This window comes from Mesoplodon bidens (assembly GCF_964165515.1).
Source record: "Mesoplodon bidens genome assembly, chromosome: 1".
NCBI lineage: Eukaryota > Metazoa > Chordata > Mammalia > Artiodactyla > Ziphiidae > Mesoplodon > Mesoplodon bidens.
This window is the reverse complement of record NC_138176.1, coordinates 9,715,248-9,858,642: the sequence shown is the minus strand read 5'-3', so window position 1 is coordinate 9,858,642 and position 143,395 is coordinate 9,715,248. Positions and strand designations below refer to the sequence as shown.

Here is a 143,395-nt window from a genome sequence, read left to right as displayed (position 1 = left end):
CATCCCTCCTTCATCCAGCCCTCCTTCCAGAGTATTCAGATAACGTTTTGTCTCTGTATGAATAAATATCTCTAAATGATGAGGATTCATTTTCTTAGTAACGTAACCACAATACCATCACCACACTGAAAAAAATATTTATCTGTTTCCTTAATATCATGAGGCAGTGTTCAAATTTCCAATTTCCTTAGATAACTCAGTGTTTTTGTTGTTAACAAGATTTAAATAAGGCCCACATGTTGTGATTATGTCTTTTCAGGTGTTTTAACTGATAAGTTCTTCCTCCAGTTCCTTTCCCCCTGCTCCCTTGGAATTTATTTCTGAAGAAGCCATGTTGTTTGTCCTGAGAAACTAATTATAGTTTGAATTTTGCTATTTGAATCTCTGTGATATAGGTTAACGTGTTCTTTCTCTGTCTTCTCTATTTCCTATAAATTGGTAGTTAGATCTAGATTCAGGTATTTGTACTTTTTTTTTCATAAATGTTTTATAGATGGTATAAATTCCACAAGGAGGCACATGAAGTCTGGTTGCCTTTTTTTGTTTGTGGTGTCGGTAGCAGTGCCCACTGTATCGTATGTCATTTTGGGATTTTCTTATCATGAGTGAAGTTGAGCATCTCTTAATATGTTTGAGGGTCATTTTTATGTCTTTTTCTGCAGAATGTCTGTTCATGTCTTTTGCCCACTTTTCTATTGAAGTTTTGATATATTTCCCTTGACATTTTTTACAGACTCTTTAAATATTAGGGAGATTAGCCCTTTGTAATATAAGCTGCAAGTATTTTCTACTGGTTTTGACTTGCTGATCAGGATTTGCCATGCAAAATATTTTTTAAAAAGTTATTTGTAGTCAAACTTATTAATGAATCTTTTATTATGCTGGATTTTTAAAACTTTTTGGAGTTTAAATTATATACAATAAACTGTATCCATTTAAAGTTTACAATTTGATGAGTTTTGACCATATTGTTGCATGCAATAGGAGTTCCTTTATATTGTAGACTGCTGGGCTTCCCTGGTGGCGCAGTGGTTGAGAGTCTGCCTGCCGATGCAGGGGACACGGGTTTGTGCCCCGGTCCGGGAAGATCCCACATGCCGCGGAGAGGCTAGGCCCGTGAGCCATGGCCGCTGAGCCTGCGCGTCTGGAGCCTGTGCTCTGCAACGGGAGAGGCCACAACAGTGAGAGGCCCGCGTACCGCAAAAAGAAATAAATAAATAAATAAATAAATAAATAAAATAAAAAAATAAAAATATATTGTAGACTGCTATTCCATTGTATAAACATACTACATTTTTTTAATCTTTTCACCTTTTGATGGACATTTGGGTTGTTTCTAGTTTGTAGCTATTATGAATAAAGCTGCTACTAATAGTTGTGAATTAGTCTTTGCATGAATATATGTTTTCATTTCTCTTGAGTAAATACTTAGGAATAGAATGGCTGGGTCATTGGGTAGGTGTATGTTTGGTTTTATTGCCAGAACTTTTCCCATAGTGATTGTACCATCTTACGTCTCCTACATTCCCATCAACAGTACATAAATTCTGGATGCACCACACCTTTCATAACATTTGGTGTTGTCGATCTGTTTTAATTTTAGCCAGTCTGGTGAGTATATATGGCATCTTTTTTAAAAGAAATTTGGCATTATTGAGGTATAATTTTACATACAGTACATTTTACCTCTTTTAGTGTATAGTTCTATGAGTTTTGACAGATGCATGTAATTATATAAGCTCTACCACAGTCAGGATATGCAACAGCTATGTTGCCAAAAAAAATTTCTCTCTTGTTCTTTCTCTTTCGTTCTTGTTCTCTCTTGTTCTTCTATCGCAAGCCCTAGCAACTCTGATATGTTTTTTATCACTGTAGTTTTTTTTTAAAATTTGTATGCAATACAGCTCACTCTATGTGGTATTTGAGCCTATTTTTGATAAATGCATAGTTGTGTATCCTATTACAATCAAGATACAGAACAGTTCCATCACTCCGTAAATTACCCTTTGAAGTCAGTCCCTCTCACTCATCTGTTCTCTGTCCCTATAGCCTTTTGGTCTGGCTTTTTTCACTTAACAAAATACCCATATTGTGTGTATCAGTACTTTGTTCCTTTATCTTGCTAAGTAGTATTCCATTGTATTAGATGTACCACAGTTTCTTCATTTACCAGTTAAAGGACATTTGGTTTGTTTCTGCTTTTTGCCAATTATGAATAATGTTGTTTTAAACGTTTGCATATAGGTTTTGTATGAACATAAGTTTTCAGTTCACTTGGATAAATACCTAGGAGTGGCATTGCTGGGTCATATTGTTAAGGGTACGTTTAACTTTCTAAGAAACTGCCAAACTGTCTTCCCAAGCTACTGTGCCGTTTTGCATTCCCATCAGCAATATGAGAGACTAGCCATTTGTTTCACATCCTTGCCAGCATTTGGTATTGTCAGGGTTTTACTTGTTTGTTTTTGTTTTAGCCATTCTAGTAGGTATGTAGTGGTATCTCAGTTTTTATTTGTATCATCTTCCTGACTAATGATGAGCATCTTTATGTGCTTATTTATTATTTGTATGTCTTCCTTTTTCTTTCTTTTTTATTATTTTTTAAAAAACTATGTATATCTTCTTTGTTGACTTGTCTGTTCAAATTTTTTTGCCTATTTTCCTATTTGGTTGTTTGTCTTACTGAGTTGTAATAATTCCTTGCCTATTTTTGGATATCAGTTATTTGATAGATATATGTGTACTGAATATTTTCTCCTGTTCTGTGGCTCATCTTTTGATTTCTTATTGGTGTCTTTCAGGGAGCAGTTTTTAATTTTGATTAAGTCCATTATATCAACCATTATATGGTTTAGGCTCTTTGTGTCTTATCTAAGAAATCTTTGTCTAGCCCTAAGATCATGAAGACTTTATTTATATGTATATATAAATGTCTTTAAAAATATATTAGTATATATATGTGTGTGTGTGTATATATATATTTTTTTTCCAGAAGCTTAATTGTACGTTAGGTTTCTGATCCATTTCAAGTTAATTTTTTTCCACATGCATAGTTAATTGTTCCAGCACCATTTGTTGAAAGACTGTATTTGGAATTGCTTTGACATCTTTGTTGAAAATCAATTAACAGTATATGTATGGGTCTGTTTCTGGATGCTGTTCTGTTCCATTGATTTATTATATCTTTTCACCAATCCTACACTATCTTTATTGCTGTAGCTCTGTTGTAAGTCTTGAAATAAGTAATGTCAGTCTGTTCTTTGGGAAATAGATTTAGCTTTTCTAGGTTATTTGCATTTCAATATATATAATAGAACCACCTTGTCAGTTTTTATAAAATATCTTGGAATTTTGATTGGATGCATTGTATCAGTAGTTCATTCCTTTCTGTATCTGGGTAATATTCCATTGTATGTATGTGCATTTACCTGTTGATGGACATATGGGTTGTTTATAGTTTTTGGCTATTGTGAATAGTGCTGCTATGAACGTTCACGTATAAGTGTTTGAGTACGTGTTTTCAATTCTTTTGGATATATACCTAGGAGTGGAAATGCTGAGTCATATGGTAATTCTATGTTTAACTTTTGAAGAACTACCAAACTGTTTTACACAGGTGTTGTACCATTTTACATTCCCACCAGCAATGTAGGTGGGTTCCAATTTCTATACATCCTTGCCTATACTTATTATTTTCCTCTCTTAGTTATATCCATCCAGGTGGGTGTGAAGTGGTATCTCACTGTGGTTTTGGTTTACATTTCCCTAATGACAAATAATGTTGGGCAACTTTTTGAGTTCTGGTTGGCCATTTGTTTTATCTTCTTTGAGAGGAATGTCTTTTCAAGTCCTTTGTCCATTTTTTAATTGGGTTTGTTTTTTCATTGTTGAGTTGTAGGAGTTATTTGTATATTCTGGATATTAGACCCTTATTTGCAAATATTTCCTCCCATTCTGTAGGTTGTTGTTTCATTTTCTTGATGTCCTTTGATGCAAAAAAATTTTTAATTTTTATGAAGTCCTATTTGTCTTATTTTTTCTTTTGTTGTTTGTGCTTTCAGTGTCACATCTAAAAATTCATTGCCAACTCTAAGGCCATGAAGATTTTCCTCTATGTTTTCTTGAAGTTTTATAGTTCTAGCTCTTATATTTAGATTAATTCATTTTGAGTTATTTTTTGTATATGGTGTAAGATAGTGGTCCAGTTTAATTCTTCAGCACGTGGCTCTCCAGGTGTCCCAGCACCGTTTGTTAAAGAGGCTGTTCTTTCCCTATTGCATGATGTTGGCACCGTCGTTGAAAATCAGTTAGCCATAGATGTATGGGTTTGTCTCTGTGCTCTCAATTCTGTTCCTTTGGCCTGTGTCTTTCCTCATGGCGTACCACACAAGTTGACAGTTTTTACCTGCAGTATGTGTTAGTATAGTGTATTAATTTTCCAAGCTTTGTTTACATTTAGAAATTTTTTAGAACTTTGGGTAAGTTCATTAAAAAATTATCTCCAAGTGCCAGATCTGTAATAACACACACATACAAACTTAATTTATAGTTTTGTTTAAAACTTTTTGGGGGACTTTCTTGGTGGCACAGTGGTTAAGAATCCACCTGCGAATGCAGGGGACATGGGTTCGATCCCTGGTGCGGGAAGATCCCACATTCCGCGGAGCAGCTAAGCCCGTGCACTACAACTACTGAGCCTGTGCTCTAGAGCCCGCAAGCCACAACTGCTGAGCCTGCATTCCACAACTACTGAAGCCCACGCACGTAGAGCCGTGCTCCGCAACGAGAAGCCTGCACACCGCAACGAAGAGCGTCCCCTGCATGCTGCAACTAGAGAAATCCCATGTGCAGCAATGAAGAACCAATGCAGCCAAAAATAAATAAACTAATTAATTAAAGAAAACTTTTTGGCATGTTTCACCATTTCTCTGGCTGTATACAGAATAGTGATTTAGATAAGCAGTATATCAGGGCGTATTCTAATTGAATTTTCACTGTGAGTTAAACAAAAAAATAGTTACATAAATAATTCAACCTGCCGAAAGATGTTGGCGCTGGCTGTAGAAGTACCTTTGGAGTAGGAATAGTCAGCAGATTTGCATCACATCAGGAGGGAATCACATATCTACAGTTTTTAGAGGAAAATGGATGGAAACACTGCTTTTTATCCAAGCCATGGTTTTTAACTTTAATGAACATAACAAAAATTTCAGTACTTCAGAATCAGAATATGATATGCCTCTGAAGTCTCTTTTAATCGGTGACTTCTCTTTCTCTCTCTCTCCTTTTTTTTTTCCCCCTGTAGTAGTTTATTTGCTGAAGAAACTGGGCTTTTGGTCCTGATGTTTCCCACGGTCCACTTTTGCTGATTGAATACCTGTGGTGAAGTTTAATATGTTCTTCTGTGTTCTTTGTTTCCTGTGAACTGGAAGCTGGACTTAGGGAAATCTAGAAACTTGATCAGATTGAGATAAACCTTTTTTTTTTGTTTTTTGTTTTTGTTATATGCTCTTTATTGGTGATGTTTGTGTCTTCCATTCGGGGGCACATAATAACCTGCTTATCTCTCTTTTCATGATGTTAGCTTACTTTATTTTGATTCATTTTGGTTTTAATAATACCAAGGGTTTTAGAGTGACAGGATGATGTAAACCTTAAGATATAAACTCTGGAGTCCAAGAATCTGGGTTCATGTTTTGATTCATTACCTGCTAGTTCACTAATCTTGGAAAGGCACTTCCCCTTCTCAGTGTTATATTTCTTACCTATGAAATGGGGATGACGATGCCTACTCATAGTGAAAAGTTAAGTAAATTATTCAGCTGACATGAATAGCTGTCCCTTGTCCACATCAGTTCTGTATAGTTGCATTTAGTAACCACTCACAATAAGCTTAATTTCAAGTGATTTTTGCCCATGCTTTTATGTATTCACATTAACCAGCCCCCACCTAATGTTGGAAAGTAGGCTCTTTGTTGAATAAACCATACCATAGCACATTTTATGCTTGAAGTCCACTGAGAAGTACTTACTGTTAATGTTTTTATTTTACAGTGTAATGTTCAAGCACAGAAATGCCTTATGTGGATCGTCAGAATCGCATTTGTGGTTTTCTAGACATTGAAGAAAATGAAAACAGTGGGAAATTTCTTCGGAGGTACTTCATACTGGATACCAGAGAAGACAGTTTTGTATGGTACATGGATAATCCACAGGTTTGTAAAATCCAAAGGGTTACCTCTTCAGAAGCATAAAAGGGGGCTTCCCTGGTGACGCAGTGGTTGGGAGTCCGCCTGCCGATGCAGGGGACGCGGGTTCGTGACCCTGTCCAGGAAGATCCCACGTGCCGCAGAGCAGCTGGGCCCGTGAGCCATGGCTGCTGAGCCTGCGCGTCCGGAGCCTGTGCTCCGCAATGGGAGAGGCCACAACAGTGAAAGGCCCGCATAACGCAAAAAAAAAAAAAAAAAGCATACAAGAGTTTTAATTATGAAAGTATTTGATATACAATGCAGGTGTTAGGATTTGTCTTCCTAAACAAAATAGGTTTAGATTTATTTCTACTGACTGTATTCTCCTTGCCCTGTACCCCCAACTCCTACTGTGGTAAATAAATTTCAGAAGATGAAACTCAGTTTATTTGATAAAAATTTATGCATGTATTTATGTTTTCCCTTCTTTGGGAGGGGCAGCTCTTAACTCTGGTAGAAAAGTTTTGAATCGTTTAAATTTAAGATACTGTCTCTAAGATAGAGACTACTATCTTTTGGTAAATAAACTACTTAAACGAGCTGATACTCTTGCACATGTATAGTCCTTTCATCTTGTGGTGTCAGACTTGAGTGTTGGCCACTCGTGAATTTGATTTTATTGTTGCTTTGCAAATTATTGGAGGTAAATATCATATATTAAAAATTAGAATCCCAATTTTAAGATCTGTGAGTGGCCTTGGATTAGAGATCATCTGTTGAGTAGTTTTAAATTTTCTCTGCCTGTGAAACTCTTTATTCAAATTGAGAAGTATGTTGCAAGGAAGCATGTGCAAAGCAAGAGATGAGTCCCTAGCAAACTTCTAAGCTGATCTGGTCTAGTGGACGACTTGTGCAGGTGAGGAATGAAAAGTTGAGGAAGAGCAGGGACTGGTAGGAGGTTCCATTCTGTTTCACAGAGCATGAACCAGATCCCCTAACAACTGGTCTGGTATTCTTTTCTGCCCAATACTGATTTTAGGTTAGACAAAATAAATATGTGCTAATGCATTTATATTTGTTCATATAGAATTTGAGTTGTAAGGAACTATATTCAATCTCCTGAGATAAACCATAATGGAAAAGAATATAAAAAAGAGTGTGTATGTATATGTGTGTATATGGCATATATATATATATGCAGCAGAAATTAACACAAAATTGTAAATCAACTATATTTCAGTAAAAAAATTAAATAAAAAAGGAAAAAAATGAGAACTAGGATAAATACTAGACAGTTGAAAAAGTAATCAATTGACAATACCCTTGAAGGCCACAGGGTACTGAGTAACCCCCAGCAGGACTTTGTGAAAAGCAAGTCCAGTCAGGAAACAAACATCCCCTCATCCTCTCCTGTAATGGGGACAGACCAAGGAGAGATGATAAATTGGAGCTTGACTTGTGACAGGTTTTTTCTTTCTTTTTTTTTTTTTTTCTTCCATTTTTTGGCTGCGCCATGCAGCATGGGGAATCCCAGTTCCTGGAACAGGGATCAAACCCACGCCCCCTGCATTAGAAGCACGGAGTCTTAACCACTGGACTGCCAGGGAAGTCCTGTGACAGGTTTTTTTTTTCCTTCTGTTATACAAAAGGTAATAAGGTGGTGATCAGGGCAGCCTCCAGAGATCTGGTTTAAAATATACCCAAGGTCACACAATACAAGAAGTTGATTATCAACCATTATTTTAGAAAATACAGTGTCATATATCTTGGATTTGGAGTTTATACATTTATCATTTCCTACACCAGATATACTGACAACTCGCACTTCTGGTAATTAAAAGAAATTACAAACGTCAAAAAAAAAAAAAAAAAAGGATTTGAGTTGTTGGGAACCTTAGTCCTTAGTATTAATTCAACCTCCTCCTTAATGCAAGAAACCCATCCATCCCTGATCTTCACTTTAACTGCTGTTTGAACTATATATTACTAAAAAAAAAAAAAAAAGTGTTTATTATATTCGAGACAGTTTTTAATTATTATTATTTTTGTGCACCAAAAGCTGGTTCCTTGGATCTTCTACTTATTGATCTACTTTTGCCGTCTGATTCTCTATAAATTTAGTCCTTTATCCACATGCAGCCTTTCAAATTTTGGAAGAGAATTTGTATTTTAATTCAGTTTATATTATTTGAGTGCTGACTTTGTATGAGACTTTCTTTGCTAGGAACTGTCTTTTCTCCTTATCCTTATTGAGCTTATTGACACCCTGTTTTACTCCCTTATCTCTGGGTGTGACCAACTTTCTTGGATGATAGTAACCTGTCTATGCAACTGCATGATTAATACCTTTATTTACTTGACCAGAGTCACTGGGAGAAGGGACAAGTCAGCAGAAATCAAAAGTTCATGTTTACCTTCTTTTTCCTTTTTTTAAAACATAAATCCAGTTCCTCCCTTTTACTACCCATCCCTTTATCTGTGGCACAATCCCTTCCCAAACTCCTTTTCCCAAGGTGGAAAGTAACTTAGCCCCCTTGACTCCCTCTGATTACAGTTTATTAGATTCCAGTTTCGGTTTTCCTCCCCCACGCAAACCATTGCTCAGTCCTGCCTGTGAGCTCTCCCTCATTTGTCTTCATAAGATCTGGCTGACTCGTATATAGTTTCTCCTGAATTTTATTTACAACTCCTTGATTGCTTTTCTGTCTTTATATATAATAGAGTCTTCTTAGAATTTCTCCTTTTGTCTGTACTTCCCACTTAAACAGAGCTAAAAGAAGAAAAGTACAAAATAGGATATGTTTATTACACTGAAGGAACCATAAACTTGGATTTCAGAGGAAAGGTGTGATTATAGCTAGCAGAGGGAGTGAAAGTCTTGATGGAGGTGGTAACATTTGAAATTGATCTAGAAGAATGGGTATGATTTTGGCCAAGAGGTGGAGAAGTGGGTATTCTGGTGCTCAAAGAATAGCATGGGCAAGAAATCAAAGTGAGAAACCCTGTAGTTTATTTGGAAAATAGTTCACTTTGACTATAGCAGGGAGGGTATATGTTAAAGTTTGGACTCAGCTAGATCTTTTTCACATGAACTCTTTTAAAGCCAGATTTCTGTGGTATAATTAGCCCATTAGTGTTTTTGAATGTAGTATAGAATTTTAAATGTCTTTTTATTCCGTTCTTAATAATTTTATCTCTTCATTCCAACTGATAAGAATCTTTTACAATCTGCATTCTACCATCCAGTGTATTAGCCATCAATACCAGCTTTGTGTCACTTTAAAATGTATTAAGGCACATCTCTTCATGAAAACTTTAGTAGAATGTCTTGATAAGATTATTGTGGTTGAACCACACGAAATTGCCAATATACCACCATTTTGATCTACTAAAAAATGGCAATTTCATATGATTCAATCTGGTTGCTATGTTAAGTGCTGTAACACTGCTTTACTGATCATAGTAACCCTGATAATGAAAGAAGGTAGTTTGGCTCACCTGTCCTTAGGGAACCATCCTTCCTCTGATCACTGCTTTCTTTACCACCAACCATTGGTTTAAAAATCCATTGCAGTGTATTACTGGGGATCAATTTGGGGCTTTCTGTGTTGTTTTAAAAATAAATTTATTTATTTATTTATTTATTTATTTTTGGCTGTGTTGGGTCTTCGTTGCTGCATGCAGGCTTTCTCTAGTTGCGGTGAGCAGGGGCTACTCTTTGTTGTGGTGAGTGGGCTTCTCATTGCGGTGGCTTCTCTTGTTGCAGAGCATGGGCTCTAGGCGCTTGGGCTTCAGTGGTTGTGGCACGTGGGCTCAGTAGTTGTGGCTTGCAGGCTCTAGAGCACAGGCTCAGTAGTTGTGGCGCACAGGCTTAGTTGCTCCGCGGCATGTGGGATCTTCCCGGACCAGGGCTCAAACCCGTGTCCCCTGCATTGGCAGATGGATTCTTAACCACTGCGCCACTAGGGAAGTCCTGGGGCTTTCTGTGTTTTGTTGAGGGAATGAGAAGTGGTGGAGAATTAAATAACTAAGGAGCTTTATTAGGAAGTGAATTTGAGAAAACTTGAAAGAGTATTTTAGCAAAATGAGTACAGGAACTCATAACAAATGGTTGCTTTCCCTTTTTATCTTACATGTCATATTGGTTTATTATTTCTTGTTCATTGTCAAGTAACAAATTTTGAAACCCACATTTTTTCTGGTTGAACTTGGCAGTAATCGTACCAGTTCTTAGAAACTAGGTATTTTGAATATTGTTTTATCTCCCAGCTACTTATATTTCCTTCTACTGTGCCACTATTTAATCTGTGACCCTTTATGTCATGCAGTGATGACGTAGTTGCTCATTTCTCTTCCTCACACACGGGATTAGAGCTGTATTCAGCTAGTTCAAATAATAGACTTATGGAGGACTTAAAAGAAAAATAATGATTTTGAATGGAAGGATAGCAGTGTTTGAAAAAAATCACATTGGTAGTGGTTAGGAGATCTTGAAGGTATTTTAACATTTCATTTTCTTATCCAAAATTTTAAAAAACACCTTTAAACATAAAACATTTTTTATAAAAACACAACCATTTAAAGGTATACATTAAAAATTATAATTTTATTTTATATACATATTTATGGAGATTTAAATTTGGAAGCTTGTACATAGTCTGTAGTTTAAAACAGAACATAATAGAGTTGTAGTTTACATAGAAACTACAGGTTTTGAAAAGACCTGTCCCTGTAAACAATAATCAGTTCATGTTTGTGAATCTTAAGTCTTTTAAATGTCTAGGCTTCCATAGAATTAAGTGTTCCTGCTAAGCTTATAGAGGTTTGAGAAAGGTGCCTCCTAATCATTCCTGAGAACAAGCCCATAGATTTTTTCTTTAATATTTATTTATTTATGTGGCTGCATCGGGGTCTTAGATGCTGCATGTGGGATCTTTTGTTGCCGCATCCGGGCTTCTCTCTAGCTGTGGTGCATGGGCTCCAGAGGAGGGTTCCCTTTTCTCCACACCCTCTCCAGCACTTATTGTTTGTAGATTTTTTGATAATGGCCATTCTGCCATGTGAGGTGATACCTCATTGTAGTTTTGATTTGCATTTCTCTAATGATTAGTGATGTTGAACATCCTTTCATGTGTTTGTTGGCAGTCTGCATATCTTCTTTGTAGAAATGTCTATGTAGGTCTTCTGCCCATTTTTAGATTGGGTTTTTTTTTTTTTGATATTGAGCTGCATGTGCTGCTTGTGTATTTTGGAGATTAATCCTTTGTCATTTGCTTCGTTTGCAAATATTTTCTCCCATTCTGAGGGTTGTCTTTTCATCTTGTTTATGGTTTCCTTTGCTGTGCAAAAGCTTTTAAGTTTTATTAGGTCCCCTTTGTTTATTTTTGTTTTTATTTCTATTTCTCTAGGAGGTGGGTCAAAAGGATTTTGCTGTGATATATGTCATAGAGTGTTCTGCCTATGTTACCCTCTAAGAGTTTTATAGTGTCTGGCCTTATATTTAGGTCTTTAATCCATTTTGATTTTTTTTTGTGTATGGTGTTAGGGAGTGTTCTAATTTCATTCTTTTACATGTATCTGTCTAGTTTTCCCAGCACCACTTATTGAAGAGGCTGTCTTTTCTCCATTGTAAACTCTTGCCTCCTTTATCAAAGATAAGGTGACCATATGTGTGTGGGTTTATCTCTGGGCTTTCTATCCTGTTCCATTGATTTATATTTCTGTTTTTGTGCCAGTACCATACTGTCTTGATTACTGTAGCTTTGTAGTGTAGTTTGAAGTCAGGGAGCCTGATTCCTCCAGCTCCATTTTTCTTTCTCAAGATTGCTTTGGCTATTCGGGGTCTTTTGTGTTTCCATTACAAATTGTGCGATTTTTTTTTTTTTTTTTTTTTTTTTTTTTTGCGGTACACGGGCCTCTCACTGCTGGGGCCTCTCACTGCTGCGGCCTCTCCCACCGCGGAGCACAGGCTCCGGACGCGCAGGCCCAGAGGCCATGGCTCACGGGCCCAGCCGCTCCGCGGCATGTGGGATCTTCCCGGACTGGGGCACGAACCTGTGTCCCCTGCATCGGCAGGCGGACTCTCAACCACTGCGCCACCAGGGAAGCCCAAAATTGTGCGATTTTTTTGTTCTAGTTCTGTGAAAAATGCCATTGGTAGTTTGATAGGGATTGCATTGAATCTGTAGATTGCTTTGGGTAGTAGAGTCACTTTCACAATGTTGATTCTTCCAATCCAAGAACTTGGTATATCTCTCCATCTGTTTGTATCATCTTTAATTTGTTTCATCAGTTTCTTATAGTTTTCTGCATACAGGTCTTTTGTCCCCTTAGGTAGGTTTATTCCTAGGTATTTTATTCTTTTTGTTGCAGTGGTAAATGGGAGTGTTTCCTTAATTTCTCTTTCAGATTTTTCATCATTAGTATATAGGAATGCAAGAGATTTCTCTGCATTAATTTTGTATCCTGCTACTTTACCAAGTTCACTGATTAGCTCTAGTAGTTTTCTGGTAGCATCTTTAGGATGCTGTATGTATGGTATAGTATGTATAGTACTATGTATTCTATATGTATAGTATCATGTCATCTGCAAACAGTGACAGCTTTACTTCTTCTTTTCCAATTTGGGTTCCTTTTATTTATTTTTCTTTTCTGATTGCTGTGGCTAAAACTTCCAAAACGGTGTTGAATAATAGTAGTGAGGGTGGACATCCTTGTCTTGTTCCTGATTTTAGAGGAAATGGTTTCAGTTTTTCACCATTGAGAATGATGTTGGCTGTGGGTTTGTCATATTCGGCCTTTATTATGTTGAGGTAAGTTCCCTCTGTGCCTACTTTCTGGAGAGTTTTTATTATAAATGGGTGTTGAATTTTGTTGAAAGCTTTTTCTGCATCTATTGAGATGATCATATGGTTTTTATCCTTCAGTTTGTTAATATGGTGTATCGCATTGATTGATTTGCGTATATTGAAGAATCCTTGCATTCCTGGTATAAACCCCACTTGATCATGGTGTATGATCCTTTTAATGTGCTGTTGGATTCTGTTTGCTAGTATTTTGTTGAGGATTTTTGCATCTATGTTCATCAGTGATATTGGTTTGTAGTTTTCTTTTTTGTGACATCTTTGTCTGGTTTTAGTATCAGGGTGATGGTGGCCTCATAGAGTGAGTTTAGGAATGTTCCTGTCTCTGCTATATTTTGGAAGAGTTTGAGAAGGATAGGTGTTAGCTCTTCTCTAAATGTTTGCTAGAATTCGCCTGTGAAGCCATCTGGTCCTGGGCTTTTTGTTTCATTGGAAGATTTTTAATCACAGTTTCAATTTCAGTGCTTGTGACTGGTCTGTTTATATTTTCTATTTCTTCCTGGTTCAGTCTCGGAAGGTTGTGCTTTTCTAAGAATTTGTCCATTTCTTCCAGGTTGTCTGTTTTATGGGCATATAGTTGTTTGTAGTAATCTCTCATGATTCTTTGTATTCCTGCAGCGTCAGTTGTTACTTCTCCTTTATCATTTCTAATTCTGTTGATATGAGTCTTCTCCCTTTTTTTCTTGATGAGTCTGGCTACTGATTTCAATTCTGTTTATCTTCTCAAAGAACCAGCTTTTAGTTTTATTGATCCTTGCTATTGTTTCCTTCATATTTTTCATTTATTTCTGATCTGATCTTTATGATTTCTTTCCTTCTGCTAACTTTAGGGTTTTTTTGTTCTTCTTTCTCTAACTGCTTTAGGTGTAAGGTTAGGTTGTTTATTTGAGTTGTTTCTTTTTTCTTGAGGTAGGATTGTATTGCTGTAAACTTCCCTCTTTGAACCGCTTTTGCTGCATCCCATAGGTTTTGGGTCGTCGTGTTTTCATTGTCATTTGTTTCTAGGTATTTTTTGATTTCCTCTTTGATTTCTTCCATGATCTCTTGGTTATTTAGTAGTGTATTGTTTAGCCTCCATGTGTTTGTATGTTTTACAGTTTTTTCCCTGTGAATGATATCTAGTCTCATAGCGTTGTGGTCGGAAAAGATACTTGATACGATTTCAATTTTCTTAAATTTACCAAGGCTTGATTTGTGACCCAAGATATGATCTATCCTGGAGAATGTTCCATGAGCACTTGAGAAGAAAGTGTGTTCTGTTGTTTTTGGATGGAATGTCCTGTAAATATCAATTAAGTCCATCTTGTCTAATAATGTCATTTAAAGCTTGTGTTTCCTTATTTATTTTCATTTTGGATGATCTGTCCATTGGTGAAAGTGCGGTATTAAAGTCCCCTACTCTTGTGTTACTGTCGATATCCCCTTTTATGGCTGTTAGCATTTGCCTTATGTATGGAGGTGCTCCTATGTTGGGTGCATAAATATTTACAGTTGTTTTATCTTCTTCTTGGATTGATCCCTTGATCATTATGTAGTGGCCTTCTTTGTCTCTTGTAACAGTCTTTATTTTAAAGTCTATTTTGTCTGATATGAGAATTGCTACTCCAGCTTTCTTTTGATTTCCATTTGCATGGAATACCTTTTTCCATCCCTTCACTTTGTCTGTATGTGTCCCTAGGTCTGAAGTGGGTTTCTTGTAGACAGCATATATACAGGTCTTGTTTTTGTATCCATTCAGCCAGTCTCTGTGTTTTGGTTGGAGCATTTAATCCATTTACATTTAAGGTAATTATCGATATGTATGTTCCTATTACCATTTTCTCAATTGTTTTGGGTTTGTTTTTGTAGGTGTTTCCCTTCTCTTGTGTTTCCTGCCTAGAGAAGTTCCTTTAGCATTTGTTGTAAAGCTGGTTTGGTGGTGCTGAATTCTCTTAACTTTTGCTTGTCTGTAAACGTTTTAATTTCTCCATCGAATCCGAATGAGGTCCTTGCTGGGTAGAGTAATCTTGGTTGTAGGTTTTTCGCTTTCATCACTTTAAATATGTCCTGCCACTCCCTTCTGGCTTGGAGAGTTTCTGCTGAAAGATCAGCTGTTAACCTTATGGGGATTCCCTTGTATGTTATTTGTTGCTTTTCCCTTGCTGCTTTTAATATTTTTTCTTTGTATTTAATTTTTGATGGTTTGATTAATATGTGTCTTGGTGTGTTTCTCCTTGGATTTATCCTGTATGGGACTCTCTGTGCTTCCTGGACTTGATTGACTGTTTCCTTTCCAATGTTAAGGAAGTTTTCAACTATAATGTCTTCAGATATTTTCTCAGACCTTTTCTTTTTCTCTTCTTCTTCTGGGACCCCTATAATTCAAATGTTGGTGTGTTTAGTGTTGTCCCAGAGGTCTCTGAGACTGTCCCCAATTCTTTTCATTCTTTTTTCTTTATTCTGCTCTGTGGTAGTTATTTCCACTATTTTATCTTCCAGGTCACTTATCTGTTCTTCTGCCTCAGTTATTCTGCTATTGATTCCTTCTAGAGAATTTTTAATTTCATTTATTGTGTCATTCATCATTGTTTGTTTGCTCTTTAGTTCTTCTATGTCCTTGTTTAACGTTTCTTGTATTTTCCATGTTCTATTTCCAAGATTTTGGATCATCTTTACTATCATTACTCTGAATTCTTTTTCAGGTAGACTGCCTATTTCCTCTCCATTTGTTTGGTCTGGTGGGTTTTTACCTTGCTCCTTCATCTGCTGTGTGTTTTTCTGTCTTCTCATTTTGCTTAACTTGCTGTGTTTGGGGTCTCCTTTTCGCAGGTTGCAGGTTCATAGTTCCTGTTGTTTTTAGTGTCTGCCCCCAGTGGGTAAGGTTGGTTTAGGGTTGTGTAGGCTTCCTGGTGGAGGAGACTGGTGCCTATGTTCTGGTGGGTGGGGCTGGATCTTGACTTTCTGGTGGGCAGGACTGTGTCCAGTGGTGTGTTTTGGGGTGTCTGTGAACTTAGTATGATTTTAGGCAGCCTTTCTGCTAATAGGTGGGGTTGTGTTCCTGTCTTGCTGGTTGTTTGGCATAGGGTGTCCAGCACTGGAGCTTGCTGTCCGTTGGGTGGAGCTGGGTCTTAGCGTTGAGACGGAGATCTCTGGGAGAGCTCTCGCTGATTGATATTACATGGGGCCAGGAGGTCTCTGGTGGTCCAGTGTCCTGAACTTGGCTCTCCCGCCTCAGAGGCTCAGGCCTGATACCAGGCCGGAGCACCAAGACTCTGTCAGCCACACGGCTCAGAAGAAAAGGGAGAAAAAAAAAGTAAGTAAATAAATGAATAAAATAATTAAAATTTTAAAAAATTATTAAAATAAAAAAGTAATAAAAAAAGAGAACAAGCACCAATAAACAAATCCACCAATGATAACAAGCACTAAAAACTATACTAAGATAAATGTAAAAATCAGAAACAAGTTAGTCATAGACAGCAAACCCCAAGTCTACAGTTGCTTCCAAAGTCCACCGCCTCAATTTTGGCTTGATTTGTTGTCTATTCAGGTATTCCACAGATGCAGGGTACCTCAGGTTGATTGTGGGGATTTAATCTGCTGCTCCTGAGGCTGCTGGGAGAGATTTCCCTTTCTCTTCGTCGTTCGCACAGCTCCTGGGGTTCAGCTTTGGTTTTGTCCCCACCTCTGCGTGTAGGTTGCCCTCAGCCTTCTGTTCCTACCCAGACAGGACGGGGTTAAAGCAGCAGCTGATTAGGGGGCTCTGGCTCATTCAAGCCAGGGGGTGGTAGGGGTACAGTAGTTAGAGTTGGAACGTGGGGTGAACCTGCGGCGGCAGAGGCTGGCGTGACATTGCAACAGCCTGAGGCGCGCTGTGTGTTCTCCCAGGGAAGTTGTCCCTGGATCGTGGGACCCTGGCAGTGGCGGGCTGCAAAGGCTCCTGAGCGTGGGTGTGGTTAGTGACCTGTGCTTGCACACAGGGTTCCTGGGGCTGCAGCAGCAGCATTAGCGTTTCACGCCCATCTCTGGGATTTGAGCTGATAGCCGTGGCTCGCGCCCGTCTCTGGAGCTCATTAAGGCGGCGCTCTGCCTTCTGTGGGCAGACAGGGAAGGATTCCCCTCTCCTCACACACCCTGAAACAATGGTCTCTTGCCTCTTAGGCAGGTCCAGACTTTTTCCCGGACTCCCTCCCGGCTAGCCATGGCACACTAGCCCCCTTCGGGCTGTGTTCACGCAGCCAGCCCCAGTCCTGTCCCTGGGATCTGACCTCCGAAGCCCGAGCCTCAGCTCCCAGCCCCCGCCCGCCCGCCCCGGCGGGTGAGCAGACAAGCCTCTCCGGCTGGTGAGTGCTGGTCGGCACCGATCCTCTGTGCGGGAATCTCTCTGCTTTGCGCTCCGCACCCCTGTGGCTGTGGTCTCCTCTGCGGCTCCAAAGCTTCCCCGCTCCGCCACCCGCAGTCTCCGCCCACGAAGGGGCTTCTAGTGTGTGGAAACCTTTCCTCCTTCACGGCTCCCTCCCACTGGTGCAGGTCCTGTCCCTATCCTTTTGTCTCTGTTTATTCTTTTTTCTTTTACCCTACCCAGGTATGTGGGGAGTTTCTTGCCTTTTGGGAAGTCTGAGGTCTTCTGCCAGCGCTCAGTGGGTGTTCTGTAGGAGTTGTTCCACGTGTAGATGAATTTCTGATGTATTTGTGGGGAGGAAGGTGATCTTCATGTCTTACTCCTCTGCCATCTTGAAGGTCCCAAAAGGTTGATTCTTAATCTACAGTGGAGGAAACATTCAAAATCAAGATTGTTTTACTTTTACTTTTGAAATCTGTCAGTCTTTACGTTTATATTTATTACTTTTTTCTAGATTCTTTTATCTGATTTTCCCACCTCCATCTTCCCCCTTTATATAATCCATCCAGTTTGTTATAAGATATATTAATTAAAACACAGTTTGATTACAGAACTGCTCACAAAGCCTTCTTTAATGTTTTCAAATTCTTAACAGTATAAATTCCTTGCTAGTTTGTTTCTTATTTAAGTCCTCTATAATTAGGTTCTTAGTTCAAGTTCCTAAACTGCTGTTTCCTTCTTCAGCCCTATATGACTCTATATTATGGCCCAACACAGCCCTTTTCCCATTTCAGTAGAGAGCTTCTGGGCATCCTCATCTGCTTGCTGTAGCTCATCTGTTTTCTCTGCCTGGAATATTCTCTCTCCTGCTTTTTGTGTTTCAGAATTTTTCTTTAATAAAGTCCAGCTTAAAAGCCTTTCATTCTTTCACAGAGTCTTTCCTGATAGCTTCAGCATGAAATGATTCTCCTTCTTCTTAATTTTACCCTTAGCTCTTTTAAGACACAAACTACATCTTAAACTTGTTAAGGGAAGAATAAAAATATTTTTTTATGAAAGTGCCAATATATACATTCCTTGAATATGGTTTTAAAAGTATCAGTAATTTTTTTGGAAAAATGGTATAAAGGTAGATAAGTTATGGTGTAATAAATACTAATATAATTTAAATGAGGGAAAATTTTTCAAAAGATATATTTGATTTAAAAATTTTAATAAAAGTAGCATGTATACTCTTTTGAAATTTCTTACATTTGTGTTTGTTTTATGTCTAAATATTTTTCCCCATTGCTTTCTGGAACAAAATCTGATCTTGTTTATGAAAAAGAAAAGTTTAGATACAGTGCTAACAAAATAGCCTTTTAGTTACAAAATGCGTTGTGGTGGAACAGACTAGAGTTCAGTTTTGTTACCCATGTTGTCCACTTGATTTCAGACTTAGTAAATACTTGAACTGAAAAGTTAATTTGTAAAGTGTGACATTTAAAAAAATCTGATTCCTTAACCGTTTTTAGTGTGTGTAGAACATTTTATATGAAATAAATTTGTGATGTTGGATAATAATTATTTATTGATAATCTGTTTATAGAACCTGCCTTCTGGATCATCACGTGTTGGAGCCATTAAACTTACCTACATTTCAAAGGTAGTCTCTCTGTATTGTCTTACATTCATGCATGAATTAAAATCCCTTAGAATGAGAGTGTGAATAAAAGGAGCCATCTCCTCTCTTTGTCATTAAAGATGATGTTCTGGTTCATATTACATTGAAAACAGTACCTGATTACTATGTTTAGGAAGTTCTTTGATAAAATTAGGAAGAATATGGAGTTAAATTACAGGATGTGGCAAATTGAAAAGTTAACATTAACTTTTATGATCAGGTATATGAACGTCAGAAGGGGAGATTCATCTGTTAACAATTAGGTTCTGTCTTTGGGAAACCTGGAGAAGATTTTTCTAAGTCTGTATTTATTTATTTAAACTGTAATTTTTAATCTCATTACCTTTGTTTGTTCCTTTATGTTTTACTTTGAGGAAAATATGAACCATCTTCATGATAAAAGATGGGTTTTTTCCCCTCATTTGACTTTGTCTCTACTAACTTGTTTTCTTGTTTGTTGATTTTTCTAGAATTTTTGCAATACTGTTTCTCTTTTCAGAAATTTAGATTTGGTATTAGGTAGTTTTTTCCCTCTTATAGTCTTTTCTTAGTGTTTTGGGAACTGAGATAGATGCTGAGGAACTAGTTTTGTTTTACACAAAGTAATAAGCTTGATGATGACTTAAGATGAGATATGAGAAGTAGCAACTCAATATGATTAATATGCATATACATACTATTATGCATACACTGAGATTTGTTAGCAAAGTTCAACAGAAGAACAATTTACAAGTGTGCCTCTATTTAAAAGAGATTTTGATAAATAAAAAGCTATATTATCAGCATCATAATAGAGCTATTCATTCTCATTGACCAAAAAAATTACATATTTAAAGGGAACCATTTTACGTTAAAGCCATATTATGTAAATTTGCAAAAGACAAATATTGTTGAAGTATATCTCAAGTGTTCCTGTAAATTTAAGACATTTAGTAGTACTTCAGGGTATCTTACAGCTTAAATTCTATAGAGACTATCATTAGGAAGCAAGTGTAGAATTCCATTGTAGAATAAATTGTAGATAATTCCGGCCCCCACCTCCCCCTTTACTTGATTGCCTACAGTAAAGGTATACTACAATGTAAATATGCTGCCAGACACCTTTGACTCTTAATGAAGTGATGTGGAAAGGCCTGTTTTATTGGAATAGGCAGTTGAGGTAGAAATTGCCCATGTGCCTGTATCTTTTCAATCGCTTGTCGCCTGGTCTTTTTAAAAATTAAGGTATTAACTCAGCAAAGCAGGCAGACTGACTGGCCAGCTGCATTCCTCTCCTCCATTGCTTCCTTTTTAAAATATAACCTTCCCTGTGTAGTTCTGTTAGGTTTCATCTCTGTCCCACAGCTTACTGAAGTTTGAATTGTACAGCTTGTACTCTACTTTAGACATGCCACTTTTTCCCCAGAATTTATTCCTGGAACAAATTTCATTGTGACTCAGTGCTCAGTTTGTAGTTGAGATCAGTCAGGAACCCCAGGCTTAGAATTCCTTCTGAAGGTGCAGAACAGATGCTACAGTTGTAAGTTCTAACACTGGGCAACAGCATGGCAACAATCATGAATGGGCTTCCATGTGAGCTACTTTATTTAAAGGGCTAGCAGCAACCAGGTGCAACTAGTTGCTTCACCTTCTAAACGGAACCATGTGCTGCTTTTAGTAAAGGGGGGCCCCATTATCCTAGGGTATTTTAATGTACAAGTGGGAATCCAGTGCCATTTTGATTTCCTCATTGCAGGTTAATGCCTTCTGGATTCTTGGACTTTATTAAATATACAATCTCCCCCTTACCCACCACCATTTCCTCATGCAGTTCACAGCTAATTTAGAAATATGCAATTTGGGAAGAATTCATAGTTTCTGTGGAGTATTCATTGAGGGTATTTTGAAAATTACATTAAACCAAAAATCTGTGTATGTGTGACATAAAACTTAATGGTTCATTTTCAATTTCATTGCACTCCCTTTGAAGAAAAAACAATTTTGTTCAAAGAGAGCATGGAAGTATCATTTGTTTTAAACACCTTAAAGTTGGGACCCATATTCTAAGTTTAATTAACAATTCTTTTTCAGTTGCCTTAAAGTTTAATTTTAGATCTGTGTGCTAAATGTGTATGATTACTGGGGAATCATACATGTGGAATTCACATAGTGTTTAAGGTTGTTTATAGTAGCACATGAAGAAGTGAGTGATTCATCTCTCTTTCTTGTTAGGTTAGCGATGCAACTAAGCTAAGGCCAAAGGCTGAGTTCTGTTTTGGTGAGTAGCCGTATTTTATACGTTAGTTATTTTAAGTTAGACTAATATAATTTCATCATATTGTAAGAAAAAACAGTCACAGAAAACCACACAACACAATCCTATAGGGTAATGAATTATTCTAAGGCAAATTCCCTTGAAACTATCATCTGGTGAAGAAATAAAACTGCTCCCCAACCCCTGAAGCCTCTTTCCTGTGTCCCATCCCAGTCACAGCCTCCTCCCACTCAGCCCATGTGTAATCATTATCTAGACATTTATAGTGATCACGTCCAGCAAGATTAATTTTAAACGCTCTACCCGATATTATTTGATATTCAATACTTAAATAATAGAAAGGATTTAGTTTGCAGCTTATGGGTAATGAGAAGTTTACAGTTTTGGAGCAGGGGTAGTTGAGGGTATTTGATGAGGTGCTCAGTGAACATTTAATGAATGTCTGGTATATGCACTGTGCTTGCCATGGGGCTATGAGAGTAATAAGAAGCAATTGCTGCCCTTAAGAATCTCACAGGCTGGCTGTCTCACAGACAGATACAGTACCAGGGAGTTATCATTGCATTTATCACAGGCGGTAGATAAAGCGATGTACAGTCTATTCAAGGAAGAGCTTCAGATCCTTTTTGGGGATCTTGGGAGTGAAGGGAGCCACACTGGATGAGACTAACCTGATCATCCTTTCTCACTGGGGAGAAAAGATGGGAGGACCACTGGACAGAGGCATGCAGGGGAGAAGAACAAGGTGTGTGCAGAGAACTAAACACTCAGTAAAGCTGGAGAGAATGGTGAGAGACTGAAAAGTAAAAAGAGAGGAGTCAGGGTGTAATGTGTTGACAAGCGATTTTTTTTGTTTGTTTTATTTTCTGGAAAACGAGAGAGGAGAAATTAGCATCTAGAAAGTAGATATAAGGTGAAGGAACTTTTTTTTTTGTATGGATAGGAGAGCTTGATGCAAGTACATTAGTTAAGTGGCTTTTGAACTGCTGTTCCTAACATAGAGCCTGAATTAGGGGGAAAGAGGAGGGATGAAGAACACCAAAAGGAAAAGCACAAGGACTCGGTGACTGGATATGTGGGAGTTGAAGGGAAGAGAGGTGTCCAGTAGGTTTGCTTCAAGGAAAGAAATGAGGGATCCAGGAGAGCAGATTAGATAGGGTGAAATGTTCGGTAAGGAGTTTGAATGGTGGGGAAACGTCCAAATGGAAATATTCTGGTGACAGTAATTGAGGACTGGATGGAGCTTGAAGATCAAGAATGGAAAACTTTAGAATCTGTTAAAATAGTGGATGTACTTGAAGCTGGGAGGATCGATATGCTGTTAGAGAGTATGTTAGTGGACATCAGTGATGAAACGGATGAAAATTAGGAGTTTCCAGCTGACATCAATAGGGACTATCTTACATTAAAGTAAAAAAGATACTTCTTGGGGTAGAATTGATGTTAAATTTCTTTGTTTTCTTTTGCTTGAAAAGAGCAGGTTTCTTCTGTAGGCAGTATGTTAGGGATAGCATCTGATGGCAATCATATATATCCAGTAAGAAGATGTGATATGAGCCAGATGTAGTATAGCTGTTCAGAGAATCCTCTATAATGCTTTTATTGCCACTGAGAAACTAATAAAAAGTCATTTATTTATTACAAATTTATAATTTTTGGTTGCTAAATAGGAAAATGCCTCAGAACCTTGTTGAATGGAAGGCTACTGGGGACAAGTCAAGTGAGAGAGAACTCTATATTTTAGAGTGTATCATGTGCATACTCTTGACAGGTCTTTAATCTAAAATCTCAAGCATACAGTTTGAAGGGCTAGCAATATACAGTAAAAGATTTGCTATTCAGTTATTGGGGTATTTAGAATGAGTGATTTTAGTTGAAATCAGAGATTAACAGTTATATATTGGTCTGCCAACAGTTTATTGGTCCTTTACTGTTAGAGGGAGAAAAGATTCATAAAATGTTTGTCTTCAGAGAGAGGCACTGGCTTCTAAAGTGGAACTACAGCTTCCATTCAAAATGGCAACATAAAGACTTTCCTTCCCTGTTTCCTCTCACATTGCCCGCAAACAGTGAGAACAAGAAACATCCAAACCATCTTTGCGGAAACTAGCAGATTTCTGTAATCCACAGTGTATAAAGATGGAAAGTGGATGGAGGAAGAATAAATGACTTGACAGAGAAGAGGCCAGTGGAAGGTAGCTATTTCCATGTGCTGCCCCCACGCCAGCTCTGGATAGACTAGGTGTTGGCTCTGGTCTGGGGAGGCAACAGGGAGGAGGGACCCAACACAGGGACTTTGTTTGAATGTCTACGTAGAAACAACCTCTAGTCCCTACCTCCATCTGGCTCTGGCAGGCAGCCACCCTTCCCCCATCCCAGCAAGGAATGGCATGTGTAGTATCTCCAGAAATAGAATCGATGAGGCTGTGTGCGTGGGGACAGTAGTCTCAGAGAAGGGGGGGGATGAGGCATGAAACAGAAAATGGGAGGATTAAATGAAAAAGTCTGCACACTGAATGCAACTCTTTCCCGTGTCCAGGCCCAGAGCACCAGGCAGCCAGGTGGAGGTGGGGCAAGAATCTGAACACCCCAGAGAAGAGAGCCATAGGTACTGACAGCTGGGCGTTTCTACCAGAGGAGCTTGCTGTACAGCAAAGCCCACCAGTCAGAAACCCTACATATATTCAAGAGAGCTTCCAGTCTGTTTCTTGTTACCTTGTTTTTAAATATGGTACCAAAATACAATCCTGGTCTTGGCCAGTCCAGGATTGCATGACATTTGAGAAGAAAGAACTGTCACATAGGAAAAAGAACATGAGACAATGCAAAACTCCGAAGAAGTCAAAGAAAGCTAAAAATAAAACAAAGATAGATAGTAGGAGAGAAATAAGAAAATTAAATTAGAGTTTCCGTTAAGAAAGCCAACATCTGACTAATAGAGAAGGAAAGAATAGAGAAAGAGTAGAGACAGAGAAAACGGGAGAAAATTGGCAAAGAAATATAATGAAATGTCTCATAACTGTTTGATCCATAACCATATTTGAACCGTAACCAGTTGATCCTAGGTTGTGAAATGATTTTTGTTTGGAGTCAAGTTAATGTTTATGCTTCAGGTTTTATCCATTTGGTACATTCACTTTGATGGTAAAGACTTGAAATGAAGTAAGGGAGTACTTAAGTGAAAAGATAGTAAGCACACAAGCCTCTGCTATGCATTCATTACACACAATGAAACCCTTGCTTTAAAAGCATGGAAACTTACAGGTTTCATACAGTTTATTATTATTATTATTATTATTAAAAGTTTTTTCCTTCCTTTCCCTGTCCACTGTTCCCCCAGCATTGCTAATATCAGTTTTTAGTAATTTGCTTTACATTTTCCACAATACTTCTTTACTTGGAAACCTCCAAATGATGATGATGGTGATGATGATGATGATGAAGGTGATGAAGATGGTGAACAAGAATATCTGTTCTATCCCAGGCACTGTGCTAGTTTCTTTACACAGATCACCTCCACCCCCCAAGGCAGGGATGGGTGGCATTCCACTTCATAGATGAGGAAAACAAGAGTCAAAGATTAAATACATTTTACAAGATGGTATTGCTAGTAAGTGCATGAGCTAGTCAGGTCTGCCAACTCCAGGCTCTGATTTTCCCCCTATCGTATCGCTGTGCCTCTTCCTGCCATGAAATAATGCTTAAAGCACATGATTTTTTATTCAGACTGCAAAGTGTGCTGAGAGTCTTTTTAGAGGTGTATTTGCCTCTCTGCTTTCCCTTCAAAGAGATCCTTATATAAATGTTATTTATTCAAAAATATGTGTATTAAGCACTTTATAGCAGGTGTAGTGTATTACCAAGAGCTTAGATTTTTAAACTCTTGAGATGTTCTAGGTAGCTGCCCAAAACAACATTGAGGGGGGAAATAGCTGTTATGAGGAGAGCTCAGCTTTAGCCTGAGCTGGAAAAAGATTATGAAAGGATGCTTTACTGATTGTTAGAAATTAAAAACAGAAGCTATATATTGACATATATAATAGCCTAGTGAGTTACTAATTTATCTTAATTTATATTTATGGCATTTATAATTTCTCCAATCTCTAGTAAGGTATAAAAGAACAGATTTATAGTGTGTTGAATTTCTTTAGGTCCAATCTAATTGTTTTATAGCACTTCACAAGATAAGACTCTCATATCAATACAAGGAAGCTCTTGTTTAGTGTCTTGGTCTCAGTCTCAATTTCATAATCTTATGTATTTGAGAAATAAGCTTTTTTCCCTTGAGGGTTTTCATTACCCCCTTCCCTTAGTCATGTTCAACTGAGTGTTAGTATACCATTTAAAATTTTGATGGAGACTTTTGGAAGTTATTTGTATATTTACAAGAAAAAATTGCAGCATTGTAGCTATTCAGATGCCTTAGCTCCTAGAATAATGTTTGTTTTTAAAAATAAATTGTGTGATGTGTGATTAATAAGCTTTAATTTGAACATTGACTAGTAGTTTGTCAACAACTATGTGCAGGTGTGCTTTGCTTTATAAAAGTCGGTAGTCACTAAAGGGGTATATGTAAATTAAATTGCATAAAAAGTTCCAAATGTATTAAGATTATAAACATAAAGAAAATGCATAAGTGCTGGAAAAATAAAGCTGTTTATTTTTATAATCTTGAGTTGGAGAGACTTTCTTAATATGACGTGAAAGCTAGAATCATTAAAGGAAAAGGAGAAGAAGAAGATTGATAGACTGGTTCTAAATGATCAGAGATACCATGAACTAAGTGAAAAGACAAATGATAGACTGGGAAAAGTACTTGAGATAAAACAGAAAGGATTAATACAGAAGTTCTTATAAATCAGTAAAAAATAAATCAACAACTCGGGAGAAATATGGGTAGAGAAAATAAACAGCTCACAAAACAGATGCAGGTGGCCAATAAACATATGAAACTAATTTGTCTCAATAATCAAAGAAATTCATATTTAAACAAGGTATAATTTTTCACCAGTTAGGTTGACAGAGAGTCAGGAAAACACACCACACTTGGCATTTCAAACCCAGGGCATTTGTTACAGGGAATTGGATAACCAGATGTTGAAAGGCTGAAGGAGCACAAAGGGAATGCTGAAGTAACCCACCGATTAGAACCTGCATGAAGCAGCTACCATCCGCAGGGCTGGAGAGAGGAAAGGGAAGAGATGGTCTTACCAGAACCTAGGACTTTCTGAGGGGACTGCAGGGCTGATGGAGGGAGGGAGCAGCAGAGCCTGGAGCAGTGGCTGCTGTGTGTTGGCTGCTGCTGGAGGGAGACCAGCAAGAGCAGGACTCTGCATGGGAGTCCCCTCCGCCACCTCCCTTCCACCTTCCAGGCTCCCGCCAGGAGCTCCCGTCAGCAGAACGTGGCCCGTGCTGGCAAGGAAGTCTGGGAAATAATGTCACAGAGCCTTGGGGCTGAAAACAAGAGGTACTGGTGAGGACTATTAGACAAGATAGGCCTTTGGATACACTATTGGTAGGAATGTAAATGGATTCAGCCTTTGGAGGAGACAATTTACTAATATCTATAAAAATGTTAAATGTGAATTTTCTTTGACCCAATAAGCCTATGTTAAGAAATTTATCCTATGCTAATGCTATCCCAAGTGTGGAGAAGTATATGTATATGTTTCATTGGGATATTTTATATAGTTCCAAAAATCAGAAATAACCTAAATGTCCATCGATAGAGGATTGACTAAATAAATTGTGGTATTTTTACATTTACTGAAAAACGTGGCCATGAAAAATGAGAGTTTTACCTATGTTATTGAGTGATAAAAGCAGTATCATATATGGTCTAACATTTTGTCAAATTCGAGAGAGTCACAATACTGAAGCTTGCAAGGTTTTTCAGCTGCTGCAGACGTAAATTTAGAGGTAACAGGTGCAAAATTTCATGTGTTGTAGTTTGTTTTGTCTCTCAACAGTTATGAATGCAGGGATGAGGAAATATTTCCTACAAGCCAATGATCAGCAGGACCTAGTAGAATGGGTAAATGTGTTGAACAAAGCTATAAAAATTACAGTAAGTATTTGTACTTTTTGTGTGAAAAAATTTTAATGTGTGGATGTGATCTTTACAGTTTGTAAAGATACCTACTGAGTGTCTTCAGCTTACCAACAGTTTGTCCCAGAGTTACTCAAAGTTTGTTTAAAAGACAGGTTATAATGTGAGTGAATTTTCTTGTACATGGTAACTATTGGCCCTTAAAATCAGCCCATAGATGCCTTTTTAACCCATTGTGTACCTAATAAGGGTCTATATTACGGTAGATTTAAAAAAATTATTTATGATACTTTTATTATTTTTTTTTTAACTTTTTAAAAAAATTTATTTTTGTCTGCGTCGGGTCTTAGTTGCAGCATGCCAGATCTTCGTTTAGGCATGCGGGATCTTTCCTTGCAGCGCACGGGCTTCTCTCCAGTTGTGGCGTGAGGGTTTTTTCTCTCTAGTTGTGGCGTGAGGGTTCCAGAGCACGTGGGCTCTGTAGTTTGCGGCATGCAGGCTCTCTGGTTGAGGCGTGCAAGTTCAGTAGTTGTGGCGCTTGGACTTAGTTAACCCGTGTCACGTAGGACCTTGGTTCCCTGACCAGGGATTGAACCTGTGTCCCCTGCATTGGAAGGCAGATTCTTTACCACTGGACCACCAGGGGAGTCCCTTACTGTAGATTTTAACCACTGTTTACAGTAGTGTTTCTAGGGAAAAATGCATGTAGAGTTTTACCTTGAGGATATGTTTTTGCCCCCAGGGAAGTTTAAGAGACTTCCTGCCACCTACCCAGGGAATAGGAGTGGCATTCCGTCTCTCCTCTAAGCCGTGACTGGGACTGGCGTTAGGTAGGTGGGAGTTGAAGATAGGAGCGGGACAAGGCAGCCAAAGGGCTCAGAAATGACATATGGGGATAGGGGCTGATCTGAAGAGCTGTGGCAACCAGAGGGTCCTGCCTGCGTGGTCCTTGAGGGCTTTGTCTCAGGCATCGCTTTTTTCCCTCCAGTTCCCGGGCACTTTCCTCCTGTGCTGTGGCTTCCTGCTTCCAACCTGGGCTTCTCTTCTTGGTTTTCTGATGAAATCAATATGTTTTGATTATTTATAGTGTGCCGGGCCTTGCACTGAAGGTTCTACATAAAGTATCTGGAAAAGTGAGACTTAGAAGGATTGAATAACTTTTATGGGTTCAGTGGCTGGTCAGTTGTGGAGCCATGAGCCACCCCATCTGCTTGACTCTGGAACCTAACCCTGAAGTGCAGCACCTCACTGCTGCCTGAAAAAAAGAGCCTCCTTCCTTACTCTTTGACCCTAAAGCAGAAAACAAACTTCGGGGAGAGTTGACTGCTGCTGCTGAGCAAGTAGGCAGGAGCTGTTCCCTGATGAAGCCTCGCCTTCCCTTTCTCCTCTTTACACACTAGTGGAGAAAACACACTCAGCAGGCCCTCATGGGAAGTGTGGGCGAGGAGGTCCTGTGTGAGATTTGTGTAAATTGAAGTGTATTTTTACTCAGATGGGGTTATTTACTGACCCTAAACGACTTACTCTTTAAAAACATGTGCCCTGACAGCATATGTTCGTTTCCATTTAAATAAGTGATTCCGTATTTATATCACAACACAATAAAGAGTTAATATAATTAAAGCTGTTCTCAGAGTTAAGTCGATTTTTTATCTTGCACCAGAACAGCTTGCTACCACATGACAGAAAACAGCCACGCACTGCATCTGATCTGTACGTGGAGCAGCAGTTACTTTAGGTTTGTGCAGTTTCAGGCAAGCAATTTTTTAAACTGATTCAGAAGTACATTTTCTTAAAACTGATTGTTTTTGACTCTTAATAAATAAATATTCCCTATTTGGAAAATTTCTTTAGAATGACACTATGTAGTAACTTTACTGAATTAATCTATGTTTTTACATTTGCAATGATAAGCAGCACTGGTTTCTTAGAGCTTTAAGAGAAAAAGTAGTGAATGGTCTCAGGCTTTTTACCATTTGGGAGATTCTTGAATTGCTATATCTAATTTATTAATGGTATGAAACCGTCTTATACAAGTGACACTTTAAGCTTATTCAAGAATGCAAGAGAAACTGATTAGGAATTGGGTAATGTTTCAAAGTATGTGGGCTTTTAAATAGCTTTTGTGGTCTTGCAGCTGTTACATGTTGAAATTTCTATCATTTTTAAGATAAATCTGTTGATGTTTGTGTTTTTATAATTCACATTTAGAAAATATAAATTTAAGGTATAGAAATTCGTAGCCAGTCAACAAAGTGATTATAACTATATTAAAGGGAGTATAGAACTGTTAGCACTTACTAAAGATCAGGTTACTATAGATACACATCAACTCATAGAACAGCAATGAAAGCATTCCCCGTGCTGTAATAAGATACAGTTTTAACTTTATTCTTTAAAAAATCTTGCCAGTTTTAATGGCATTTTCCACATTTCAGTGCAGAATCTTTAATTTGTCATACGTTACTATGGAAATTGCTGGTGATTTACATGTAGATTTCTTTGAATATTTCAAGTTTACATTTTAAGATATGTGCAGTTTACCTTTCTATGGAGTCACTCCAAATGACATTTTGGTGAACCTATGTAATTTAGTAATCTGCTGAGTACAATGTAATATATAAACTTAAAAGTCTTGGAAATCCAAAATTAGATTTTGGAGGTATGTGGTTTCAGAATAGAGGTGATTAGAGGGCAGTGGGTAAGGGAATGGTGATTATTTATCTACTTACTAATTATAGTACCTTGCCGTCTTAATGGACCATCATCCAACACCATAGTTTATGGCTTTCCTTACTTTCGTGAAGTCTTTTGAGTGTGTGTTGGTGGCTACCATTAAAAAATATTCCCCCTATTTAAAAAAAAGAGAGAAAGAGCAACAGTAGAGGACCCAACCCTGAAGGAAGTATTGATGACTAGAGTTTGGAAAATCAAATCTTTTTTTTTTTTTTAAGAAATTTATTTATTTTATTTATTTATTTTTGGCTGTGTTGGGTCTTTGTTGCTGCGCGCGGGCTTTCTCTAATTGTGGCAAGTGGGGGCTACTCTTCGTTGCGGTGTGCAGGCTCCTCATTGCGGTGGCTTCTCTTGTTGCAGAGCACGGGCTCTAGGCACGCAGGCTTCAGTAGTTGTGGCTCGCGGGCTCAGTAGTTGTAGCTCATGGCTCTAGAGCGCAGGCTCAGTATCTGGGGCACACGGGCTTAATTGCTCCGGGGCACGTGGGATCTTCCTGGACCAGGGCTCGAACCCGTAACCCCTGCATTGGCAGGTGGATTCTTAACCACTGCACCACCAGGGAAGCCCTCAATATTAGATTTTAATCTAAAAATTAATGTTTTAAAATTATGGCCAAAATTCTACACTTTTTTTTTTTTAATTGACAACTGGGAGTAGACAGAATAAGCTGAATACAGGACTTTAGTCCTAACAGAAGTATGTGCCCCAAAGTATAAGGCCTTATACTTGTGGTTTTCAGCCTGCAGGTCGTGGGTAGAGCCCTCAGAAAGATCCTAACACCCAAGAGTTTGGTCTTGAATGTTTTAGGTTTCAGTCTTTAAGCCCTGCCATTATTCTCCATTTTGTTCATCTGTTCTCTAGTCATCTTTACCTTTTCTTTTTCTACTATTAGAATTTCCTACTGTTAGGATCATGTGCAAATGCTCGCCAAAAATACATTCAAATCTCTCACAAAACAACAGTCAGAACAATAAAGGATAGGGAAGCAAGGGAGAGGGAAAAAAGACAATAGTCAATGAAACCAAGCATGTTCAATCTCTTTGACATTTGCCATCTGTCTAGGGAGGTCACTTTTCTGATTCTCATTAAACAGTTGCCTGACTGGCTTTTTTGGTCCTGAAAATATGTTTATTTTAATGACTGTATTGAGACTATTCATTCAGAATTTTTAAGGGAGCTACTATATTCGTGGGTATTTTGCTTATATTTTTCTTGTTCTTAGGGAATAAAATGTTTACAATTTAGATACTTTTTATTATAAAATGCAATTCTAAGTTAATTGTTGAACTGTAACATTGGAATTACGCTATACTTAGCGTTTTATTTTATTATAAGGACAAATGAGAAGCAGTAGGTTTAACAGCATAGGCAAGGATTTTTAATATACTGTCATTTCTAGAAGAAAAATGGAAAAACCAATGTAAATTTTAGTATATTTTTAGGGTGATATTAAAGGTATTTTTTGGGATATTCTCATGTATGATTAAATCCTCAACTTCCTGAGAGGGAATAGCCACTTTTATATGGGTCACCTTTTAACAGCACATTTCAGCTAATACATAAGTTGAATAGATAATTCTGTCTCTGGTTTCAGATTCTTTTAATGCTATTTTCTGTTCTTAAGGATAACTTGGCCACATTGTCAAGATAATTGAAATACATGATGCTGTTCATTAGAAAACACTGGGATTTCCTTAGCAAATTGTTTCTGGGTGCAGTGAACTTTATAGCCCTTTCATTCTTAAGTATTTTTGCAAATCTCGTCAAGTAAAATTCTGTCCATTATCATATTGCCTTTAAAAAGCACTCCAAAATGTGCAACCTCTTAGAAAAAAATTCTTAGAAGAATTCAGCCTTTCCCCTCCAGAATTCATTTCTCTTCTCTGCCTTTCTTGTTTCCTTCTTTCATTTCTTTTTTCTTTTTAACTTAAAAAGAGTTTTTTTTATTTTTAAATTTTATTTGTTTTTTATTTTTGGTTGCGTTGTGTCTTCATTGCTGTGCATGGGCTTTCTCTAGTTGTAGTGAGTGGGGGCTACTCTTAGTTGCGGTGCGCAGGCTTCTCACTGCGGTGGCTTCTCTTGTTGCAGAGCATGGGCTCTAGGCGCGCAGGCTCAGTAGTTGTGGCGCACAGGCTTAGTCACTCTGCGGCACGTGGGATCTTCCCAGACAGGGGCTCGAACCCATGTGCCCTGCATTGGCAGGCGGATTCTTAACCCTGCGCCACGAGGGAAGCCCCCTTTCTTTTGTTTCTGCCCAGGGCTGGTATTGTAGTTTAAATATGGAGAGAGGGTGGAGGGTTGGCCTAAGGCCTGGGGAGAGAGTCATTAGGGGAAGCATCTAAAGGGACAGGATCCCCTGTCCTTGGGATGTTGCAAAATCTTGGGCAGGAATGGAGGAAAAAGAAAGGTAACAGCACAGAGGCGTAATACAATGTCAAGTGCTCTGATAAACTAGGGATGTAGTATAGTGGTTAAGTGTGGAAGAGAGTTACACAAACTTAGCTAGAAAGTGGAACAGCCAGCATCTAAACTTATGTTCCTGGGACTTCCCTGGTGACACAGTGGATGACACTCTGTGCTCCCAATACAGGGGGCCTGGGTTCGATCCCTGGTCAGGGAACTAGATCCCACGTGCATGCCGCAAATAAGAATTTGCATGCCACAGCTAAGGAGCCTGTGGGCTGCAACTAAGGAGCGCACGTCCTGCAGCTAAGGAGCCGGCAAGCTGCAACTAAGGAGCCCAACTGCTGCAACCAAGACCCAGCGCAACCAAATTAATTAATTAAAAAAAAAAACTTATGTTCCCTAATGCCCCTGAGCCTGTTTTCTTACTGCTACGGTGGCGATGCTCCCCCTATGCATAGGGTTGACAGGAGGGTTAAATGGGAAAATATATGAAATAGTACCTGCCCAAGTAAGCACTCAGTAAATGATGGCTGTGTCATAAAGTAATATTGTAAGAGAAAAATTAGTATAAGAACTTAAAGGGGTATATACATATACTAAAAATATTTTTTATGTATGCCAATTACATATAAATTGATGATCAGTTGGAAATTCTGTGATAAAGAGGGTCTCATATATAATGCTTGTTGCAAAACGATTCATTGACTTACTGTTTAGGTACCAAAGCAGTCAGACTCACAACCTCATTCTGATAACCCAAGTCGCCAAGGTGAATGTGGGAAGAAGCAAGTGTCTTACAGAACTGACATTGTTGGTGGTGTGCCCATCATTACCCCAACTCAGGTAATAAATTAATTCTTCTATCGTGTGATGGTTTAACTACTGCATATTGATTTTTGTATTGCTATCAAAAGTCAAACGGTACATCTTTACTGAATTAATGCAATAATTAATACATAAATTTTATATTTATTTCTTATTTCAGAAGTGTGTTTTTATTGTAAAATATCTGGAAAGCATAGATAAACAACATTTAACACTTTTCATGTTTTCTTCTGAGCCTTTCTTCTGTGTACTTTTGCCCCTAGAAATGGGGATACTTTGTAAACAGCTTTTTTCACTTACATCTCAAACATTTTCCAAGTCATCAAAAATTATTTCATGTCATTTTTCATGACTGTGTAGTAGTTTTGCCATGAATTTACTATAAATTACAAACCCTCTGTTGTTGGACAGAGTTCTTTTTCCTTTCTCTTTCCTTTTTTCTTTTACAAACAATGTAAGTGTTGCAGGAAGGGGGACCCCTTCCAGGGCCCAAGAGCAGGCTCTTGTCTGCCCGGAAATGAATTGTCTGAGGAGACACACGTGCTGACAAAGCAAGAGACTTTTTTGGGAAGGGGCGCCCGGGTGGAGAGCAGCGGGGTGAGGGAACCCAAGAAGACTGCTCTGCCATGTGGCTCGCAGTCTCGGGGTTTATGGTGCTGGGGTTAGTTTCGGGGTGGTCTCTGGCCAATCACTCTGACTCAGGGTTCTTCCTGGTGGCGCGCGCATTGCTCAGCCAAGATGAATTCCAGTGAGAAGGATTCTGGGAGGTTGGTAGGGTATATGGACTGGCGTCTACTCTCTCCTTTTGACATTTCCCGAATTCTTCCAGTTGGTGGTAGCTTGTTAGTTCTGTGTTCCATACCAGGCCCTCCTGTTGTAAGAGAGCTCATGCAAGTGGTTACTGTCGTGCCTGGCCAGGGTGGGCGGGTTTGGTCAGTGCCTCCCCTAACATAAGTAGGAAAAACCCACTCTTCCTCCTGTGTTTCTCCTGTACTCTCACACTGCTACACTCCCAACACTTCTGACACGAGATGAGTGGGGTTTTTCCCCTACACAAGCAATGCTGTGACACCAGCTGGGTGTCCAACAATTTAACTCAATTCTGACACTGCCTATCTGGATCCCACAGGTGAAGGGCTCAGTCCCACAAGACTGCCCCTCCACCCCCTTCAGATGTCAGTCGTAAGTCCACATTATTACCTGTGCTTCTGACTCGATGGGCTATAAATTCGAGGTTCCTGTGGCCCGCTTATTGGGTTCAATTAGTTTGCTAAAGCAGCTCACAGAACTTAGGAAAACAGTTTAATTACTGTATACCTGTTTATTGTAAAAGGATATGATAAAGGATACAGATGAACATCCAGATAGAAGAGGTGTGTAGGGCAAGGTATGTGGGAAGGGGTGTGGAGCTTCCATGCCTTCTTTGGGTGCACCACTCTCCCAGTACCTCCATTAATTCACTAATGCAGAAGCTTTCTGAATTCCATATTGTAGGGATTTTTATGGAGGCGTCATCACGTAGGCATGATTGATCATCCACTCTGTTTCCAGCCCCTCTCCCCTCTCTAGAGAGTAGGGAATGGGGCTGAAAATTCCAAGCCTTTAATCATGACTTGGTCTTTCTGGTGACTATCCCCCATTCAGGAGTCCACCAAGAGTCACCTTATTAGAACAAAAGACATGCTGTCACCCAGGAAATTCTAAGGGATTGATGAACTCTTTGTCAGGAAGCCGGGTCAAAGACCAAATATTGGTACAAAAGTTGCTTCCAGTGCTCTTATCACTTAGGAAATTACAAGGGTTTTAGGAGCTCTGTGCCAGGAAGGTTGGGGCAGGTGGGGGCAACAAGATATTTTCCATTATCTCGTAAATGCTTTGATGAACATGCTTGTAGCATAAACTTTAGAGCCATAGATAATATGTTTTAAAGGATAAACTCCTGGAGAGAAAATTGCCAAGTCAAAGTGTTTGTAAATATGTGTAATTTTTTAAACCTGTTTTTCTACAACCTGGCCTAGATGAACTAAACAGAGGACTGGAATTTTGAGTCAGTTCTATCCCCAAAGTACTGGTATGCTGAGTTAATTCTTACTCTTGGGTATTATGGAAAATATAAATTTATTTTAAAGTTTTTGATGAAATTAAAACTTGTGTGCACTTAAATTTCTTGGGTTGCTATTAAGTGAATAAGTTTGTAATGCAAATTAAATTACTAGCAGTTGAGAAACTAAGAATTTTAAGGTAATTAATTGATATTGCCAATGTTAGGCATTTTCATTACCTGTGTGCCTTTTTGTACTTAAAAGACTTATTAGTTAATTAATTATTCAGTGCTTTCTTTATGCTAGACAGAGGATATGTGTATTAATGAGCAGAAATTCCCTGCCCTAATGGGAGGTTACATTTTTCACCAAAGTTGGATAAAAAATAAACTAGGAATTTGTGTGTGTGTGTGTGTGTGTGTGTGTGTGTGTGTGTGTGTGTATTTACTTTTTTAAAAAAGTAATGATTTTACCCTGTAAGACTTCTGGTTGAGATAGAGCTAGACTAAGTTGCTTTCACCTGTATTATGTCTTGTGTTGATAGAAGAGCTAAGACAATTTGTCTTTAGTTGTATTAAGATATTGTAGTTGTTTGTATCTGTGGCTGTCTTAATTTTGTATAGAATTAAGATTTGTGTTTTAATTTTGGTATCGATTATTCAGTAGGTTCTAAGAGCGTATGGCAGGTACAATATTAAAAAGATCCCAAAGAATTGTATTGCTTTATCATTTTACGATATAGTTTATTTAAAGTAGTATTTACTCATTATAAAAGCATTCAGATAACAGTAACAAAATGACATCTCATTTGCATGATTAATTTATTCAGTAACTATTGGTTTAGCAGGTTGAGTGCTAGGATTACAAAGTTAAGTACATAATTAGTGCTATTGACCTGTCTAAGTGTAGAACAGATTGAAAATTCCCTAAGATATGATTTGAGTACTTAGTTTTTCTCTCGAGATTTAGGACTTCTTGAAAATACACACCTTTGGTTGATTTGTAGAATAGATTATCACCTGTGTTGTACGTTATAAATAAACAGGAAGCTAATGTTTTGGGGAACATGAAAACCTGAGTATAGTTAGTTTTTTAAAAGCACTGGACTGAACTGTTAAAAACAAAAATTAAAACTGCGAAACTTTTAGAAAATAGCAAAGGAGAAAATCTTGAGGATTTAGGACTAGGTGAAGAGTTTTTAGACTTGACATCAAAAGCACAATCTATATAAAGGGAAAAAATTGGTAAATTGAACCTTATCAAAATTAAAAATGTTTTGTCTGTTGAGGATGAAAAGAAAAACACCACGCTGGGAGAAAATATTTGTAAAACCGCATATACAACAAAGCACTAGTATCTAGAACGTATAAAGAACTATCAAAACTCAATAGTAAAAATACCAAACAGTCCAGTTAGAAAATGGGCAAAATTCATGAACAGAGATTTCATCAAAAGATAAAAGATACACAGGTGGCAAATAAGTGCTAGGAAGGATATTCACCATCGTTAGCCAGTAAGGAAATGCAAATTAAGACCACAATGAGATATCATCATATACCTATCAGAATAACTCAACTAAAAATTAATGATAACACAAATGCTGACAAAGATGAGGAGAAACTGAATCACTCATACATAACTGGTGGGAATGTAAAATTGTACAGCCACTCTGAAAGGAGTTTAGCAGTTTTTTATAAAAGTAAACTTGCAATCAGTGTATTAACCTAGGATTTGCACTCCTAGGCATTTATCCTAAAGAAATGAAGACTTATGTTCACACGGAAACAGCATGAATGTTCACAGCAGCTTTATTCCTAATAGCTCAAATGTGGTAACAACCCAAGTGCCATTTCAGTGGGTGAATTAGCCAGTGGTACGTCCAAACCATGAATACTACTCTCAATGAGAAGGGTCAGACGGTTGGTACAAGGACCAACCTGGATGAATCTCCAAAGTGAATGCAGAATGAAAAAAGACCATCTCAAAAGCTCTCCTACTGTGTGATTCCATTTATATTAAATTCTCTAAATGTCAAAATAATAAAGATGGAGAACAAATTAGCGGCTGCCAAGGAACTGGGGATAGAAGCTCTAAAGGGGTAGCCCAAAGGAGCCTATTGTGAACGCTCTGTACATTGGCACTGGTGGTGGTTACACAGATCTGGCAATAAAATTGCATAGAATGATATATGCAGAGACAATGAATGCATGTAAAATGGGTGAGATATGAATAAGGTCTGCGAAATGTTTCGATGTCAGTTTTGATAATGTGCTATATAGTTATACAGTTTCCCTGTTGGGGGAACCCAGTTGAAGGGGTACATAGGACCTCCTGTACATTGTTTTTTTACAACTTCCTGTGAATCTTTATAATTATTTCAAAATTAAAAGTTATACCCCCACCATCCAGCAGCCACCCCCCCAGCAAAACAAAAACCAAAAAACACTGGTGGTAGGACTTTTGCAGAAAAAGAGAAATAGAAATCTGTGGTTTAATCAGTGGTATTGAAAGTTATGATTAAGTATCTCAAATTAATTAGAAAACTCTTTACTCCAAGATCCGTGTTTCTAACTAAACTAAAATAGATTTTAAGATTTTTCTACTAGAATGACACCGTGAACTACGAGTATGCTTTGAAGGTAAACAAGCAAAAAAAGAATATCTTTATTTTGCTTCATTTTAGAAAGAAGAAGTAAATGAATGTGGTGAAAGTATTGACAGAAATAATTTGAAGCGGTCACAAAGCCATCTTCCTTACTTTCCTCCTAAACCATCTTCAGATAGTGCAGTTATCAAAGCTGGATATTGTGTAAAACAAGGAGCAGTGGTAAGTAGTTTAACAAAATATGTGAAGTAATGAAAAATGAGTGTATATTAGCAAACTCTCAGCATGGGTTAGGGTTAGGGTTTGCTTTGTTTTGTGAAAGAACCAAAGTGTAAGACCAGCTTACTGACCAGGAGTCATCGGATAGAACAGGGGTTATTCTGTGTTCAAAACTCAGTGCTATTATTTTCTTGGTCTGTGGGTGGCTGGATAAGTTAATGCTTATTACCACTAACCTTCCATTTTAAATGAGCTTCCTAACAGCTTAAATTTATTCCAGAAAGTTTTTCTGTTGATTTTTTTACCCCCTTGGGAATAGGTCAGGGAAAGGGAGCTCTAGTAGGGAGATTGGCAGGAAAGGGGAGACCAGGGGAGCAGGGTGTGGAAGGATCACTTACCTGATATGGGGTTGGGCCGACCCCAGCTGAAAACACTGAGACCTTGGGCTACTTACTTAACCTCTCAGGCTCTCAGTTTCTTTTTATGGAAAATTATATTGTAAAGCCTACCATCCAGAGGTCTTTTTTGAAAGATATAAATAGAAAGCACTTAGCATAGCACCTGGTCCTTAGTAAGAGCTATTACGTCTTGGCCCAGATATTCTCACACAACCAGATCCATAATGGTGAAATGTGGGAAGAGCAGGTAAATTTACCAGTATTTATGAATCCAGAATACCTTTCTAAAATGTGAACTAAATCTGTAGAGTTTCATGAGGAAATAGACTTCAAAGTTTAAAAATAAAATTTTAAAAATTTCTGTGAGTAAAGAAGTACTTAAATGTCTACTGGCGGTTCTGCTTGACCTCACGTCACTCCTGGCAAGTCTAATTGGCTTAGGTCAGCCAGAGGAAGGTTCTTTCAGCCCTAACTGTGTGATCTTCTTTAGGCTAAGGGAAATGAAGGCAAGGGCTGAAGCTTTTTCATTCCAGCATGTCTACGGGTAAAATCAGAATTCTCATCAGGTCGAGTGTTAATTAGGGCTTTCACAGAGACATTCCTTTCTTTTTGTTTTACTTTTAAGTCCAAAATACTAACTAACCCTTAGAGATATTGAAGTACTTTCACAAAAACTATATCTCATTGACAGAAAATATTTGTACAAAGCATATTCACTTTATTAAATATGTGTTGCTTTCCTTCTTAGTATTATAAAGTACCTATAGAAGGATTCATGCATTTTACAGATGAGAAGCTTGATGTGGTTTAGTCACATTTCCTGTGCTTGCTGTTGAACTCTTGGTAACATTTACTTTGTGGGGGATGGGGAAGTGCTTTTTTTTTTTTTTTTTTTTTAACTTTTAGAGCATAAAAAACATAAGACCATATTATAAAATCATACAGTAAGAGCTGAAAGCCAGCCACCAGAGTTGAATTAGGAGTTCAAGGCCTGAGTAGCAACAGAGATGAAATTTCCTGTATCTCCTCACTAAGGGAGGGTAGTAAGGTTTTCCAGTGCTTGACATTTCTGATTGTGGGTTCATATCAGAATAATTAAGTTGTTATTAACATTTGACATTCTTAGAAACAGAAGTTTTATGTCTGTGTTCATCTCTGTTAGATGAAAAACTGGAAGAGAAGATATTTTCAATTGGATGAAAACACAATAGGCTACTTCAAATCTGAACTGGTATGTTGCTGTGTCATGAATGTTGCTTTAAAAATGTTTTACAAGTGTTACACTGTAGTGATTATATAATTTCTTGTCCTGTTTTCTATTTTTAAAATAACTAAATTCTGGTTTTGAGAGGTATATACAGTTCAGTTTATTTTGTTGTGATGCTTTTGGTTAATGGTATTTTTGTTAAATACATCTTAAATAAAAAGAGTGTATCTTCAAAGGCATTCTACGTTGAAAGAATTAAAACTATCAGAACCCCTCAGTCTACAGATTTCCTCTAAAGGCATTGGAGGAGATGGTAGAAAGAATTAAGTCTCTGAAAGTCAACATTTGACCCTCTGATTTCTGCCTTCTCTTCCCTGCCCTCTCTTGATATTTTCTTTTTCTATTTCAGATTGACTTTTAAGTTTCTTCATATAAGATATTTTTGTCCTATCTGAAGGTAGAATCAAAGATTGAAGGTCCGTCTTTCACTTGTTTGAGTAACATCCTTATTTAAAATACTCCTGTCATGTGACCTGAGTTCTGCAATAGATTGTTGGATAAATTGAGTGCGATTCTACCTCTTCTCTTTATGGGACATTTGAGGGGGGGAACCATGCATTTTATTTGAATGACGGTACCAGAACAGCACTGTCCAGCTGAACTCTGCACTGATGGAAATCTTCCATTATCTGCATTGGCCAGGTCTTCTGGTTACATGTGGCTGTTGAGCACTGGAAATATGGCTAGTGTGACTGACAAACCTGACCGTATTTAATTTTAAAATTAAAACCGGTTGTATTTGGTATTCGTTCATTTAAATTCAAATAGTTACACATAGCTAGTGGCTACTCTATTGGACAACAGAGCACTGGGGAATAGGAAGGGAATATTTTAAGATTCATCTCAGGTGTCTGTTCTTCTGGAAAGCTTTTGGACTCTGGATTTAGTGGCTTCTCTTTACATACCTGGAACCTGAATGCCCACTTCTGTCATAATACTTCCCACTGTGTTTTGTAATTGTTTGCATACTTGTCTTTACCAGTTGATTGCATGAGCTTCTTGAGAGCAAAGATTCCCTTTTGTACCCTTTTATGAACATAGCACCTGGTACCTAGAAAATAAAAAGTGTTTTTGAATGAATAAAAAATTGACATAGCATAACAAGAATAGCCATTTTAGCATGGGACCCTTTCTTAGACTTCAAAACCTAAGAGCCTCAGTTGGAAGCAGTAGTTACTTGGTTCAAAAAGTACCAGCCTTGGTGTCTCAGAAGCTACCCTTGTGCTTGGTTGGCAGGTTGATTCGTTGCTTTCAGTTAATGCCAGTCCTCTTGGGAGGAGCCCTTCCCGCACCAGACATTCATTGAGCTCTCCACGGCCCTGGTGCACTGGGAACTGGGAATAAAGAGGGCAGTCAGTGATGTTCTGGCCTTCAGGAGTTCAGTTTTACCAGAGAAATTGACATGTCCCCTTGTCATCCGCAGTAGTTATAATGAGACAAGAACTATTATAGAAATATTTACTATAATTTGAAAAGCTGCATGTGGATATTATGCTATAAAGTTTGAGATGAAAGAATACTTGAATTATCATAGGAGGTAGGGAAATTATATTGTGTGTATTCAGGACTATGTTAAGCATTTAGCAAACGCAGATAAAGCTGAACACTTTAAATATAATTATTGACCTTTATCAGTTACTAAGATGCACATCCCCTCCCCCCATTTTAACATTTCTGAAATCTTCAGGTCTCTTAGAGTTGCTGAAGGTGAGGGAGCCAGGCAGCAGCTGTGCTGTAGTTGTCATTGCCTGTGTGTGCACAGCACCTTTGGGTAAGATCAGAAGATCAGCATCAAAACCTGCAGAAAAGGGTGCTGGCAGTTGGAAGAAAATCTCAGGGACACAGTGGGAGATTCTTAGGAAATGCTGTATTATCACCAGTGCTCTTTCTGGCCCAGAGAATAGTATGGAGTGAAAAACACTGAGATTGATGGCTCCTAGTCAGAGAGTGAGCTGGGATCTGAATGTGAGGTTTTAAAAAAACCTTAACCCATTTATTTTGCCTATACATTTTTTTTTTGCCTATACATTTTTATATATGCTCAAGGATAATATATGATAAAAGTTGATGTTTAAAGTATAAAGGGGCTCTTTTACAAAACCTTTGGATCATGGAAAAGTTTGAACATAAAGTAAATAGATAGAATGGTATTCTGAACCCCTAAATAGCCATCACCCAGATCTCATAATTATCAACGCATGACTAGTTTTGTTTCTTCTGTACCACCACCTACTTCCCCCTTCCTATTTTGAAGCAAATATTAGGCATATCATTTCATCTGTAAATATTTTTATATGTTTCTCTGAAAGATAAGAATTTAAAAGTTTCTTTCAGTAGGTATAAAAGATTTCAGCAGACAAGAAAAACTGGATGGGGTGTGCTCAGAGCAGGGGGTCTGAAGAAATGGCTCGTCTGTTTACAACACACCCGACAGGAAATCAGGGTTCATTGTGACAAGGGTCACAAAACTTGTGGCCTTCCTATGAACGGATACCCAACACGTATCCCCCCTTCACCTGCACGTGGCTGCTGGGCAGGACCAGTGGGACAGGGCTCAGTACTGGAAGGAAAGCTACAGTATTTAGTAGGGGTGTTTGCCACCTGGAGCCTGTCCAGTCCACGTGTGGCTGGGCCATGAGTGGTGTTATAGGCATAAAGGCTTTGAACCCCTCTCTTCAAGGAAAAAAGAAAAATAGATTCCTTGTATGTGCCATTCTGGAAAAGGCAAAACAATGGAGACAATAAAAAGATCAGTGGTTGCCAGGAGTTTGCGGGGGAGGGGAGATGAATATATAGAATACAGAAGTTTTTATGAGCGGTGAAAATACTTTGTATGACATTTTAATGATTTTATGTCATCATACTTTTGTCCAAACCCGTAGAACGTGCAACACTATTCACTTCATAAAGCGAACCCTAAGATGAACTAGGGACTTTGGTGATTATGATGTGTCAGTGCAGTTCAGCCTTAGTTTAAAAAAAAGTCTTAAAATTAACACTCAGGGTAGACGTTTTCGGCAAAACCTTTGTTTCGCTTTTATATATGTATACACATTATATATGTGTTTGTTGGACTGTGATGTAACATGTGCTTTTTAGAATAAAAAAGTTTGCAGGTTACCGTAGTTATACTGGCACATGAAAGCACAAATTAATCTAAAAAGAAAAAAAAGAAAACCTGGAGAAAATATTTAATAACATATATCACAGATAAAACATTAATATCTGTAATATGTAAAGAACATTAAAAATTGGGGGGTCCTTCGTCACCGTGTTTGCCCTCTTTTCCTCCCATCAGTTCCTAACAATTCAGATGTAAATTTTCTAGGCGAGGCACATCAGTGCAGGTGTCCCTGGTGGTGGTGCAGGAGCAGGAAGGAGTGTCTGGAGGGGCAGCTGGTGTGGGCGGCCAGAGCTACGCAGACGAAGAGGCCGTCCTAGAGCTTACCTGCAAATGAGTTATTTTCTAAAACTTAAAAAAAAGATTTTGGTTTTAAAAAAGTGTTCAGCCGTGGTTTAATTATTTTCTTAGTACTGCATAGAGTAATGGTATGTCTTAAACTCATGTTGTCGTTTTCAGTGAAATACAGTGTATTTCATGAAATGTTTACTGTAAGTACTGTGCTAATAACTAGGAGCTAGTTACATCTTATGTGAACCTTATATCTAGTTTTGTAACCTTAGGTGAGGTACTTAATGTGTCTAATCCTGTTTCCTCAGGTGAGTAATAGTGCATGTATTCTAGGGTTGTGGAAAGTGAGATAACACGTTTAAAACATAGCAGATGTCCTGGCACTTAGTAAATGTTTAATAAATTGTACTTGTTAAAATGATGTATTCATATAAAAGTGATATTCCTAAAATGACAAATTTAACTCAAAGAAGCTGGGTATTCACTACTCTGGTGCCCTCTGTATGAAAATAACATTCCAAAATAGGAAGTCCTCCACTTACTGGGTGAATAGGGGTTCATCGAGGAAAAGTCTGATGGTTAATGGTTTTTAATAAGCTACACTGTCATTTAGCACATAAATAATGTGAACATGGGTTATATGCCAGTTTCCTTGTTTCAAATCACAGTGTGTCTCAGGTTATAGTATTTGAGCTGTTCTGATGCTGGATGGTTCAAGAAGGTAGATTTATGTCTTAGGTGTGCTTCAGGAAAGAAGCATGATTTTCGCATAGACCTCTAAATAAAACAAGTAATGCTTAAAAGGATTTTAAGAATATATGTCATGTATCTGTTTATTTGCTTTTTTTGACAGGAAAAGGAACCTCTCCGCGTAATACCACTTAAAGAGGTTCATAAAGTCCAGGAATGTAAGCAAAGGTAAAGCACCGCCTCTGACTTGGTGCCTGGCACCGCTTATTATTACACAATATATAGTTCTTTAGTTTAATTGACGTACTTACAGCTGATATTTTTCTGTGTTATTGCTAGTGGGTTATGCCAAAGGTTTCAAAACCTTCAGATGAAACAGAGTATTGAGATTTTTTTGTTTGAAAACTACAAATTAGGAAACAGTTCTTAAGCTTATTAATGGAAAGGACAAAATTTAATGTGAACAGCTATCATATTTGACAAATTGATGTATTATTAATTCTAGTATTTCAGGGTTGCTGCAGAATAGAGCTTTATAAGAATGTTAACTGTGCCATTGTTTCTTTGAGCAAACTGATTTCTTCACAGTTGAAAACTTTGAATTTTAAAGTTGTTTTATGAACCTTTCTAAAAATACATACAACTATATAAAATATGTAAAATTTAATGCAAAAATAAATTGGAAAACGATCACTTAGTATTTCTCAGTTAAATCAGTATTTTATCTCTAATATTTATTTTCTCATTGACACATACTTGGTACTGGGTAAAGAAGTGAAAGGAAAACTATCAAACAACTGCTATTTCAGTACAATTGGAAAATTTTTTTTTGTTAACAGTGACATAATGATGAGAGACAACCTCTTTGAAATTGTAACATCGTCTCGAACTTTCTATGTGCAGGTAAGATACTTCTTTGGAGATTATAGATCCTCCTAACAAGAAATTAATAATTTTAGAGGTGAAATAAGCATAAATAAATGTGTTTCTCATAAAAATAAGCAAAAATATGACAAATATAATTGCCAATTTAATAAAAAAATATTATACATAAGATTATTGGCAGGTCATATGTTCAGCAAATAGGGGTATTCTTTGCTGTAAGTTAGTCAAATGGAATTAAATTTTATTTGGAGGAAGGGAAATGCTATTTAAGTTAGATGCTAAGTGTGTACTTTCAATTTGGATTATTTTTGCACATATTTTGGAATTTTAATTATATCACCTTTTGGTAATTTTATAAGAAGGGGGGCTCAAATATCCATAATAAAAGTACACAGTATATCTTATCATTTCACTAATGGTAGATAGTATCCTATGTTTAAGTTTAAAATACACTTTTTACTTAACACATTTATTTAGATTAGAAGTTTTTTTAAAAGAACATTTGGTTTTGTTTTATAAAAGTTATTACATATGCTTATTGCAGAAAATTTAGAAAATACAGAAAAATATGAAGAAAAAGTGTTTTATAAACCATATAGAATTCCACATTCAGGCAACCATTCTTTTTTTCTTTTTTTTTCCTTTATTAGAGCATATCTTTTTATAACAAATGGGATTATATGATATCAATATAGTGTTATATCCTATTTGTTTACTATATCATAGTCATTTTTTTCTACATCAAAAATTCTCTGAAAACCTTTTAGAACTATGCTCTCTTATATGAATGTTTCACAATTAAACTGTTTCTCTGCTGTTACTGATCACTCATTTACATAGTTTTTGTACATTTACTGTGATTTAATGTGGTAGTGTACATTTTGTGCATAAATTTGCCTGAATTTCTTCTTTACAATACGTATCTAGATCGAGGATAACTATCAGAGCATGAACTTTTTTAAACCTCTTTGCCAAATTGACTTCTAGACTGGTGCTCCTGTTTGTAGTGAATGAAAGTATACTCTACCTTTGCCTACTTCGAGTTTTTCCTTTTAAAAACTCTGTTAATATCATTGGTTCAAAAAATTTACTTGTATCTTTAAAATTTTTAAACTACTAGACAGTAGAATCCAGAAGTAAAGGGCAGTACCTCTCCACCCCTCTGAGGGCCTTGTTTCATTGGATTAAAGTCATAGTAAGGTTTTTAATTCACATTGCAAGTCATGGTCCTATCAAGGAAGATGATGCTTTGGAATATGACGATTTAGGGTACTGTTGGAAATTATTTTTAGAAAAATAACATATAAAATGATGTCACAGGGCTTCCCTGGTGGCACAGTGGTTGAGAGTCCACCCGCCGGTGCAGGGGACACGGGTTTGTGCCCCGGTCCGGGAAGATCCTACATGCCGCGGAGCGGCTGGGCCCGTGAGCCATGGCCGCTGAGCCTGCACGTCCGGAGCCTGTGCTCCGCAGCGGGAGAGGCTGCAGTGGTGAGAGGCCCGCGTTACCGCAAAAAAAAAAAAAAAAAAGATGTCACAGTGTTTTTTTAACTGCACAATTACATAAATATTCATCTTGAAAATTCAGACAGTACAGCAGAAAAAATGAGAAGGTCTTTCTTTGACTTCTTCCTCTTCTTGTTTTCTCTCCATAATTATTCATATTGACACTTTTTGATGTGTCTCATCTTAAAACATTACATGCCCAACTTACATCTCTGTAAGTTACCCAGCAAAACCTGGTTTAAAAAAGTGACTTCTAAAAGTTTTTGGAAACCATTGCCTTAGAATGATTTTGTTGTTGACACTGTTAATTATTACCAAAATGAATACATTGGATTTACAGACATAGGAGCTGATTTTGAGGAAAAATTGAATGAATCCTTCCTTCTCCTTAGGCTGATAGCCCTGAAGAGATGCACAGTTGGATTAAAGCAGTCTCTGGTGCCATTGTAGCACAGCGGGGACCTGGCAGATCAGCGTCTTCTGTATGTTTCCTGTTCTCTGGGGTGATACTCCCTTGGGTCCCCTGATCCTGTCAAGTTATTTTTCTTCCTCTCCCCCTAATCCTTTCAGTTTCTTTCTGTTTTGAGATTTATCTGCATGTTGACTTTCATACCAATTGGACTTGCAAAAAAATAATGCATTTCTAATTTAATGCTTCCTGTAGTGTTATGTATACATAACTTTCTGTGCATTGTATTGTCTTAAATGCACAAGCAGGGCAACTAAAGAATGAACATTTCCTTGTTTTGTTTTAGGAGTTCTTACTTGTCAGTAGGTCCAGATTTGGTGTAATTTTACCAATTCTTAGTGTGGTGTTTGGCCTAATCATGTAAGGCACCTTTAGTTGTAGCATTACACAGTTTTGTGAAGGTCTCAGTTTCCTTTTTACTTCCTATAATTTCAGTTTAGGTTTTTTGCCTTAATAGTGCTGTAAGACAGTTGAGCAGCTTGAACCTTAAATATCATCTAGTGTTCTCAGTCAGTATTTTCCATTTCATTCTCATTTTTTACTAGGTTAATTTAAAAGGCTGCTTTTTACTATCTTAATTATCTTTTTGGTAGTATAATAATAAAATTAAAACAGCTAAACATTCTCAGATAGTAAGGAAAATGTCTTTACTTTTTAATTTATCATGTACAAGTTCACCATAGGAATAAGATTTAGCTTTGGAATACTTTGGCCACTGATCTCTGATCTGAAAATAAAAATTCCACTGAGGAATGAAAAACTTCCAAGCACCTTGAAGTGCAGCACATTGGTCTGCAGAAGGTAGTCTAATACGGAGCATGGTAGCCTTTAGTATCTAGACTCATTGATGCTGGATAGTCTGCACTTGCAGTATTTTCCTGCATTTCTAGTATTGCAGTAATATTGTCTTTTAATTGTTTCTTGTTAGAAATGACTCTAGATCAGTAAATACAAATCCATTTTTCTCACTTTTAAAGTTATTCTTCTTGTATCCTGTTTGGAATGTCTCAGAAATTATTTTCATAGGTGTTAATTTTGTAACTGCCTGTGTTTTATGTGACCTTTTCAGCAGTCAAGTATGAGACTCTCTGCAAAAACAATGTCTGTTGGGAAGAGGAAAAGTTGGAGAAGGGCGTTTGTGTTTTGTGCTTTGTGGTGGGGGCAGATTGGACTCTCTAAGCTGTAACTATCAGCGGAACTTTCTCTCTCCCCGCTCCAGTACAGGTTACCTCTAATCTTAGCTTTGCACTGTGTTCCAGATGCGGCAGGCCAGAAGGCTGTCGAATCCTTGTATACAGAGGTATACGTCCAGAACTGGGGAATGCAGCACGTATGTGGGCTCTCACGCAAACGTGCCTTCTTACTAGAGGGCCTGGACTCACTCACTCCTTAACAACTGATTCTGGAAAGTTGAGTTAACCAAACTGCCTTCTGCAGTTATCATAACTGACTTTGTCAACACTAACGCAAACTAGTTCACTACAGTCATCAGGTTGGGTACGGATATTAAAAAATAAATAAATAATGGGAAAAAAAGACAACTTCACTAATTTAAAAAGTCATATCTACTAAAGCTTAATTTACTGAATTGCCACAAGAGTTTCAATTTCTGTATTTCGTGTATTTTGAAATTTTTTATACTACACCACTTAAAATGCACCTTTGTGGTAACAGTTTGCTCAAACTCACAGGTGCACATGCATTGGATAAACTCTACATTAGTATAGTGTGCATGGTGTGTTAAATCTCAGGTGAAATTTAGCCGTCTAATGGGAATCTAGAGTGTTTTAGTGGTTTGTAGCACTTTGTTTTCAAAGCCACTAATGTCACAACTATATGGCAATGCATTTGGAATGGTCATATTTCAGGCTATCTTCAGATTTGATTTAGTTAGAAGTGTATTGAAATTAATATTCACAACTGAAATTATTTTACCACAGTTTTAATAAATGCTTAAATATGTACCCTTCCCTGCCTTTAAAATCTTAAGCCGGGCTTCCCTGGTGGCGCAGTGGTTGGGAGTCCGCCTGCCGATGCAGGGGACATGAGTTCGTGCCCCGGTCCCGGAAGATCCCATATGCCACAGAGTGGCTAGGCCTATGAGCCATGGCCACTGAGCCTGCGTGTCCGGAGCCTGTGCTCCGCAACGGGAGAGGCCACAACAGTGAGAGGCCCGCATACCGCAAAAAAAAAAAAAAAAAAAAAAAAATCTTAAGCCATATGAATGTATGCCATATGCAAAAATAAATAAATGCAATTAAATAAGAAGTGAAAAGACTATGATATTATTGGTTGCAGTGAAATTCAGGGAACCAAAAACTCAAGTTCATGAGGCTGCTAGACAAAATAATAGGTTTGAAAAATGTTGAGTTCTGCTTATTAGAGAGAAAATGGCCTTTTATTTTTATATTCTGCATTTTCATTTTTTAATCTTTCTAAAATGTGTGGGATAATTCCTAGTGTTTACTGAGAATAAACTCTTGAATAAAATGGTAAAGCTGGTAGGCCCCCTGTTAAACACAGTTCAGTTGCAGTTGGCACACTGCATTCCCGTTTAGGCTGACTGAGTCTTCAAAATCTTCTAAGTCTTCAAAGCCAACTTTGGCTTCAGAAAAAAGAACTGACGAGCTAGTTTCTAAGTGGGAATGGTTGTTGGCTGTCATCGCTCTAAACTCACTCCTAAAAATGCATTGCTTTGGGAAGGAACTTGCACATGTATGCTGCATGGCTCATGCTTCTGCTCTGTGTGTGTGTGTTTTGTTCTGTTTGTTTTTCAGAGAATAAAGTCTCACACTGAGTTACTAGCCTTGCCGTTAATGATTGCCCGTGTCTGACCAGCACCCCTCTTTGCAGGAGCATTCCCGCTGTCCTTCCGAACCCAAACATGCTCTCCTCTCTGCCGGTGCCACAGCAGCCACCCCGCGATCCACAGCCTCTCGCAGCAACTCTCTGGTCTCAAGCTTTTCCATGGAGAAGCGAGGATTTTACGAATCTCTTGCCAAGGTCAAGCCAGGGAACTTCAAGGTCCAGGCTGTCTCTCCAAGAGAACCAGCTACCAAAGTGACTGAACAAGCTCTGCTAAAACCTCAAAGTGAAAATGGCCCTCAGGAACAAGATTGTGACCCCGTGGACTTGGATGACGCAAGCCTTCCAGTCAGTGATGTGTGAGATGGAAGCACGTGGAGCCTGACCCGCCTCATCCGCCCTCAGTGTCCTTTCAAGAGGCTTCTCGCCAAAGATGATAAAGGGGAAAGGGGCTTTAATGCATATAGTATACTGCCTCATCGATGTTCTCTTTATAAGCTGGTAAAGCCAAGAAGCTAGGATGTGGCCAAACTCAATGCAATTTCTTAAAAAAAAAAAAAAAGAAAGAAAGAAAGAAAAAAGCCCTAAGTATCTCAGTATCAACTGTCTGAAGCTTTGTTCTCATTGGGATGATAAAAGTGTGTGTGTGATATTTTTTCCAAGTGAATTTGACAATTTAAATGTTTCACAATTTAAAACATGAAAAATGCTTATTAATTATTTTGGTTGTTTTAAAAATGCTACTGTGACTTCCAATTAAATGTTCAATCTCTATACATTCTTACCAGTTAATATTATTGAATGAAATATTGCCAGACAAAAATATCTGAACTCATGACGTCTGTGGTGCTGTAAAATTTATAGTACAGTGTGGACTGTTTTGAAATGATAGCCATTTTTGATGCTCTGGATCTCAAGGTGAGCAGTGAGTTTTGCATAGAGGGTATTATTGGACAGTTAGCGAGGGTCGTGTGTTGTACTGGGGTGGAGAAAAGGGGAGAATTAGAATTCAAACAACCGTATCTCGGACATTTATTTGTAAAAGCTTAATCAAGACGTGCAGCAGTCATTGCTTTATTCAGTGAAAATTATTTGATACGAAATATCTTGGAGATCTGATTTTCTTGTCAGAGTTTTGTAAAATAGTTCTTATTTCTATATTTGGATCAGTGAAAGACCTCAAGTTTATGTGTAAAGACATACTGCCCTTAGTCATGCGATTGCAACCTCTGTGTTTTGTCACTAATAACCTGTATTCAAGTGCCTGTGTTTTTTCATCTTGTTTAGGAATATTTTGAGATTAATGTGCTCAGAACTCCTAGGTGATTGGTTTTAAACAATTAGGATAAAATTAATTTTCAGTAGCATAGGTTAATGTACTAAATAACATACCATTTTGTGTTAGAGATACCAGAATGTTGTTATTCTATCTGTGCAATATATGTTTTTAAACACATATTTGACTTTACATTTAATCATGGGGATATCATAAATACAAGCACCTTTCTAAAATATCGTTAGTTTCAGGTGTTGAGTAATAGACCAGTTTGATCAAGTACTGTTTTTACGGTTCAGTCTTAAACATTTGCTTTAAGAAAATAGTCTTGAATTTCACATGCTGCTATTTTTATGATATTTTGCCGTATTACAGTACTGTTTTGTTCTGAATTTGTAAATGTCACTGTTTCTCCTTTTCATTTTCTAAGATGACTTCTTGTTTGAGAAAGAGAGGGGAGGGTGGATTTCTTATTACAGTGGTGGGGTCCAGAGGTTACTATCTATTATACTATAATTATCATAGCATCACTTTAAAAATCCGAATGCATCAAGAATGCACCACTCAACATTTTTTTCATAAGCTAATATTTTTAGAAGTTATATTTAGATTTTTCCTTTTTTGCAGCTACATTTGAGAATGATAGAATGAAAAGGTTTTAAGTAGTTATCACTTTCTCTGCAGATATATCCATTACAGCAGCTCTTTTAGAAAGCTCTTTTTTCATGAACACACCTAAGAAATCTTGTGTAGACAGTTGGCTATTTCAGGAGCCTAATGCTGTTTTCTTTGGTACAGCTTTTACATTGCATGTTCATTTTAATATTTTGGTATTGGTAATTTGATATATTCCGTAGTGGCAAAATATTAGCTCTATTTTGGGACTTTTTATAGAACTACCCTTGTATAAAATAGAATAAGGAAGTGGTCTTGTGATTGTCAGAGTCTCCTAATATTTATCTCAGTACTTTTATAATTCTATGAAAATTATTTAATTATTTTAAAACTTATACTTTTCCTGTAAATATGTCACATCTGAATTGTCAAAGAATTACTTTGAATACCTTAATATTTGCTGCATTTTTTTCTGTATATATAACATGTCTTCTTTCAGAATGGGAATATATGTGTGCTTCCCATTGTTTACTTTTATGTCTGTTATCTTTATACATCAAACTGGTTGAACACTGTAATGACTTGAGAATAAATTGCTCAAAATTAATTCTAACTTATTTCTCATTTGGTCTGGTTCAGTTCTTGTGTGAACAAGTAAATAGAACAAGTACAAAATGTGTTTGGTTAATTGACTTGAATTTAAGGACAGACATTATTTGGTAGACTTGGAAGGGTATAACTTGATGTGAAATTGCACAAGGAAACATGAGTCTTTTTGGGAAAAAGAGCTTATTTTGCTTAATTAGAAAACATGCTCTCAAAAGCAAAATCAATTATTCTGGCTTCAAAGCATTGTTTGAATTATCCAGGCTGCTTTTGCGGTGTTTGGTTATTGGTTAGATCGGTATGACATGAATAAGGATGAGTGCAGAGGACATACTGATCCCCAGGTGAGCTGTAGACCTGCACTCATAAAAATGCCATGTTAAGTATTAGAGGCTGCTTCTTGCAAACCCACTGTTAGTAACAAGTAGTCCACGCTTGCTGTGTATCCAGCATCTAGTAATGAACCGGATAAAGGATATCTGTGTTGGTAATTTTTATTAACTGGTGCAACTTGATTTTCTTTCCCTGAAAAGTATTTTAAATTTTTTAATTTTTTTTAAAATGTGGAAGTTCTAAACTTTGTTGCTTTCACCAAAAAAAAAAAAAAAAAAAAAAAAATCCCTTAGCCATTTTTTTTTACTTCTAGTTAAAGTAGTGCTGTGTTTTTATCAGAAGTTCTAACAGTTGGTGAGGCAGGAAATGTCTGTATAAAAATGGAATGACGAAAAAAAAAAAAAAAAGGAATGACATACCAGCTTAGTACCAGCTTAATACCAGACTTGGTAAGAATCTTCCTTGTCATGGGAGGTTTGACAGTCCACATATGACGCAGCGAAAAATACACTTAGATGGGTTCGTATTTTCCATTTGCAAACTTGCCTGTTAAGCAGATCCAGAATTGGTTAGTTGTATATGTTGTTTATTTTTTAATGACTTAACGAAAACTGTATTTTTGTCAAACCTCACGTAAGATATGTATTGAAAATATTGCTGAATTGGAATTAACATTTACAATTTTGACTGACGAAATCCTAGCGTTTTATTTTTATGACATAACGTGAATAGTGCCTTACTATGGTATATTCATGAAGTAATAGCGCCACCTTCTGGTTACATCATTGTTAAATTTGAAATCTCACTTTATTTCACTCAGAAAATTAGAGAAGATACGTAATTGCCTAGGATAGTTTGGATATTAATATAAAACTTAAGTCGACATTTGTGAATGACTTTCATAAACCTTTTATTTGGAGATAACTGTAGATTCCCATGTAATTTTAAGAAATAATACAGGGCTCTTGTATACCCTTTTTACTCCGTTTTACCCAACGGTAACATTGAAAAACTATAGTAAAATCATATAACCAGGATATTGATACTGATATGGTCAGGAAACAACAATTCCATCATCAAAAGGATCTCTCACTGTGGCCCTTTCATAATCACATTTACCTCCCACTTTACAGGTTTGGAAATAAAAGTCAGCGGTTTAACATCGCACTAGGTTTACAGTCCCATCTTGTTTATTCCAAGGTCTGGGCTCTTGACCATTACGGTACTGCTGCCTAAGTAGAAGTCTTGAAAAGCATTCTTTGTTTCTATTGCACTATCTCCAAATTATTAAATGAGTTGCATTTTTATTCAATCTATTTTCAATGTTTTTCAGAACCATAATATTGTAAATGATAGATTCTTGATACGTGCATTTAAATTTAACATTTGAGGATCGATAGTAGATATATATCCTGATCACAACCTCCCTGAGAGATTTTTAGCCCTGACATTTGACATGTAAATTAATAAGGTTATCAGAATAAGGATTTTAAAATAGCTTTATTTTAGGTTTGCCAGATTCTGGAATTGGAAGGAGTTGCAGAAACTGGTTGTAGTCACTGGGTATAGGGTAAGCGTGAGGTGTTTTTCCATGTGAAGAAACTTTTGACCTTCTGATGAGGTCTTGGGTCAAATGGGTGTCTTCAGTGTACAATATGCAGCGCACAGGAAACCTAAGAAAAAGATGACACCCACAAGGAATTTGCTAAAAGAAATATAAAGTGTAATATGTGATCAAATCAGTCATGGAAAGCTACACATCCCGAGACTGAGATGGTAATGGTGGAGTGGGTAATAAGAGAAGCATGGAGATGGAGGAGATTTGGAAAGGTCCCAGAAGAGAAAAAGGTCCTTATAAGTAAAAACTATGTGACATGACAATAAATTTGGAAATGATGATTCGGAATTTGAAGTATCCAAGTTCGTGCATAAAATTTAACTTGTTCTCTTGAAGTTTTCATCGCCTGTTTCTCCCTTCAAAATGACAGTACTTTTACCCGTCACACTGGTTTTCTTCAGCATTGGTCGGCGTTGGGGCAGGAGAGAATGGGTGAGTGGGAAATGCGGGGAACTTTCCATGATTCAGGAACTTAACCACATCAAAACTCACTTTTGCCTGGCTTTGGTACCTTCACGATGTGGACTTAATCTCTTCCCTGTGGAACCTTATTATCTCCATATAGAGGCCATTGGTCCCAGTGACATCTTTTCCTTTGTGACTTTCATATGCATCATGCTCCTTGTCATGCTTCAGGTTATCACTCATGTTATCCTTTCTTCTCACTCTCCTTCTGCCTGTCTGTATTTCCAAAGTGGAATATTTCCTAATGGGTTAGAAATGGCGAGTGAAGGGAAGTGATGCTTTAAGGATAACGGCAAGTTTTTTGGCCTGGACAACTGGAAGAACAGAGAGCCCTTGAGCTGAGGTGGCAAAGGTCACAGGTAGAGCAGGTTTGAGGGCAAAGGTTGCAGGTAGAGCAGGTTTGAGGGCAAAGGTTGCAATTGCAGTATTCAGTGTGATGGTTTGAGATGCCTATTAGATACCAAGGAGAAAGGTCAGGAAGGCAGTTGGATATACAAATTTGGAATTGAGAGAAATCTTTATTGGAGATAAAAATTGGGGAGCCTTCAACATACTAGGTGCTATTCAAAGCTCTGAGGCTGGATTAGAGAGATGAAAGGAGAAAAGAGGACCAAGGAACAGACAGGGTGCTCCAACATTAAGAGCTCAGAAGAGGAACTGGCAGTGGAAAATGAGAAGTTGTGACTACAAGTCAATTGGAAGCAAAGGGCAGAAAATGAGTCAAGGAGGAGGGGCTCTGATGTGTCAAATGATGCTCACAGATCTAGTAAGAGGCCGACTGAGAAATGACTGCTCGGTTTGGCAGTGTGGAGGCCACTGGAAATCTTAATAGGAGCAGTTTTGGTGGAGTGGACCAAACAGAACTATTGTGAGTTTTGCTGTAACAGGAGCAGAGAAATGGGTTGGTTGCTGGTAGCCAAAGCGGATTCAAGATTTTTTTGTTTTTTTAAGATAGAAGAAATAGTGGCCTTTCGTTGATGGCCAATAGCAAAAGGAGGATTGATGATGTAGGAGATGGGGAGACTTGTTGGAGCCAAGTCCTGGAGGAGATGAGATGACTCTAGCACACCAGTAGAGGGCTTGGCTTTATTCAGTGTGTCGGTGTTCTTTGGTGGGAGGGCCGAGTAAGTGGGTGCATGTGGAGGGGAGGAGTCTCTGAAAGTCGGCTTGCCTCAGTCTCAGCAACTTAGGAAGCAGTCCTCAACGGTGAGATGGGAAAGACGGTATTAGAGGTTTGAGGAGGGTGTGAACTGTCTCGGACTGTGGAAAAGGAATGGACTACGGAAATAGAGGACATCCTGGCAACGCTTGAGCTCTGTGGTCATGAATTACCGTCTTAAATAACAGGCAATTGCAGTCATTTTTGTCACGCTCCTGACTTTGGTAGAAAGGCCTCTAGTGGTTCCCATTGAAGGGCATGGTGCTGGCTTTTGGGCTGAGGTGGGAATATTTTATCAGGTTAAAGAAGTATTCGACTATTCATATTTTATTGAGTTTTTTTTAAATGAAGAAGGGTAGTTGAATTTTATCAAATATCTTCAATATCTGTGGAAAGAATCTTGTTTCCCTCCTTAGATCAATTAACTTGGTGAATAACATTAATCCATTTCCTAATATCTATCATTACATTTCAGGAATAAGTACCATTTGGTCAGGATGCATTATTTTAACTTTTTTTTTTTTTTTTTTTTTTGCGGTACGCGGGCCTCTCACTGTCGTGGCCTCTCCCGTCACGGAGCACAGGCTCCGGACGCGCAGGCTCAGGGGCCATGGCTCACGGGCCCAGATGCTCCGCGGCATGTGGGATCTTCCCGGACCGGGGCATGAACCCGCGTCCCCTGCATCGGCAGGCGGACTCCCAACCACTGCGCCACCAGGGAAGCCCGGGGATGCATTATTTTAAAATGTACTGCTTGATTCTGTTTGCTATAACTTTATTTGGGTTTTTTTTTTTTTTTGCATAAATACAAGTGATGCTGGTTTGTATTTTTCTTCTGTGTGGTTCTAGTCTTTGTAGACTTTGTGGTGTTATACCTAGCTTCGTGGAAAGAACTTGGAAGATTTTCTTCTTTTAAGCTGTTTTGGAACAGCTGAAAAAGACTTGGAATTATTCCTCTAAAGAGTTGGTGAACTTTCCCTGTGAAACATTGGACCTGTTTTGCGGGGCTACATCTGACAACTTACTTCCTCATGTCCTCTATGAAAATTGATGCGCTTAGGTTTTCTATCTTTTCTGGAATCAGTTTTTTTTTTTAATTTTAAAAATTATTTACTTATTTATGTATGTATATATTTATTCATTTAGTTATTTTTGGCTGCATTGGGTCTTCATTGCTGTGTGTGGGCTTTCTCTCTAGTTGCAGCGAGCGGGGGCTACTCTACATTGTGGTGCGTGGGCTTCTCATTGCGGAGGCTTCTCTTGTTGCAGAGCACGGGCTCTAGGTGCATGGGCTTCAGTAGTTGTGGCGTGTGGGCTCAGTAGTTGTGGCACACGGCCTTAGTTACTCCGCGGCATGTGGGATCTTCCCGGACCAGGGCTTGAACCCATGTCCTGTGCATTGGCAGGATGATACTTAACCACTGCACCACCAGGGAAGTCCCTGGAATCAGTTTCAATAAATTATATTCCTAGAAAAGTATACATTCTAAGTTTTCAAATGTATTTGCATGGAGCTGAGCAAAACACACAGTGTGAGAACTCACTTTGTCTTCAACTCAAATTAACTAACATGAACACTTTGTTTATGTGGCGAGTTGTGATATCATCTGATTTTTACTTGGCACCAAGGTGATTACAAACGCAAACATGGGCACCAGATTAAAGTGGTGCTATTCAGGTATAAGGAGGCCATCTAAATCAAAAGTATGGGTCATCTAAAAATTAAAATTCAAGTGTGACATATATAATTTCTCATAAAGAATCAGTGATCCCAGGAGAACAAGTCTGGGTTTCCCATTTGAGAAACAGTCTCCTTATGGAAAGTGTTCAAACTTCTTAGCTTCAGGCGCTTACATTTCCACCTTCTCACACAGTGCTTCTTGTATATCGTATGGGCCAGTTCCAGGGAACCATTCTTTGTTTCCTGATTTTCCTGCCTCCCTGTCATGATCCGTGCTGGTCCTTCTGCCTGAATGCCACCTTCCTGATCCCTTGTGCTGTTTAATGCCACTCATCCTTCCTTTTCCGCTAAGATGCAACTTCGTCCTTGAGATGTTGGACTTGCTTTCTCAGCTTCCCCACCGCACAAGCCACGATGGCCCCCAAATACCTGATTCCCTCTCCCTTCCTGTGCCAACATTCAACTCAGTTAATTGGAACTGGAATGCATTTTAAGATTTTGTGCTTGAACTCTGGGCTGACCGTATAGCTTTTTCTCTCACCGCTGCAGTCTTTTCAAAAAGCCAATGACTTCAAAATTTGGAAGAGATTAGAAAATGGAAACAGCTTCAGTCTAGCGGTTTGTTGATTAGATTGGCCCAAAAGGGAAGTACATAAGACAGAAAACAAAATTTAAACAGATCCTGGTAGTGTTGGCCGCTCTGTGAAAGTACTGCAAGAATGCGTGGTTTCAGCAGTCACTCACAGCTGTTGGAGGTCCAGGGTCCCTTTCACGCTCATCACATTCAATTTTACATTGAAGTTTGGAGCACCCATAACCGCCCCATTGCTCTTCTGAGCCTGCAGTGGGAGAAAGTAAATTCTAATTCCTGAAAGCAGTGGCTCTCAAAGTGTGGTCTGGAGACCAACAGCGTCACCGTCATCCAAGAACTTGTTAGACGTGCAAGTTATCGGCCCCTCCCCAGTGCTACTGAATCAGAGCCTCTGGGGATGGGACCAGAAATCTGTTTTAACGCCTCTAAGTGATTCCGGTGCCCATAAAGTCTGAGACCCGCTGCCCTAAAGCATCCATGGCGTGTCGTGAATTCTCTCCTAGGCATCTCCTTAGGAGAGCTGAGAAAATGGTCACCCATATCACCATCTGTGTTCTGGGGTTCAGTTGAGGAACCCCACTGAGAAAGGCTGCCTGCGTCCACCTGCTTTGAGAGATTACACTCAGATGAGAATAAAAAGTTTTCTTATTTGATATCTTTTATAGAGACAGAATTTTATCAGGAATCTAGGAAAGGTGCTTATACCATTTAACTCTGAGCCTCCTGGCCATGGAAGAAGCAGATGTTGAGTTCTGTAAGTCTGTTGTTTGATGCAAAGAAGCATGTCACCTTTACTCAGCCAGAGAGCCTTTTTGGCATTGAATATTCAGAAGCTTCTGTTGTCTGGATGTGTTACAAGGGACATTGAGTAAGATGGGATCAATGTCCCTAACACTGTCACAGGAGTCTGTGCAGTCTTCTCTAAGCTGTTAGTATTAAAAATCTATTTCTGGGCTTCCCTGGTGGTGCAGTGGTTGGGAGTCTGCCTGCCGATGCAGGGGACACGGGTTTGTGCCCCAGTCCGGGAGGATCCCGCATGCCGTGAAGCGGCTGGGCCCGTGAGCCATGGCCGCTGGGCCTGCGCGTCCGGAGCCTGTGCTTCGCGACGGGAGAGGCCACAGCAGTGAGAGGCCCGCGTACCGCAAAAATAAATAAATAAATAAAATAAAGTACCTAAGTATAACTCTATGCTTATTAAAAAAAAAAGTCTATTTCTTCCCCCTGACTTGAAATAAGACTTTTATCAGTGTCTTAGTCAGCTTGGGCTGCTACAACAGAATACCTTAGGCTGAGTGGCTTATAAACAACAGAAATTTCTTTCTCACCCTCTGGAGGCTGAGAAGTCCAAGATCAAGCTGTTTTGGTGTCTAGTGAGAACGCTTTTCCTGGTTCTAGGCAGCTGTCTTCTCGTTCTGTCTGCACGTGGCGGAGGCACAAGGGAGCTGTCGGGAGGCTCTGATGGGGTGAGAGTGGAGCCCTCGTGGCCTAATCACCTTGCCAAGGCCCCACCTCCCAGTACAATCACCTTGGGGGTTAGGTTTCAAGATATGAATCTGGGGGGGGAGACACAGACATTCAGGTTATAGCACTCAGGCAGTAATCACTCAGAGTGGAGTCCATTTCTGAACTTCTTAGAACATGAATATGGATAGTTCTCTGCCAGAATCATACACTATGAGTAATTGTAGTCAACGATATATTTTAATATCATAGAAATGTTTTTCTATTCAATTTTTGAAACTCTGAATCTTTATCTTGGAGTTCCAAAATACCTTACTTTTTAAAAATTGGAATTACGTCAAGTTTGTAGTTTTGTGAGGTGCTCCTGTTATGACGGAGCTGTGAGAGTAGCTGTGTCAGGTGACTGTGACTGTGGGCAGGGGGGTCTCCCCACTGGGGACCTTCCTGGTAGCTGTTTGCATTTGGGGGAAGGAGGTTTGCGGAGAGGAGGCCATGTGCGCGGAGGGAGAGGAAGGCTGGGTGGAGGCTCTGAACACAGAGGAGGCTGTGAGTAACATGTGTCTTTGGAGATAGGATGATAAGAAGTGCCCCTGCTTTAGGACCAGGTGGCAGAGTGGGCACAGAGAAGGGTTTCCCCCCAGTTCTGTGGAACCCGGTGTGGACACAAGCCACAAAACTGACATCTGTCAGGCCATTGGTTACTTCAGTTGGTGAGGTGCTTGGGGCTGGCTCAGGAAAGTCAACTGTTGAATTTGGGGGAATTATGCAAGCTGGTTGTCAAACAGCCATTATTGAAAATTAGACATAAACTTACAATTACATAAATTACATTAGGAACAAAGGTAATAAAAAACCTCAAAACTCATCACTTCCTAGTTGCTTTACTGCATCTAACTATTACCCATGCTCTAGGGGTTATTTACATCTACTGGACCTGGGTAGTTGATGGATTATGTGATGCTGTGCATGCACCCTGCCTCTCCTTCCAATTCCGTGTTCAGTGATGTTACATTGGCAGTGTGACGTGCCCACAGGAGGAGCATTTACACCACAGAAATTGGCAAATTGGAAGTTACAAATTAAGGCTTGATTTATTCTTTTACTGATTGTCTAAATGAGGGGTTGGCAACTTTTTCTGTAAAGGGCCAGATAGTAAATGTTTTAGGCTCTGCAGCCCATAGGGTCCCTGGACTCTTTATTTTTACTTTTCAAGTTTAGGTCTATGATCCACTTTGAATTAATTACATTTGATGTCTGTATGGGACCTATGTTCATTTTTCCCCCCATATGAATAGCCAATTAATCCAGCACCATTTATTGAAAAGACCCTATTTAACTGCAGTTATGCCTTTGTGCAATCAGGTGACTATTTGTCTGTATGAGTCTGATTTGGGCTCCTTCCTGTTCCATTGCTCTATACTTTCATCCATATGCCAATACCCAGCTGTCCTGATTATTGGTAAATTATGTTGTGATTCCTAAACACCATCTTCAAGGGTATCCTGGGAGTTGCCACCTCTATAGAGTTTGCAAGGCCATTTCCTTGTGCCAGGACACAGAGAACTGGCCCCTAGGGATGGGGACAGTGAAACAGGGAAAACAGAAAGGGAGTGGATAAGCCACGTCCAGATACCAAAAGAGCTTATCTAAAGACTTCAACGTTTTTTGTTTTTTAAAGCTGTATAGATATCTTGGTGGATTAAAAAACATAGAAAAGCATCCTCATTTTAAAATGTCAGAAAATATAGATTTGGAACAATCTGTAATCTTTTTGTATTCATTCAGTGCTAAGCACTTGGTACACACTCTACCATGTGCCCAGTGAGTAGAAGGCAGTCATGGATGGAGCAGATGCTGAGCTCAGAGGAGGGAAAAGGTGGGTTTGAAGTGCCTAAGGGACTAGGAGTGACCCCAGGAAGGAGCACAGCCCAGGGTTGAGGGGCCCTAGGAGAGGGGGCCTTGGCTTTAAGGAGAGCACGACTGGGGAGGTTGCCACCTAACAGGGCTTTGGCTTTCTTGACCTTTCCTTCCTTCATTTTAATACTCTCTCCCCTAGTATTAATAGTTAGTGCAAAAAATAAAAAGAAGCAGAAACTATCATCCATCACCCATCACCCCTCTACGCAGAATGAACCACTGTTAACACTCAGGTTTTGTTCCTTCCAGGTTTAAGTCTGATGATTATTTTTTTAAACAATCAGGAGCAAGCAGCATGCACAGTTTTATATCCTGCATTTCTTGTTCGGTGTGTAAGTAACCCCCTGGGTCTTTCTTCTGTTTCCTCTCGAATCTCAAGCCAGGGAAATTGGGCCGTTAGTGGAGGATTTCCTGAAATCTCTTTGAATGATCACAGGGGTTGGGCTCGGTCTTCCTGAAATTGAGGGTTCTGGTTTTTTCTCCCTCCACTCCTATCAAGCTGCAGGTCTTCACGTCAGGAAGGCTAGTGTAAATGCAGGAGACTGAGTTTTCAGTCTGATTTCTAAAAGTAGTGGTTCTTCTTCTTTTTTTTTTTTTTAAAGGAATAGAAAGTCAATTTAATAACTGGGTGCTAGGCACTGAGATAGGCTTGGGCACCCAGAAACTGTCCCTAAGTAGGGGAGTCCAGCAGGAGAGAGAGAGGCAAGTGTCCATGGTGTGCGGTGATTCTATGGCAGGATGGAGAAGGGCTGTGGCTGTGAGCCCAGTGGAAAAGTACCTCGGCCGTGATTCATCACGGATAATGTGTTGCTGGTGCCCCGCCATCACCACCTGGGAGTACTGACAGTGACAGCAGAGGTCATATCAAAAATGGAACCAAGCTGAAGGGAAGAAAGTAAATGAAAATCAAGATGAAAATGTATTACTTCAATGTAGTACCTGGCTTCTGCTGCAAGTGAGCATCTCTAACTCAGCCAGTGTGCGACTCGTGTCTGCTCTGTGGCTGGCACCGTCTCACTCAATGGGCAGGCCAGGTGGCTGGTCCAGGCAGCTCCCAGTCTGCTGAAGTTGTAGGGGGGTGGCATGGGGTGAGCCATCCAAGCACAGTTTGGTTGACTAAATAAGGGCTGTGGATTAGACAAATGGAATTCCCAGTGCCACCGAATTTTGGATCTCTAAGGACATTACCCTGGTTATAGAATAACTGGATGGTTTAAACATGTGTTCACATAGCATCACTACATAGGAACAGCCTGTGGTTCTCAGCCCGGCTGCTCATTGCAGTCCCTGGAGGGCCCTGAAAACTAGACACCAGGGATGCTCAACCACACCCCCTAGAGGGGTTTTTAAGAACAGTTTTATTGAGTAATAATTCAAATAGCATACAATTCACCATAGAAAAGTGTAGAGTTCAGTGGGTTTTAGTATATTCACAGACATGTGCGACCATCACCACAGTCAATTTTTAAATATCTTCAAAATGAAGCCCTGCATGCTTTAGCCATTACCTGTCTATCCCCTCATCCTCCCCACAGCCCTAAGCAGCAAGGAATCTACTTTCTGTCTCTGTAGATTTCCCTGTTCTAGACCTTTCATACGAACAGAAGCATATAATACATAGTCTTTTGTGACTGGCTTCCTTCACTTAGGGCAATCCATCTTCAGGTAATCCCAAGAAAGATCTTGTGAATCTTTCACAAGGATTATCCATGTTGTAGCATGTATCAGAACTTCATTCTTTTAATGGCTGAATAATATTCTATTATATGGACATGGCACATCAATTGGACATTTGGGTTATTTCCATCTTTTGGTTATTATGAATAAAGCTGCTTTGAACATTCATGTACAAGTTTCTGTGTGGATATATGCTTTTGTTTCTCTTGGGTATATACCTAGGAGTGGAACTGCTGGTAACTCTGTTTAATTATTTGAGCAACAGCCAGACTCTTTTTCAAAGCGGCTGCAGCAACTTCCATTCCCACCAGCAGTGTATGAGGGTTCCCATCTCTCCACATCCTTGCCTTCTCTTGGTCTCACCTGGCTTTTTGATTCTAGTCACCCTACTGAACGTGAAGTGGCATCTCAATTTGGTGTTGATTTGTTGGTGACTAACAATGTTCAGAATTTTTCACGGGCTTGCTGGTGCTTATTGTTTTTCCTTAAAAAAAGTTTTTTTGAAATAATTTTAGGTTTAGAGAAAAATTGCAAAAATAGGACAAAACTCTTATTTACCCTTAGCCCAGATTCCCCAAGTGTTAACCACATGTGCTTAATCATTCTCTATTTCTGAAACATTTAAGACTAAGTTGCAGACATGAAGCTTCTTTACTTCTAAATATTTCAGTGTGTATTTTCTTAAACAAAACAAAAACAAAAACCAACTTTCCCTTTTGCAACCACAGTAAAATGATCAAAACCAAAAAATCAACACAGACTCAATACTATCGGTTACTAAATTTATCCAAGTTTTGCCAAATTCCTGGGTACCGGCATTTTTTTTTAAAGCTCCCCAGGTGATTCTATTGGACAACAGGGATCTCTGTCACCTCCTCTCGCCGAGGAGGACCACTAAAGCCAGGGAGGAGAATGTCCTCAGGTCATTAACGATTTAGGAGAGAGTTTTCAGGGTACCCATCCTCTGAGGCACCTTTGTGTGACACGGGAAAAGACGCCTCTCCCAGAGCTGACCCAGATGGGCAGCCGGCTGGCGAGCTAACAGCGTCCCACCCCCTGCACCTAGCACACGGCGCATTCTCCATCCAGGACTGGCTGTGGCCACGGAGGAGGGGGTGGGGGAGAGAGGCCAGCCTCCTGAGGGCCTGGGACAGCCACTCTGTTCTGCTTAGTTGGAGGCGTGCCCTTCATTTCTGCCCTTGGCGAGTCTGCGCTTGACATTTGAGTGGGGAGGAAAGGGAGCTGACCGCAGGCAGAGCGGCAGACTCTTTCTTTGTGGCACAAGGTGAGCCCAGCTGCTAAAATCCTAGCTGAACTCTACTTACCATACGCTCTTCTCTCCTGCCAGAACCCTCCCTCTACTTCCCTATCCCTCAGGCCCGCTCCCACCCTGGTCCTGGTGGTCTCTCTAACACACAAATCTGACCACATCCCATTCCGGATTGAAAGCCCATCCGTAGATGAAGCCCGAATTCCTCCATCCTCCATAAATGGGAGCAGTGGCCGTCTCTGCTCTGGTCTTCCCTGCCTTTGTTTAAGGTCTACAAACCAGAAACTCCCGGCGTGTGGAGCTCAGCTATCTGAGTTTTTAGCAGCCGTCCAGGAGCTTCTGAGGCACGCTCAGGTTTGAGACCCCCTGGCCTAGTAGCTATGGTCACAGGAAGGTCCAGGCAGGACCAGCCCTTCTCTGGTTCAAGTTATTCAAAGCACACATTCTTTACAGCTGGTGAATCAAGAATATTGACAAATGTTTCCAATGAACCTATTCTGTGCCAGACAAAGGAAACAGGAAGATGGCCTGGGTGGGAGAACGTGACTGGGTGACGGGAATCCCAAAGCCCCTGGGAGGCCATCTGGGTGGCCCCTTGAACTGGTGGCAGGGCTTGGGGTTATACTGAGGGGAGCAGAGACCTCAGCTGTCAGTGACTTCTGGTCCAGGTTTTTAGAGCAGACATGGAGAAAGCTGCCTAATTCTTTTATATTCTCACAGCTTTACACATTGGTTCCCATTGGTTTAAGGATTAAAAAAAAAAGTAAAAGAAAAAACACTTGGTGGTATATGTAAGAAGACAATTCAAGTTTGTAGAAGAAGAATCTGGGCCTTCTAGGTCAAGTTGGTTTAAACTTTGATTTCCAAGCACCTTAGAGATCCTATTGATAAATAAACAGTGAAGGCTTTTTTTTTTTTTTTTTTTGCGGTATGTGGGCCTCTCACCGTTGTGGCCTCTCCCGTCGTGGAGCACAGGCTCCGGATGCGCAGGCTCGGCGCCCATGGCTCACGGGCCCAGCCGCTCCGCGGCATGTGGGATCTTCCTGGACTGGGGCATGAACCCGTGTCCCCTGCATCGGCAGGCGGACTCTCAAACACTGCGCCACCAGGGAAGCCCTAGTGAATGCTTTTTAACGCTTATAGAACTCTGGCAGTTTGAGGATACTTTAGTGTCTATATAACTAGGTGGTGAGATAACTCAAAGGTTGAAGCCCCCCCTCCCTTTTAAAAAGTCTTTTTACGAGTACCTTTAAAATTCTGGCTCATAATTTCCTTGAGTCAAAGTTGAACAATCTTTCCTAAAAGACAGCATGTTCTATATGTGAACTTTTTCCCATATAGGTGAAGGGGTCACATATGGATCACATATGGGTGAAAGGGGTCAAAATGTACAAACTTCCAGCTATAAAATAAATAAGTCCTGGGGATGTAATGTACAGCATGGTGTCTACAGTTAATAGTATTGTATTACATATTTAAAAGTTGCTAAGAGAATAAATCTTAAAAGTTCTTATCACAGGAAGAAATTTTTGTAACTATCCATGAGGATGGACAGATGTTAACTGGACTTACTGTGGCCGTCAGTTCATAACATACACAAATACCGAATCATTATGTTGTACACCTGAAACGAATATAATGTTATATGTCAATAACACCTCAGTAAAAATGCATGCATCCAAACCAAAACCTGTTTGCGCTAATACGTGCAAATCAACAGATACACAATGAACCATCAGAATGACTGAGAGTGGGATGGAGGTGGAGAGATGGACATGTGAATAAAAGAAAATAAATACATACATAAAACAAGGGAGGGGCCTTGAATGGAAAAATATAAAAAGTATGATTTACTCAATCCTGTGCACCGAGGTCCAAAATAAATATATCAATAAAAATATGAAATATCCACATTCTAAAAAAACCTCTTAAATGTTAAAAGATATTTTCTTAAAAAAACAAACAAACAAAAAACCCTTTTCTGAAGGCAGAGTTTTTTTTGTTTTTTTATTTTTTTTCCAATAAGTGCTTTTTCCAACTGATTTCTGAATGATATTTTCCAGGGTTCCTTTTGTGACTAACCCAAGGGGGTAGCAGGATGCTCCCTTCTCTACCTAAAGATGACATCATCAAACCACCACCAACAGGGTTTGCATTTCGGTTTGTTTTCTGTGACGTGGTGCTGGTTTGTGTTGACTCATCCAAGCTCCTTAGTAAGGCATATGAACTTCCACAGTCTTGCCCCAAGCTCCCTTCCCATGCTTATTTCCTACCTGTCTAGACAAAATGGGCTCCTCGTTGCTCTTTAAACAGCCTTGTCTTGGTTCTGTGCCTTTAAACATACTCCTTGTGCCTACTTGCAAATGTCACTTCCTCCATGAAGCCGTTTCCAATGTGGCCAGGAGAGTTAATCACACAGAACTGGGAGAAGACAGAGTGACCTGGGTACCAAATCTCACCTCTAACACTCACAACCTCGATAAGTTATGGATTTGTCCAAGTCTCAGTTTCCTTATTTCAAAAGCAAGGTTGTGATAATAACACCTACATTACAGGGTTGTTGTCAAGCTTGTATATTTAAACTGCTGGGAATCTGCTGATGATCAATAAATGCTTGTTCCCTCCCTCTCCTCAAAAAGAAAAAAAGAAAAAAAGGGGCTTCCCTGGTGGGGCAGTGGTTGAGAGTCCGCCTGCCGATGCAGGGGACACAGGTTTGTGCCCCGGTCCGGGAAGATCCCACATGGCACAGAGCGGCTGGGCCCGTGAGCCATGGCCGCTGAGCCTGCGCGTCCGGAGCCTGTGCTCCGCAGCGGGAGAGGCCACAACAGTGAGAGGCCTGCGTATGGCAAAAAAAAAAAAAAAAAAAAAAAAAACGGGAACAATCTTGCCTAGAAGGCGGCATGCTCTACATGTGACCTTGTTCAGCTTTTCATGCAGCTCGTGAATAACAGAAAATCGACAAGCTGTCATTCATTACAATCTGGTGCCTGCCTGTGGGTCTATTTGAAATTGTGTCTGTCTGATATTTGGTCACTGAGAGTGGAGAAAACTGGTCACGCACCTTGCACTTTTAGTTTTCTAAAGCAAATATACTGGAACGAGCTAATTAGTGCAAACGTGGACCGTTGGTCTTCTGCAGTTGATTTAGGCGACAGGTTACTCTAAATTAACGAAAGGTCTTAATTAGAGATCTTGAGGGCTTGAAAGGAAACAGAGCAATAGCCAGGTCTGGGATTGTTTTCTGGGGGGGGGGGTTCTTCTTTAATTAATAGCCATGAATATTTTGTGACTTGATATTAGAAATCCTAATATTCCTAAAGCGCTTCAGAAGTTCTCCAGAATATTTTAGACATCCATACCGTTCGCACTATTTCTGAAGGAGGGGTTTGCACTAAATAAGTCATTGCTGAAATGAATTAACTATTACAAAGCTAATGGAATCTCTTTGCTTCTTATCTTATTGGGTTATGCTAACTGCATCTTCAATATAATTCAAAGTTCTCCTTCACCTAAAATCGAATAATGTATCTATAGTTTTAAATGTCTGTTACTGAATCCACTTTTTTTTTTTTTCAGTCTACCATCCATATGCAGCAGGGTGATTTTGCCAAAACACAGCTCCTTAAAAGCCTAGTGGAACTTTCAGCATCAGTGAAAGCCCAACTTCCTTAGGCGGACAGCTGGAGCCCTTCTCAACCTGGCCCCTACTCCAGCTGCCTCTCCTGCCCACGGGGACCCCTTTCCTGCCTGTAGCCACACTAGAATTTTCCCAACTAGGCGCACTCGTAATATCACGCCCCCTCCCACCCCCGTGGACGATGTGCTTCCTGCTGTTCCCCGTCCCTCAAGATGGAGCTCTGTTAGCACCTTTCTAACGTCCCAATTTTCCCCTCACGGAAGTCCTTCAACCCCCCTGCATTTGTTTTCTTGTCCCTCTCTCTCCTGAGGAACAGGCACTAGTTTCCTGCGCCTCACGGAGTGCGTTCACGTGGCTGTTTACACCTAAATGAATTAAAATGAAAGACGAGTAAAATTCAGTTCCTCACTGGCACTTGCCGCATTTCAAAAGCTCAGCAGCCACATTTAGTTGATGGCGACCATCTGGGGCAGCACAAGTAGAGAGCCTTTCCATCACGGCAGGAAATTCTAGACTTTGAGCTCCTGCGGGGCAGGGGCTCCATTATTCCACACCGCATCTCCGGTGGGCAGTAGAGTGGCCACCACATGGCAGATGCTCAAGAAGTTTCTCCTGAACCAAACCTAGCCGATCGGACGTGAGACTGTCTTCAGAGAAGCAGGACCAGGGTGTGCCTGTTGTCACAGGAGGTCACCACCTTCTGACGGTGGGGTGGCGGGAGGTGATGGGAGCGTGCCTGGTACTCAGAGGGAAGGGAGCCCAAACCAGCTCAGAGGTGGCATGTGCCAGCCAGGGTTCTGTTACTACGGAGAGAGTGAGAATGGGCGCTATGGGGGAACTCAGGATACCTGCTGCCCTGGGACCAGAGAGCAGCCTGGTTTGAGGGCATTTTGGGGGAGAGCATGGGGCATGAAGTCTGGACTTCATGTGACTGTGATTGAGAGACCAGGAAGTTAGGGGGTAGGGGACTGACAAGACTTTAGGAAGAGTCAAAAGTATTACCACTGCTCCCTAGCTTCTGGTCCTGCGGATGAGGAAAGGCAGTAGGGCCCTCACCACTCTGGGTCCTTCATGCGCTTGGGAGACCCCGTGGGAGATCTTTCTCCTTCTGAGAAGCACAGCCATGGTTCCACTTCAGAAGCCGCATTTCCAAACCCAGGCTTTGGCAGCCATGGTGTTTCATTGTTCATTCTTCATGAATAGACTTGATTTTGTTCAAAATGAAAGCTTACATGCTGCAAATCTGGCCTGCAGAGGGGATGGCAGGGAACTCGCCTGTGTGGCATCAGAACTGCCCCCTTTTCTCTGGAAAAATCCTCTCTAGGAATCTGGGCCAAGACCTGGTGAGTGAGAAATGACTTTTCATGATGTATTCAAAAAATTCATCTTTTAAGAAACTGTCTTTATAAGTGGCAGCTGAGGAGGAAGAAATAAAAGAGAGAAAGAGTAACCCTCTCAGTTCAAAAGCATTATTTCTAGATATGGAGGTGCTGGGACAAAGGTAAGGTCAATGTTGGGCCCCTGAGGCCAGGTTTCACCTGATTTATTCTGTGTTCTTCCACACGTGCCCTCTCATGGACACACATGGCACACACACAACACCCTCCCACGTGGACGGTTCAGGGCCCCCATAATCCTTTCAGTGGGACTTTAATTTTCTAACTCAGAGTCCGTGGACTTGTTGGGGCCCCTGGATCAAGCTGTCGCCTTGGCGATCCGCATTATCCTCAGAGCAGGGGGATGATCGTGATACGATCATGGCCTTTCTAAAACCTTGGGCATTTCCAATTCTGCTTCTCAGGTTCTGCTCGGTCTTCCATTCCTCCCTCAATTGACTCCTCCTGAGGAAACCACCAGCATGGCTTCCAACAGCAGGGAGGTGCTTTCTTCCTTCCCTAGTAGTACAGCCCTGTGGCCTATGTGGCTTGCATTTCTGATCATCACAGTTACAAACACCTTTTCTAGGTTGTGAACCATCACAGGAGTGGTTCCATTGTCAAAAACGCTCTTAGGTTAGTTACCCCAGGGAGACCCGTTGTCACGGCCATTTTCCTGGTGAAGGTCCCTGAGGTCCTTAAGCAACTTACAGAAAGCACAGAATTAAGGGCCAGAAGTGGGATTTTGAATCCAAGCCCATCAGATGACATGGCTCCTGCCTGCTTCACTAGGTCACACTAACTCACACTGGAGGGGAGGAAGGGCGCTTCAGGTAGAGAGGAGAGCATGAGCAAAGGCAGAGGAACCTTAAACAGGAAGGTATGCTCCAGGAAATGCAAGTTATTCAACTCTGGGGGAGCAAAGTGTGTGTGGTGGGGGGATGGAGTGGAGAACGGGGTGCGAGCGTGATGGGGACTCAGTGGGACCCTCAGGGACTTATTCTCTGACAAGAAGGGACCTCGGATAAGTTGTGGTCATGTTTTGTTTTGAATCATCTAGTTCACTCTGCGGTCTGGTCACTTGGCTGGAGGGTGGAGGATGGGAACTTGCAGGCACAGACCGTTTAGAAGGTGCTCTGGCTCCATCGCTCTTAACTTGTGGTGTGACCTGGGGAGTCACTTACCCTTTCTGGCCTTCAGTTTTCTCATCTGTAAAATACAAGTATTGGATGAAAAGGAGTTTTCACCAATTTATCCACACCGCAGGCCCTGTTTATCTCATCTGCTCACTGGCCTGCAGCGGGGAGAGTCTTTTTATTTCCTGATGGACTTTTCTAATTATTCCTCTCCTGCACCCCGCCCAACTCCTTTTTGGGTAATCACAGCCAGTCAGGCACTCAGGGCCTCTAATCAGCAGAGGTATCACCCTCCTTTGGTATCCAGGGCTGAGTGAATTCTGAGTGAAGGCCTCCCTTCCCACAAGAACGAGGTTCTGGCTTTAGGAAATACTGCCATGGGGTCTAGGGACACAGGCTGGGGACCAAGACATCTTTGTCATGCCCCGGGTTCCTGCACCTCCTGCTTCCGGGCTCTTGGTCCCAGGGACCCCTCTGGACCGTGGACGCTAACATGCCTCACATTTGGGAGGTGCTTTGAGCGGGGGTTACACATATTTGGATTTTACGTTTAAACTATTTTTGTTGGAAAAGTACCACGTGCTCAAGGGAACAACCCAAACACAGAAGAATAGTGAAAAGTCGCTAAGCCCCCCCTAAGGCCCGTGCCCACCCGCCCTTGGGAGCCTCTGCCCGGCTGGCCGGGCCCAGGGCTGCGTGAGCCCGCCTCTTACAGGGTCCTCCGGCTCAAGCTCTGCCCACCTGCCGACCTGGCACTGCCAGGGCACGGGGACCCATCTCAGGGTCGCCCCTGCTCCTCCTGACGACGCCTAGACTGGCGTCTGTCCCAAATGACCCACCGAAGACTCTCACGTGGGAGATCAAAGGCGAGCTCTTTTATTTACTAACAACGTTTTGAGAGAATCACGCATGCGGTGAAAAATTCAAACAGTACGACGCCCCTCTCCCACCCAAGACTCCCCCCACCCCGCGCGTTAGCAGCTTCTCGCTTCTCCTTCAGGAGCTATTCTGTGCATGTACAAGCACGCATCCTACCCATAACAACTTTTGAAAACAATCTGACTCGAACGATTATATTCTAATTACTTATGCCCTTTGCTTTTTTCACTTAACCGTGGATCTGGGAGCTGGCTTTCTGCCAGCCCCGCGGGCCCCGCCTTCTTCGTAGGGCTGCACAGGGTCCACAGTCCCGGTCGCGCGTGCCGAGCACGGGGGTCAGTTCCAGAGAGGTGCTCGTCCTCCTCCTCTAGAGCGCGTGACCGGGGCCGGCGGTGCCACCGCCCGGGGTCTGGGCAACGGCCCCTCCCGCGGCCGGGGCGGGTCCCCAACTCGGCAATTTGCGGGAACTTTCCCGGGCGCTCGCGCGCCGGGCCACCACAGGTTCCCCCGTGCAGAGCCTCTTTTTAGTTTTAAGGTCACGAACCGCGGCGAAGGAAGCCGCGGGAGGCGGATACGTGGGAAGCGGACACCGGGAAACGGGGCCCCGCGAGCCGGCGGGCCGACCCGCGAGCCGCCCCGCCCGCGCCCACGAGCCCCGCCGTGCCCCGGCGCGCCCGCCCTGCCCCCGCCGCGGGCGGTCCCCGGTCCAGCCGCCCGCCCGCCCTCCCGCCATCCGGCCGGCCCCCCTCCCGGGTGCAGTGCCCGTCCCCAAGGCAGCTCGTCACCGCCGCGAGGCCAATGGGCTGGGCCGCGCGGCCGCGCGCGCTCGCGCCCGCTGGCCCCGAGTCCCTCCCGTGCTCTCCCCGGCGCCGCACTCCTGCCCTCGCCCAGCCCGCCGCCGCCGTCGGAGCCGCCATGCAGCCCCCGCGCGCCCCGTTCCTCCCGCCGCTGCTGCTGCTGCTGCTGCTCGCGGCGCCAGGCGCAGCCGGGTGTCCCGAGCGCTGCGAGCCCGCGCGCTGCGCTCCGCCGCCGGCACACTGCGAGGGCGGCCGCGTCCGCGACGCGTGCGGCTGCTGCGAGGTGTGCGGCGCGCCCGAGGGGGCCGAGTGCGGCCTGCAGGAGGGCCCGTGCGGCGAAGGGCTGCAGTGCGTGGTGCCCTTCGGCGTGCCCGCCTCGGCCACGGTGCGGCGGCGCGCGCAGGCCGGCCTCTGCGTGTGCGCCAGCAGCGAGCCGGTGTGCGGCAGCGACGCCACTACCTACGCCAACCTGTGCCGGCTGCGCGCCGCCAGCCGCCGCTCTGAGAGGCTGCACCGGCCGCCGGTCATCGTCCTGCAGCGCGGCGCCTGCGGCCAAGGTACCTGTGCTCCGGGGAGCTCCCCGCTCTCCGCCTCCCGGCCCCGACCTGCCCCCGCGGGACGGACGGGCCGGCAGAGGGGCAGCGAAGCTTGGCGGGGTATTCCGGGCGCCCACTGGCCGGGAGAGGCGGGCACCCGCCCCCGCGGTGCCAGCGTTGCGCGGGCTCCGTCGGAACCGAGCTTTGCGCCTAGCCCAGGGTCTGTTCCGCGCGCGGCGGGTCCTGGACGTGCTCTGTCCAGAAGCCCGGAGCCAGGGTGACGGGGCATCCCGCCCGCTGGTCGGCTGCTGGGTGCCCCGCGGGGAACCACACCGCGCCAGGGCCTGGGGGACAAACAAGACAGGAATGTGGGCATAAAGAGAGTTGAGAGGTTCGGGGCTGAAAAAGGTGCCTTGTGCTGCGTGAGTCTGAGGCTTTGGGACCACCGGGTCTAACTTCTGTAGCTTTCCCTTCTTTCTCTGCATCTGCCCCCATCCCCCTTTAAAATTAACCATGCATTCATTTTTATTTCGGATACTGTCGTTGAAAACATTGCCTTTTTATTTGAAAGGGACGGTGTTGCCCGTCAGGCTCCGCAGTTTCCCCAGATGACCTCCCCGCCCCCCCACCCCCATCCCCCCGCCGCCCTGGCCAGGCACCAGTTTAGGCGGTGCAGCGGCGTTGCTGCCGCCTTGCTTCCCGTGTTTTGAGCCAACCCTACAAAAATGAAAGTGGTTCTTTTTGAACAAGCTGAATGTGGTTTTGGATCACAAAAAATGCAGACGCAGGGTTGAGGGGAGAGGGTTAGGGATGAGGGAGAAGGGTACCCTCTCCCTCCTTAAGCATCTTTTCTCTATCATCAAGACCCATCCTGGCAGGGGAGGTGGTGGTGATGGGGCAAAGGGTGGAGCAATCGTCTAACTCTCTCGCGGGACCTTCCAGAGGGATGCTTCTCGTCTCCAGTCAGAGAGACCATGTGGAAAAACAATACGGAGTTCAGCTCCGGCCACTTCAGCGGTGTGGGGATGGGCCAGCCCTGCTTGGCAGTGCACTTGGTTGCAGCCACACGGTGCCTCTTCACCGCGGGCAGTGCGTGGAAAGGGAAAGAGGGGAGCCCAGCGCAAGGGGCTGCTCTAGGTTTTCTCTGTAGGAAAACGGTCCAGCACTAGGGCCTGGCACAGGTTGGCCGACACAGAGAGGAAGGTGCCAGAGCAGTGTAGGTGAAACGGAGATTGTGTGTTCCGCCAGCATGGGAGCAGGGAGCCAGCCTCCGCGCTCAGGAAACAGCCTAATTAGAGGGTGGAGGAGAGATATTCCAGAGAGAAGTGAACCTGCAGAGTCTGAGGTCTGGGCATGACAACACGTGCGTATTGGGTGCCCACTCTGTGCCCCAGTCCGTGTGCCTGGTGTGTTACACGTGTGACTGCACTCGGCCTTCACAGCCTCGAGAGGAGGGAGCCTTTGCTGTCATTCCCATTTTACAGGTGGAGGAACTGAGGTTGAATTACTTGCCCAAGGCCACTCAGCTGGAATTTGAACCCGGACAGCCTTACTCAGAAGCAACCCAGTGCTTAACCCCAAGCCTGGGGAAGGGAGGTCAGGCTGCGTAAAGGAAGTTTGGGGAGGGCCTGAAGTGCATCCCACGTGGAGTGCGGGGGTCAGGCTGAGCCAAGTCTTGTTTGGTGAATAGATTGGTGTGGCTGGGGATGCTTGGGGTGGGGGGCATCAGGGGTGACCCAGGCTGGTGGTGCAGAGCCCCAGGGCCAAAGTGTTCTCAGATTTTCTCGAGCCAGGGCAGCTCAAAACAAAAAAACCAAACACTAACCAAAAAAACCTGGGTAGGACAAAGCTAGCAGTAGAATGCCGAACACGCCAGGGCACGGAGTTCGGGCTAGTGCAATAGTTTGGGTGTGAGGTGATGAGTATAAAAAAAGTACATTGAAAAAAAAAAAGCACATTGTGTGTTTTTGTCAAAAACAAGCCAGCTGTTACTGTTTGTAGTCTCGCTGCACAGGGTCCTGAGTAACTGGCAGTATTCAAGCACCGAATTTATTGCCAGCGAGGTGGAGTCACTGAGTAAGTTTCAGGTCATTAATAGTCACCGTGTGTGGGGAGGGAAACAGGTCCTCTCCCACTGGCTGTCAGGCCCTCAGCGGGCTCCCAGGAGAACCAGCGAGGGGACAGCCACAGAAGGATGAGCGTGGTGGCCCAGAACGGAGGGAGAGACAGAGGGTGCGAGCTGTTCTCCTCTGTCCGTCTTTCTTTCTGCAAATATTTACTGAGCTCTACGGTGCATCCGGCACTGTGTGTGTGTGTGTGTGTGTGTGTCTGCCTGGCACATAGGAGGCACCTGGCAGATGCGTGGGGGCATGTTGAATGAATAAATGAACGAAGGAAGAAACCAGAGGTGCTGGAGATACACGGCCACCCAGTCTTTCCTCAACGGAAGGTTTCACTTTTGCCGCCCTTCTCCCCCCATCTAGCATTCCGCCCTTGACTTCCTGGACGTACCTCTGAGGACAGGAGCCTGGGAGCCAAGACTTCATTCAGTCGAAGCCCTGCCCACAAGCAGGTCACCTGATGTCATTGTTAAATGCTGTGCATTGGCCGCCTGTCCAGCTGGGAGGCTTGGCAAGAGCACTCTTTTAGCTGGAGTGCCCATGCGAGGCCTTTTGGAGGAGGCGCTGTCGTACTGGAGGCCTGGATCGGCTCCCCGATTCACGAGATCGCGAAGAGGGTTTGTCTGGAGCGGAGGGCACGGGCAAGGGAGGTAGGACAGGCTGGCGAGCAGCATTTGGGAGCCACAGTGGATCTTTGGATGGCGGAACGTGCCACCATTCGAAAGAAAGCCCTTTTATTTGTAAGCTTCGCAAAGACTTCAGAGAGGGTCTCTAATCATGGTTCTGGAAATGAAGGCAAATCATCTATTTCAGAAATCAGTGCTGCTGTCAGGGTTTGGATGGGAAAGTGTCCAGTTATACCAGAGATCAAAAGAGCTGTCGTCTTCCACCAGGGGCAGCTTGGATTGGCTTAAAGCAAAAACTCTATACTGGTCAGGGGATTACGAAAAAAGAAAGGAATTGCAATTACTAATAGTCTGATAATAAGGGCTAACATATACTTCGTGCTTATTCTGTGCCAGGCCTGTGTTAACCCATTTGATCCTCCTAACAACCCTATAAGGGGCGTGCTGTAGTCCTCCCCGGGTTACAGCTGGGAGATAGAGTCACAGAGCAGTACCTTGCCCAGGACTTGAACCCGTGCATCTGGTCCACAGCCCATTCATAAGCACTCTGTGCTGTTGACAGAGAAACCGAGATTATAAGCCAACCCCAGCTAAGCCGAAGCTAATAGCTGGAATAAACAGAGCTCCAGATGGCCGTGGCCTTAAGATGAAACAGAAACAAAGGACACGTCACAGTTCTCGCTCCGCAGGCACAGGGGTCTGAGGACATGGTTGCCCCCAGTTGCCATCAAGGCAGCCCCTGCTGAAGAAAAACCAAAAAAGCAGAAGCAGCTGTAGCAGAGATGCATCCAAACCAGAGCCCCAGGCCCCAAACTGCCCTTGGGCAGAGAAAGGCTCCTCCGGATTCCCAGACGCTGCAAAAAACTAGCCAGGATGTGTAGCAGATTTCTGCCAAAAAAAGGACAGGAAGCCAGAAAAGAGGCCTGAAAAAGCCTCCTCAAGCATCAGAAGCCTAGTCCTTTTCTCCTCCTGGTACACTCTCGAGGAAAGCTACCCCCCCCCCCCCAAAAAAAAAAAAACCCAGCAGCCCCGAGCCCAGAGGTCTCTAAGCCCAGGAACTCCTCGTCCTGGTCTCACCCCAGGCCTGACAAGGGAGGGCTTCTGAAGGTGCAGGCTGGCCATGCATTCCTGGTGAAGAACCACCACTGGCTTAGATGTCTTTTGAATCGTTTGTAAGGCTTTGCTCACTCTGGTTGGTTATCTTCTTTTGTTCTCAGTTGGTTTTGCTAAAGAGTTAAAATATTAAGGTTTCATAAAATTAGTAAGCCAAGTGTATAGAAGCCAAGCGTCTGAGTAACTTCGTTCCATCCAGAGGAGCTGTAAATAGATTGCATTAGCACTTAAAATAACTGCATTCAGTAAGTGATTATGGCGGGGACCATGAGCTAACTGTGGTCAGACGTCCGGCAGCCTCGGGACTGAAGGGCTGGATTCTGAGTCCATTTGGAGTTGTGTGATCCTGGATGCCGTTCCGTGCCTTGGATTGAGAAATCAGACTTTCCATGAGCTTATATTTCAAGTGAATAAATAGCGATGGTGAGGCTTAATTTGAAGAAGAAATCAAGCTTGGCAGTGGGTGAGGGTTCCTTGGAAGGCTAGCTGGGGTGGAGGGACTGACAGGCCGAGACTGCCTGTGACCCTGCTAGGCTGTTAGCTGACCAGGTGACCAGCTCCCGAGCCCTCAGAGCCTCAACAGTGAGGGATTGGACCAGGTGATCTCTGAGGGCTCTTCCAGCTGGAATGGTGTGTGATTCTTGTAAGAAAGCTAGTCTCTGAAGAATTGTGGTAACCTCATCCTTGTTTTAAAGCCTGGGCTGGCTTCTTTAAGAGTTATTTCTTTTTCTTAAGTTACTGATGGTTAAAGCCAGCATTCGAGTTGAATGCCTGTGGCCCACTTGGGTCTGGTTGCCTCGTACTGCAGCTTTGTGCTGTCTGCTGCAAGTCCCCAGATGACCACTGTGGTGACATGCCCAGCCCCAGGAGGTGAGCTCCACTGAACCTGGTGGCCCTTGCTGTTTCCCAGGGGCTCCGAGGCTGGGCTTCATGTGTCCTCTGGAGTGAGATCCCTCCTGCGCCCTTTCTCCTTCCTTCCCCATCTTCTCTGCTGTTAACAAAAAGAGGGAAAATTAATGTCAGCAGAGAACATGAGAAATGTAGCCACCCCAAATGGCCCCCCTTGAAGAGGCATGTCTGTTGCTGCTGGAAGGGCAGAGTTCAGCTTTTGGAATTAGTGACATGAGTTCTATTTCTAAGTTCATTCAGAGCATTTATTGAACACCTTCTATGTACATGAGTTCTATTTCTAAGTTCATTCAGAGCTTTTATTGAACACCTTCTATGTACTTAGAAGGTCCAGATAGAAGGAATCAGAGGTGAGAAAGGCTGGGTAGCCCATGATCTCAAGCAGTTCGTAGTAGGTCATATCACACCAGCTTAAGGAGTCAGATCACCACTTTCTAAAAGGATGACTTCTCGTATGTGACTTAAACTCTCTAAGTTTCAGTTTCCTCATCAGTAAAATCATTATAAAAATAATGGTGCATACATACCTATGTCATAGGATTGTTGAAAGATGGAAACACCTCATTATATGAACTTAGTGCTTAGAACTGTGCCCAGTGCATTACTAGAACTGGGTCAGTGTTAGCTATAATAATAAGCATCATCATCATAATCATCATCATCATCATCGTCAAGGAGTCCGCTCAGTAGAGGAAGCGCTGTAATGATGTCTCCCTGGGGATAAGGTGCGTGAGTGGCTTAAAGAAGGTGTCACAGAGAAGGAGGGTGATGCGGGACCTGTGTCCTGGAGGCTGACTTGGGGTTTGCCAACAAATATGTTAGAAAAGCTTCTCTGGGCAGAGAGACTCAAGACACCACGTTGCCTGTTGTCACCCTCTGAAACCCCCAGGCGTTGTCTGTACCATCTGAGAAGTGTGTGACTTCTCTTGATTGAAGAGCTGCATGCCTGGAATGCCTGGGATTTTACAAATGTCATCTCATTGACCCTCCTTAGAGTATGTGACACACAGGAGAGAGCAGTGTATAGCAGCCCCAAGACCTTCTTGAATGATGCTTGGTTTGTTTTCCATGCTTTGGGAATTCCTCACAAGGAAAGATTTGTCACATCTTAAGAAAAAAAAAAAAGTTTGGGAGCCCACGGATACCCTATTATTTTCCATTCCTAGGACAAATTGTCAAGTCAGTGTGTTCTGTACAAGCAGCCCTCCACAGCGTCATGTGACTGCAGCTGGTCCCTCACCGGGGGATAATCATGCTTCCTCGGGCACATGGTGGTTTCAGGTGGTTTCATGGTGGCGTGTTGTTGTGGTTGGAATTTTTGATAATTTTCAAATTTGAATAAGCCCTGTCTTAATGAGTCAGAGCCTTGTGCAATATTTTCAAACCTCAGGAAACATCTTTTTCATTAGTTGTGCAATCAAATCTCAAGGAGAAGACGGTAGGCCTGTCTGCCTGATAAACTTTTATTTTATTTTATTTTATTTTATTATTTTTTTCTGAGAGTTTGGTGAGATTTGTGGTAGACTTCCCTTTCACATAGTCTCGGGCGAGATTTTACTAGATCATCCAACAGTTGAGTCATCTCACACCCCAGGACTAGGAGAGCTCTCTCTTTGGTGCCAGTATTCCAAGTGGCATCCCTGCTCGGTGGGGATGGATGGACACAGAGGCTTCTGCCAGTTGGGGTTGTCCAGGCCAATGGCTGCCAACTGGATACAGAGGAGGGAAGGCTCAACGTTCAGCAGTCACATCTTGTTTTCGCTGGCAGAGAGTGAGCTAGCCTGGGGGAGGGGGGGACAGGGACAGTGTTCTCCAGGACAGCCAGGTGGTAGGAGAAACATCAGTGGGCAGAACAGTGACCAGAAGAGCTACCACCACTGGGTACTTTCTGGGAGCTGGGCACTGTGCTCTTTGTGTTAGGGGCCAAACGTGTGCTTCCCTCACTGCTACCGAGGGAGGGAGGGGCATCGTTCCGTTCTCCAGCTGGGAAGAGATGAGGCTCCAAGAAGTGACTGATAATTGTCCAAGGCTACCCAGTAGAGGGAGGTGGAGCCAGGATTTGAACCCAAGTCTGCCTCACTCCCAGATTATTCTTGAGATGTCTTTGACTCAGGTGTTACTTAGAAGCGTGTTACTTAATCTCCAAATACTTGTGGGTTTTCCAGCTGGCCTTCTGTTATTGATTTCTAGTTCAGTTTCACTGTGGTCTAAGAACATGCTTTGTATGATTTCTCTTCTTCTTTCTTTTTTTTTGGTCTTTTTTTTTGCGGTACGCGGGCCTCTCACTGTTGTGGCCTCTCCCGTTGCGGAGCACAGGCTCCGGATGCGCAGGCTCAGCGGCCATGGCTCACGGGCCCAGCCGCTCCGCAGCACGTGGGATCTTCCCGGACCGGGGCACGAACCCGTGTCCCTGCATCGGCAGGTGGGCTCTCAACCACTGCGCCACCAGGGAAGCCCCTTTTTGTCTTCTTTTAAATTTGTTGGGATGTGTTGTCTGGTCAAGGATGTGGTCTCTCTTGGTGAACGTTCCATGTGAACAGCAGAATCTCCTGCTGTTGTTGGGGGGAGTGTTTCATAAACATCAGTTAGGTCTAGTGGATTGGTACGGTCAACTATATTCCTGCTGATCCTCTGCCTGCCTTTGGTCTGTCCGTTCCTGGAAGATGGATGTTGGTGTCTCTGGAGTCTGTTCTGGGGCCCTGAACAGCACTGTCTCCTCTACGGCCTCCTAGTTTCTGGAAACCTGGGTTCTGACCACACAGCCATCTCTGTGTCTCCACCACAGAGAGCGCGTGCTCTTTACCAGGGAGCCTGTGGTCTGCACGCTGAGTGTTCAGGCTACGTTTCTATTGAACATTTACTGGTCAAGAAGTGGCCTGAGTTGGGGTTTCTTGGGTCCTAGTTTGACATTTCTCCACCAACTTGACCTTTTTGGCTCTGGAAAATGTAGCCCAATGCGGTTCAGCCCTCGTTGGAAAAAACCCAGGAGGAGAAGTCTGATAACAGCACAGAAGGTATAGGAGGAAGGGCAAGAGTTTGAGACCTTCTAGAAAGGCCCCATGTGCACTGATCCCCTTCTGTCTGTGGGGCCCTGGAACCCTCTCATCCAAGGCTCTTCTCTTGGAGCACTCACCGTTGGTCAGCCATATAGTTCTTCATCCTCTGAAAAATACAGCTGTGCCCTCATCTTCCACAATCCATCTCTAACCACACCAACTCTCCATTTTCATGTCTTCTGGGATTTTGTGGACAAGGACACCTCCGTCCTCTCAGAGACGCTGGTGACTGGCCAAAGACACCAGTTGGCTGTGGACAGAATCCCAGCGCACAAAATCTGAGTGTGGAAGGTTCTCGCAGGTCCCATAACCCAACCCTTCACTTCAGAGAGAGGCACCCAAAGGGAACACAGCTCTCACAAGCGGCTTAGCTCATCGGGGCAGGAGGATGGTGGGTCAGTGTGGGCTCCATCCTGAGGCCCAAGGCAGAGCCTTCGAGCCCTTCCCTCCTCAGCTGTACTTTCCTGCTAAAGCAGGGGGTTATTTGGGAGAGGCTGGGGTCCATGCACATGATTCCCATGAGGCAGAAACAGTGGGTGCTTTCACTTAGTCTCCCATTACAAAATGATGCTAAAGAAAACTCCTCCCCCACCCCCGCCAAAAATAAGCTCCTTGGGTTGGAAGATGACCAAAAAGCTATCCATATAATGACTGACTTCTCCTCTCAAGAGTTCTAAGCACCTATTAATGCCCTTGAACCATAATTACAGTGCTCTTGCTAAAAAGAAAAAAAATTAGTATAAATATAGTGGTGGACACACCAGATTAATCAGGGCTGAGATGCTTCAATGTCTTTTCAGCTGTGGTCTGATTTCCTTTGGGATGAATATACCAAGATTTTCCCTCTCAGCTTAAAGACTCTTTTTCATCCCTTTTCACCATACTGTTTAGACATCATGGGAAATGCATTTATACATTTGATGGCATACTGCATGCACTATGCCAGTTTTTGAAAGTTATAAATAAACTTTAATCACATCAAAAATAAAAGAAGAGAAAAGATTCAGGATTCCACCATTATTCCAGCAGCTTCATCATTTCTGTCCCGAGCATTACCACCATTTGGTTAACTAGTCCTCCTTTGTGTCCATTTGGGCCACGTTTGCCCCAAAACAAACATTTTTGTGTTCATGGTTATTTCTGAATCTAGGGTTATTCTTTTGAGATAGATACTAAGAAGTGCAATGACTGGATGGAAGGTTAAGTTTTTTTTATGGCCCTTGGTGTATGCCAAGGGCCATACATTTTTTTCCAGGGGGTTGCCAAATTATTTTCCAGGGGGTTGTACCCATATCCGTTACCGTCAGCTATAGAATTACCCACCTCCTAAGTCACTGACAGCTGGGGCAGAAGAAGCCAAGAAGAAATTCTCCCGAAGGAAATCCTTCAGGATAAATGGCATAGGATGGTACCAGACCGGGCACTCTGCTCAGTCAGTAAATTACCTGGTCTGTCTTGAAGTGACTTTTATTCCCAGATTGACTGCTTTTAGGAGATAAGCAGTGTTTGGGGTAGAAAGAGAACTGTTAAAGTTTGATCTTACCTGCGGATGGAGTTGTAATTACAGACGGTCTGACCTAAGGGGGATTGTGTGGTGGTCAGGTCATCTGGTCCAACACTTGTGTTTTCATTGAGGGGCCAGGACCAGTGAGGGGGTGTGAAAGCCCGAGGTCACAAGCCAGGCTGTGACAGAGACTCTGAGTTTCTGGACGCCCAGCCCACGGCTCTCTGCACTCAGCCTCCCGGATGCCAGCTCTGTCCAGGATGCAGGAGGAGGCCAGACTGTTTGTGCTTGTTCGGAAAAGTGAGCAATATGTTTATTCGATTGTTTGGTTACACATAGGCCGGAATACAACTGGAGTGACATATATAAAATACAGTTCTCTAGTAGCCACATTAAAGAAGTAAAAAGAAACAGTGACTTTTTTCTTTAATGCCGTTCTATTGAGATATTATTCACGTACCATAAAATTCACCCTTTTTTGTGTGTGTGGTACGCGGTCCTCTCACTGCTGTGGCCTCTCCCGTTGTGGAGCACAGGCTCCGGACGCGCAGGCTCAGCGGCCATGGCTCACGGGCCCAGCCGCTCCGTGGCATGTGGGATCTTCCCGGACCGGGGCACGAACCCGCGTCCTCCTCATTGGCAGGCGGACTCTCAACCACTGCGCCACCAGGGAAGCCCAAAATTCACCCTTTTAAAGCGGATAGGTCAGAGTTTTTATATACTTACAGAGAAGGGCAACTATCATCACTGTGTGATTCTAGAATACTTTCATCACTCCAAAAAGCAACCCGGGACCGGTTAGCAGTCACCCCATACTTCCTTTCTGCCCTAGGCAACCACTAATCTGCTTTCTGTCTCTATGGATTTCCCTATTCTGGACATTGGACATTTCATATAAGTGGAATCATACATTTGTGGTCCTTTGTAACTGGCTTCTTTCACTGACGGTAATGTTTTCAAGGTTCATCCACGTGGCGTGTGTCCGCGCTTCATTCCGTTTTATGACCGAATAATATTCTGTTGTGTGAACGTAGTAAGGCCAGACTTTTATTTTATCTCCTCTTCCTGTTGGGGAAATCCGAATCCCAGCCCCAGAAGTCACCTTGAAAGTGACTAGACAGCTCCGATGGCTCAGAAGAAACTGGGGTACAGGATGCAGGAAGCCAGCCTGGAAAATAAGAATATTCCATAAGGATGGGAATTACATACTGAAAGGAAAAGATCAGGAAATGCACTTTTCAGATTTATTAGATCATATAATTTTGGGAGGGAGCTGGAAGGGATGTCGGAAGTGGTCTAGTCGGCCCCTCGTCTTAGTGGTGAGGTGACTGAGACCCAGAGAGGGGAAGTGGCTTGTCTTGGGTCTTAAGACCCACTATTCACTTCTCACTTGAGCCAAAGATTCCTTCTGAGTTTGGGCTCAGTTTTACAAGTTACCCTTCTCACACCTCGAGGACAAGGCTCATCAGCGAACGGGCAGGGGGTGCCTCTCAGGAAGAACTGTCCCCTTCCTGGATGGAGGGTCTTGCTTCCCCATCACATCCCCCCTTCTACTTTCCCAAGCCCCAGGCCCACCCTCCCCAACCAGGGGTTACAGGAGGGTGGCTGCTGACAGCTCAGGAGTGTGTCCCAGACCTTTAATAAATGGACCCGTCACCGCCCAGCCCGCTGCTTGCAGCTGGAGGCTTCGGGAGCCTGCGCTGCCTTGGCCGCTTCAGACACAACAACCAGGAGGAAGGAGCTGGAGCGGGAAGGGAACCCAGCTGAGAAATCTGGGAAGGTCAAGACTGGAGCCAGGTGCTTATCAGGAGGAAAGTTAATAGTGTTTTTGTGAGCTGAGCAGTCAGCGGTTTCCCCAAAGATAATAATGGACACATCATCCGGGTGTTCAGGAGACTTCTGAAAAAAGAAATCGTGTGGTGGAACTGATTGGAAACTTCTTTTTCTGACTTTTGTTTCTGACATCCGACAGGTCAGAAAAAAACTATTAAAGGCAACAATACCCAGCAAACCCAAGCATTCACAATGAGTATGCAAGCGAGGACTTTTTTTTTTTTTTTGCCAGTGAGACTGAAAAGCGGTTATCAATGACAGGCACCTTTAGACATAGATGCATTGTTCTGGAAAAGGCATCTTTTACCAGTAAAGCTGAAGCTGCAGAGAACTGGGCCGTGCTTATGACTGACAGCCAGCTGGCCGGGTGCCCCCTGAAAGCTGTTCCTCCTCCAGAGAGGCTGTCTTAGCCTTGTTTGGGTTGTCTTTCTCCTCCTTCACTTCACCTGCCCGAGTCTTTTCCAGCATCATCGGCAGCAGCCTGGTCCCAGCCCCTGCAAACAGTTACTCGCTCAGGGCCCATGGATATGAGGGACGGGTTTGCAGTCTGAGGTCTGGCGTCAGGCGAGCTTTTCCCACTCTGAGCCGTCTGAGAGACTGCACCGGAAAGCCAGGGGCTGCCAGGCCTTGGAAGTGCCAGTGTGGGCTGGAAATTGAGGCCAGGCTCCCAGGCTCCTCCCCCTCTTCCTCCTTTATTCATTAGGAGCAGAGAAATGGGTCACACGTAACTCTCCTGAGTTTTACTTCGTTATTTGTCTGCAAAAGACAGAGAGTGTAGTGGTCCATCATCCAATTATACAGCTTTAAAAAAAACAACAGTTGCTACCTGCGAATTCAGTTTCTTTTGACAAAAATAAGGCTGAGGGCCTTTGGCCATGGGAAACTTGTTTCCAAAGCTGTGTCTTTTCTGTTTCGATCTATCTCACTTAGACTTGCAGACGGTGGCCCTGATGAGGTACAGGACTTTGAGGTGGATTTTAGACTTCAGTCGGCTGCCTTGGCCACAGCCAAGTGATGCCTCTCTCTCCTGAGCATTTTCCCTGCAGGGTTCAGAGAAACCTAGCTGCACCGGCCCCTCTGCCCTGGAATCTGCAGCCGCAGCACCGATTAGAATGGGGGTCTGGTTTCCTGGAATGTGCAAGGGCTCGCTTCTGTTTCGGCTGTCCCCACGCTCCAGACCAGCGTTGGGCCAGACTCTCGGTTGGAGCCGTGGCTGACAAGTTTTCCTTGGAATTTAATGGAGTGGGACAGACAGAATGCAGTCACTCAAACTGAAAGCGTGGAGAAAATGTCTTGCAGGACATCTCTGCTGCGGTCACTGAGTGATGCTTTTTTATTTTTTTCTCCCCCAGGCGACCACTCTTGCAAAAAGGAGGCCCCATCCCCTTTGCACTTCATGCATCCTTAGCCATTAGGGACCTGTTTAAATTGATTTCTCTCCTGACCCTCGGGGAGAACGCAGTCAAAGTTCAGCAGAAGAGGAAGCATTCTGTGTTTCTCTGCCATCCCGGCTCCTTTAACTGCAGCCTGCCTGATGCTCTGGCTCCCCCCCAGCTGGTCTGCCCTTCTCCTCCTGTGCCCCTCAAGGGAATTCTCGAATTCATCATGCACCCTCACAAAGAGAGCCTCTCTTAGTGAAAAGGCATCCCCTTGCCTTCCCTGGATGTGGACGAGCCCCTCTCCCAGCTGCGCGGTGTCGGGTTACTTAAACGCCCGCTTCCTGGCCCTGTCTCCGCCTACACACCTGGCACAGGTGTCTTACTCGGGCCTCAGGTGCCTGCGCTTGGCCAGAGTTGTGGAGGCCACCTTCCAACCCTGCTATCAAAAGTCGTGGCAAGGGGGCTTCCGGGGGCTTCCCTGGTGGCGCAGTGGTTGCGAGTCCACCTGCTGATGCAGAGGACACGGGTTCGTGCCCCGGTCCGGGAAGATCCCACATGCCGCGGAGCGGCTGGGCCCGTGAGCCGTGGCCGCTGAGCCTGCGCATCCGGAGCCTGTGCTCTGCGATGGGAGAGGCCACAGCAGTGAGAGGCCTGTGTAACGCAAAAAAAAGATAAAAATAAAAGTCGTGGCAGGGCCCGCCGTTCAGGGTAAAGCTCAGTCTTCCAGCTTCTCTCTTTCCACGGTGCCAGCGGCTGGCCTCCCCATCCGCCGGCCTTGGCCTGCAGCCCTCTCATTCTCTCTGCTCTGTTTTTTCCCCATCAGAAGGAGGGGGACCTTTGGCTCAGGGCAGTGTGGTGCCCAGCGCTCCCATCCCCCTATTCCCACACCCCAGCCTCATCAGGCTCCACTTGGCCTCTGGGTAAAGGTGACGAACAGTGAGTGGAATGGGACTGGTGAGAACAGAGCCCTGGGCCCATGTGGATGATGTGCCTGACGTGTAATCATTTCCTCCTGGGGGGGTCCCCTCTGGATTTGTTGACCAAGCAAGTAGCCTCTTTGTAGTTACTTTTAATCTCGCCATACTAGGGACAGAGAAATATTCAGATGTGACCCTGGGACCCTCTAAAGATGAAGAAGAGGACAGCCTCCAGCATACACCCCCATGGCAATGCATTCTGAGGTATCACTGGTTTCTAGGCCTGAATCTAGGCTGGTCCTTGGAGGATGGGGTTCCAGAGATTGGACCTCACATGGGGAGCTCCTGCTCGGGGTGCTTTGGCTGTGGGAGGGTGGCTGATGACAGATGGGGAGTGCGTCCCAGACCCCTTCCTCAACTGAGCCATTCCCAAAGGCTATTGTAAGTTTTCATGACACCCCACTGGAAGCCTGCTCCTTTATTTACAGTTTCTGAGCCTGTGGGAGACTGGCCGGCTGTGTCTGCAGGAGGCCAAGAGAAATTTCCCAAGGCTTTTGGGCAGGACTTTGAGTTCAGAGCAGTTGTGGGTCCAAGCTGGCATCTCAGGGGTCATTACTTCTTCTGGTCCTTCAAATGAAAATGCGAATATGTTTTCCATTGGCTTTCATTTCCAACCTCTGTACAATGCACATGCGCCCTTGCCTTCAAAAGAACGTTATTTCTTTTGTCACTTATGCCCAGGTCCACACACGGAAGGAAGAGAGGGCTGGACCGGAAGTGTCAGGGGGACTGGGGCCGTGCAGGAGGGAGGCTGCCCTGACCAGCCTGCCACAGTCCTTTGGCAAGTAGACCCTGGACGAATCCAGCCATCACGTTGGCTGAGCTGCTTTCTTCCCATTTTGTCCTTTCCCCTGCATCTTGTCGACTTTCAGGATCGAGCTGTGCTACGATTAGTAGTCTTTAAAGTATGACTGTCTTTGCTGGCGTTTAAAGTTGAAGAAGTTAGGTGAAAAATCACAAGTGAGTTCTTCCCTTTCTCTGTGGAGCCGAGAGGGACCTTGGAAGCCACCCGATTGAGCCTCTGTATTTTAAAGAGGAGGAACCTTCGGCACGAGGGGCTTGCTGCGGTCGCACGGGTTGCCTCACGGAGTGTGAGGCTGTACCAGGCATCTTAGATCACAGGAGTGGGGTGCCTGCCCCCTAGCATATGGGACGTTTCCTCGGCTCCTACAGACTGACTGCCTGTGGGCTCCTGGGCTCAGCCAGATTAAGGCAGCGTCTCCATCAGGTCCTGAGCAAGTGTGATGCTTCTCAGTACTTCATGTGCACTTTGGGTTTAAAAACAGATGAGTTTGGAAAGCAGGCAGGGCCGGCTTCATGGGCGTGCCACCCCCTCAGGAGGAACCCACCCCTGGCTTCATGCTCTGCTGTGACCAGCTTGGAATTCTTAATAATTTTGGAACAAGGGGCCTCCATGTTTTCCTTTTGCACTGGGCTCTGCAAATTATCTAGCTGGTCCTAAATGTGGGACGGTGTTTGAGAACATGCTGTTCCCGTTGAATAAAGGAGGATTTATTTCTTTTCCCTCGAATATACTGTGTTTTGTTTTCCCAGTTAGCCCTGCTTACCAACTCTGTTGAGAATTGGGAGAGCGCGATTGTTCTTGCTGGAAGGGAAGGTTGCGTTGTTAATCCTGGATCCTGGCTCTGAGTTCTCAGGCCTGGAAGTGGGAAGTGTGTCCCCACAAGTGCAGGAGCTGCGGGGGACTGGAGGCTGGGCGAAAGGGCTGGGACCTGGAAGGGAGGCCGCAGAGGCAGGGCAGAGTCCAGCTGGGGAGCCAGACGGGTGGCTCCCGCCTCTGCCACTCGCCAGCTCTGAAGCTTTGAGCATCGTGCTTGACTTCTCTGATCCTCCCTTTGTTTCCCCATCTCTGTAGACTGCAGGTAAGATCCTCCCTGCAGGTTTGCAGGAGTGGAGAGTGTACGTTAAGGAATCTTGGGGGATAGAGCTGGGGACTCAAAGCCACGTGATGGAGGGAGTTGTGGATGAGACAGGAGATGGGCATGTCCTCGGGGGTCCTGCAGTAAGTTCATGCACCCCAAGTGACAATTAGTCAGGGGAGACACCGAAAATGGGCCAGGCCTGCCCGAATTAGAATGTAGAAGTGGGATTCTTAGAAAAGTTTCAGAAGTGTGGGAGGAGCCTTTTGGAGGTGTTGAGATGTACCGGGGAGGCTGAGTGCAGGGCTGAGAACGGGGAGGTGATAACCCAGCTCGTGGCCTCGAGACGGGCATGGGGTTTAGTGCTTTTTGTGCTTTTCTCATTCAGGACTCCCAGCTCCCAGAAGTAGTGGTATTATCTCCATGTTGCAGGAGGAGAGACTGAGGCTTGGACAGGGAGAGCCGCTGCCTGAAGCGACACAGCTGTGAGGGACAGAGAATCGGGACTGGAGGCCAGGTCTGCTCTGGAGCCACTCTGGCATTAACAAGGAGCCTTGCGACTGTACCCAGCCTTGCTGACCCCGCTAGGAATGTTCTGAGGTTGGAGTCCAGCTTGGCCTTCCTGTCTCTCCCAGAAACTCTGGGTTTGTGAACCTGAGCTGCTAAGCCGGGGTGGGAGAGGGTGGGCAGCTCCGCATGGCGAAGGGACAAGGAACCAAGGGATGGGGCGAGGGACAGAGCGTCCAGATCCAATTCCAGGACAACTGTAGCCAGATGTGGAGCAGGGGCCACCCTGGAGGGCCGCCTTGGTCCTCCTACAGTGGAAACAGACTTACAGTTACCAAAGGGGAAAGGTTGGGGGGAGGGTTACATAAGGAGTTTGGGAGTAACATATACACATAAAATACACATAAAATAGATAAACAACAAGTAACATATACACATAAAATACACATAAAATAGATAAACAACAAGGACCTACTGTATAGCCCAGGGAACTACACTCAGTATTCGGTAATAACCTATAAGGGAAAAGAATCTGAAAAAGAACAGATATATATAGATTTAGATGTAGATTGATATGTATAGATATGTATAACTGAATCACTTCGCTGTATACCTGAAACTAACACAACATTGTAAATCAACTATACTCCAATATAAAAACAATTAAAAATAAAATTAAAAAGTGTATCCATGGCACGCTGGCCATGGTGACTTGTCGGTCACTGAGAGTCCTGGCTGGCAGAGGCCATGTGTCCTGTAGGCCTGGCTGTGTCCTGTAGCTCAGGTGTCCTGCTGGCCTGGCTCGGGCGTCCCCCTCTTAACACTGTGAGCCAGCCACGTGCTCTAGGGGGTCAGGGAGCCACGAGGGTGAGACCCAGGCCCAGTCCCTGGGCAAGATTTGGTACTCCCACCTACCCCTGGCAGGTCCAGTTTTATGGGACCTGAAATGTGGACAATTAGGGGCACCCTCTTAAGAAAAAGAATTCACAATTATGAATACAGTAGGCATGGAAATGATTCCTTATTTAGATTGAGAAAACTGCCACAAATTAAAATTTTTTAAAGTGGACAAATTCTACAAACTCCACAAAACCCAGAAAAATGTCATGTTGTTAGTAACTACCAGATCCACTTTCACCTTTAAAATACTCCTCCCTGCCGCCCCCCTGTATTTTTTGGCTGTAGATCCTTTGATCGCCTTTTCATGTGACATATTTTGTAATGTTTCCTCTGAAGAGAATAGAATTATTTCTTCTTCTTATTGTCATTATTATTATTACTACTATTATTATTAGTTTAGTCTTTCCTCTGGCATATTTCTCCACTACCCACATACTTCCAGGCCAGATCACCGTACTCTATACAACCTGTGGCCTGCAGTAGGGGCGCTGGCGGGGTGGCAGTAGCAGTGCCCGTGAAAACCGTTTCTGTCCCAGGATAGATAACTAGAACCAGAAGTGACTTCAAAGCACATAAATTAAATGCAAAGCAAAATGCTCCCTCTAGTTTTACTTTCCTCTTAGCCACATCCCCAAATGCCCACAGCACTCCGACAGGACAGGAGATGTGTGACAGAGGGAGGAGACAATGGTTTCAACCAACTGCAGTTTAAATATTTCACTTCTACAGATTTTCCAAAAGTGTTTGACAGCTGAATGCTTTGCCAGAGCCCTCGCAGGGCAAATGCGGGCGGGCGGGCTCTAGGGCAAAGCCTTGTTTACCTTCACTCTAAATCCACTTATGCTTTGGATTATTGTAGCTGTGCTGGGATTCAGGATTATCCACTGGAGAGAGCCCAGGAGACCTGGCCAAGGTTCACAAAGCTTCATGGTTTGTGGGCACCTTTGATGTCTCAGTAATTTTTCATGGCATCCCCTAGGTCAAAAGAAGGATCCGACCGTTCCATTTATCAAGTATTATAATTAGGTCCCAACACCTTACTAAGTTTTTGTGTCCTTGTAACCTATTAGTCATTTGACAAAAAAAAAAAAGAAAAGAAAAATGATATTTTAATTTCATTATTCAATAACCACAGTTACTTACAAAATTAATACAAATGGTCTTTGCACACCTGTTGGGAGCCACACAGCCTTTCAAATCTTGGAATCAGATTGGACACTGCCACCCCATTTCCAGTTCAACATTGATTTTTGTACAGTACTTTCTTTTAATCACAGCGACCACCAGAAATCCAAATTCACAAAATATGGAATCGTCAAAAGAATGTAGTGCAATCTGATTTTGGAACCGTGAATTGCCTAGAGCTCGTTCTCAAGGTGTCCAACAGGTATCAAGTATCGCTGTGTTTCCCCAGGAGACGTGAAATATCCTGTGAGTTTGCTATGGCACTCAGGGGTGGTTCAAGGCAGAGTGAGAACAAATGCATTAGGACCGGCAAGACTTCTTTCTTCTTGCTTCACCTCTCATCTTTACCTGACATGTTTGCCTTAAAGATGAATGAAACATTTTGAGGTATTTAAAGCACATGTGCAATTGTGTGCTAAATCTTTTGAGAGAAACACAGATAAAAGGCTGTCCTTGGATTCGTAGTCCCCTCGTGATTTTCATTTTCACTGCAACAAATTTTCTTCAGTGTGGTAATGTATGTCAAATACTTAACTTACTGCCTGGCTTTTTTTCAGTAAACACTTAATAATGGAACTGTCTGTTAATTCTCATTCTGATAATAATCACTGAAACTTTTCAACACTGTGTGTGTCTCTCTTTTCCTCATGTAAGTAAGTTGTTGAAAGTAGTTAAGAAGTATCGTCTGTAAAACTCCAGAGATGATGGTTCCAAGGAAGCAGCATTTGTGGAGTTTTGTGCATGACCAGTAGTTTATAAAGGGGAAAGATGAATCATTATTATCTTTGGATGGGAATCTGGCAATTGTAAAGCTCATAAAATTATAGGAAATGGCTACTCTTAGTGGGTCATTTGTTGTGTTTAAAATTATTAATGATAAATATTTATTAGGGAAGTGGAAAGATCTGTCTATGTAAAATGTTGTGACATCATTCTACTAATCCTAGTTATTCAGAATTTTTCTGTTTAAAATCATGTAATACGTCATACAGTTTTCTCTTTTTGAGAATTATTTTGATATCCTAGGTTCTTTGCTTTTCACATAAATTTTAGAAATGCTTATCAGTTTCTACAAAGACTCCTGCTGGGGTTTTCACTGGGAGTATGTTGAATCTGTAGATCAGTTTTGGGAAAATTGATAGCTTAATAATAGGGAGTCTTCTGACCCACAAGTATGATGTCTCTCTCCATTTATTTAGGTTTTCTTATTTATTTCAGCAGTTTTGTAGCTTCCAGTGAACAGGTCTTGCACATATTTTATTCAGCATTTTCCTAAGTATTTAATATTTTTGATGGTGTGTTATAATTGGTATTTTTAAAAATTTCAGTTTCTAATTGTTTACTGCTAATACATAGAAATACAATTGATTCTGCATATTGACCTGTTATCATGTGATGTTGATAAACTCACTTATTCTAGGTAATATATTTATAGATTCTTTTTCTATGTGGACCCTTACGTCATCTGCAAATAAAGACAGCTTTAGGTTCTCCTTTCCAATCTCTATGCCTTTAAATTTCTTTTTCTAATTAATTATTCTGTCTAGGACTTCAATAAAATATTGAATAGAAGTGGTAAGAACAGATGTCCTTGCCTTGTTCTCATTTTTAGAGGGAAAGCATGTAATCTTTTACCATTAAGTATGATGTTAGTTTTAGGTTTTTTGTTGATTGCTTTTATCAAACTGAGGAAATTCTCTTCTATTTCTAGTTTGCTGAGTATTTTTTTTATCATGAATGGACGTTCAATTTTGTCAGATCTTTTTTTGCATCTATTGAGATGATCGCCTGGGTTTTCTTTTTTAGTATGTTAATTTGCTGAATTACGCTATTTAGTTTTCAGATGTTACACCAACCTTATTTATCCTTTCCTGGGATAAACCCCACCTAGTCATGATATAGTATCCTTTTTCTTATATTGCTGAATTCTATTTGTTAAAAAATTTAAGAACATTTAGTCTGTGTTCATGCTGGATATTAGTCTATAATTTTCTTTTATTTATTTATTTGAATTTTATTTTATTTATTTTTTTATACTGCAGGTTCTTATTAGTCATCAGTTTTATACACATAAGTGTGTACATGTCAATCCCAATCTCCCAATTCATCCCACCACCACCACCTCCCCCCCGCAGCTTTCCCCCCTTGGCGTCCATATGTTTGTTCTCTACATCTGTGTCTCTATTTCTGCCCTGCAAACCAGTTCATCTGTACCATTTTTCTAGTTTCCACCTATATGCATTAATATATGATTTTTGTTTTTCTCTTTCTGACTTACTTCACTCTGTATGACAGTCTTTAGATCCAGCCACATCTCTACAAATGACCCAATTTCGTACCTTTTTATGGCTGAGTAATATTCCATTGTATATATGTACCACAATTTCTTTATCCATTTGTCTGTCGATGGGCATTTAGATTGCTTCCATGACCTGGCTATTGCAAATAGTGCTGCAATGAACATTGGGGTGCATGTGCCTTTTGAATTATGGTTTTCTCTGGGTATATGCCCAGTAGTGGGATTGCTGGGTCATATGGTAATTCTATTTTTAGTTTTTAAAGGAACCTCCATACTGTTTTCCATAGTGGCTGTATCAATTTACATTTGCACCAACGGTGCAAGAGGGTTCCCTTTCCTCCACACCCTCTCCAGCATTTGTTGTTTGTAGATTTTCTGATGATGCCCATTCTAACTGGTGTGAGGTGATACCTCATTATAGTTTTGATTTGCGTTTCTCTAATGATTAGTGATGTTGAGCAGCTTTTCATGTGCCTCTTGGCCATCTGTATGTCTCCTTTGGAGAAATGTGTCTATTTAGATCTTCTGCCCATTTTTGGATTGGGTTGTTTCTTTTTTTAATATTGAGCTGCATGAGCTGTTTATATATTTTGGAGATTAATCCTTTGTTGATTGATTCATTTGCAAATACTTTCTCCCATTTTGAGGGTTGTCTTTTCGTCCTGTTTGTAGTTTCCTTTGCTGTGCAAAAGCTTTTAAGTTTCATTAGGTCCCATTTGTTTATTTTTGTTTTTATTTCCATTACTCTAGGAGGTGGATCAAAAAATATCTTGCTGTGATTTATGTCAAAGAGTGTTCTTCCTATTTTTATTCTAAGAGTTTTATAGTGTCTGGTCTTACATTTAGGTCTCTAATGAGTTTATTTTTGTGTATGGTGTTAGGGAGTGTTCTAATTTCATTCTTTTACATGTAGCTGTCCAGTTTTCCCAGCACCACTTATTGAAGAGACTGTCTTTTCTCCATTGTATATCCTTGCCTCCTTTGTCATTGAGTAGTTGACCATAGGTGTGTGGGTTTATCTCTGGGATTTCTATCCTGTTCCATTCATCTATATTTCTGTTTTTGTGCCAGTACCATACTGTCTTGATTACTGTAGCTTTGTAGTATAGTCTGAAGTCAGGGAGTCTGATTCCTCCAGCTCCATTTTTTTCCCTCAAGACTGCTTTGGCTCTTCAGGGTCTTTTGTGTCTCCATACAAATTTTAAGATTTTTTGTTCTAGTTCTGTAAAAAATGCCATTGGTAATTTGACACTGATTGTATTGAATCTGTAGATTGCTTTGGGTAGTATAGTCATTTTCACAGTGTTGATTCTTCCAATCCAAGGACTTGGTGTATCTCTCCATCTGTTTGTATCATCTTTGATTTCTTTCATCAGTGTCTTATAGTTTTCTGCATACAGGTCTTTTATCTCCCTAGGTAGGTTTATTCCTAGGTATTTTCTTCTTTTTGTTGCAATGGTAAATGGGAGTGTTTCTTTAATTTCTCTTTCAGATTTTTCATCATTAGTGTATAGGAATGTAAGAGATTTCTGTGCATTAATTTTGTATCCTGCAACTTTCCCAAATTCATTGATTAGCTCTAGTAGTTTTTTGCTGGCATCTTTAGGATTCTCTATGTATAGTATCATGTCATCTGCAAACAGTGACACTTTTACTTCTTCTTTTTCAATTTGTATTCCTTTTACTTCTTCTTCTTCTCTGATTGCCGTGGCTAGGGCTTCCAAAACTATATTGAATAATAGTGGTGAGAGTGGCCATCCTCGTCTTGTTCCTGATCTTAGAGGAAATGCTTTCAGTTTTTCACCATTGAGAATGATGTTTGCTGTGGGTTTGTCGTATATGGGCTTTATTATGTTGAGGTAGGTTCCCTCTATGCCCACTTTCTGGAGAGTTTTTATCATAAATTGGTGTTGAATTTTGTCAAAAGCTTTCTCTGCATCTATTGAGATGGTCATATGGTTTTTCTTCTTCAATTTGTTAATATGGTGTATCACATTGATTGATTTGCATATACTGAAGAATGCTTGCATCCCTGGGATAAATCCCACTTGATCATGGTGTAGGATCCTTTTAATGTGTTGTTGGATTCTGTTTGCTAGTATTTTGTTGAGGATTTTTGCATCTATATTCATCAGTGATATTGGTCTGTAATTTTCTTTTTTTGTAGTATCTTTGTCTGGTTTTGGTGTCAGGTTGATGGTGGCCTCATAGAATGAGTTCGGGAGTGTTCCTTCTTCTGCGATTTTTTGGAGGAGTTTGAGAAAGATGGGTGTTAGCTCTTCTCTAAATGTTTGATAGAATTCACCTGTGTAGCCATCTGGTGCTGGACTTCTGTTTGTTGGAAGATTTTTAATCACAGCTTCAATTTCATTACTTGTGATTAGTCTGTTCATATTTTCTATTTCTTCCTGGTTCACTCTTGGAAGGTTATACTTTTCTAAGAATTTGTCCATTTCTTCTAGGTTGTCCATTTTATTGGCATAGAGTTGCTTGTAGTGGTCTCTTAGGATGCTTTGTATTTCTGAGGTGTGTGTTGTAACTTTTCTCTTTTCATTTCTAATTTTTTTGATTTGAGTCCTCTCCCTCTTTATCTTGATGAGTCTGGCTAATGGTTTATCAGTTTTGTTTATCTTCTCAAAGAACCAGCTTTTAATTTTATTGATCTTTGCTATTGTTTTCTTTGTTTCTATTTCATTTATTTCTTCTCTGATCTTTATGACTTCTTTCCTTGTACTAACTTTGGGTTTTGTTTGTTCTTCTTTCTCTAGCTCCTTTAGGTGTAAGTTTAGATTGTTTATTTGAGGTGTTTGTTGTTCCTTGAGGTAGGATTGTAGTGTTATAAAGTTCCCTCTTAGAACTGCTTTTGCTGCATCCCATAGGTTTTGGATTGTCGTGTTTTCATTGTCATTTGTCTCTAGGTAGTTTTTGAATTCCTCTTTGATTTCCTCAGTGATCTCTTGGTTATTTAGTAACGTATTGTTTAGCCTCCATGTGTTTGTGTTTTTTACGTTTTTTCCCTGTAATTGATTTCTAATCTCATAGTGTTGTGGTCAGAAAAGATGCTTGATATGATTTCAATTTTCTTAAATTTACTGAGGCTTGATTTGTGACCCAGGATGTGATCTATCCTGGAGAATGTTCTGTGTGTACTTGAGAAGAAAGTGTAATCTGCTGTTTTTGGATGGAATGTCCTATAAATATCAATTAAGAGTATCTGGTCTAATGTGTCAGTTAAAGCTTGTGTTTCCTTATTAATTTTGTTTGGATGATCTGTCCATTGGTGTAAGTGAGGTGTTAAAAGTCCCCCACTATTATTGCATTAACTGTCGATTTCCTCTTTTATAGCTATTAACAGTTGCCTTATATATTGAGGTGCTCCTTTGTTGGGTGCATATATATTTATAATTGTTATATCTTTTTCTTGGATGGATCCCTTGATCATTATGTAGTGTCCTTCCTTGTCTCTTGCAACATTCTTTGTTTTAAAGTCTATTTTATCTGATATGAGTATTGCTACTCCAGCTTTCTTTTGATTTCCATTTGCATGGAATATCTTTTTCCATCCCCTCACTTTCAGTCTGTATGTGTCCCTAGGTCTGAAGTGGGTCTCTTGTAGACAGCATATATATGGGTCTTGCTTTTGTATCCATTCAGCGAGCCTGTGTCTTTTGGTTGGAGCATTTAATCCATTCACTTTTAAGGTAATTATCGATATGTATGTTCCTATTACCATTTTCTTAATTGTTTGGGGTTTGTTTTTGTAGGTCCTTTTTTTCTCTTGTGTTTCCCACTTAGAGAAGTTCCTTTAGCATTTGCTGTAGAGCTGGTTTTGTGGTGCTGAATTCTCTTAGCTTTTGCTTGTCTGTAAAGCTTTTGATTTCTCCATCGAATCTGAATGAGATCCTTGCCGGGTAGAGTAATCTTGGTTGTAGGTTATTCCCTTTCATCACTTTAAACATGTCATGCCACTCCCTTCTGGCTGGTAGAGTTTCTGCTGAGAAATCAGCTGTTAACCTTATGGGAGTTCCCTTGTATGTTATTTGTTGTTTTTCCCTTGCTGCTTTCAATAATTTTTCTTTGTCTTTAAGTTTTGCCAATTTGATTACTATGTGTCTCAGCATGTTTCTTCTTTGGTTTATCCTGTATGGGACTCTCTGCACTTCCTGCACTTGGGTGGCTATTTCCTTTCCCGTGTTAGGGAAGTTTTCGACTATAATCTCTTCAGATATTTTCTTGGGTCCTTTTTCTCTCTCTTCTCCTTCTGGGACCCCTATAATGGGAATGTTGTTGTTTAATGTTTTCCCAGAGATCTCTTAGGCTGTCTTCATTTCTTTTCATTCTTTTTTCTTTATTCTGTTCTGCAGCAGTGAATTCCACCATTCTGTCTTCCAGGTCACTTATCAGTTCTTCTGCCTCAGTTATTCTGCTATTGATTCCTTCTAGTGTATTTTTCATTTCAGTTATTGTATTGTTCATCTCTGTTTGTTTGTTCTATAATTCTTCTAGGTCCTTGTTAAACATTTCTTGCATCTTCTCAATCTTTGCCTTCATTCTTTTTCCGAGGTCCTGGATCATCTTCACTATCATTTTTCTGAATTCTTTTTCTGAAAGATTGCCTATCTCCAGTACATTTAGTTGTTTTTCTGGGCTTTTGTCTTGTTCCTTCATCTGGTACATAGCCCTCTGTGTTTTCATCTTGTCTATCTTTCTGTGAATGTGGTTTTTGTTCCACAGGCTGCAGGGTTGTAGTTCTTCTTGCTTCTGCTGTCTGCCCTCTGGTGGATGAGGCTATCTAAGAGGCTTGTGCAAGTTTCCTGATGGGAGGCACTGGTGGTGGGTAGAGCTTGCTGTTTCTCTGGTGGGCAGAGCTCAGTAAAACTTTAATCTGCTTGTCTGCTGATGGGTGGGGCTGGGTTCCCTCCCTGTTGGTTGTTTGGCCTGAGGCGACCCAGCACTGGAGCCTACCTGGTCTTTGGTGGGGCTAATGGCGGACTCTGGGAGGGCTCACGCCAAGGAGTACTTCCCAGAATTTCTGCTGCCAGTGTCCTTGTTCTCACGGTGAGACACAGCCACCCCCCACCTCTGCAGGAGGCCCTCCAACACTAGCAGGTAGGTCTGGTTCAGTCTTCTATGGGTTCACTGCTCCCTCCCCTGGGTCCTGATGCGCACACTACTTTGTGTATGCCCTCCAAGAGTGGAGTCTCTGTTTCCCCCAGTCCTGTTGAAGTCCTGCAATCAACTCCTGCTAGCCTTCAAAGTCTGATTCTCTGGGAATTCCTCCTCCCGTTGCTGGACCCCAGGTTGGGAAGCCTGACGTGGGGCTCAGAACCTTTACTCCAGTGGGTGGACTTCTGTGGTATAAGTGTTCTCCAGTTTGTGAGTCACCCACCCAGCGGTTATGGGATTTGATTTTATTGTGATTGCGCCCCTCCTGCCATCTCACTGTGGCTTCTCCTTTGTCTTTGGATGTGGGGTATTTTTTTGGTGAGTTACAGTGTCTTCCTGTTGATGATTGTTCAGCAGTTAGTTGTGATTCAGTTGCTCTCGCAAGAGGGAGTGAGAGTATGTCCTTCTACTCCGCCATCTTGAACCAAATCCTCTTTTTTTTTTTTTAATTAGAAAAGACAATTCTTTTGGCCACATGGCATGTGGGGTCTTAGTTCCCCAACCAGGGATTGAACCTGCGTTCCCTGCGTTGGAAGCACGGAGTCTTAACCGCTGGACCACCAGGGAAGTCCAGTCTATAATTTTCTTATATATCTTTGTCTGGTTTTTATATTAGAGTAATGCTGAGTTCATAAAATAAGTTGTGCAGTGTTTACCTTCTTTTCTGAAGAAAGTTTGTGAAGTGTTAGTATTGTTTCTTTCTTAAATGTTTGGTAGAATTCGCCAGTGAAGCTGTAAGGGGCCTGATATTTTCTTTCTGGGAAGGTTTTTAACCACAAATACAACTTCTTTAATACCTATAGGATTATTTGGATTATCAGCATCTTCTTCAGTGAGCTTTGATAAATTATGTCTTAAAAGAAATCTGTCCATTTTATCTAAGCTGTAGAATTTATGTGTATAAGTTTGTTCATGATACTTCTTTATCATGCTTTTATTCTCTGTAGGATCTGTATTGATGCTCCCTCTTTGATTCCCTATGTTAGCCATTTTTGTCTTTTCTCTTTTTTTCATTAATCAGGAATGTAGAAAATACCTTATTTGCATGTTTGTGAATTTTTAATTGCCAGCTTTCTGTAAATGGCAGGCTGTTACTGAATGCCAGCCAATCCCAGCTTTCTGTATGATAATGGAGTAGCTAGAAGGGCCAGGTCTCGACCCCACTTGAGACTTCCCATCTTCATTACCTTCTGCCACATCAGTTCTGGCATAATTAAACAAGGCCCTCACTTCATAGAGGGAGTTACATTTGTCTTCTTCTGGTGAGGTTGGTTACTCCATGGGAAGTTGAGAGTGCAGCTGGGCTTCAGTTCAGGCTAGACTATTCTGCTGACACAGTCCCTGTCTCCCAGTGGCTGCAGGCTGCTCTTGTAAACTGGGGAACAGAGGTACATGTCAAAGCCAGAAAAACTGGCTTACCACACGCCTTCCCCTTGATCTCTGCCTCTGCACTGGTGGCCACGATGGCCCTGTTAGGAGGAGCCTCTAAGACATACACAAATTAGCCAAGGTGAGGAGAGTGGTTCTCTGGGCACTTTCACCTCTCCCTTTACTTCTCCGCTGTGCCACTGAGATAAGTGGTGCTCACACCTGTCCAGAGCTGCCTACTGAGCAGCACCTCCACCAGTTCTTTTGTTTTATTATTTTTAAACTGTGCCATAACTTGGCCAAGCACTTCATCATATACAGTAGCTCATAAAATCAGCATCAAAAACACATGGAGGGGGCTCCCCTGGTGGCGCAGTGGTTGAGAGTCCGCCTGCCGATGCAGGGGACATGGGTTCGTGCCCCAGTCTGGGAAGATCCCACATGCCACGGAGCGGCTAGGCCCGTGAGCCATGGCCTCTGAGCCTGTGCGTCCGGAGCCTGTGCTCCGCAACGGGAGAGGCCACAACAGTGAGAGGCCCGTGTACCGCAAAAAAAAAAAAAAAAAAAAAAAAAAAACCACACATGGAGGTAGATGTTATTATCATCACATTTTATGGACAAGGGGAGAAGACTTGGAGGAGTAAGGTGACATACTAAGGTCACATAGCCAGTAAGTCCCATACCACGTGTCACACTCTGATCTTTCTGAGACCAGAGCCTGTGCTCTTACCTATCCTCCCCATGTTGAGTGGCCTGGATGCCCCAGCCCTCCATCTGTCTGCATCTCTCGGAGAGTGGGTTGTGGCAGAGCCAGCCCAGGTCCATCTCTGGAATTCTCCACCCGAGTTGACCCCTCTGGAAGGAAGATAGTTGACCCGCAGTTGAAATCACAGCAGATGGGGCCAGCCAGGGTTTCTAAAGACCATGAGGCAGCGGCAGCTTCCTTTAGCTTGATGGACAACCGTCTAGATGGAACAGGACCCTCGCATTGAGCCAAGCTGCTCTTAGCAACACTTTTATTCCTCATCCTGAAATTGCATTTGGAGAAGACAAACACTGTTTTGGTTTGACGTTTTGCCCATCTTTGGACTATTAGTTGATGGTTCCTTCAGTTCAGTTGTTTCTGCTCTATTTATTTCTCCCATTAACACAGATCCACCAATGATAATAGAAGTCACCCGTTGCTTTTTTTGTTTGTTTGTTTTTTGCGGTACGCAGGCCTCTCACTGCTGTGGCCCCTCCCGTTGCGGAGCACAGGCTCCGGACGCACAGGCTCAGCGGCCATGGCTCACGGGCCCAGCCGCTCCGCGGCATGTGGGGTCCTCCCAGACCGGGGCACCCACCTGTTGCTTTTTCATCTAAGCTGCACAATTAAGGCTTGTCACTTGTGCTTTTCAGTATGGTCTGTGCTCCCACTGTTCCTCCTTTCTGTTTACTCATCTGCAGAATTAGGGGAGTCCTGTGCCCAATCTCAGATTCCTTATCTTGCTGTAGCATGTTGGAGTGAGGGGGAGAGACAGGGGTTAGATCATAGAATGTTGGAGCTGGAATAGACTTCACAGCTCATTCTAGAGGTAGTTGGCCCCATTTTACAGACGGGGAAATGGAGACCACCCAGTAGACTGCAGATGGAACCTGGGCCTTCTAGTATCCAGGCCAGCGTCCTTCCTGCTCTCCCATGTTGCTGTCCCAGGTAGACAGACCCTGGAGCCACTTTCTCTAGTGTGTGTGAGGAAGCAACTGCTGCTTGTTTTAGCTGGAAAAACCCATTCTCACTTTCATCCCTGATGTGGGCAGATTCTCCCAGGCTTATGTGGGAAGTAGAAAGAGGAAGCGAGTGAATGATTTTTAGTGGCAAGACTCTAGTAATCGTCCTTCTTTTGAGGGTCTCAGAATCTCCACACTTCCCTGGGGGTTGCTGGCCTTGTTGGAGTTAAGCCTCCTTTTGGCCTTTCCCAGGGAGCTAGTCCGAGGAAGCCCAGATGCGTTCGTTTACAGTTGTCTCTGGATGATGCTCACCAGTTCTGTGCTGGGAAGGAATGTTCCTATCCCCTTGTTTATATCTCCTGTTGGAGAAGGCAGGGAGACACACCAGTTAAATAACCACAACTACCTGGGATCCTGGAAGGGTAGCAGATGTGTTATGTGGAAAAGTTGTAGGTTTGCTCAGATTTTTCTGTTATTTATACACTCTGTGAAGAAAATTTAGTGTCTCTAGAGAAGTCATTTATAGTCTCTGAGCCTCAGTTTCTCTAAATATAACATGGGAACAATATCTGATTTTCCTCTTCCACAGGAAGGGTACCATAAGGAAGGCTTTTCTTTTTTTAATAAATTTATTTACTTATTTTTGGCTGTGTTGGGTCTTCGTTGCTGCACGCGGGCTTTCTCTAGTTGTGGCGAGCCGGGGCTACTCTCTGCTGCAGTGTGCAGGCTTCTCATTGTGGTGGCTCCTCTTGTTGTGGAGCTCAGGCTCTAGGCACACAGGCTCAGTAGTTGTGGTGCATGGGCTCAGTAGTGGCTCACGAGCTCTAGAGCACAGGCTCAGTAGTTGTGGCGCACGGGCTTAGTTGCTCCACGGCATGTGGGATCTTCCCAGACCAGGGCTCGAACCCATGTCCCCTGCACTGGCAGGCGGATTCTTAACCACTGCACCACCAGAGAAACCCCAGGGAGGCTTTTCCGATGGTACCATATGAAAGGGCTCTGAAAGCAAAAATAATAAAAATGATGCTACCATAAATTTGTTGAATTAGTTAATCTTGCTTAGTAGTTGCAGATCTTTTTCTGCACCTTACAAAAATCAAGCTATGCAAAAAGAGAGCAGATTCCAGCCCTGAAATAAAGCAGCTCAGAGCCCAGTAGCCATGACAGAGAGGGGCCCTTTGTTCATCGATGGTCTTTCACTTCCAAGAAGGAAAGCTTGGGAGAGGCAGGCTGGTACCCGGGATGTCCCTGTGCCCAGGGGTATTGAGCTGGAGAACTGAGGTCCCTGGTGGGGACGCACAGCCCAATCTGTACAGATGCTGTGGTGCCACTTGGGACGCCTGTGGACATGCAGCTCTGAGAGCCACAGAAGACTTGAGAATGTCACAGCTTTCACAGCCCGGCACCTGGAGAACGGCTATACCCCTGGCACGGAGGGGTGTGTTTGTGTGTAGGAGTGTATGTATCTGTGTATATGAGTGTAGTTGTGTGAGTGTAAGAGCGTGTGTGTATACAAACGTGTTTTGGTTTGAGTCAGAGTCTGTATGTAAGAGCATGTGTGCATGCGTATGTGAGTATGTGCGTGTGTGGATGTGTTTCTGTGTGTGTACATGTGAGTATATGTATATGTGTGTACGATCATGAGTGTGAGAGTGTTTGTGTGTGTGTGTGAGCATATATTCATGAGTGTGTAAGTGTAGGTGTGGGCGTGTGTGTATGTGTGTTGGGGGCACAGGCCCTTTGGTTAGCGAGGGGCAGTTCTGCAGGCCTGTGGTTTCCTTTTAAACTTCAGCCTCCTTGCGAATCCCCCTGTGTGAATGGTGAGGGAGGTAGACCAGTGCTGCTCAGACCATCTGTGGTGAAGGGTCAGGGTTCTTTTCCTTTTATTTCCTACTCATCATGGATCAGTACTTTTGTAAAATATGCTAAAAATGAATTACTACCAAAATATAGTTTAAAAAGACACAAAATATCAGCCCCAACTTAAAATTCTTAGATGCAAGAGGCATAAGATTTCTCCGTCAAATTTCTGTGAAGGTTTCTGGAAGCTCCCTGTGAGTTCCTGCATGGGGCCAGGTCGCAGCGGGGCTGGCAGAGCTGCTGGGTGCAGCCCTGTGCTCGACCCACGGGCCGAGGTGGAGAGGAGGGAAAGGAAGGGGTGTGGGGGTTCTTGGCTGCAGACTGGCCTGGAGCCCCTCTGCTGTTCAAGCAGAGAGACTTGTTCAGGGGTATCAGCAGGTGGCACGGGTTTGGGGTCAGAGCAAGAGGCTCAGGCTGCCTCTGCCACCCGTGTGCCCACAGAATGGGGGCTCCCAGCCCCTGAGTCTCCAGCTCATTTCTTTTTTTTTTTTTCCATTTTTTTTTAATTCTCTAGTATTTTAACAGTTTAATTTTTTTTTTTTGCTTTATAACAAATTTAATCAGTTATACATATACATGTTTCCATATCCCCTCCCTTTTGCGTCTCCCTCCCACCCTCCCTATCCCACCCCTCCAGGCGGTCACAAAGCACTGAGCTGATCTCCCTGTGCTATGTCCAGCTCATTTCTGAGTCAGATGCCATGGGTGTGCACATAGGGCTGGTGGTAACTAACTTTTTGCCTTGCTGGGAGACCTACGTCAGATTTGTGATCGATAGTTTTGTCTGAAAGGAGCTTTGCAAATGCCCACCATACGGGGGTTCCCTAATTACAGTGCATATGTTTATAGAGAGAATTATGGTCATTCGATTTTCTCCTTTTTTTTTTTTTTCCCAACAGAATCAAGGCATCTCTTGTGTCTTTTGGCCTGGGATGTCCTGGGGTCGGGGAAATGGAGTGAGTGCTTAAGATGTGGTGAGAAGCTGCTCTGGGGACAGACAGCGGGAAAGACACCATCTGTGCCTTTGCCTTAATGCTTTTTCATAGTAGCCTTTTAAATCTATAACATTTGATGGGCATCTTGTCAAAAACAGCCTCAGCCCTCCCCTCGACAGTGGCAGTGTGCTGAGAAGGGCTGCTGTGTGGTGCTGCGGGAGTTGGGGAAGGGACACTGGTGGACGGTGCCATGTCAAGGTGGCCCTCGGGCGACCAACTCTTTGGAATAATGTAGAAGACCCGGGTATCTGCTGGTGCCTCTGGTTCAACATTTTCGAGGTGAAATGATTGAGAGCGAGGAAGCCGAGCCAAGAGGTCATCTTTGGTGGGTTTTGCTGTCTTATCCGAGTGGGTATTTCCTCAAGAGCCAGAAAGATCTTTGCAACTGAGCCCAGTTGCAAAGGGCTCTTGTCCTCACCGTCCTTCAGGTTTTTTGGCTCTTCTAACCTGTATCTTTCTCCAGGTGACCACAGCACAGAGCACAGCATCTTTAAGTGTCTCGTCTTTGTTTCTGTTCCCAGGGCAGGACGATCCCAACAGTTTGCGCCATAAATACAACTTTATTGCCGATGTGGTGGAGAAGATTGCTCCTGCTGTGGTTCACATCGAACTGTTTCGCAAGTAAAGAGAGCCTTCCTTTTGTTCCAGGGCCTCTGAAGCTCCCACTGAAACCACTGCCATTAGCAAAACATCAGAGCTATTTAAAGTGTCACTGAATATAGTCCTACAGGAAGACAAGCATTTCTCCCTTGGGATGTTTTCCTGTTTGACTACTTAAATCTACATTCTTGACCCTTCTAGATGTTTTAAGAACCTCTGGTTCTGAAGAGATTCCCTAAGACTATTTTCTAAGTGGAATGTTTGGATGCGTATAGATGTCAGTCTAACCTTCCATTTTTTAAAGTTAAATAAAGCCAGTGTGTCAAGTAACAATTGCTAGATGCGTGCTCCTGTTACAGGATCAGTTCATCAGTGTGTCTCAGAGCTGATCTGAAGATGTTTCAGCCTTAACCAGGTACTTTTTTTGGTTCTAGGCTTCCTTTTTCTAAGAGGGAAGTGCCTGTGGCCAGTGGGTCTGGGTTTATCGTGTCCGAAGATGGACTGATTGTGACAAACGCCCACGTGGTGACCAACAAGCACCGAGTCAAAGTTGAGCTGAAGAATGGCGCCACGTATGAGGCCAAAATCAAAGATGTGGATGAGAAGGCCGACATTGCACTTATTAAAATTGACCACGAGGTAAGTGTGTTCCCCACCTGCAGGACAAAGTTCTCAGATGCCTTGACTGACATTTGGCTGAACCTGGAGAGGTCAAAAGGCACCAGAACTCCCTGATTTCATGAGATTCTGAAGTGGGACCACACTAGTCAAGTCTGGACCAAAAGAGAACATTTAGGAGATGCTGAGTGTGACCTGGGGTGGGGGAGGGGAGGGAGCTCATGGAAGCTTCTTTAATAAGCAGGCTATCAGGTGAGAGTTTTAACAGTAGTGTTTTCAATTTTTATAAAAGAAAGCAATAGGTTTATAAAGAAATTAGTAGGTAAGCAGTGAAAATTGAGTTTCCCTTCCATTCTTACCCCTGAGGCAACTGTGGCTACAGATTTCTGTTCATTTGTGCACTCATCACCTATAGAGAATTTACTGGGTTTTGAAGTTAGCCATCATTAGCATGTGAACAGCCACTCTGAAAACAAACCAAGTCTCCCAAAATGGGTTTTTGCAGAGTTACTAGGTGTGTTTTAAAACAATACTCCACACAAAAACGTTTTGGAAACCGTGAATGAAAACAAAGCTAATGGAGTTCATCCTCATAGCGCTTCTCAGAGCTTTTAATATGCTAACGTGCATATGACTCCCCTACAAAAGGGTGTGTACTCTAAACTACAATTTTCTGAGTGTAGATTTTCTTTTTTTTTTTAAACTGAGACACGAAGAGCTCAGTTTGGGAAAAGGCTTGCTTTCTTTTGAAATCTTCTCCATGTAGGCATTTTTGTTCTGTTGATTTGTTTAGCAGAGTCTTCATACCTGAACTTAAATCCAATTTTTTTAGACCATCAGCAATTCCCACTCTTTGGTACGTTAGTTATGGAGGTTTGTTTTGCTATGTGGCAGGTGCCTAGAGAGGTGGTGTTTTCTGGTTTCTCCACACCCTTGTCATTTTCCAGACTTCATCTGGAAAGAGGAATCACGCTAGGCTGGAATCTTGTTTCTGGCCCAGGAAAAGATCATAGACCTAGAGCCAGGAGGGATCTTCTCCGGCTCTCTGTACATTTTACTTGATCCGATCTGTGAAGTCAGACCCAGGTGGTACAGCACGGGCTGTTTATGTTTGTGTTGTTGATTGGGACAGAAACGGGCTCTGTGCCTGGTGTAGGTACCTAGGTAACTGGCCTTTAGCGAGGTCTCAACTGCGTCTTATTTCTGTTAGGTTACCGTGGAATTTCTGTAACAACTAATCTTTCAAAATTTGTTTATCAGTCACAGTATAATCATAATAACGTCTACTTGATAAGCTCCAAAGCTGGACCAGGCTCTGCTTTCATTTGTAACTTTCACTTAATCTGCACGATAGCTGTATTATTGCCATTTTATAGAGGAAGAAACAGGGGTTCAGAGAGCTTAAGTCACCTGCCCGAGGCCACACATCTAATGCTGTGGTGAAGTTTTAGCTTCCGAAGCCGGCCAGGCTCCCCAAGTGCCCAAGCCCGTGACCGTTACGGGAGGGACGCAGCCTGGCCTTTTGGTGTGATGGGCTGACTCAACTTTAAATAGCCCACTGGGAGGCTGGCACACCCCGGCTTAGGTTCACACTGTGTGAAAGGTGTCCAGGATGCGGTAGTCTCACCGGAAGGAGGCGACCAGGATAGCATAGCCTGTGGCCACACGCGGGACTTCTCAGCTCCACCGAGCCCTGGGGAAGCAGCCAACCTTGCGGGCTGTCTGCAGGCAGGGTGCTGGTCTGGACGCTGCGTGAACGGCCCCCGCAGGCTCATTTCATGTTGGGCACGCGTGGGTGCAGCCCATGCAGCTGCTCTGGCCGGGGGATATTCTTTTCAGCTTTTGAGCCAAGGTGGCGAGTGTATTCTCCTGCCATCCCTGGCCTGTCCCGGCTGGCTGTGAACCATCTCCCATCTCGACAGACCAGCCTTGTAAGTTGTTTCTGACCTGGCTCCTGCTGTCCCCGGGAGGCTAGCCTTCCTGCCAGCAGCACGCTATTTGAGATGCGTTTCTAGCCCAAGCCTTTCAAAATGGAATCGGAAATGAGAGGATATTAAATTGCAGACGCCCACACAAGAGACTGGTTTCCACTGACTAAACTGCTTTTTTTTTGCTGATCGTAGTTGGAAGTGGAGAGAGTAAAAACATCTCTTCCAGCTCTGTCCATTTTGTTCCCTTAGTCTGATGATTGATTATTTAGGAGAGGGGGCCGGGGACTGGCTTGTAATGAGGCTCAGTTTGGAAGGAGCCTCTCACCTGGGTGAATACAGATGTGCCCGAGCACATGATAAACATGCCGGCAGCGCTGGGGGTTGAGGTGAGCTTGCCTCGCGCTGTGTCACCTCAGCAGCAAGAAACAGGGCAGGAAATCTCAGAGGAGGCAGAACAGAACCAACCAAAATTGGACTTGAGGGTCGAAGTCATTCCGAATTGCGCTTGCCGTGTGAGGTCAAGGCCCAGCCTCCCCAGGGCCATTTGCTAATAACCCAGTGGAACTGGTGTGACCGCCCCCCCGCATACACGGGCCCGATGGTTAAGTTGGTGCCTTATACTCTGGGCCCATTTCCTCCCCCCAGCGCCAGGATTTCACTCGAAGGGCTCTCCATTACTTAAACAGCCCTCCTCCTTCCTGAGCGTGCGATTCGTGCCACTTTTAATGAATGGAAATGACCGTGGACATCTGTTGTCACTGCTCACTTCTCACCCACACTGTTCCCCCTTCTTCTGGGAGCAGAGGCCAGCATCTCCTTCGGGGTCCATTTCTCCCCCACTGGAAAGTCTTGAAGGGACCACCAGTCATGGCACCCCACCCTCCGGGGCCAGGTGGACACAGGACCCATCAGACCGAGCAGATCCTCAGCTTGGAGCAGCGGCTGGATGCCACCCACAGAAAAACAATATGGGGGAAGCTGGTGTAGCCTCTGCTGCCGGGACCCCGCTGCCCTGAGTTCCTGCCCTTTCTGAGCCTGATCTGCCTACTTTCCCTTCCATTTTGCAAGCCCCACCTCACATCTTCCGTACACCTGCCTCGGCTTGAAGTTGCCAGAGACGTTTCTGGGCTTTTGCGACCAAAGGAATTTTTGCTTCTCACTGCCAAGCAGGCACATGTGCACTCACTTTCCCCGCTGAGTTTTGAGCCAGGAAGAACCTTTGGAAGAAAGCTCACTGAGCAGAGCAGCTGTCTTTCCCTGGTCTGCTGCTCCCACCAAGCTGGAGAAGGAGGGTGTCCCCCTGCAGGCCTATCCCCTCCAACCACAGCCGGCCCGGACATCTCTTTCTGTGCTTCTGTCCTAGGATTTGCAACTCCCCTTTCCTCAGGACCATGACTGGGACCAGCATTCATCAGGGGAGGGAATGCCAGCTGCAGGAAGGACGGACAGTGTGCATGCAAACAGTTTAATAGAAAGCAGCTTTGAGGGCAGACTAGTTCAGCCTTACATAAAAGCGGTTTCCAAATGTGTTGAACATGACACTGGCTGTGTCTGCAGAACATTTAACAATTTTCTCCAAAGGCAGCATTTTGTCTCTGCAGTTTTTTGGCTGAGTAGTTCAGGGAGAGAGAGAGAGAGGGAAAATATTTGGTTTCTTTAGGCCAGAGTGCAGGACAGAAACACTGGGGATGTACTGAAGAAGGTGAGAGAGGAAAGTTACTTTTGTCCCGGCTGCTCTTCCGCTGTGCTGGTTTGGGAAACAGGCAGGAGAAGGTCATCTGTCCTCCCGCCTTGATGATGGCAGCTTTCCGATCGGGTCCTGTCTGCCCTGTGTAAACCCCTTCACACGCTCTCTGTTCTTACAGAGAGATCGTAACTGCTCACAGGGCCTTGGAGGGCCACCCAGCCTGACGGGCGCCCCACACTCCTCCCCCTGCCCCTCCCCCTCTCTGCTACCCCCCCGCCCCCCATGCAGGGCTGTTCTCCTGGGGCCTTGGCCTTCCCTCCCTGGGGTGTCCCCATCCAGCTCCTCCATAGGTGACCTTCCTTGTCCTTCAGGCCTTGGGTTAAATTCTGCCTCTGCCCCAGACGGCCCTTCCCTGACCCCCTACCCCGGGAGCACCCCACGTCCCAACCTCCCCTCATCACTCTGGGGATGCATAACCCGGGAGATGATCACATTTCATCGTTTATTTTTCCCTTCTCACCCCTTCATCGTCACTCACGATTGTCTTATTTACTTGTGGATTTCAGTTTCTCTCTGCTGCCAGAATGTGAGGGGCACACCTGTCTTAGTCACTTGTGAGGAGGTAAAGGCTCAACAGCAGTGTCCTGGGTATGAATGGCAAGCCCTCCGCTCAGCAGCAGGCAAGGCCGGCTGCCCTGAGGGCTCGGGGAGCAGGAAGGCACTGGGGCTCCTGCAGTGATCCGCTGCCCCCTTGCCGGTGAGGAGGTGGCCGCGCAGCAGGCTGACTGCAGAGCAGCAGCCCCCAGACTCCGAGGCCAGTTCTCATCTGATCCAGCGGCTGCCTGGGGTTTGGATGGCGTGTTGCTTTGCTGGGGCCCCCGTAGCTCTGCGGTCTTTGGTAACTCAGAGCCCTGGTGAGGTGGTGAGGTTTCCTGTGGGCGCCTCCCCCCACCCCCGCCGACGCCAACACCCAGGGGAATATTTGGAAGCAAGCTTGTCGAGGCTTGTGAAGTGGTTTTCTTCCCCCACTCCCAGACCTACATCCGCCCTTGGCCACCTTTGGGCCAGATGCCACCTACGGCCCTGTTTGAAGTGGCTTAAGAGTGACAGCCCTGGGCACGGGGGCTGCTTTGTGGGCAGAGGGTCCTTTTCCTGCTGAGCGGGCTCTGGTCTCTCCAGGCCTGTCTCCTGGAACGTGGCAGTGGATCTGCCCCGACTTCTCTGAGTGAGGAGGGTCCAGGCGGCCTGGGGACGATGGTGGGGGAGGGCAGTGGCGGGTGCCAGGTGTGACTCGTGCCCCTCCACTCCCCCACCCTGTGCCCAGCCTTCAGCCAGTTCCCCTCAGACAACCTTATTGTCAGAAGGCGCTGACTCAGCCGCCTGAGCTCATCCAAAAGTGAATCAGATAACACAGAGCCTGTGCTGGACCGGCTCCCCATCTTCTGGAGTCTGTCACTCATCCTTGTAAAGTAACCAAGAGCTGGAATGCTACTTGCCCTACCATAGTTACCCTCGTATTTTGTTTCTGTGTTTTTCCATTTGAATTCTTTTCCCCACTCCCTCCGTCCTGGTCGTTTTGTGGTCTCTCCTCTTTTCCTCCCTGAACTGAGAGGCCTGCATTGCATTCGTTAAAAGAGGCTCCAGACCCTGTCGATGTAATGAGGCTTCTGTTACCGTATTGATTTTTACCATTTTTAGAGGGATGCAAATCGGTACTGCATTAGGTGATGTCAATCCAGACGCTGGCGTGGAAGCCGGCATTTTTGCTCTGGGCCAGCCTTTGTCCAGAGGCTCATGGGGACGAGGCTTCTCATTGTTCTCATTGCAGCTTCTCGTGGAATGAAAATATTTCAGTTCCCCAGACTATCAAAGCTGGAGCCCTCGTGTGTTCTCTGGCCCCATTTCAAGAGCTTAGTTGATTGTTAAGGAAATTCTTTGGCTATGTTTTTCTCTTAATATGGTAATGCTTTTTTTCACTTTGGCAGACTCTCTTCAGGGTATTCGACCAAGATTATTATTTATGGTTCTGACAGAGCCGTTGGGTTTCGGGACTGAATTTGTAGGTGCCTCATCGGGAATGTCTCCTTCACTGAGGAGGGAGGGCATGCATTGCCAGTTTAGTGAGTATGTAGCAGTGTGTTGGGGCCCAGGGTTGGCCAGCTGTGGCCTGCAGTCCAAATCCGGCCCTCCATCTGCTTTTGTAAATAAAGTTTTATTGAAACACAGCCATGCCCATTTGCTTATGTATCAGTAGAGTCTACAGCTGCTTTTGCTGGACGGCAGCAGAGTAGAGTAGTTGGGATGGAGACCGCATGGCCCGTGTAGCCAAAAGTAGTTACTCTTCGGCCTTTCACAGAAAAAGTTGGCCAACCCCAGTGTGAGATGATTAACACCTTGTTCTAAAGGAGCAAAGTGTACTTGGACCAAAATACGCTCTTAAGACCCAAGTGAGGTGAAGCACGAGGTCACTCCAGGGGAAAGGGCAGAGAAGCTGATCTCATTTGCTCTTGTGGGGACTGTGCTTTTTTGCTGAAAAAGATGCTTCAGTCTTGCCGGATTAAGCAGAGAGAGGCCTTAGTTTTGACCATTTCTCTGTAATATCGGTAGAGAGGAATTTTGTGAATTTGAAGATGTTTTCCAAATTATTATTCAATTTTAAATCCTAATGATCTTTTAAGGTCTCATTGGTTCATTCTTTCAGTTATTCCTTATTCATTCATGGAACCTATAAATATTTATTGAGCATCTATTTGACCAAACACTGTGTTAGGTGCTGAGGATATAACAGCAATGGGCAAAAGCCATGGAGCTTACGGTCTAGTGTGGGAAACAGGTAAACTGGAATAAATATGGTGGTTGGTACAATGAAGGAACAGATAGAAGAAGCAGGAGAAGGCACTGGGGCTGGGGAGACCCTGAAGGTAGTACAGGCAGAGACGCTTATCTGAGGAGGTAACATCCAAGCTGAGACGTGGAGGACAGACAGAGCCAGCCAAGGGGAAGAGTGGGGTACCTAGGCTTGCTTAGATTTCCTTTTCTGCCCATCCTGAGGACTTGGACCTTCGGCCCAGTGCAAACTTATTTCCCAGGGAGTTTTTTAGAGGCCTCCAGAACACAAGCCAGTGCCTCTGGTTAGCTGGTTCTTCTGCATATTGTCCATGTATCTTACTGGCCTTGGTTCTTTGGGGTTCCTGATCGTACTCTGGAAAGCTCCAATTTCTTATGTCAATCTCCTGAGAGTCTAGAAGTGCAAAGGATTCATAATGAGCTGGTCACCTCTTATTCATGGCAGGATGGAGGCAGTTTCCCAAAACTGGTTTCCTAAAACCAACCACTTTCTATGGCAAGGCAGACATAAGACATTCTGGTGAACTGAGGACTGATTATTCTAATAAATGTGCTAAGCAACAAGTCACTTTTGTTAAATAAGGCACCAGAATCTGATAACGAGAACATAGGACTCAGGGTATTTCCCTTTTTGCTTTGGCTGCCAGGCAGCTCATAGAAACCGTTGGCCCTGTGGCTAGAATATTTCCTATGCCACCATTTTATGTCATAAAGAGATATGGATTAACTTATTGTAGTAAGCCCTGTGTCATTGACCATCTCAAATTATTTTTATCTAGAGGAGGTTATACGCCTTTAAGAATTTTTTAGAATAAATTTTACAAGAACGATATATCCTGCATATGGAGCCACATGAGCTCTAAGTGGTCATGGGTAATGGTCACTGTGCCCTCAATTCAGTTCAGCAGTTACTGAGTGGCTGCTGTGTGTTGAGCACTGAACCTACCAAACAGAGTGAGACCACAGCCCTTCCCTTTGTGGAGCTGGTGGGTGTAAGTTGTCCCTTTACCCCCCTGAGCCCTGAGCCTGCCACCATATAGACGGCTGAAAACCAGGCTGCATCCGGAGTCCTTACCCAAACTGAAATGCCAGGCCCTGGCTAACCCCAAGGTTAGTCCAAATATTGGACTAATCCCAATTTTAAGATCCTACTGGATCTTTTCACATCTGATTTGTTTATTTGTTCATATATTCACTTTCACATCCAATGATTTTCATAAATATTTATCGGCCAAACAACGTTGTAGCAGCAGTGGCTAACTTGAAGTCGCCAGATAAAAGTGGAGGGGCTGATAGATGAGAAGACAAAAGTTACACTGGATGAGATGGTGTTTCTCCTGGTCTCCATGCCACAGACTATATACAGTCACTGGCTGTCGGGCTCCCGTATAGAAATGTGGACATTTCTATATGGGAAAATTTGAAATGCCAGCGTTTCTTGATGTAGCTTAAAGGAGTCTAAATATCATGGTGGTGTGCGTAAACAGTGAGGGGGAAGTTTGCTTCATTAGCCCTTTCTCTGTTTTGTTTTTGCGTAACCATCCTCTGTTCCTTTTCTCTCTTTCCCTCCATCTCCCCCACTTCTCTCGTCTGTCCCACCTGAACATCCCCCCACTCATCCCACCTCTTCCCCTCCTCCCCTCCCTGTAGAGCAACTATAATATGTCAATCTAGGGAAACGGATGGGGGTAACTTGATTACACCGTCCTTCCGAGTTCTGTGCGTGCTGTGATCTCGGTGCTGTGTAGCAGGTCCTTCCTGGCCTGGCCTCTCGGCTCACCTGCTCACTGCAGCCGCCCTCCCTTGGTTGTACCCTTGACCTTGTCATCACTGATAACCTCTACGCTCTCTAGTCTGAATCCCAAGCATCTCAGTCTTGGTCCACCTCCTCCTCCCCCGGCACAGCTGCTTCATGGGCATGTGACCTGTGCCCTTACAGACCCTATGCTCAGAATGGAACCCCGCTTGAGGGTTTAATGCTCTGAGGTCTTTGTTTTAATTTTATCTTTGAATTTGTGCTTTGTAAGTGAAGTCTGATGAGACAGTGGAGTATGTGCTGGGGCTTAGAGCCTTGGCCTCCGCACTGTTCCTTTTCCTGTTGCCTTCCTACCTCCCCAGGATGGGTTCTTGGCTTCCCTGCTCCTCTGGCCCCTGGGACCTCTGACCCCCCACAGCAATCACTGCCACCCTCCTTCCCCCAGGGAGTACAGGCATGGGGTACATACACCCCACAGCATCTTGGGCAGCGGGTGGATGATGGCACAGGTCATCCTGCTGGCAGCAAGGCAGGGCTAAGCCTTTTCCACCCCATCCAGGTACCTAGTGCATCCTGGTGCCGAAGGAAGTTGCAGTGCCCTTGGGGGTGGTCCATCCTCTGTGGGTTGGGGCAGTGAGCTCTTGGGAAGGGGAGAGGCCTGGCTCTGCAACCCTGTCCCTGCTCGGGCACAGTGCATGGGTCTGTCCAGTAGCTGCTGAGCAGGGCACTGAGTCTGAGTCTCCTGGGTCTGCACTCACCCCATGGAAATCTCTGTGCCCCAGGGAGCATGACACTAAACAGCAAATAAGAACGTCGGGACAGATGAAGGGAGAGAGAGAATATAGAAGAAAAAAGAAAGCTTTATATTTTAGTACCTTTAACGGCACTTTTTATGCACTTTATGAACAAGGGGTCTCCCATGTTTATTTTGTCCTGGGCCCTGCCAATTACGTAGCAGATCTGTGGTTCACCTGGGTCCACCCATCTGCTCACACTTCCTGGTCCCTCAGCCCCTCGTGGGCTCACTTCCCTCCTTCCCCAGGCAGGATCCTTGGGTCTCAGGCAAGCCTTAGCTGCTAACATCCCCCTGAACTCTGTGGTCTAGTTTGCTGTTCCTTAGGAAGCACGCAAGTTCAATGGCACTGCTTCTTGCTGTGTGTGGGGGACGCGCACGGGAGACGTGCTCTTTTCCTCCATTGCATATTTTTTAAAGAAAATGAAAGGTTAGCATAACTGTTTCCAGAAGACACATTGAATCACTTAGTTGACTCTCAGCCAGTTGCTGCAACATTAACCTCTGAAGCAAACTTCATCCAACACACAACACCAGCCTGCAAGCCCCAGCCTCTTGAAAACGGTGTGCTGGGCGGCTGGCGGATACAGTGGCTTCTGCAGATTCAGCAACAAAAATATTTTTGTAACAGGAGCAGTTTATACTTTGCAAGGAAGAGAAAGAAGTAGTTGACTTGCCTCATGAGGTTAAAGAAGTTGCCAATTTTTCTTTTAGTTTTATTTGTTCATTTTATTGCTCTTCTCTCCAAGCTTTAGTGAATGAGGTTGCAACGAGAAAAGCGCTCAAGGGCTTTTAGGCCAAACCCAGGGCGGCCAGAAGCTGAAATGTTGATGGATCATTGTTTTTAGGTCCCCTCTAGATGATTTCTGGCTGAGCCAGCGTCTGGAGAATTCCAGGAATCCCCTTTCCTCTTTTTTTTTTTTTTTTTTTTTTGCGGTACACGGGCTTCTCACTGCTGTGGCCCCTCCCGTTGTGGAGCACAGGCTCCGGACGCACAGGCTCAGCGGCCATGGCTCACAGGCCCAGCCGCTCCGCGGCATGTGGGATCTTCCCGGACCGGGGCACGAACCCGCATCCCCTGCATAGGCAGGCGGACTCTCAACCACTGCGCCACCAGGGAAGCCCTCCCCTTTCTTCTTGCGGCTGTAAGAGTTTGCAGGGATCATCTGACCTCTTTGCGAAGTTGTATGAAAAGAGATTTATGAAGGACTCTGGTGCTTGTTTTTTTCCTTTTTAAAAAAATAAATTTATTTATTTATTTGTATTTATTTGGGGCTGTGTTGGGTCTTCGTTGCTGCGCACGGGCTTTCTCTAGTTGTGGCGAGCAGGCGCTACTCTTCGATGCGGTGCGCGGGCTTCTCATTGCAGTGGCTTCTCTTTGTTGCGGAGCATGGGCTCTAGGCGCACGGGCTTCAGTCGTTGTGGCGTGTTGAGCTTCAGTAGTTGTGGCTCGCGGGCTCTAGAGCTCAGGCTCAGTAGTTGTGGCACACGGGCTTAGTTGCTTTGTGGCATGTGGGATCTTCCCGGACCAGGGCTTGAACCCGTGTCTCCTGCATTGGCAGGCGGATTCTTAACCACTGAGCCACCAGGGAAGTACGTCTGGTGCTGTTTTGATCTCACCAATTTAACCATTGTCTGCTAATAGGTTTTTTGTTTTTTTTTGTTTTTTTTTTTTGAAATCTACCAGGTCTTCTGGAAAGATCCCTAATTGTCAGAGCTGGGATGACTTTGGACATCACCAGGCTCGACTCCCTTATTTTAGAAGTGATAAAACTGAGACCCAGAGAAGTCTGTCAAGTGGCCCAAGGTCAGAGTGAGTTAATACGGATGCCCTGCTCCCTGGGACTGTGTGCTCCCAGTCTGCGTGGAGGCTGTGGTGGTGCTGTGTGTGTGTTTTGTCTGTGTCTTCACTCTGCACCACCCTTTGTGGATGCTGGAGGATAAGCCCATAGCGAGTCATCAGCCAGGGCCCTTACTCAGCACAGGCCTTTTCTTCCCTGTGGGAATCAGCAGTTGTGATGGCCCTTCCGGGGGAGCCCAGGCCACACAGCGAGCCCGTGAAGCAGGCAGTGCCACACAGCCGGGGCTTGTCTGAGGGTACCACCGTGGCCTGGGCCCTCACCCTGAGGACGTGTGACCTTGGCTTCCTCTGGCTGGCCTCTGCTCTGATTTCCTTCAGCTCCCTGGCCCTGTTGTGTGTCATCTCTGCTCCCGTCTCCTGCCCCTGCCCCGTGGAAGGTCTGGCACAGAGAGGCTCTTTATTGGTGGCTGGCTGTGCACCCTGAGCATCTGGGCAGTGAGCACTGGTGAGAACACCTGGGCTCTCGGTACCACCACCACCAGCTGCAGGACCGTCGGTCCCCTGGTGAGCGGAATGGGCACTATGCCCGTCCCATCTGCTCATGGACAGAGCACAAGGCGTGTAGGGCATGCGAATAAGAGGGAGGTTTGTCTACACTGACGAGGCTCTGCTCGGACCACTTGTATTTCACGCTGACTGCCCTGGAAATGTGTGGCCATTGCTTTCCTTTGAATCAGACTTCTCCTCTTTCTCCCCTCCGCCAAAAAAAGAAAGCTGCCTGAAGGAATATACACCTACAGATGTTTCCAGACACGTATTAGCATCACCACTGTAAAAGGAACCATTTTTTCCTAAGCTTCGGTGGACTCTGATGGTGGCCCAGCATGCAGCCCTTCTCCTCCCTGCTGGCACAGCCCTGAGTTTGTTTTAGGTCCACTCCTGACCCCCCCACCCCATTCCTAACTCAGGCAAATCCTGAGAGGCTAAGGCAGTCACCAGGGCTACGATCCCCCCCGCCTAAGGGTGGTTGAGGATAACCTTATGACCAGGCAGTGGCTGATGACCCACGAGGAAGAATGTGCTGGGCCCTTCTGGATTCTTAGCTCTTCTGAAGAGACACACAAGGGAGAAAAGAGTCTATTACTTCCAGTGGACATTGCTACATCTTTGTGTCATGCCTGGAATGATGGTGGCCCTCCTGTGACCATGAGCCCAGGCGGCCGTTGATCAGATGGAAAGAAGGCAGGAGCTTCTTCTTGACGTTGTCCTTGAGCCTTTGAAGTGATCAGCCCTGCCATCACGCCCTTGAGCAGGTGGATGTTTACTCCATTTTGCATTGGGTTTTTTGTTACTTGCAGCTGAAAAAAAAAAAAAAACCCTAATTGATGCACCCAAATCATTTTTAGTGTTGATCTATATTTAGCCTTTATGGAAGATTCTAGGCTGAGCTGCCCTTGGGGAGGGAGATGGATTTTATCTCTTTTTACTGCTGTGTGTTCTGCTGGCTTGTGTGTTTCCCCCCACCATCGGACAGTAAGCCTGGAGGGCCCGGGTGGGTTTTGTTGATCTTTCATGTTCCCTGTGCCAGGCCTGTCCTCAGTGAATGCTTGTCGAGAAAGTTCTCTTTCATGTAGGCAGTGTTTTGTGGGAGCAGTGAGGCCAGGCCTGCTGGTTGTTGTCTGTTTGTTTGTTGGCATCTAAACGAACGGTAAGAGGCTTCTTTAATCATGCCACTTCCAGGTTTTAGCAGTAAATCTATCACACAATTCGTATCCTGCCTACGGCTCGTAGTTAGCTTAACTCGGACATGGGGTCCACACGCAGGACTCTAACACCCTCGTCTGGGCTATCTCCATCGACCTGGCTGGCATGGCCAACGACCCGGTTGTTCTCGGGATCCGTGTTCCCTTCCAGCCCCTCTTGTTGACTCTGCTGTGAGGCCGGCATGTAGCACAAGTGAGTCACTTGCAAACCGAGGATGCTGTGCCTTTCAACGCGGACGTCCCCTCTTTCCCACTGGCCTCTCAGGTTCCTCCCTCTCATGAACAAGAGCATGACCTTGAGAATGGGCAGTGTGATGGACTCACTTTGGGATGCCCCTCGTCCTGGAGGGATTGGGACAACATGAGCTGCACGCTCTCCTGGTGGGGCCCGAGGGCTCCTGCTCAGTTCTGACCCGGAGCCTCGGGGTTGAGCTTTCGCCACGTTCAAACTCCCCATCCGGCTTTGCTGTGTACCCGACTTGCATTTCACCCTCCCTCCCTGCCAGTGTTTGGAGAATCTGGAGACAAGGAACAGGAGCCGCACGCCCCAGTCTCCCTCCTCCCCACTCTGCTCCTCCCGCCTGCCAAGTGGAGGATGGATGTCTGCGCCTTTACTTCGTAGGCGTGTTGCGAGGCTCCTGCGAGATGCTGAGATGTGGGCTGTTAGGAGAGGGTCGGGCATCTCCAAGATGGCCTGTGGCTGGGCCGCTTCACAGGGAGGCTCAGACAGAGCATCTGCCGCAGGGAGCCTGGAGCCGGCTTTGATGTGGGCGGCCTGGGAACCAGCCTGCGGACAGCAGCGCGGGGTTAAACCAGGAACGGGTGGCCCCAGGGTTTCCCATCTGCAGGTCAAGGCCGAGGCGTGCCTTGGCGCTTTCAGCCGTATCTGCTTTTCATCTCCCCCTGAGTCCCCCCATGGAGCGTGTGTCTAGACAGCTGTGGAATAAAACGCTCAGTTGCCGAATAGGAATTTGGCCAGCAGAGGTATAGCTGCGCCGAGCAGACAGGCCCAGGGTGAGGAGGGAGGCTGAGAATGAGCCCCACTTGGATCTGGAGCCGGCTGGAGAGCCTGATGCTTGTGTGGCCCGCTGGCACCTGCGGGAAACAGGAGCCAAATGGCCCCCAAAAGGCATTGTGACCTCATGAAGGGCTGTAAATCTGGCCTGGCCCACATTTGCCCCACGTCACTCTCTTGCAAAGATTTCTGCCTACAATTAGAATTCACATTAACACCTACAAGGAGTGAAGGTCTGGGAGGTGGGGGACCTGTTCTCTCGTTTAACCAGGCTGCTCATGAGTTGTGAGGAGTCACTCCCTCTCTGAGCCTCAGTTTCCACATCTGTAAGATGGGAGGAAACATGCCCTAACTGCCAAGGGGGTCATGAAAGAGCTTTGTCACCCGGGAGGTAAAATGTCACCTGTGTCATTCCTTTCACATCAGTCCAAGCTTCATAGTCTAAGGATCCCCCTTGATATGTGTCCACTTGCTTATTTCTGTCTTATGATTGTCCCTTAGAGTCTAGGAGATGTTTGAGTGAATAAAAACTTAAACAAGGTGATACTTGGTGTTGCCATCGGTGCAGGTTTGGCTAAATGACCACTTGTGATCCGAATTTCTTCCCCTTGTGTTGACGTGAGGATTGGTCCTCGGGGAGACTCTGGGCTCCTATCACTGGTGTCCACTTGTCCAAGCCTGCATGGTCACTACAGTGTGGTGACTTCACTGCACTGGAGCCAAGCTCATCCACTGGCTTCTCTGGGCCCCATTACTGGCCACAGGCCTGTTCCTCCCCAGTGAGTGCAGCCGGCAGAGCAGCAGGCCCTGGGGGTTCTCCTTCCCTCCTGGGGGTCTCTCCCCTCCGTCCTCACAGCTTCTGCCCCCGAAGATCACATGCCTCCTTTTCCCATCCCCTGGGCCTGAGCTCAGACTTGGAAGAGGGGAGTTCCAGGGAGCGCTGTCTTTGGCCCCCTCTGCCTTCTCAACCCCCTGAGACGCAGGGGCCTGGGTCTGGCCCCCTTCCGAGAGGGTGGAGGTGGAGGAACGGGGTGGGGGGTGGGGGATGAGCAAATGCTAATTAAGACCCTCCGCAGTCAGTCCTGCCCTGTAACTTTCTGATGTGGTTCTCGGCTTGTGGCTGAGCTGATGTGGGCTGGGCCCGCCTTTCTGTGTTTGAACCTGACCTCTTGCCTTGAAGTTGGTGAAAAGCAACTGTAATCTTGGGCAGCCTGGCAAACCCAGCCCAGGAGCCTTTGCCACTGTGTCCCCTTGCCAACCTCCCAAGCCCAGCCCTGAAAGCAGTCCCTGAGCCCTGAAGGAGTGGTAGTGTCCCTGGCGGGCCTCCCCACAGTGGCCAGTGCTCATCACTGGCCCTGACTCCTGCCCACCCACCCGCTGTGGCTACTGGATGAAGTCATTCCTGGCAGGGGCGGCTGGCGCAGGCCCAGGGTAAACAGGCCACGCTGAGCTCATTGGCGTGCTTCTGAGTGAGCTCGGGGAGTGGGGACTGCAGGCTGCCCCCTCCAGAGCAGTACCACGCACGCCAGCCTCAGGTGACCGCAAGGGCAAAGTGTCACTGTCAGGGCAGGCCTGTGCCACCAGCCTCCTCCTAGGTGGAGGGCTGGGTGACACGCGCTACTTTGTGGGAGTTTCGTTGGTGGGGTTTCCCCCATTGAGACTGCACAGACCCTGATATTGATAACAATAACCAACACGTCTGATGCTTACATGTCCCAATTACATGGTGCTTAACTGAGCCAGGTGCTCTTCAAAGAGCCGTTCAGGTCTCAAGTCGCTTAATTCTCACAACACACCAATGAGATAAGTGTGCTGCGTTATTCCCGTTTTCCAGATGAGAACACGGAGGACCAGAGTGGCTGTAAGCTCGAGCCAGGATCTAATCAGGCCGCCTGGTCCCAGGTCTGTGCTCTTCACTGGGGCGCTCTTCTAGGCTTCTCAGTACCTGTGATCTGAGGGGCATCCCTCCTCATGCAGCCCCTGAAAGGTTTAGGTCTTGGATCCCTCCTTCGATATCCCTTCTTCCTCCTTGTGTTTTCTGACCCAGCTTGTTCCTGACCAGCATCTTCCTTATTTGGGGTCAGAGAGGGTTCTTTGTGACTCAGTACCTTGTGGTGGATGAGAGTCTGGGTTCGGGGTTGCACTTTTAAATCCCTGGCCGGTCTCAAGTCACACAGTTGCTTGGAGTCTCAGTGTCTTCATCTGTTAAATGGGCCCAGTGATCTCCCCATCTCATCAGCTGGTGTCTGCTTCATCCCTGGCGAAGGAAGTGCTACGTAACTGCTGGTTTCCACCCCCTGCATCCTCCCAGCCTCCTCTCCTCTTTCCTTCTTTGTCGAGGTGGACGAACATGAGGACGCTTACCTCGCAATTCGCACTAGGCCTGGGCCAGCTCTTTGCTTTCTGGGCTGGTCCACACTGTTCAGAGCAGCTGCTCATTTTGTCTCAGGAAACAAAGGAGAAAGGAACTCGGAGGTTTGCCTGGCTCCAGGGAGGAAGGGAGGGAGGAGAGCTTAGAGCCTTCTCAGACGGAAGCCCAGCTCTCAGCCCTAGTGACGAGAGCTGGCTTTATTTTGTCCAGTTTTGGTTTGAAGAGTAGTTTGGGGCTTCTGACTCTGCCTGGCCTTCACAGGGCATTGGGGGTCAACCAGGCTTTGTTGGGTTAATCAGCCTGCCAGGGACGGGAGCAGACGTGGTGGATGCAAGACCTTTCCAGGCAAGGAGAGAGCCCACCTCTTTTTTTTTTTTTTTGCGGTACGTGGGCCTCTCACTGTTGTGGCCTCTCCCGTTGTGGAGCACAGGCTCCGGACGCGCAGGCTCAGCGGCTATGGCTCACGGGCCCAGCCGCTCCGCGGCATGTGGGATCTTCCCGGACTGGGGCACGAACCCGTGTCCCCTGCATCGGCAAGCGGACTCCCAACCACTGCACCACCAGGGAAGCCCGAGAGCCCACCTCTTGGGTCTTGGTGTCTCGGGGCCCTGGATGCCTTGTTGCCCCCAGCCCCACCCCTGCCCCTCCCCAGGATTGCATGTGCTTAGCACAGAGATGCACTGGACGGAGTCAGGGCAGCTGCAAGCCCACAGAGCTGATTCTTCAGAACCCAGGAGGGACGAGTCTATGATAAGTGGGGGCAGATCCACCCCTTCCCCTCCCCCCAGGGGGTGGGCTCTGGATCCTTCCCTGTGGCTCTCTAAGAGTGCTGCAGTCAGGCTTGCCCCCAGTCCTAAACGTGTCCCCCTCTGTCTCCTGGCCTCCGGGTATCAGAGCAAGTCTGTGCTGATAGCTTCAAGATGTGCTGAGACCCTGAGTTGGCCTCCAGTATCGGTCCCACGTCTTCCTTGGCGTGTGGCAGCGGCAGTGTGCACTTGACTTGCAGCAGCTTACAACGAGGCACTGATTATCTTGGGTGGGAGGGAAGACAGTCCTCAGCCGGGAAGGGATGCTAGGCCTGACCTCGGTTTCCTGCAAGGCCTGGTGAGTATGAGCGGTGTCCCTTGCTTGGCATTCCACGACATCTGTGCGTTTATCCGTTCTGTTCACTTAACCAAATGCAGCAACGCCAACCTTGTGTTTCCAGGGAAAGCTGCCCGTGCTACTGCTTGGCCGCTCCTCGGAGCTGCGGCCCGGAGAGTTTGTGGTTGCCATCGGAAGCCCATTTTCCCTTCAAAACACTGTCACCACTGGGATCGTCAGCACCACCCAGCGAGGTGGCAAAGAGCTGGGACTCCGGAACTCGGACATGGACTACATCCAGACAGACGCCATCATCAACGTGAGCCCTCTCCGCTGCAGGGTCGGGTGGGATTTTGGAAAGCTGGGCTGGGCTTAGGAGCCAGGGCTGGAGTCAGGACCCTCAAGGTGCTTTCAAGGATCCCCTAAAGCAGATGAGGCAGAGGGCTGGTCTTCAGCCTGTTGGCAATCTCCGGGGACTCCTGTGACGGGAACTTAAGATTTGCCAAAGTTTGCAGCCCGGAGGAGCTCTCCATGCCCCGTCCTGCCCTGCCCCAGGGTCAGCCACCCCTGGCTGGAGCTGCTTGTTCAACTTTGTGGCAGGAGGGATGCTCACCTCAGCACAGGCTCTGTAGCCCCGAGAGGAGTTTGCATTGCCTTGTGGTGGGGGGAGCAGTCTGGCATCAGGCCGACCCATTCGATGTCTAATGAGGTCAAGGATTATCACACACAATCTCATCAATGGAATCTTTTTTAAGTCACATTTTTCCACTTCAGCTGTTTCCCTATAGGATTAACGTTTCTAAAAAGCATTTTCCCCTACATCTATCTAATAAATAAGAAACACAGCGTGTTTTGTGCACTCGCTGCCTCTGGTAGGCTTTATTCCCAAACTTCCTTGTGATCTTCATGAACTAATGGAAATAGAGCAAACCATGTGGATTTCCAGGCCAAGCAGCAAAGTAGGGGTCACATAGATGTAGGGGGGCGGTTTTGAAGATTTGAAATACTGTGATACTGGAGCAAGTGGGCAGCCAGCCTATTGCCAAGACAAGGAAGATGTGTTGGGTGTTTTGGGAATTTGTAGTTGGCCTCTGGGCTTTGGAGCAAAAAAAAAAAAAAAAAAAAAAAAAAAAAAAATCCATCCATCTATCTACCTATCTATCTATATCTATATATATCCCCTTTATGGCACATCTAAAACTTTCTGAAAATTGCTTAAGGTCCTTTTTTTCCCAGCAAAATATTAGGTAGACAGGAACAAAACTGCGGCAAGAGCTTGCACTCAGGGACCTGCCAGGCAGAGAAGTAGATTGGACCATGTAATGACATAAACTCATAACCTTTTAATTTTTGCTTAATTTCAGTATGGAAACTCCGGAGGCCCATTAGTAAACCTGGTAAGGCCTTTTAAAAATCTGTGTACCTGTCTTTTTTCCTCTTTTGGTTTCTTTTCAGACATGAACTTGCCAAAGCACATTATCTGATTCTTTTAAAGTGACATCTGTGACTGTACTGTACCTTGCAAATTACTCTTCTTATCTTTTCTGGAAAGAATAAGGCACGATGGAGTTTGGATTGGAACTGCTGTGCCAGCAGACATGCTTATGTTTCAAAGTTACAAGCAAAGGCATTGGAATTCAGGTCCAAGCCAGGAGTGGTTAAAGGAGTGGGTCTTTATTTTGAAGGTGTCAGCAGTTCTGGCCTGTCCCTACACTGCCTAAGGAGCTGGCGTGGCTCATCCACAGGGTTTGTCTTGGCCAGGGGCCCTCCTCTAAGACCAGGCTGGAATGAGGAGTTACCCCGCTCACAAAGATGTCACCTAAGTTTATATTTTATTTAAGCAAAAAAGGGAAGCCTTAGAATCAGACAGTCAGAGCCAGGGTGCAGCTCAGGGTCACCCATCCAACTCTCATTTACAGGTGATGAAATCGAGGCCTTGTTTAGCAAAGCGCAGGATGGCAGTGCCTTCTTGATGGTCCCTCTGAGTCGGGGACTGAATTCTCAGCGCTACGGGAAATGTGCTAGAAGTGACTTAAACTGTCCTGGCAGTTTTCCCTTCTAAGTCCGAGTTGAACGACCCTTTAACAGTAGTGTTCAGAATAATGGTTGGATGGTGTGAGGCAAGACCGTTATACCAGGATTATTTCCTATGGTGTGGCGTTCACTGAACTGTGAATTTAGCTTGAATTGAAGCACACCCTGTAGACTGGCTTCCTCCATGACTTAGAGCTAGTCTGTGACAAGCAGAGGCAGTAAGATGCGATTGTGAGCCCTCTGCCTGCCCCGAGTGCCCCGGCGTCTGCTCGGAGGTGAGGCTTTGTTTTCCTGATGATGAAGTCTGTCTGCCCTAAGCGCTAAGGTTGTTTCTCCCTGACGTCAGCAGAGGAACCTTAAGATCACTGGAAATGGGGGAAGCAGGAAGGTGTGGACAGCCATCTAAAGGACTCTGGGGCTTCTGGAAATGTATCCATGCCAAAGGAGCAAATGTGCATTTTGAAACTGTCTCTCGTGTCTGTTGCTGTGCTTTCGGCGTGGTGATCACTCAGCTCTGAGTCGAGTGGGTGTCGATTCTTCCGTTGCTGAGATTGGCTTACGCTGCCCAAGTCAGGCCTTTCCCTCTACGACCCAGGAGCCCCCTCCCTCCAGCTCCCCCCACCTCACACATTTCTCTGAAGAAGCTCCAAGGCTCCTTTCTTGCAAATTCTCCGCTCTCTATTGGTGCATATCTTCAGGTGAACCTTCATGGATTCAGTAAGCTGTTTCCATCTTGCTTTTCAGGATGGTGAAGTGATTGGAATTAACACACTGAAAGTGACAGCTGGTATCTCCTTTGCAATTCCATCTGATAAGATTAAAAAGTTCCTAACGGAATCCCACGACCGACAAGCCAAAGGTAGAGCAAGGCCCAGGCAGCCCTTGGGAGATTTAGGCCTGGGGTGCCCCACGGGGACTTGGGTCAGGGAAAACGACACCCTGAAGGTCAGAAGGGAAAGGAACGCACGCTGTTAAGCCCGTGGTATTAGGTCATAGGTGTTGGACTATTTTCGACCTATGATCATGAATGTGTCATATGGTTCAGTCGGGTATGTACCAGGCATGATCCTGGGTGATTTCTGTACATCATTTCACTTCATTATTCATTATGTCATTTAATTCCTTTGCTTGATCAGGTGGGAATTATTAGTCCCATCTAACTGATGAGAAAACCGAGATTCATGGAGCTCATTCATTCCACAAATGTTTATTGAACCTTCTGCTCGAGTCTGGCTGGGGGTTTGAGGCTCAGCAGGATCCCTTGCAGGTGTGATGTTTACCTTCTACCTGGGGAAGAGAGGAGGCAGGTAGGATCCCAGTCAGGATTTGAACCACAAGCCGAGCGCATCCCCCTATGGTCCTGACTCTACACAGCAAACTGGGGGATTGAACCCCATGGCTCGTGGTGTACCCGGCACAGCCGCCAACTGGGCTGACCTTCCGTTGTCCTTTTGTTGTCACACCAGGCAAAGCCATCACCAAGAAGAAGTATATTGGCATCCGAATGATGTCACTGACATCCAGGTGGGTAACAGGATGTCTGTGTCTGTCTGTGTCTTAAATTTAAAACAAACCTGAACTTCAGAAGACTCTCACTGGCACCCCTAAAAGGGAAACCTTACTCTGCTTCAAGACAGCTCAGTTTCTGGTTAAAGTTAAGTAACATGAGGAAAGAGAGAAGGGCCATTAGCCTTAGCCTCTTGTTTTATCCTTCATGTTTGTTTCTGGGTTCTGAGCAGGTCCTTCCTTCTGGAAGATTCCATTCTTCTTTGAAGGCAGGCCTGAAGAGCCGGGGTGTTCGTCACTCCCCCATGCCTTCCTTTCACCACTTGCTTTGTTGAAACTCACATTCCAGGAGTGCCCCAAACACCTCCCTCAGCCCCAGAGCGCCCTGCCTTTCCTTAGCTCTCCCTCCTGTGGCCTGAGGCTCCTGGAATGCCAGTCAGGCCCAGCATGACAGATGGGCTTGTTTTTCCCCCGAGCTGGTGGAAGTTGTGGTATGTGGCTGCCAGACTCATAACATACTGGCATTTTAAACTTGATGAAAAAATCTGGTGTAATCGTAGGAGTCCTGGTACCTAAGGGCTCGGTTGAAACTCTTGTAGGTGAAGTTGGCAAAGAGCAGAACATATTGATATTAATATATTAATTATTGTAGTTAATTAGCTATTAATTGTGAACACACGACTATAGTTTAGACACATGTAATAAATGGTGGTACCTTTCTCAGCTGGCTTGCCAAGACTAAAATGTGCATCAGGTCTTGTTTGGGAACTCTGAGAGATGAAGGCATAAGGAAGGAATATGGGCCCTGGGGTCCAGCTTCCTGAGTTCTTGTCCCAGCTCTACTGTTTCCTGGTTTGTGACCTTGGGATGACTTGACCCCTGAGTGCCTCAGTTTCCTCCTCTCTGGAATGAGGATAACTGTGCAGGCATGTTGGTATGTGGTGAAGGCTGAGTGATTTCATGCGTATCAAAGCTTGGATGAATGGGTGGTGGCCGTGGTCACTAGCCACGGCGACCCCGCCCACTATTTATCACGTGCTTGGCACTGGGCCAGGTGCTGGACCTAGATGGTCTCATCGGGTCCTCACGACAACCCCATGTCGTTATCCCTATTTTACAGGTGAGAAAACTAAGGCACAGAGAGGTTAAGCACCTGCCCAAGATCACACAGTCAGGAAGCGGCAGAGCTGGGGCTCCAAAACAGGCCAACCATGATATTGTACTGACTCCTTAAGTGGTAGCTACTATCAATTAATAATAATAATGATAAAACACTTCCCTTGCTGTTATCCAGTAACTCTAGGAAATAGGCAATTTGAAGCAGAATCAAAATCCCTGGAGGAATTTTACGTTAGAATCAGGGAAGGAGGAGAAGCCAGGCAGGAGCCCCGTTGTTACTTAACATTAATACAGGTGTTCTTTGTCCTGAGCAGCAAAGCCAAAGAGCTGAAGGATCGCCACCGAGACTTCCCAGATGTGCTTTCAGGAGCGTATATTATCGAAGTAATTCCTGATACCCCCGCAGAAGCGTGAGTTAGAATTATTTTCCCTTTTCCTAATATCCTTGTGTTTCCTGAAGGTAGGGGGCAGGGGGCAGGGGGCTGTTCTTTTCATATCAGCTCAGGTGATTGTGAGAATCCTTGACAAAATGGTCGGACGTCCTTGGTCGACCCTGCCAGTCAGGACTTCCAGCCTGGTTCAGCTCAGGACTCATCAGCAAAAGGTTGCTTCCTATCTTCAAAAGTCCTCTTGAGGAGGGGTATCAGATGGAAGGAGTGATATCGGACTTGTTATGAGTCTCCAGAACAGGCCTGGCTGGGGAAAGAGGCTTGAAGGAGCAATGTCCCAGAGACCTCAAGCAGTGGTCCTGTCCTAGGCTGCTGGATGCGTCTCCTCCTGAAGCCTTCGCTAATTATGTCTGTCATCAATCAGGCCATACTCATCCACACCTCCAGAAAAATAACCCAGGGAACGTCAAAATAATGTGAAAAGAAGTAGGTCAACTAACCATCAGGGTCTGTTACCTGTATCGATGAAATATCCAGAGAGAGGTGCTAAACCAGGGAGGGGCCAGCAAACTGTGTCCTGGGAACCAGATCTGGAAGAATCGATTGTGCATGTTTAAGTGGTTGAAACAATTTAAGTGAGAACAGTATTTTAGGACACATGAAAGTGATGTGCAATTCAAATTCCAGTGTTAATGTAAATGAAGTTTTACTGGGTCACGGCCATGCCCAATAGATTATATATTGTCTGTGGTGGCTTTTGGACTACCACGGCAGAGTTGAGTTGTGATGGAGACCATCTGGCCTGCAAAGCCTAATATATTTCCTATCTGGCCGTGTACAGAAAAAGTTCGCTGACTCCTGTGCTAGACCATTGAGAACCATAACCGCTTATCGGACACTGTCATCCAGAAGAGCTACAGTCCCAGCAACAGCACAAAGCAGGTGTCTCACAGTAGAGCCGTCAACTCACCCCCGTAGGCGCTGCTCTCGGAGTTGTAACACCCATTACAAGCAAGCTGGCCACGGTCCTGGTACATGGTAGATGGTACATCCTCATCTCCTGTGGGGTCCATCTATGATAAGATCATACAAGCGCTGGTAGGCATTTCTGCAATGGACGTGACTGATGATGTGGCCTAAAAACCTCAAAGGAAATAATGCAACCCGTTGGTGGTTTAAGCCAGTCTCACATAAGTTAACTATTACCCCACCCTGTTTGCTCTGGGCTTTGAGGTCCTAAACTGTGCCTCTGTCGATGTAAAGTTGATCACCTTTCGTGGCAGTTAGACCAGGAGGAGTGGAAACATTACAATTGCGTTTCCCTTTGTGTTGCAGCGGTGGGCTCAAGGAAAATGACGTCATCATTAGCATCAATGGACAGTCAGTGGTCTCCGCCAACGACGTCAGCGACGTCATTAAGAAGGAAAGCACCCTGAACATGGTTGTCCGCAGGGGCAATGAAGACATTATGATCACCGTGATTCCCGAAGAAATCGACCCGTAGGCAGAGGCATGAACTGGACTTCATGTTTCCCTCAAAGACTCTCCAGTGGACGATGCATGATGACTCTGGGCTGGTGGCACTGGATGCCCAAGACTTTTGACCGCCATGTTGCTTGTTCAGCAGAAACACTGGCCAGCAGAATCCTTCTTGATAGGTCGTAGGCAAACCCAGTGTAATGTTGTAAACCCACAGGCAGAAGCTCGCCCTTCTGTATCGTATGTACGCAGTGTGCTTTTTCTTGCCAGCTTGGACTGCTCCTGCTTGGACAGTCAACGTTTGTCTCCTTCTTTAACCGACTCATCCTCTTAGTCCAGCTAAGGCTGTTGCTATAACGCGTAGGTAAGAGGAAGGTCCCATGGGAGCCAGGATGGTACTGGGCGTGTTTATGCTTTCCTCCGAGTCAGCATCCAGAGGAGGGAGATGCCGAGACCACCGGAGGGTGAACGCTGGCTTCCAAAATGGCCAAAGTTGCCTCTTTTAGGAACCTCTCCAGAACTGGGAACACAGTGACTTGGAGTTTGAGCTATTAAAATACTTCTTCATACTTTGCTTCCTGGTGTCCTTCTTTGCTGGGAACGGCTGGAGTCTCTTTGAATTAATTATAATGTCAACGGCCTGCTCATTACACCACATTGTCCGTGCGGGTTGAGCTTGAGGTCGCACCACTTATTTCAAAATCATCCCGGGGGGTTACCAGTGCTGTGAACACTGCGCCTGGCCACCCTGGCTTCATGAAAGAGGCCTGAGGTCAGTTGCCCTTGAACCTGGAGCTTTTCAAACTAAAGAGAGGCTGTTAACTCCACACATCGTGCAATAAGTCACCAAAGATTTTCTGGACCTCTGCTGTGTGCCAGGCAAGGCACAGGGCCAAGGGTAGAGGGGTGAATGCAGAGTGGGACCCCAGAGCTTCTGTTGAGAAACTAGGTCTCTTTCTGAAAGGGAGATGGTTCAGGAGACCAGGATGAGACCCAAGAACAGTCCTGAGTCTTTAGAAGGCACAGGTTGAAGCGGATTCCAGCTGTCTGGGGCTCTGAAATAGATCTTAAACCTTGTGGGGTTTGGAGCAGGGCTCCCCTTGACGTGTCCTTGAACAGATGCTGCCTTAAGCAGCTTTGGGAACTTTTAGCTCCATGAAAGCTTCCAGGAGTTTGGGAAGCTGGACCCATGAATATGGCGGCCAAGCTTTAGCTTGGAAGTTTGCACAGGCCTGAGTGCCTGCGGGGAAGCGCCCACCACAGAGGACCCTGCTTACACCCAGAGCAGAGCCTGAAGGATTTCTAAGTGTCAGCAGTCAAGAGGGGGGCCTCGGACAGGAGGGAGGTTCAGTTCCGTAGACTGAGAGCTTAATCCTTCCTCGACCATGAGATCTCTATGAGCAATTCATAACTGGAGAGGCTGTGGAAGGTGAAAGGCCGCAGCGAAATGGAGGCGCAGCAAAGCCAAGCCCTCATCGGTATTGATGCTCAGCAGCCGAGCAGCCTGTGCTCTGTTGAGCGCAGTGTGTCCCTCTGCTCTGTGCTTAGATGACCTTGTAGCGTCAGGAAGGAGCCAGTAAACGCTTTCCCTCCTGGCATGGGTTTTGCGTTCCCTCCTTCCTCATTAAAGTTGGTGACTCAGAGAATGGCCTGTGGCTTCAGGGGTTCATCCTCAGATGTTTTGCCTGTGGGCCTGCTCCTCTGGTGGTCTCCGGGGCCGAGGTGCTACCACAGGTGGGGAGGACGTGCTGGGTGGCATTGAGGTCAGCACCCGCCCGGCCCCCAGCCCATCTATCTTCGGCCTGTCGTCCACTCGGGAGATGACAGATGGTTCCTCTGGAAGGAATCGGCCTGGCAACTGATGGTCCTGAATTGTCTGTAAACACTCAGCAGTATCTCCCGAAGATCCACAGGGCTCTGGGTGGGGTTGGAGTTTTGCCTGCATATGTTTGGTTTGTAGGCCTACATACAAGGCTGCAGAAAGGACCGCTCAGCATGCTGTAGGCACATGATGTGTCTGGTCACAAGGCTGCACTGGCCTGTGGGGCCCTGTGTCCCATGGGAGCTGCTCATCCTAGCACCCCATACTCATCCTTTAAGCTTTCACAAGACTTCTCAGAACAGATATTTCTTTTTCTTCCTTTGGGCTGTGGTGGAGGTTTTTGCAGCCTGAATTAGCCTTAAAACCTGGGAAGCAGAGCTGAGTTGAAAGAGCATGGCTTTCGAAGTTAGATGGACTTGGGTTCACTCTACTGTCTACAGTGTACTGGCTGTGTGACATTTGAAGAGTTACTTAACCTCTCTGTGCCTGTTTCCCATCTGTAAGAGGGGGATAATAATAATACTTCCTGTGGCTGTTGTGGGGATTAAATGAAGTCATACATGGCACACGGTAAGCACTCAATAAATACTAGCGACATATATGTTAAGTGTCTTTGAGCCTCAGTTTCCCCCTGTGTAAAATGTGGAACAATAATAATGTCCCCCTTGTACTGGTGTTGTGAGGGTTAACCATGATGGCACGTGCCACTAGGTCAGTACAGCTGCTAGTGTTTTTGTTGTTATTAGCCTTCCATTGTTCCGGTCTTTAATGACACTCACAGTAGCAGACGTCTGTTGGATGCTTGCTGTGTAACAGACACCATGCTGAGCATCTTACATTTATTAGCTAGTAGTTCAGTCCTCAGATCAGCCCTGAGGTGGATGCCACATTTATCCCCTTTGACAGGTAAAGAAATGGCTCTTCAGAAATTAGGCATCTTGATCAAGCCACAGAGCTAATAAGCAGGAGCTGTGATTTAAGCCCAGGAGCTCTGAGTTCATGGCTTTGGTACAGTGCCACCCGGCCCATCTTTACCTTCTTAGGACCAAGCCTTCTGGTCCCTTCATCTCTGTGTAGCCTAGGTCCATCACCGCTTCTAGAAGGTGGTCATGGGGCGTGCGGACTCAGCCCCCTGCGGGGTTGGTGACTCATCCTGGCCCTTTCAGGACTCAGCAGCCCCACTGGCTGGTAGGTCAGCAGCTGCCCCTCTTCTCTGTCTCTGGCAAAGCTTCCTCCGCTCACCCACGCATCTTCCAATCTCGGCCCCCCGGCTCCAGTCCTCTGCTTCCAGCTTTTGCGAAACGTCAAGCGACGCTGCCAAACACGGGCTGGATTTCGCCAGCACATTTGCGTCAGTTGCCGGTCCCCATCCAGCCCTGCGGGATGCTTTACGAGATGCTCTGGCCAGGAGAGGCTCTGAGCGCAAGAGTTCCTCTGCTGTGCTTCCCGGGCCCAGCTGAGTGGGTGTCACGCCAGCAGCTCTGTACAGAGTCACGCTCTTTTCCGTGTGAACATTTGGAAGAATGCCCATGTCTGGTGGACGGGGTGACGGGCAGCGTGTGTCTACGAGAACTCGCTCAGCACTTGTCTCCACCTGGTTAATGCTTCAGACAGGCCCGAGCCTCCGACGGTGGTGCTTTGATTGGCTGGCGAGGGTGCTGGGCCCATTTTGGTAAATGCCACTCAAGTCAGGGCCGCGCTCGCTGAGGTTGTGCGGAAGGGGGCCCGTGTCTGGGCGAGTGGGCCGGTGCGGGTTCCGGGTTATGACGAAAGCTGCCTTCTCCTCTGAAGGTGGTTATAGGTAGGTCGGGGGTATGGCAGCACCAGGGTGGCTTTTTTTTTTTTTTTTTTTTTTTTTTTTTGCGATACGCGGGCCCCTCACTGTTGTGGCCTCTCCCGTTGCGGAGCACAGGCTCCGGACGCGCAGGCTCAGTGGCCATGGCTCACGGGCCCAGCCGCTCCGTGGCATGTGGGATCTTCCCGGACGGGGCACGAACCCGTGTCCCCTGCATCGGCAGGCGGACTCAACCACTGCGCCACCAGGGAAGCCCCCTGCCAGGGTGGCTTTGTGCCACGACGGCAAATAGATTGCTCCTGGGTCCTCCGGGCTGAGCCGGTTGTAAGACTCAGCCCAAAGGTGTTTTAAAAAAGAACTGATGTTGGGGGTTCACTCTGAGCCATTCTGATGATGTAACTGACGGGCGGGCCGCAGCGGGCGGCCTGCTCTCACACTGCCCCTCCCCTCTGGAACGTTTCCTCTTCCCCACTGCCTGTCCACCTGGCTGCCGCGTCTCACCCGCTCCACAGTGCCTCCTGTAGCTCTCCAGAGCCATGTTCACATGCCACTGCCCACTTCTCCTGCAGGGACCCCACGTGCTTCTAAAGAACTGTCACCAGAATTGGCCTATGGGATGTGACTGTTGGCTACCTGGATATGAGCGGACCATCAGGATACTCACTTGAAAAGCCACCCCTGTTTTGAAACAAGTGTTATTGATGACATTTCTGAGCATGTGTCCCCCCACACCCCCAGGATGCACTGAGCCACAGCTCACAGGAAGGAGTCTGCCTGCCAAGCACAAGGCCCGTTCCTGGAATCAAACAGTGCCCGCGTGTTGGAAGCCCACATCAGAAGGGCCACGGTCTTTGCAAGAGACCTTGGGCCTGGCTACCTGGGCCTCCAAACTCATCTGTGTCCTGCTTCTGGGGCCCAGCTGGGCTGACTCGCTGCTGTCCACGCTGGCTCCCACCCGGAGCCAATGGTCCTCTGGCGTTTCCATCAAAATGTGGGTGGTGCATATGCAGAGAGCAGAGGCCTTCCTGCCATTAGGCAGTTGTTTTATTGAGAACTTTAAAAGTTGCCTCCGTGTGGTGCCTGCCAAGAATCAGCAAACATCAAATGAAATAAACACTAACAAATGCATTATTAGTTAAAAAAATAAAAATGAAAAGTGGTTCAGATGCTTTATGATAACAATATTCTGTTACATGTGTCTCACTGGGTCAGGTAAGCTTTTGTACATGAACTGCCTGATCCTCTTTCACCCCATCTCCTCTTCCTCCTCCACCACCATTGTAGGATCCCCATTTTACTGATGAGGATAGTGAGGCACAGAGCAGTTAAGTAACCAGCCTGAAGTCACACAGCAAGAAGGAAGGTAAACTTGCTTCATTGGAACTCAAGTGCCTGGCTTCAAGCTCTCTCTCTCTCTTTTTTTTTTTTTAACATCTTTATTGGAGTATAATTGTTTTACAATGGTGTGTTAGTTTCTGCTTTATAACAAAGTGAATCAGTTATACATATGCATATATCCCCATATCTCTTCCCTCTTGCGTCTCCCTCCCTCCCACCCTCCCTATCCCACCCCTCTAAGTGGTCACAAAGCACCGAGCTGATTTCCCTGTGTTATGCGGCTGCTTCCCACTAGCTATCTATTTTACGTTTGGTAGTGTATATATGTCCATGCCACTCTCTCACTTTGTCCCAGCTTACCCTTCCCCCTCCCCATATCCTCAAGTCCATTCTCTAGTAGGTCTGCGTCTTTATTCCCATCTTGCCCCGAGGTTCTTCATGACCTTCTTTTTTTTTTTTTTTTTAGATTCCATATATATGTGTTAGCATATGGTATTTGTTTTTCTCTTTCTGGCTTACTTCACTCTGTATGACAGACTCTAGGTCTATCCACCTCATTACAAATAGCTCAATTTCATTCCTTTTTATGGCTGAGTAATATTCCATTGTATATATGTGCCACATCTTCTTTATTCATTCATCTGATGATGGACACTTAGATTGCTTCCATGTCCTGGCTATTGTAAATAGAGCTGCAATGAACACTTTGGTACATGACTCTTTTTGAATTATGGTTTTCTCAGGGTATATGCCCAGTAGTGGGATTGCTGGGTCATATGGTAGTTCTATTTTTAGCTTTTTAAGGAACCTCCATACTATTCTCCATAGTGACTGTACCAATGTACATTCCCACCAACAGTGCAAGAGGGTTCCCTTTTCTCCACACCCTCTCCAGCATTTATTGTTTGTAGATTTTTTGATGATGGCCATTCTGACTGGTATGAAGTGATACCTCATTGTAGTTTTGATTTGCATTTCTCTAATGGTTAATGTTGTTGAGCATTCTTTCATGTGTTTGTTGGCAATCTGTATATCTTCTTTGGAGAAATGTCTATTTAGGTCTTCTGCCCATTTTTGGATTGGGTTTTTTTTTGCTTTGCGGTACGCGGGCCTCTCACTGTTCTGACCTCTCCCGTTGCGGAGCACAGGCTCTGGATGCACAGGCTCAGCGGCCATGGCTCATGGGCCCAGCTGCTCTGCAGCATGTGGGATCCTCCCAGACCGGGGCACGAACCCGTGTCCCCTGCATCGGCACACGGGCTCTCAACCACTGCGCCACCAGGGAAGCCCGGTTGTTTGTTTTTTTGATGTTGAGCTGCATGAGCTTCAAGCCCTCCCTTAACCACTTGGCCATTATCCCCTCGGCTGATGCTGCCCAGTGACATTTGTAACTGAAGACCCACATTTCCAGTGAGGTATAATTTTCACTTGACCCATCTCTGAAGCAGTAATGATGTTAGTGGCTGTTTTATGAGAATGACTTTGCAAAACGGGAAAGCTCACATGGTTTCATGGGCATCGCCCCCCAGAAAGGGTCATAAATGCTGTGGGCAATAAGGGAGAGCCTGAGGCACGCCCGTCTCGCGTTTGTTCACAGCTAATCCGGGCATCATCTCCCAGCTGCCTGTCTGCCTTCGTGCCTTTTCCATTGTGCTGTCTTCTGATAAGTCATTAGATCTGGAACACAAAGTCTGAAACCATACCCAGGGTAAGCAGTGTGCTTCATCTTTGAAGGCCTGGCACTGACGCTGAGCCCAAAGAACACATCCGAAAACCTCCAGGAAGAGAAGATCAGTAAAACACCTGCACTGACCTTAAACTTCATCAAAAATCCTAACAACCAAGAATCCTCAACGTTTTCTAAAAAACTAATTTTATCGAAGTATAGTTGATTTACAATGTTGGGTTAAATTCTGCTGTACAGCAAAGTGAGTCAGTGATACGTATATATACATTCTTTTTCATTAGAATCCTCAACATTTTTAGCTGTTTTCTGGTTTATTATCCTTGCCCTTTCCTTCATAAGTTAATTGCACTGACATGTAATGACTGAAATTGAGAAAGGTGGAGTGGGTGTGAGAGTCTGAGCGGCTCTCCTGTATAATGAAAGTAGATCAAAGTGAATGGGGGTTTCAAGGGAGTGTCCTCTCAAGACAGGGCAGCTGAGGTAGGGACCTACCACTTCTGTTTCTACTTTTAATCTTGGTCACGCACCCATTCCTGCGACCTTTTATGCAGCGCTGTTTCTGTGCCCTGCGCTGCTCAGGCTCTACAGCCACCGTCCCGGGGAATTCTGATGGCACCCTAGTCAACCTTGCTGCCTCCCTTTTGACGGGAGGAAACTGAAGCTCAGAGGGGCAGCGTTCCTCACTGGGTGACACACTAAAGTCAGAGCAGAGGGTCGAAACCAGGTTTTTTGCCTCCTGAACCCGTGTGCTGGCTCCCATGGCAGCAGCCCCAGAGCATCTTCCGTACTGGCTGGCTTAGTGGTCTGGAGCCCCACGCCCAGTCCCTATCCTGGATTTGGGTGGGAAAAGGGGTAAACATTTGTCAGCACAGCTTTCTCACCAGTCAAATTACTTTAAGCTGAAAAGCCACAAAGAGTGAAAGCAAAAGCATCTAGAAAGAAAAATTATGTCCACACAAAAACTGGCACATGGAGGTTTTAGCAGATTTATTCATAATTGCCAAGACTTAGAAGCAACCAAGGTGTTCTTCGGTAGTTGAATGAATAAGTAAACATCCAGGCAATGGAATATGACCCAATGCTAAAAAGAAATGAGCTATCAAACCCTGAAAAGACACGGGGGAACTTTAAATGCTTATTACCGAGTGAACGAAGCCAATTTGCATAGGCTACTTACCGCATGATTCCAACCATGTGACATTCTGGGAAAGGCAAAACAATGGAGACGGTAAAAAAAAAAATCAGTGGCTTCCAGGAGTTGGGGGGGGTACGGATGAATGGGTGAAGCATAGAGCATTTTTAGGGCAATGAAACTATTCTGTATGATGCTATAATGATGGACACATACATTTGTTCAAACTCATAGAATGTACGACACAGAGTAAACCCTAGTGCAAACTGTGAACTCTGGGTGATAAGGACGTGTCTTGTAGGTTCACCAGCTGTAACGAACGTACCGTTGGGGGGGATGGTGATGGGGGGAGCCTGTGGGTGGGTGGGGCAGGGGGTGTATGGGAACTTCACTCCCTCCTGAATTTTGCTGCCAACCTAAAACTGCTCTCAAAAATAGTCTATTAATTAAAGTTTAAAAACAAACATCTGAACGAGATGAACTCACCATCAAGCCCTACAGCCAAAGGAAGCACCTGCCTGACCCAGAAAATGACTTCAGATTCTGCTCCCCCACACTGGCTTCCAGCAGTGGCCCCGATCTGCTTCCTTTGGCCCAGACTGCAGATCCAAGACAGGCGTTCTGGGCAAAGGTGAGAGGAGGGTGCCTTTTAGAGCCTCCCAAGGAAGAGATTCCCCAGCAGGCTCAAGCCTGCTGAGTTATCCCTGAAATAAAAGTGAAAACCCCAATCGCAAGTGCTGGGAGTGTTGCTGCTGGCCCCCACATGGCTCCCACGTAGCTCCAAGCCCGGTTCCTTGCAACCTGCTCTGCCAGGGCTTCCCGCCGCGTCCTTTGTCTGCGACAGAAACACATGTTCTGATGGAAGAAAGTCTGTTCTTGGCTAATGAGGCCGGGGGCAGGGGGGACACTGTGTCTTGTGCTGGGGGCTCTGTGACGTGCGCCAGGCAGACCGCTTCTGTGTGCGTTTCTACCCCCTGGGTGCCACCCCTCTCCTGTGGCAGTCACCTGTCCTTGTGACAAAATCCTTCGGAGCCCAGTCAGGGCCGAGGAGACTTTTGATGACCACGGCTGCCTCTACTCCGTGAAGCCACCATCACCTCCCTCCTGGGCTCTCGGGCAGTGCCTTTGGCTTCTTGCATTGTCTACCCGCCCCAGGTGCCCCTGCCCGGCTCCTGTGCTCTCTTCCCTCCATGAATGCCCCCGCCAAGCCCCTTTAGGAGTGTTGGGCTACTAGGTCTGGGACCACCTGGTCCCTGCTCACACAGGGTTCCTCTCCTCCTGCCAGATCATTTTATAACCTCCTATGAAGCAGGCATATCACATCTGAGCTCCAGACCCCTAAACTATTCATTACTCGGCTGGGAGAGGAGAAAAGGTCCCATTCAACATCACGGCTGGGATGACGGGGTTGGTGTGTCCACTAGGGGGTGAGCTGGCCTCATGGAAGTCCAGGGAGGTGTCAGAGGACTTGGCTGTGAAAGGGAAGGGTGCCTGGAGGAAGCAACCGGGAGGACCAGCCGGCGAGCCTGCGGGCAGGAGTGGGCAGCTTCCCCCAGCCATGACTGGGCAGCATCGCCAGGCCTAGGGGGGCAGCTCTGACCCCACCGGTTCCCGTCTGTGATCCAGACACAGCAGCCCCCTTCTCTTCTGTGTGCGCACACACCGATCTCATTTACTTGTCTGCGTGTTTATTATTTGTTTCTCCTGCTAAAATATGAATACAAGCCCCCTGACAGCAAGGACCTTACGTACAGCCTCTCCAGTGGGGCCAGGAGTAGGAAAGGAACAGCTGAGGAATAATGAAAAAATGAGCTGCAGTAGAGAAATGTCCTCCACACTCTCAGGCATTTGCTGTGTCCCTCCTGGCCAATGGGAAGCATCCTGCCGCCTCTGGCTTCCCGTACTTTGAAATCTGGGACAGTTAGACCTAAGGGGCAGGGGAGTACCACTGGGAACGCCTCTCTGATCTTCAGTTTGGGTAGCTGGTTTCCTCTCCTGCTGTATTTATCTCCTCTGGTCATAGTTCTCTTTACTTCTAAGCATCTCTCCCATTTTTGAAGATCAGCAGGACTTAGTGTCCCCTGTGGCACTGGGCTGTGACCTGGTGTAAACTGCTGTGTGTCTGTTCACAGGGACACACCCGGTCTGAGGATCCCCTCCACCCTGGATTCCTGACCCCCAGACCCACCCAGAGCTGAGCCTGGGAACCTGCATGCTAACAGGCCCTGTAGCTGAGAAACGCTGCCTGGGAGATCAGATCTGTTTCCACCTTGTGCTGGGCCCTCTTCCTCCCAGCAAGAAATACTGGGAATGGAGATGATAAGTCGGTCTTCTCCAGGGTGGCAAATTGTCAGGCTGAGAACATTTATTTACAGCCGTTTCTGCCCTCCTCTGTTCCCACACCCACGGGCCTCCAGGCCTCTCCCATCACTCATGTTTTCTCAGGCTCTGATGTGAGTTACTTACTCCTTGCAGAGATGCTGAGCGAGTGATTCACACTCTGGACCTTTTGAGGCTTCCCTATTGTTAAAGGTTGAGGCTGCTGGGGTTCCGGACAATGAATAGGGGGGAGACAGGGGGGCCGTCAAGCATGATGGTTCCAGCCCAACGTGAGGCAGAGGCGGGGACTGAGCAGAAGTGGGTCAGAATCCACCTGCTGCTGGGTGCACAGCCTGGAAAGTGCATCTCAGGCCATGTCCCAGGCGATGTTGGAAGTTATTTAGTCTCTTGGGGCCTCAGTTTGTTCCTGTCTCTGTCTCTCAGTATAGCAAGCACCCATCTTCCACTGAACCAGGTTTAATAACTGCTCCCGCTTTGCTATGTTTGCTTTTTTACAAATAAAAAGGAAATGCCTTACAAACACATTGGAACTTCCCTCGGACCACCTTCGCCCAATCCCATCCTTCCTGCCTCCTCACCCCAGGGGCAACTGTTGTTATTAATTTGATGTGTCACTTTTTCATACATTTGTATATTGCATATATATCTATGGGCAACATATACTGTTTCATACAGGCTTTTAGAATTTCATTAGCGGTATCATAGTGTGTATTTTTCTATAGCCGTTTTTATACAACTTTGCTTTTTGAGATTTATCCTGTCATGATAGGTCTATATCTATATGTATATCTATATGTATATGTTTATCTATATGTATATGTATATCTATGTCTATATGTATATCTATATCTATATGTATATGTATATCTATATCTATATCTGCATCTATTTCTCCATTGTAGTACTCCATCATATGAATATGCCAGGATTAAGTTTTCTGTTTCCTGATTGAGGGACCTTTATGGTGAAAAGGTTCAGTGTCTTGGTCTGTAAAGTGGGAATCATTATACCTTTCTCACACATTGTGGAGCCTATGTGAGGGGACACAGGTGAAGGCATCTCACATGGCCCCTGGCCACGGAATCTTCTTAAGACCTATGGGGAGTGGTTTTCCAGCCCCCAGGATGAGTCCTGTTGCAGGACACACTGTGTCCAGTATCTTCTCCAATGTCCAGCGAAGGCAACCTTTCTGGTTGGCCTCATAAAAGGAGGGCTTGTGGCCCAGTGAACAGGGTCAGCCCTGGGGGCTCCTCTCTAAGACTGGAAAGAATTTCATGAGTCCTCTAACCCAGCTTCCTTCACAAGTTACCACCATGAACTGTCCATTCCTTCCAAACCCTAAAGGGCAGCTCTATCTTAAATCGGGTCAGATATCTGTGTCTTGCTAAGTTCTACTTTTTTGCCCCAGTTCTGCCTGAAGGGGTCATACAGGCCATCCCACCCCTCCGTGAACCCCAGCACATTGCACATTTAAGGGCAGCAGCTATGCCCATCCTTACTTCTTTCATCGTCTAGGCTAACCACCCAGAATTTAAGAAGGAGATGCAGCCTTCCTGGGACGCATTCTTCCATCCCTTCGCCATCCTGGTCATCCTCTGAATGTGTTCCTGTTTCCAGTCTCAGATGAGAGATTCCTGGTGAGCTGAGTTTCTGCTGAAATGTTTGGGACTGCAGTGTATGCCAGAAACGAGGATGGCGTACACTCTCTGGATGCTTTTTGCCTTAAGTATAAACAACTTTGTACTGAGCTTCTATTGTTTTTTCTGCTCAGGGCCCTCCCCCATCCACAACTTTTCTTGGAACTCTCTCTTCACCCAATTCACATGGAAAGTGCAATTGGCATCCAAGCAGCCTCCTGGCACAGTGAAGGGACCAGGGCCCTGGAAGCTCTGAGAAGTGGTTAAGCCTTCCACAACCCTCCCTCCCAAGTCCCCTGATGTTCATTGCTGAGGACACGCATTCTTTATTTTAGGCAATTGATTCGGCCTTCTCTAAATTGCCATACAAATGCAGTGTCAAGCTCTGCTTTCCAATTTGTTGGCTTTTTAGGTTGAAACGAAGAGATTCTGGGTTAAGGTTGTGGGTCTCTTTAACGGAGCAGATGCAAATTAGAGAGTTGCTGGCAGCCAGAGATTTCCTTGGTAAGCAGAGAAAATCCAAGCAGAGAGAGGGGGAGGACAGAACGAAGCAAGAGGCCAGTGAGAGAGCTCTGATGGAGCAGTGACGAGGGAAGGAGAGCGTCCCAAGCAGCCTGAGCCCCTGCTTCCCATCCCCTCCTGGGGGCCTGCTGTGTCCTGGACCTTGGAGACCATAAGACACCCCGGACGCATAAAGAATCTTCCTTTTCGTGTGAGCTGCTTCCAGTTACTTTCTGTTTCTGGCAACCAAGAGACTTGATTCATGCAAACTGGAAGCCAAGTTGACTCTATTACCAGAGGCAGCCATGTGACCTGCTGTCGAACCACATCCGCTCCCTCATCCCCTCTCCCTGTGGCCTCTATTCGAGATTTTTTTTGGTTTTTTTTTTTTTTTACATCTTTATTGGAGTATAATTGCTTTACAGTGGTGTGTTAGTTTCTGCTTTATAACAAAGTGAATCCGTTATACGTATACATCTGTTCCCATATCTCTTCCCTCTTGCATCTCCCTCCCACCCTCCCTCTCCCACCCCTCTAGGTGGTCACAGAGCACCGAGCTTATCTCCCTGTGCTTTGCGGCTGCTTCCCACTAGCTATCTATTTTACGTTTGGTAGTGTATATATGTCCATGCCTCTCTCTCACTTTGTCCCAGCTTACCCTTCCCCCTCCCCATATCCTCAAGTCCATTCTCTAGTAGGTCTGTGTCTTTATTCCTGTCTTACCCCTAGGTTCTTCATGACTTTTTTTTTCTTAAATTCCATATATATGTGTTAGCATACGGTATTTGTCTTTTTCTGACTTACTTCACTCTGTATGACAGACTCTAGGTCCATCCACCTCACTACAAATAGCTCAATTTCATTTCTTTTTATGGCTGAGTAATATTCCATTGTATATATGTGCCACATCTTCTTTATCCATTCATCCGATGATGGACACTTAGGTTGTCTCCATCTCCTGGCTATTGTAAATAAAGCTGCAGTGAACATTGTGGTACATGACTCTTTTTGAATTATGGTTTTCTCAGGGTATATGCCCAGTAGTGGGATTGCTGGGTCATATGGTAGTTCTATTTGTAGTTTTTTAAGGAACCTCCCTACTGTTCTCCATAGTGGCTGTACCAATTCACACTCCCACCAGCAGTGCAAGAGTGTTCCCTTTTCTCCACACCCTCTCCAGCATTTATTGTCTATTCGAGAGTCCTTGAATGTCCACCACTGTACTGTGTTTTTATCCTAAGCTACCCCTATTGCCTTGGAAGGCAGTAGGGCACGACCCTGGAATCAGTAAAACATAGGAGCGGAGGGGAAACTCCCTGTTAAAAGGCTCAATCTGGACTTTGTTAGGGACCGCATTCCACCACTTCATCTGGTCCAGAGAGAAAAAAAATCAGCTCCCAGCTGGGAAACACGTGTGCTTGTAACTATTCTTGCAGTTGATGCAGCCAGGAGAATTGTGCAGCCCAAGGCTTCAGGAACTGGGCTGAGGTCCGGGTCAGCATGCACATCAGCAACACCCAGTTGCTGGAAAAATTGAGTAACCTGAGGAGGAAGTCCACTCTCCTCCCTGTCTCACCTCTAGCCACCCAGTGTGTCAGCTTGGAGGCTTTTGATTTTAGGCAGCGCCAAGGAGCAGCTTTGCAGGGGAGGAGGTGGGGCACCTTGGTTCTGCTCCACGCTCAGCCCTTATTAGCTAGGTCAGCTCAGCCAGGTGAACCTTTAATTCTGTGTGTGTATGTGTGTGTGTGTGCGTGCACGCATGGATGCCGTTTCATAGAGTTTTGAGAGGATAAAAAATTTTTTAATGGATTAAAAACCTGCAAAAAATAAAAATTAAAAAGGGATTAAAGAGTTTTTGCCAAGCAATAATAATAATGACAGAAATGGCTACCATTAGCTGAAGATAGAAGTGTGTTGACTCTCAATGTTGGTGAGGATGTGGACAAAAGGGAACTCTCTACACTGTCGGTGGGCATGTAAATTGGTGCAGTCACTGTTGAAAACAGTATGGAGGTTTCTCAGAAAATGGAAAATATAAAAATACCATATGACCCAGCAATTCCACCCTTGGATATTTATTCAGAAAACAAAGAAACACCAAAAAACTCATTCAAAAAGATACATGCACCTCAATGTTCATAGCAGCATTATTTACAGTTGCCAAGATATGGAAACAACCTAAGTGTCCATCACCAGATGAATGGATCAAGAAGCTGTGGTGTATATAGACAATGGAATACTACTCAGCCATAAAAAAGAATGAAATTTTGTCATTTGCACAGATGGACTTGGAGGACACTGTGCTAAGTGAAATAAGTCAGGCAGAGAAAGAC

At 44.4% G+C, this 143,395-nt stretch overlaps 2 protein-coding genes across 4 annotated transcripts in view; both read left to right on the top strand.

The window, feature by feature from the left end:
• The window catches only part of PLEKHA1 (pleckstrin homology domain containing A1), a 60,006-nt gene extending 7,893 nt beyond the window's left edge, over positions 1 to 52,113 (top strand). Inside the window, exons 2-13 of one of the 3 annotated variants that reach the window (XM_081247294.1) lie at positions 6,055 to 6,215; positions 18,961 to 19,017; positions 21,247 to 21,292; positions 27,259 to 27,356; positions 33,198 to 33,323; positions 38,031 to 38,174; positions 39,732 to 39,800; positions 44,102 to 44,166; positions 44,778 to 44,841; positions 46,722 to 46,811; positions 48,058 to 48,128; positions 49,652 to 52,113. In XM_081247294.1, coding sequence (XP_081103420.1) covers positions 6,075 to 6,215; positions 18,961 to 19,017; positions 21,247 to 21,292; positions 27,259 to 27,356; positions 33,198 to 33,323; positions 38,031 to 38,174; positions 39,732 to 39,800; positions 44,102 to 44,166; positions 44,778 to 44,841; positions 46,722 to 46,811; positions 48,058 to 48,128; positions 49,652 to 49,862 — 1,182 coding nt within the window. In that variant the 5' untranslated portion in view covers positions 6,055 to 6,074 and the 3' untranslated portion in view covers positions 49,863 to 52,113. The remainder of the gene's footprint in view (positions 1 to 6,054; positions 6,216 to 18,960; positions 19,018 to 21,246; positions 21,293 to 27,258; positions 27,357 to 33,197; positions 33,324 to 38,030; positions 38,175 to 39,731; positions 39,801 to 44,101; positions 44,167 to 44,777; positions 44,842 to 46,721; positions 46,812 to 48,057; positions 48,129 to 49,651) is intronic. The other 2 variants (XM_081247295.1, XM_081247293.1) reach the window with 2 other exon arrangements.
• Positions 52,114 to 72,084: 19,971 nt separating this feature from the next.
• On the top strand, positions 72,085 to 129,379 carry HTRA1 (HtrA serine peptidase 1). The gene is made up of 9 exons (XM_081231322.1): positions 72,085 to 72,655; positions 104,540 to 104,639; positions 105,053 to 105,257; positions 122,408 to 122,602; positions 123,648 to 123,680; positions 125,062 to 125,176; positions 125,784 to 125,841; positions 127,257 to 127,352; positions 128,667 to 129,379. Exons 1-9 carry the CDS (start codon positions 72,100 to 72,102, stop codon positions 128,833 to 128,835), a joined length of 1,527 nt encoding a protein of 508 aa, XP_081087448.1. The 5' UTR covers positions 72,085 to 72,099; the 3' UTR covers positions 128,836 to 129,379.
• Positions 129,380 to 143,395: the final 14,016 nt, after the last annotated feature.

What these genes read in the sequence shown, in the direction of transcription:
- HTRA1 (XM_081231322.1), top strand. Translation starts at nt 72,100, where the DNA reads ATGGGCTGGGCCGCGCGGCCGCGCGCGCTCGCGCCCGCTGGCCCCGAG. An exon ending in AGACAGACGCCATCATCAAC is followed by an intron (nt 122,603 to 123,647) that starts GTGAGCCCTCTC and finishes GCTTAATTTCAG; the next exon opens with TATGGAAACTCCGGAGGCCC. An exon ending in CCACGACCGACAAGCCAAAG is followed by an intron (nt 125,177 to 125,783) that starts GTAGAGCAAGGC and finishes TTGTCACACCAG; the next exon opens with GCAAAGCCATCACCAAGAAG.